A 144,179-nucleotide genomic window follows, 5' to 3' on the forward strand; every position below is an offset into this window, starting at 1 on the left:
TTATGGAAGATTCTCTATGGGAATAGAACATTTATTTGAATTAATCTTTTTAATAATCGTTATGTATTAACAAAATACAAATCTAATAATTCTTTACATTTTGTATAATAAACTCCCAATGGTGTTTGGTGAATAAACAATAAATATGACTATTTGTCACATCTCCTCATCTGTGACCTTCTGACTTGTCACCACCTCTGGTCACATCTCCTGTGTTGTCTGATCTGAAGATATAACACTCCGTATTGATGATCCATTTCTTAATAGCACTGGGAAAGTCAGAATATGACAATGGGGTGAGTAACAAATAAGATGTTGATTTGGATTGAATATTTGATTTGTAAGTCTAGCAGTGAAGTCGATCATTTAGACCTGAGCAGTGCTCTCCATTCCACATCTGAGTGTCTGCGCTCTGTCATGTGTCCCGTGTGTCTGCTGTGCCCTTGTATGCCCACTCCAGCCTGATCCCCCCACACTACTGAGATGTTCAGTTACTGATAAAGATGAACATTAAATGGTGAATTTGACACTCATGGACACCACAAGAAGGTGAAGTGCATTGAGGACTGAAGTCAGCTGTGATGTTTCATTTTGGGTTTCATTTCTTCCTTAAATGACTTTGCTTTTTGTTTAAACTTTTTGTTATATTTTTTGAATTGTTTTGTAAATGGTATTAAATTTGATGTTGTATGTTTGGTGTGTTGATGAATATTTTGTTTGTAAGTCTTATGTTTATGTTTTTGTTTAGTTTGTTGTGCTTCATTTTCTTTTGTGTGTTTCTTGTTTGTTCTTTATGGAGCCCAGGGGGCGGGGCCATTTGACAGTGCAGCTGGAGCTCCGCCCCCAGGGGTATTTAAGAAGAAGCTGCTGATGAAAGAGCCGCTCCAACACCGGGCTCTGTCCTGTCTGGTGGGCTCTGCTCTGGTTTGTGATTGTTGGATTTTGGTCACTTGAATTCTTTTGCATTTTAATGCCTGCCTTTTTATTATTTTCTTGTAAGCGTATTTAAATCCTTTCTTTAAATTTTAAAATATTTATTCAAATATTCAGTAAGCTTTGTTTGATTTTATTGTGCCAGAGGTATTTTTGTTTTTCTATATTTACATTTACTCATTTAGGAGACACTTTCATCTAAAATACATTAAAAGTAATAAAAGGTATATTGAAGACTCCGTAGCTTGCTTGCCTTTCTTTCTTTCTTTCTTTCTTTCTTTCTTTCTTTCTTTCTTTCTTTCTTTCTTTCTTTCTTTCTTTCTTTCTTTCTTTCTTTCTTTCTTTCTTTCTTTCTTTCTTTCGTAACAGTGCCCAGAGCCTGGCGTGAGTGCTGGCATCGTAGTGGCTGTGGTGATGCCAGTGACGTCATGGTGCCAGTGTCCCTCAGGGTCACGTGATGTTTGAAATGAGCCTCTGTCGTGGTGTGTAAAGTCTGTATATTGTGTTCTATATCTATTCTATATGTGTTCTATAAGCTCCTCCTCAGAACCTGTGGCAGGATGCAGTGGTCACTTCATTTCAGGTAAAGGATGGTCATTGCAGATATTTGTCCTCCATGTGTGGCACAGGTATGTTCCATATAGCCCTCTTTTTTGTTGGGTCAGTTGCAGGGAATGTCATATCCCTAGAACTTGTGTCTGACCAACGAGATGTTGACGAAGGTCAAATATTTGATGAAAACACTGTGTCTGATTATTCATCAGGAGGAGAGGTACATTTTCCAAATAATGTTTGGAAAAGAACGGTGAAGCCATGACTGAATGAATTCCACGCACGGTCACTGATTAAGTGTGTGAGCTAATCCTGAGGATCCAAGCAGTCTGAGGATTAGGATGTGTTGCTATGACAACACTTCTAGCAAGAGTTTCAAAAAAAACCGACAGATCAGGATCAGGCCAAATCGTCAACAATTACTTCCGGTTAAACGAGTAATCCACGTACGAAAAATACCTCCCTGATCTACCACAGTGGGTTTGTTATCAATTTATTCAATGAAGGGATTCATGGACGACCAATGGCACTGAATAGAAGATGAATTCATGTAAATACGTGAGCTGCTGTCCGCAATTAGTCATCGCATTGTGCTGGCGATTCATGGGGATGATTCCCGAACAGATCTCTTATACGATCTTTCCACAATCTCTCAAAATTATTTAATTCAAACTGGTTATCAAGATTTCACTTCTGATCTTTTTTTATGATTATTATTCATTTTAATGAGTCTTTAATTCGATCGAACGGGTTCACACTATGAGCAGAATTTGAAGAGCAACCACTTTAGTCAGTTGAACCACAAACAACTGTGACGGCGTCTTTTCTTCATAGAGAACTCGTTACTTTTGTGCTCCACAATATATTGTAATGTATTAATAAATGAAATATCTCAATACACTGAAAAAAATGGAAATGACAGGTTGTTACATTTACAAAAATGTATTTACTTTACATTACATGTATTGATTATATTCCACATAACTCAATTATGTTTAATTTATTGAATCTTGAAGGAAGTACAATATACTAATTTCAGTCATTTAGGTAGAAGTCAAAATAGTTTTATTTAGTTCTCACTGGAAATTAACACGCGGCAAACGCATTCATCATCAGCGGAGGTGGGATAACCTGGCGGTGAAGTCACGTGACTTTCAAAGAAGCAGCAGGCTGTGCGTTTGGGTCATTGTCACCGGTTAAGAGCAAAGGTTAGTGAAATAAAAGTTAAAAAAACAAACACACATACGGAAAATATTCATATATTCATTTAAAACACTTAATCACACAGACTAACGTTACTCCGTTTTGCATTTTTACTTGTATTCTCTTTTAATATTTTATCAAACTATTCTCACTAACTACCGTCCCAAGTCAGTAAATGTACCATTAGGTTATCTAGATTTATCGCTTAATACAGGAAATCAAAAGTTCTGACGGATCAACTACTTTCAGCATTGCTGTTCATTACTATTATCATAACACTGCTCAATCAGATAAATGCTATTAATACAGACAAATTTGTTTTTGTATTTTATAATAAAACACTCTATTTTGTGTTCATATTTAATTATGGCATTCTGGCACAGCCAAAGAAGCAGTGTTCTTGTACAACTGTTGTACATTTCACCTTTTGAATACTAATCGTTTATATTTTGTTTGTTTGTATTGCTTTTACTAAATAAAACTAGTTTTTGTGTAAGCCAACCTGTTTATTTCTTATTAATAAGTTTGAACAAGAACTATAAAATGATACTGGAACAAGTCTAATTGACAACCTAAAGAGGTTATAGCTAAGTAAATCGGTGAGGTGCATTTTTTTAAAAAGATTATAAAACAATTGTTAAAATTTTATGCTTTATTGAGATGAATCATGTTAATTTAACATAACATAATTAATTTAACAGAATAAAAAAGTTTCATTCATTTTATATTAAAATATCATGTTTTTTCAGGATATATCACTTTAGTGCATTAAGCATAATTAAATTATTTTTGATAAAAACAATTTTATTATGTGCAACCAATGTACATTTTTTTATTTTAATCTGACATGCCATTTTTTTCAGTTGACTTGATCGAATAATTGAGTGTGTTGACTTAAGGATTTCATCTTTTCTTTCTCAGATGTGCTTACCTATATTACGGCAAAGTACAGGGATAAACCTTTATTTTCCATTTACTCCGTTTTAATTAAATCAAAAGAAAGAAAACATTTAAGGATAAATAACAAGGCTCGTTTTCAATTTTTTTTTTAAACTACAACATTAGGGTCGTGAAACCCCAGACGTCGGACTATTAAATGTGATCTCAAGAAAAGATGAGGGTTAATAATAATAATATTAATAACAGGAGCGATAATAATGATACAGTGGAAAAGGGAATATTCATTGAAAGAGTCGGGGCTCCAACAGTGAGGTGTCTTATTTGATTTAACTCTTACTATTGTATAGTACATTCTTTATTTTAACACAACCTTTAAATGGGATAATTTTATCCAGTGATGGCCCCAAAAGGCAAGTGACAAAAATTTAAAGGTGTGACACGCACATATTATTCGTTACTGCTCACGAGATCCGATTCATTGAGATTCTGTTTTATATTCTGTATATGCAAACATTGTAATCGGAGCGTTTATTGAACTGACTATAGCAGACTTGTCTTCTTAAAATGACTTTATTTATATGATATTGACAACTAATCATAAGGTCAGAAATCAAGGAGGCTGTGAGTTTCATGGACTGCGCTGTTTCTTTATTTTCGTGACATCGTGTCAGTAGAGAGTGCGTGACGTTAACAATGCATTGTGTCCTAAATGACAGCGCACACGCTTTGTGATAAAAGGATAATGTGTCTCAGTTTGTTCATTAATATATTTTGACAGTGTATTTTAATCAGAATTATTGTAAACATATTACCCATAGTGGGCGGCACGGTGGCGCAGTGGGTAGCGCTGCTGCCTCGCAGTTGGGAGATCTGGGGACCTGGGTTCGCTTCCCGGGTCCTCCCTGCGTGGAGTTTGCATGTTCTCCCCGTGTCTGCGTGGGTTTCCTCCGGGCGCTCCGGTTTCCTCCCACAGTCCAAAGACATGCAGGTTAGGTGGATTGGCGATTCTAAATTGGCCCTAGTGTGTGCTTGGTGTGTGGGTGTGTTTGTGTGTGTCCTGCGGTGGGTTGGCACCCTGCCCAGGATTGGTTCCCTGCCTTGTGCCCTGTGTTGGCTGGGATTGGCTCCAGCAGACCCCCGTGACCCTGTGTTCGGATTCAGCGGGTTGGAAAATGGATGGATGGATATTACCCATAGGGCGGCACAGTGGCGCAGTGGGTAGCGCTGCTGCCTTGCAATTGGGGGGACCTGGGGACCCGGGTTCGCTTCCCGGGCCCTCTGTGCGTGCCAGTGTAAGTGAGGATTGGCAGACGAGCTCACTTAACGGGAGACAAGGCACCACCTCACCCTGATGCCATGAGGGCTCTTCGAATAAATATTACCATCTTGAGCTTTTTCTCATTCCTACCAGCTTACTATTATTATTATTATTTATCCATCCATTTTCCAACTGGCTGAATCCGAACACAGGGTCACAGGGGTGTCTGCTGGAGCCAATCCCAGCCAACACAGGGCACTAGGCTATTATTACTATTATTATTATTATTATTATTATTGAACTTGTATGTAGAGGACATGTGTGTCTTATTTTATGTGTATGACAGGAAGGACGGTAAAGCCTTGAATGAAACTCCGTGTTGATGATTTGGGTAACACGACAGGTGAGGAGCAGAGAACGTTAAACGTGACAGTGACTGCGGGGGATTGTGGGACTGAAGATGGTTTTTAGAAAACAGAAACGACAAAAGCTTAGTCTGTCAAGAATTCTATTTACATCAATCTTTTACTTTCTTGTGCTGCACTTCGGAAGACTACTTATTTACCCCCCTTTGAAAAGATGCATTCACAAGGAAAGGATGTTGCTGACAAAGTCGGATGTTTTTTGAAAGTTTGGTTCCAGGTGTGCTTATCCAGCTGCTCCTTCTTGTCAGTACTTGAGTGATCTTTATGTCCACCTCTGGATGAATTCACAAAGTTTCTTTTCAACATTTTGTCTCATTAACGTAGAAATCCCCAGGCTTTCCCTAAACTGAAGAAGACAACAACAACAACATTTATTTCTATAGCACATTTTCATACAAAAAGTAGCTCAAAGTGCTTTACATAATGAAGAAAAGAAAAATAAAAGACAAAATAAGAAATTAAAATAAGGCAACATTAGTTAACATAGAAAGGAGTAAGGTCCGATGGCCAGGGTGGACAGAAAAAACAAACAAAAAAAAAAACTCCAGAAAGTTGGAGAAAAAAATAAAATCTGTAGGGGTTCCAGGCCACGAGACCACCCAGTCCCCTCTGGGCATTCTACCTAACATAAATGAAATAGTCCTCTTTGTAGTTATGGTTCTCACAGAGTTACTTGATGATGATGGTTGTACAGACTTCTGGCTTTTAATCCATCCATCATTGCTGGAACATCATGGTGCTTTGGGTAGTTGCGCCACCACCATAAGGACACCGGAAAAGGAAACAGAAGAGAGAGTAGGAGTTAGTACAGATTTTGAATGAATAGTTATTATAATGAATTGGATATACAGAGTATCAGGATTAAATTACAGTGAAGTTATGAGAAGGCCATGTTAAAATAATGTGTTTTCAGTAGTTTTTTAAAGTGCTCCACTGTATTAGCCTGGCGAATTCCTATTGGCAGGCTATTCCAGATTTTAGGTGCATAACAGCAGAAGGCCACCCGCCTCACTACTTCTTTTAAGTTTTGCTCTTGGAATTCTAAGGAGACACTCAGTTGAGGATCTGAGGTTACGATTTGGAATATAAGGTGTCAGACATTCCGATATATAAGCTGGGGCGAGATTATTTAAGGCTTTATAAACCATAACCAGAATTTTAAAGTCAATTCTGAATGACACAGGTAACCAGTGTAGTGACATCAAAACTGGAGAGATGTGCTCGGATTTTCTTTTCCTGGTGAGGATTCTAGCAGCTGCATTCTGCACTCGTTGCAAACGATTGATGTCTTTTTTGGGTAGTCCTGAGAGGAGTGCGTTACAGTAATCTAGCCGACTGAAAACAAACGCGTGAACTAATTTCTCTGCATCTTTCAATGATATAAGAGGTCTAACTTTTCTTATGTTTCTTAAGTGAAAAAATGCTGTCCTAGTGATCTGATTAATAAGCGATTTAAAATTCAGATTACAGTCAACAGTTACCCCTAAGCTTTTTACCTCCGATTTGACTTTTAATCCTAATGCATCCAGTTTATTTCTAATAGCCTCATTTTATCCATTATAGCCAATCACTAAGATTTCGGTTTTCTCTTTATTTAATTTGAGAAAGTTACTATTCATCCATTCTGAGATACAGGTTAGACATTGTGTTAGTGAATCAAGAGATTTGGGTCATCAGGTGCTATTGATAAATACAGCTGTGTGTCATCAGCATAGCTGTGGTAGCTCACGTTATGTCCCGAGATAATCTGACCTACAGAAGCATGTAGATTGAGAGAGCAGTGGACCCAGGATAGAGCCTTGTGGAACACCATATAGAATATCATGTGTCTTTGAGTTGTAATTACCACAACTAACAAGAATTTTCTCCCTGCCAGGTAGGATTCAAACCAATATAAGACACTGCCAGAGAGGCCTACCCATTGACTAAGGCGATTCTTAAGAATATTATGATCAATGGTGTCAAATACGGCACTCAGATCTAAGAGGATGAGAACAGATAAATGGCCTCTGTCTGCATTTACCCGCAAGTCATTTACTACTTTAACGGGTGCAGTTTCTGTGCTGTGATTTGTTCTAAAACCTGACTGAAATTTATCAAGAATAGCAGGTTTATTGAGGTGCTCATTTAACTGTATAATGACTGCCTTCTCTAGAATTTTACTTAAGAAAGGCAGGTTAGAGATGGGTCTATAATTTTCAAGAGCAGAGGAGTCGAGATTATTTTTCTTAAGTAGGGGTTTAACTACCGCAGTCTTAAGACAGTCTGGGAAGACCCCCGTATCTAATGACGAATTTACTATGTCAAGAATATTATCACTAAGCACGCCTGATACTTCTTTGAAAAAATTTGTTAGTATTGGGTCAAGGGCACAGGTGGAGGGTTTCATTTGAGAAATTATTTTATGTAAATCAGGTAAATCTATCCTAGTGAAAGACTTTACTTTGTTTATTATGGGGTACTGGGGTTTAGGAGGATCCTTAGTGTTGGGGAGATATACTATGTTATTTCTAATATCATTAATTTTTTGATTGAAAAATACAGCGATAGCCTCACAGGTTTTACTGGAAGTACTTAGGAGGCATTCCTTTGAGTTACCTGGGTTTAACAGACGATCAATCGTCGAGAATAAGACTCTGGGATTACTAGCATTGTTATTTATAATCTTAAAGAAATAGCAGCGCCCCTCAAGACGGACTGTGTTATTGTATTCTGTTATTTTAACTTTTAATATTTCATAGTCAATAGTTAGTTTAGTTTTCCTCCATTTACGCTCAGCTCTACGGCATGTTCTCTTTAAATCAGACACTCTTTGGGTCTTCCATGGTATAACAATGCTAGAGAATTTTTTAACTGTCGTTTCAGGTGCAACTAAGTCAACAGCAGCCCTCACTTTAGTATTAAATCTTTCCACCTTACTATTTACATTCTCCTCGCTATTATAGTTGGCACTATAAACGGACTGATTGGTTAGAATGTTTGTAAGTTTTAAAGTTGCTGCTGATTCAAAGAAGCGTTTTTTAACAATATGCTTCTCATGAGTGTTTTCTATCATTATTTCTATATTAAAAAGTAGAAGAAAATGGTCTGATAGACCAATATCAATGACCTGCTTTATATCAACTTTTAGTCCTTTAGTAATCACTAAGTCTAACGTATGACCTGCTTTATGTGTAGGCTGATTAACGAGCTGTCTCAAATCAAAAGAGTCCAGGAGGTTCATAAATTCTTTTACTTTTTGGTCACACTGATTATCTATATGAAAATTAAAGTCGCCGACTATTAAGAGTGTGTCATAGTTCGTAATTAAGATTGGCATCAAGTCAGAGAATTCCTCAAAGAAAGACGCGTTGAATTTTGGAGGTCTGTACACGGATAATACTAGACGCTGTCGATTGCACTGATTCTGTTTTAAAGACAGTTGTGATTAGTTACACAGAGCTCGCTTTTACTCACATTGCTTTTTGGAAATCAATAATACAAATCAGCTACAGATCTGGGAATCACTGAGTAGTAAAAACGTTTAATGAGGAGTGTCGTGCGCAGATACAAGTCGGCTTTAGTGAAGCGTTTCTTAGCCTCTCTGATATGATCGACATGGGGTGGAATAGGCGCTGGATTGTTATAAAACGTCCTGCCTTACGCAAAATATGCTTATTAATTTGTTACGGATTGTAGGTGGACAAGACTACACAACAAGGAACGAGGTTACCCGTGTGAATCATTCATAATGTCTGCTAAACGTATTTGTTAACTTACAGACAAGTACTACTTAGCTCTTTTAAAAAGTCCTTGTTTTAAAACTTTGGGCAGGGACCATACGCGAGCCCCAACTAGGATTTAAACTCGCGTCAGCACACCTTACAGATTAGTGATGGGTCGTTCTTTTGAACGAATCTTTAATGAGACTCGGGAAGAACGAGTCGTCTCGTGGGAGTAATTCGTTCAGTCGCGCATGCGCAACTTTCTATAGTTTTTTTTTCGAGTCTTCGGGTTTTTCGAGTCGTTCGTTCATCACGTGATAGCCCCATAAGCTTAACCTACGCAGTAAAGAGAATTGATTACAGTGTAGTTCATTCCTCGAGTCTTTCGAGTCTTTCATTCTTTTGTCACGTGACCACTTACCGGCTCAGTAGTAGCGAATCATAGACTAAAGACCCAGGTAACAATGAATTAATATTTTCTGTTTCTTATAGCATTATAATTTTGTCTTGTTTGTAGTGTGGTCAACATTTGTGTAAGCAGTAGATGTGTTAGAGAGGTAACAGGTAACATTTTGATTATATTTTGCTAAAATGAACGAAATGACTCGAAAAAAGATTCGTTCATTTTGCTGAACGAGACTCAAAGGTCGAGTCGGTAAAATGATCCGAACTTCCCATCACTATTACAGATGCAGCAGGGTCAACTGCTTTGACGCTTTGAGCCAAAGCCGTTCAGCAGATGAGGTTGCTGACCAATCGGCTGCTGACGGCGCCGATATCAATGACGTCATGACGCTAGCGTGCCTCAAAATCACGTGACCGGAGCATTTCAAACAAGCGTCATAGTGGCATATGGAGAGCTCGACACTTCAGTATCCAGCAGCCCATCACTAGTTTGATCTTATGAGACCCTCGCGCTCCGACTTCTTCACGGCCGTAACATCAAGCAAAGGTGCGGAAGGTGACACAAAGTCGAACGTGGCGATCGCGTACCGGTAGGAATGCCAGCAGTGAGGAAGATCGCGACATGCTGGGCGGCTTTAAATTTGCCTGACGCCGCGTGGTTCGCTTTTAAATGTTGGGGATTGAGCTCTACGTGGAGGTGGAGGTGGAGGTGGAGGAGGCGGCACAGCAAATCGCACCTTCACGAGTTTACTGTGGATGACGGGGGTCGCGCACTTTTAGCTGCTGCTACGTTAATTTATTTTCCGGTCGATGTCCCGTGAAATGTAATGCTACATCTGACTTGGCGGAAGCGCGTTAAGTCGGGATCGCGTCTGCTCTCGTGCACTTTTCCGTGCCGTTTCTCCTTTTGATTTCGCGCATGCTCCGAACTTTGCTGTCCGTCGGGCACGCGTTTGTTCAGCCGCTCGGTCCCGCACGGCCCCCTGTCGTTCATTTCTGATTTTTCTCGAGCTGTGCGTTTTCTTTGTGTTTTTTTCCTTTTTCCTTTAAAGCCGTCATCGGTTAAAGTGGCGGCGAACGATGTAACTTTACAGGGCGCGTTCAGGTTTTATTTCCACCAGTTTGTCTCATACTGAGACCTATTAGAAAAAATTTTAAATGTCAAATTTATTTATATGGCACATTTAAAACAACATAGGAATGCTGTGGCCAAAGTGCTTTACAATAATAGAATTTAAATAATGATTTCATTCGTTGGTATTTTCTTATCAGGAAAGATGCTCGTGCGGTTTCACTGTAACAGAGAGACTTTGATTTGTTTAATGGGAAATAAAAAATACAAACCTTACACAAGCTAGTGCGGCAGAAGGAATACAGTAAAATCTACATCTGGCATTACGAATACATTTTTTGTGATATTTGAAACGGTATTGTTTTATTTAATGTCTTTTATCCTTTACAACTACTTTCAGTATTTCTCTGTACTTTTATTCCTTTGCTTACTAGAGATGGCCGTGTTAAATGAAGATCATGACTCAAATCAGGGTAGTGGTGAACCCATCAGGGCTGTTTGAATCCAACCATATAAAGTCATACAAATGTGAAAGCTGCAGAGCTCAGCACAGCCGCGACTCGACTATTATGGGCTGGAGTTCAACTGTCTGTCCTCATTGTTTAAACTGGCAGTGCCGCCTCAGACACCTTGATGAGCAGATTCTGATGCCCATGTTGGTGAATCCCTGTTGAGCCCACGCCTATCTTGTGTCTCAGACCCTCGTGCCACTAGGTGGTCTTTAGGTGCGATTCCTGCTGAAGTCTTTTTATTTAAAAAAAATTTTTTTTTGATTGTATTGAAATCACACAACATTCCATACAAATAGATCAATTTTACAAGAACAGGATTGAAAACAAATCAACCCCCAACCCTGAGAAAGAGAGCATGGGAAACAGAATAAAACTTAAACCTAGTAAAAATAAGCAAATAGATAAATTAATAAGTGAATACAGATAAATGGAGAAACAAAAGAGAATAGGGTAAAGAATCTGCCTCCTCAGTGCTTTAAAAGCTTATTCTAAAATGTTATTGATCAGATCTTGCTGGGTTTTGAAAAAGTTCTGCACAGATCCTCTAAATGAGAATTCGGGGCCTGCTGCTTTCCCACTCGGAAGTGACTTTATAGCATCTAGTAATTCTGATAGCGCCAGAGGTTTATCCAATTCCTCTGCACTATGAGTATCTATTTGTGGTATCTGTAATGTATACAGAGATGCATTAGATTGTGTGTTGTCTTCTTTAAACTCAGTAGAATATAAGGATTTATAGTAGTCTCTAAGTGTGTGCTTTATATTTTTATTTTCAATGATTTTGTCTCTGTTTCTGTTGGTGATTACTGGGATTGCATTGTGAACTTCTTGCTTGTGGATTTATTGAGCTAAGAGCTTATTACTTTTCTCTCCGTGTTCATAGTAATTATGTCTGGATTTATAAATGAGTTGTTCAGTTTCTTTAGTTGTTAAGAGGCTGAGTTCTGAATGCAGAGCCTCACTTGGACACCTGGCATGTTCTTCATCTATTCTAGTAATTTTGTTGGTTAGCTTTGATACCTGCTTGGTGTCCAGTTTATTTCTGTGGGAAAGATCTGAGATAATCTGTCCTCTTAAGAAGGCCTTCAGGGTTTCCCAGAGTGTTCATACAGAGACCTATGAGGATGTATCTGTCTCTAGGAAAAAGCTGATTTGTTTTGATATAAATTCTGTACAGTTCTCGTCTGCTAATAGAAGTGGGTTAAGATGCCATCTGCGAGATGAATATGTGGGGCATAATGATTTTATCTCCAGGATCAAAGGGGCATGGTCAGAAATAACATTCGCGTCGTACTTGCAGAATTTAATCGTAGGCAAGAAATTATTATCTACAAAAAAATAATCAGTTCTTGAGTAGCAATGATGCCCTGGTGAGAAGAAGCAATATGTTCTTGAATTTGGGATTAGAAATCTCCAGGGGTCTGATAAGTTGTGGTCAGTTACAAACTGTGTGATTGTCCTTGCAGTGTTAGATGTCATCACCCGTGTGGCAGGAGACCTGTCTAGGTCTGGATTTAAAACACAATTAAAATCCCCAGCCATTATAATTTTATGAGTGTTCACATTGGGAATGGATGTAAATACATTTTGGATGAATTCGCTATCGTCCACATTGGGTGCATAAACATTTATTAAAATCGCTTTACAATTAAATAAATTACCCATAACAATGATGTATCTCCCTTCAGGATCAGATACAACATCTGATGCTACACATGAGACTGTTCTATGTATGAGAATTCCCACACCTCTAATTTTCTTTGTAGAGCTGGAATGGAACATTTTGCCAGTTCAGTCTTTTTGCAGCCGGAAATGATCCTTGATTAGTAAGTGGGTCTCCTGTAAAAATACTATTTTAGCATTTAGACCTGTTGGGTGAGAGAATACCTTCTTTCTTTTTAATTCGTGATTCAGGCCTTTAACATTCCAGCTCACAAAGTTAACTGTCCCGTCATGGAGTCATTGATTCTGAATTTTTGATGTCATTCTGTAGTCTTTACCAAAAGTGAGACTCCTTTAACCTTAATTTCAAATTTTCCCAGGTGTTATTGCCGTGCAGTCTGTTGCTACTTTGGTAATTATAATTATAAGGATTAAAAGAATAGATTAGAGATAGCTTGCTCTCTTTATCTCCCTTCCTGGTCCCCCAACCCCGCTTTGCCTCCCCACGTGAGTCTGAACCCCACTTCACAAAGTCCCAGTCCTTCTGACATACCTAGAGACAGAGCACGTCCAAAACAAAACAAGCCCCCCAGCAGTGGTGTATGTTACTAATTTAATTTCTTCCACACATACGTACATATATGCATATAATTGTAATTAAAATAAAAACAGATGGTGATCGAGAAGGGAACAGGGTGTATAATTACAGTACCAGTATCATTGCAAGTGGATCAGACAGCCGGTGATGTCTTCTTTACGATGCCATGACAGGGTGCGACTTACGGTCTTATTTCAGGAAAGTATCGGGATCAACTTTCTTAACTCTTTATCTGCTTCCTCTCTACTGGTAAATATGTAATATTTGCCTTGAATCTCCACTTTCAGTTTGGCAGGATACAAGAGGCTGTATCTGTTATCGGCTTTTCGTAAGCGCTGTTTAATATTATTAAAAGAGGCACACTTAGTAGCTGTTGAGGGTGAGAAGTCAGGGAAAATACGAATGAGGTTACTTTCAAACATAATCTTTTGTTTCTGTCTGAGAAGTGACATTACATTTAATTTAGATTGTAACTTCTTGAAGCGCACAATAAAAGTCCTATGCTTAGAGTTGTTCGATCCCCGTATGCGATAAGCTGCAGTTATCTCGGTGTCTGATTTAAAGTCCTCTCCAATTATTTTGGACAATAGTTCAGCTATGAATTTCACTGGGTTTGGACTTTAATAATTCTCAAGGAGACCTTCACTTCTAATATTATTCCTTCTGCATCCATCTTCCAGAGCAGCAAGTCTGTCTCCATGTTTTTTGCATTCAGAATTCTCAGCTGTTGCTTTTCCATCAGCAATGGATGGTAGATTTTCAGCTGTTTCAATTTGAGTTGTGAATGTCTGCTTAACATCCTCCAGCTGATCGGCAAATGTGCTCAGTTTAGACGCATTTTCCTGAATGTTCTCCTCAGTTTTTTCCAGCATACATTTAAAGGCCACCTCAAAGCGATTATATACGCGTTTCTCTGAGTCTTTATTATCCTGCCACTGCTCTTGCAGCTACTGCCGCAGCTCTTGCAGCTCCCGCCGCGTCTTCTCGCTTATCTTCCCTTTTGTCTTGAGCATAATATTTATCTATTTCTTTATCTCATTCTTTATCTCTTGCTTGAGCTCAGCGATCATCACCTTCAGTTTGGACAGATCATTTCTGCTTTCGTGCACTGTAGGTGAAGCGGTGAGCTCTATTACAGCTGATGTTCCTGGCTCGCAAGGAGTAGGTGAAAGCGCGGACTGCAAGGCCTTTTCCAGTTTCACGTGATCTTCTCCAATTGTCGAGCTATCATGACCTGCATCACTAGCATATTCACTCCCATTTTCGCTCTCAACTGGAGACGATGCAGTGGACCATGGTCCAGAGGAGTCTGGGCTTTTGCCTGGCTGTTCCAGGTCAGTCTCTGATAGGCCGTACCTTGAACTTGGACTTGCCTGTCTAGGCTTAGATGTAACTTTAGGTTTCTTTTCCATTTCTTTCTGACCCCCTTTCTTGTTTATATATGCTTGCATAAACTGTAATAGAACCATCGGGTTGGATAAACACAGGATACCTCGGGAAAATAAGAAATAATAACACCACTGGTAAAGGAGCTCAGCTTCAGATGTCCATCTCCCACAATGGATGAGACCAACTCTTAAGTTTCTTTTTAAAGGGCATATCCATCTTGTGGTTTTCCACCTCCTCAGATGCTCCATTTCTTTTCCAGCTGCTTATCTCTTCCTGCTTTGCTGACTCAGCTGATATCTCCGTGATTTCCACACACAAGTCCCATAGTTGCAGTTCATTAGTTTCTGGTTCAACTTGCAGATTATCCACACTTGATGTGTCAACAGACCTTTCTGTGTCAGCAATGCTGTCAGGATCAGTAAACTGTAAATTATACCAAGTTCTGGTTTGCCAGCCCAATCTAATACTTTATCTGTATGCCACCATCTCCGTCCACATATCTCACAGTTTTCCCCTTTTTTAGACAAACACAATGACTCCGTCTTAACCCGTGAGTTTGCTCAATTTCAACATCAACATCTTCTACTGGGACTGAAGAGTTTAGAGGCTCCTTCTCATCTCCAGTGTCTTCATTATCTGATGTAGTGTTAGATAAATCTCTCTCTTCATCTCTCTCTGGTATGTCGATTGTCACCTTTACCGTTGACTTTACGTAGTCTAGAATGGTGGGCCCTTCCAAGAGCACCTCCACGTCTGACACATTTCACAACTCCATCCTGTCCAATGACATCTGCAGGTCCCTTCCATTCTGCACAGTCCACTCTTTTGTCATCCACTTTGTCTCAGATTTATCATTTTCAGAATTCACCTGTCTCTGGAGTGCTCTCCATATTCAGTCTGAACACTCTGCTTCAGTAAATGCTCTTTTTGGAGTGTGCGGCGCTGGAATATGTGCTCCACTGACACACTCCTAGTGGTGCCTTCTAGGGCGAGTGGTCTGTCCACAAGAACACAAGGAAGATTTGGATTTCGACCAAACACCGGCTGATATGAGCTGTACCCATAAATATTGTGCATGGTATTCTTTACCATTAGTGCCCAGTGGCGCTAATCTGGCACTAACAGTCACATCCAGTATTCTTTATCACTTTCTGTATAATTTCTGTGAGTATCTGATTGTGTCTCTCAGGTAGTCCATTACCCCAGGGACTGTATGCAGCGGTGGTCTTTGTTTCAATGTTAAAATTCTCTGCCATCTCTCTGATTCCCCACCATTATCACTAAGTAGTTTCTGAGGAGCGCCATGTACTCTTATCTGAGAACGAATGAATGAATTGTGTCACAATTTCTGACGGTCTCTTTGTCTTTACAACACTTCCTGCAGTGAAACGTGTGAATGTGTCAATGATGTGAAGACCCCGTACTCCTGTTTGACATTCATGTCAGTCTGTAGCCGCAGTTTCTTTGTATTCATAGGCTAGCGGCAAACCAACAGCTGCTCTGAGTTTGGGTTTGCCGTATTTCAGTCGAGTCTCACAATTCTCAACAATTTATTTAAGTTAGGAAGCCCACTCTGCCTCTTTGTTACCTGTGCAGTGAATCAGTTTGTGTAATTGGTCCAGTGAATGAGGTCCACATTGGAGGTGAAGGTTTAACAAAGCCTTTTACTTCTCTCCTGCACTCCTGTTTTCTGAGACTCTTAGAATCTCACGTTCACAATGCTTATCATTTTTATTTCTTGATCTGAGATGCTCACACAGTAATGAGCAGAGCTGGTTAATTCAAGAGTCACTGGCTGACTAAACATCACTGCTTTGTCATTTTAATTATCTAAAAGTGTCCCTGCCCTTTTTAAGGATGTTTTACTGAACCACATTGGCATTTCAGCTGGCACCACTTCTGTTTCAGTGCCACATCGTGTCTCTCGAATCTTTACAGGAATTTTCACTCGTTTGGTGGAATTCACAACTTTGCCACCTCCAAATATGAAAGCTCTGCTGCTTGAAATGTTTGAGTTCCTCAGCTTTTTGACTTCATTCTGGTCAGGCTGACTAATGTCGTTGTCTAAGCATTTCTCTCCATAGACTGTGAGTGTGCCAGTAGAATCAATTACCGCTAATCCTAAAGATTCGACCAGAACACTAAATGTGTCTGAGTTTGATTCCTTTGTAGATGACGTCATGTTTCATTCTTCACAGTCCTCTGTATTTTCCAGTCTCCTCTGCTATTATCACCTGTTCATTTATTTTTGTTCAGTCTTTAGCCCAGTGCTCTGACGATAATGCATTTTGATCTCCTACCAAATTTGTCTAACAGATTTTTGCCTGGCAATGGCGACTTCTTCTGGCTGCTTTGCAAATGCCACCTGTTGTGTTGTCTGACTGGTGAAATACACAGTTTCTTGTGTGACAGTAATGCCCATTGTCACCAGACTTGACTTTACTACAAAAATTCTCATTAGCGCCAATTCCACTGAAGCAAAAGTAAGTGCCATCTGTGCTGTTAATGCCAGCTGCCTTTGGTTTGTATCTAAACACGCTGTGTCCAGCAGCTTAAAAGCTCACACAGCATCAGGACAGCCATGTTACATCTACACATGCAGGTCACTCCATGTCACATCATCACACTTATGGACCTCATCGTCACAGATTTTAATGAGACTTGGCCTGCTGATTTGGTCATCTGAGTGACCCATGGAACTGAAATTGCATGTGTCTTGGATCAACAATGATAAGGAGATTTAAGATTAAAAAGTTTGAACACCATGCTGAATTAGGACTTTGACTGGCTATTTCTACCTAAATATAAGTTGAACAGAAATGGTTCTCATGTTGTTTTAAAGCTGTTTTCCAGCAATATAGTTTGTGAAAATACAGTGGAACCTTGGTTCACGACCATAATTCGTTCCAAACCTCTGGTCGTAAACCGATTTGGTCGTGAACCGAAGCAATTTCCTGCGTAGGATTGTATGTAAAAACAATTAATCCATTCCAGACCGTACGAGCTGTATGTAAATATATTTTTTTAAAGATTTTTAAGCACAAATATAGTTAATTACGCCATAGAATGCACAGTGTAATAGTAAACTAATGTAAAAACATTGAATAACACTGACACAAACACCCAGGCTCCCTCTCAGCAGCACACGCTCTCTCTCTCTGTCTGTCTGTCTGTCTCTCTGTAACATTGCAGCAGTTCGCGCTATAGCCTTGCAACCGACTGCTGTATAAACACTTTTTTTTTAATGAGTTTTAAGCACAGGGGAAAAAAGGAACATTTGAAAAATCTGTAATACAAAAACTAAACCATAAACCACCAAGAAAACTAACCTTGCATGAGTCGAGGTCTGGCATGAAGTGAGGAGAAAATGAGTGGACAGGAGGTTACAGTTTTGAGGGAGAGTCTGGCTCCGCGATGGAGGGATGTTTTCCTTCAGGTGTTTTCTCTCTTGTGATTTCTTGGGTTTCTGGTGTTTTTAGCTGTTTAGCTGGTGGGAACGAAAGCCTCATGCAGCAATTCCAAAAACAAAGTCCTTGTGACCCAACCCTTCGTGTTTGCCCTCCACATCACTGGCAGTCTGGCTTTGTTCACGTTGTGCTGCTTGAAAGCAGGAGGGTTCTCAAATTGGTAAATGAGTAAACTGGTAAACAGTTTTTCCACCTCTTCCAGCACTTGAAGCCTCTGCCTGGTTAACGCTATAAGTCCTCTTGCAATATCAGCTGCTTTAATAGATTCTTTCTGCTTTAGAATAGTCGAAATCGTAGGTTTTGACTTCTTGTACTCGGCAGAAAGATCAGTAACACGAACGCCACGCTCATACTTTTCAATAATTTCTTTCTTTACTTCGATTTCAATTTTCTGCAAAACTTTCTTCTCACCACTCTTCACTTGGTTAGAAGCCATGGTTAACTGCAAAAGCACACAAAATACTGTAGAGCACAAAGAGTTCACAGGTAAAGCACGCACGTCTGACTGAGAACAATGAACAGGGAGAGGCTGAACACGATTTTAAATACAGTAATCGGCGCATACGAACTGGAAGGGAAATGAAATAGAGCACAAAGAGTTCACAGCAAAAGCACGCACATCTGACCGAGAACAATGCAACACTTGGGGAAATCATCAGCGCGAACAAACCGAAAGGGAAACTGGCTTGTTCATATACCGAGTGTGTGGTCGTGAACCGAGGCAAAAGTTTGGCGAACTTTTTGGTCGTAAACAGAGTTTTTCGTGTACCGAGACGTTCGTGAACCGAGGTTCCACTGTACTATGCTGTCCCCAAAATGAATAAATGACCATGTTATGAGTGATTATAATACTCAAATTTGAATAGTTAAATAATCTATATTTTAAAATCAGCCAATTGTTTACTACAGCTACCTTATAATGTCATGAACATCTCCAGAAAATTTGGTTTTGTTAAAATCTGTGATAATGAGGTCCAAAAGTTTGATTTGACGTTGAATTACCCATCAGTAGTATCTCTGCACCAAATCGATGATGTAATCCACCATAGAAACTGCACTCGCCCTTTTAATTCTGTAAAATCTGAATATGCCTCATAGTTACGATCCTTTTTCTCCTTTAAACACAACATCAAGCCTTTCTATCAGAATAGTCGCACCTTCATCTTAGTTCAGGTCTTCTGCTCAAAGTGACATCTCAATGCTGTCCCTGTAAGCGACAGTCCAACCCCAAGTGCGTGTTTTTTATTTCTAAGCTCAGTAACCCGTCTCCATATTAAATCTTCATTTTTCCAGCTCTTGTATGCCTTTCTCTTGTCAAATGCAGGCAGGATTCTATAATTAGCAGCCATCCTCGAATACGAATGTTAAACTTAAATAACAACACAACACATTTGATGTTAGTCACACACTTTTTATTCTTCTCTCCCATAAAACACAACCGTCATGAGTAACCTCCTACAAACCCGAATGTCCTACTCCCAGTCGGGATGCAGTCCTGTAATCCCACAAATAGGAGCACATATATAAGATATAAAATATAACAACTTAACAGAATGAAGCTCCCGATGCGCAGTTCAAGTCCAGCGAGGATATCCAACAAAGCCCTAAATATGACGGCTTTAATAGACCTGCCGTTGCGGTGTCCAAACATGATGGTGCTGTGTAGATAAAGTGTTGTCATATCTACATGGTGGTACTGAAATGTATACAAATCCCCTTTAATGAAGGTCTGCAGTGCACTTTGATCACATCTGAATTGTTTGATTTATAATTTTAAACTGTGAGGCAGAGGAGGAAATCAAGAAAAATGTGTCTTTGAACCAAACCTCATGGAGAGCACTGTGACCCTGAAATGTGCTCATTATTTTTACTGACTTTATGAAGTTAATTCTACACTTTCATTTTCACAGGGCTTTCCTATTTCACATGGTTATACACTGGGCTGTCCATGTGAGAAGTGGATCTTAGAAGAGAAGGGCAGACACTTACTTAAAGAGAGAGAAAAGTTTCCCACAAAGCATGGCTTCTGCCAAAGAAGATGGCGTGGATGAAAGGACGGTGGACATTAAAGAAGAAGACTGTAAGCGGCTCACACCAGAGGATGTGTGTGTGAAGCTAGAGGATCACGAAGAAAGAATTTCAGTTTTTAAAGAGGAGGAGGAGTGCAAGATGGTGACTGCTGCCATTAAACCTGAGGATCTGAATGATTTTTCCATTGGTCTTGAACTTCAAAAGTATGAAACTGAGGATATTTTCAAGCAAGATTCCTGTGAAGAATCTCCATCCAGTTTACAGCCCTGGCCCACTAGTACGGGACAACTGGCTACGCAGGAGAATTCTTCAGAGCTGAAATCAGAGTTATCAGAGTCTGAGGAGAAAATCATCGAGGGAAATGGGAGAGAAGGAGAAGAGTCACCTGGGAGTGTTAGAATAAGTGAGTAATGTGATTAAATATAAAAGAAAGAGATCATTTATAAATTCTAACATTGGGTGCTTTGATGTTTTTAGAAGATTGAAATGATAGTGGAAAACACAGTTAATTGAACTTGGATAAAAACCACCTGCTCGGGTGCATGATAACAAACAATAGGTTACCTAATAAATGATAAATTATAGAAACTTGGGTGAAAAAGGAGAAATGACTTGAACATCATGAAGCTTTGACTGAAGTTCTGAAGTATGTTAGGCCAACATTTTACATTACATTACATTTATATAGCGCTTTTCTTAGTACTCAAAGCGCTATCCACACAGGTAGGAACCGGGAAGCGAATCCACAATCTTCCACAGTCTCCTTACTGCAAAGCAGCAGCACTACCACTGCGCCACCTGTGAGGACGTTGTACCTTTAGTTGTGGTAATAAGAGTGTAGAAAGCACATGTACTTATTTGACGGCATGAACTGCTTGTATATAAGGTTAGTCTTTTATTTGTGTCAACATATTGCAGTAGTTTTATTAAAAATAAGTGTTGGTCTTTCTAAAACCGTTCACGAGTGAGATGCCCGTGCACTGTGTCATCCCTGGGCGCCCGGGATTCCCGGGAATGAAATGCGGGATTCTAAAATTCCCAGGAATGGATAAACCCATCCAGGAATGGATTCCCTAGTTCACAGAGATAAAGATTCACCTCTGATGCTGCGGACTCAAATATCATTTTTATCTTTATTGACAATTTCTTCATGCATTCTGCAGTTCTGTTGGTGAGGAGTTTCTTTGGATCTCTCGGCTGTCTGTCACTCTGAGTGCGGTTTTTGGTCGAAACACCGGCACTAAGCAGTTTATGTATTTGAGATTTGCAATCATCTGTGAAATACGTGTCCTTGTACCATTGTTTAATTTGGTAAAAAAATCATTATGATAATATCTCTTACAGAATTCGTAACTGTCTTGTGACAATCCACACTCAGTGTGTGCATAATTAGTATTCTTTTATTTTTTTTTAGGATTTAAAACTAGGTTCGTACCATTCCAACCAACAAGCCACTAAGTGGGCTGATTACAATTTCTAACTAATCAACGTCCACTTGATAGCAATTTATATTTATGTACCAGCTCAGTAAAACGCTGCATCCCTTTCCTCCCATCTACCTACACATTCACAGAAAGGCTAATAAAAGGGATTTTATTCAAACATCTAATGCCTGGTTAATTAATTATACAAATAAATCAGTCAACAAACACTTACTGGCAGATGGAATCGTGGATCTAAATGGTCTACAAGGTGACATCTTCCAGAACTGAACGTGGCTGGTTGTCCAGGCTTACGAATTCCACTGTTTTTGCTGTCACAGTAAGTCTTTGGTGTTCTTGCTGTCCATTTTATAAGGTTGAGTTTTCTAAGTGTTGCCATTATTGGAGGCCGAGTGAGAGTAGGCGACTGAGCTAGACTAAGATTGATGGTCGCCTCAGCCTTTGAACAGCTCGTTCTTCACACCAGTCCCTTTTGTGTTGAATAAGGTTTGTATTGTTGAAAGTGTTAGCAGAGAATCCTCCATCACTGATTTCTTTTTGCACATTTATTACAAACCACAAATTTGTTATCTCTTGTAAGAAGACAATAAAACTGTTAGACTGGCGAGGACGTGTTTTTGTATTTTGGTAATGTTGGAACTTTGTCTTGCATGCATTTATCCTTCAAGATCAGATGTTAAGATCAGCTAATTTGCTGATCACCTGTCAAGTCATTTGGAGTCAAAATTGGCTGATTTTGATTTGTGATCAGTTGATCAGATCAGGCCGGTCTTTCACATATGAGAGAGAAGTAGAGAAATTCAACAGACAGCAGCAGAACATGTAAAGACCACTCGTGGAGTGGCTAGAGGATGTGAGGAGGGAATGCCAACCAGTGTGCCACCACTTTACTTGTACTGTTTCATTTATTTAAAGGCGGGTAGTGGTTAGGAATTAGAACATCAAACCCTGAAGTTGCAGGTTCAAATTCAGCTATTGACACCATGTGACATCGAGCAAGTCATGTGACCTGCCTGTGCTCCAGTTGGAAATACAAGAGAATTATAACCAATTGTGTCTGAAATGTTGTAAGTTGCCTTGGATAAAGGAGTCAGGAAAAAAAATAATAATAATAGTTAAAATTTTTGTGTTATTTCAGATTTACAGAAGAATGGCAGCTTCTCTCCACCTTCATTTGGTCAGCACTCTCTTCAATGCAAAGAGAAAGCTATGAAGAAATCAGCAAGAGGATCAGAGAACCTGACAGCAGCCTTTTTGCAGTGCAGTTCTCTCCCTGCTAGTGGTGTAACACAGACAGAAGCCATCAAAACTGATCGACAGCAAGTGAAGGAAGAGATCCAAATTCATTCTGCAAAAAAAACATATTGTTGCCCTGAATGTGGTAAGTCGATCTCAACGAGAAGCCATCTTCAGAGGCACAGAAAAATCCACGCAGGAGAAAAACCTCATTGCTGTCCAGAATGTGGAAAGTCATTCTCCAGAAGAAGCCATCTTCATAACCACATAAGAATTCACACAAGACAAAAATATCATTGTTCAGAATGTGGTAAGTCTTTCCAAAGCAGAAGCCGTCTTCAGAACCACAGAAGAAGCCACAGAGGAGAAAATCCTCATTTTTGTCCAGAATGTGGTAAGTCTTTCTCATGTATAAGCAATCTTAAGAGGCACAGAATAATCCACACAGGAGAAAAACCTCATTGCTGTCCAGAATGTGGAAAGTCGTTCTCAAGAAGAAGCCATCTTCATAACCACATAAGAATTCACACAGGAGAAAAATATAATTGTTCAGAATGTGGTAAGTCTTTCCAAAGCAGAAGCCATCTTCAGAACCACAGAAGAAGCCACAGAGGAGAAAATCCTCATTGTTGTCCAGAATGTGATAAGTCTTTCTCATGTATAAGCAATCTTAAGAGGCACAGAATAACCCACACAGGAGAAAAACCTCATTGCTGTCCAGAATGTGGTAAGTCATTCTCATGGAAATGCCATCTTCGTAACCATAGAAGAATTCACACAGGAGAAAAACCTCATTGCTGTCCAGAATGTGGTAAGTCGTTCTCATGGAGAAGCCTTCTTCAGAACCACAGAATAATCCACATAGGAGAAAAACCTCATTGCTGTCCAGAATGTGATAAGTCATTCTCATTGAGAGGTAATCTACAGAGACACATGAGAATTCACTTTGGAGAGAAACCTTTTTGCTGTCCAGAATGTGGCAAACGATTCTCACGTCCAAGCGCACTTAGGTGCCACAGAATGATCCACACTGGAGAGAAGCAGTACACCTGTTCTGAATGTGGTAAAGGGTACTCTTCCAGAAGAAGTTTTCGAAGACACACACAAAGTCATATTGAAGTAAAGCCTGTCCCAGAATTGAAAAATGATCTTTCCATTTGCTCATCAACCAAAAAAATTAAAAATAAATCTGAATGAGGTAAAGGACTCAAGGATAAAGTAGTTAATAAGTACATATGAATAGTGGAGAGAACACTGAAGATGGCAAACAGATCGTAAATGTAAGGTAACCTCAGAGCCACGCATGACTTCACACTGGAATGAACACACTGGAATACAACACATTTCACAAAAAGCTAGAATCTTCTTCAACAACTTAGAAGTGCAAGAAAAAAACCTCGTTGTTGTCCTTAATATGATTAACGCTTTTCAGACAGCAGTGGCCTTCATATTCATAAATGACTGGCTTACTTGTGGTAAGCCTCTTAGCTGTTCTGAATGTTGAAAGTGGTCCTCCTGTAACAGCTGTCATCAGCAACATGTAAGATTTCATGGAGGACTCAGAAACTGTACTGCCAGGACGACAGCCATACAGGGACTGACCATCTCTGCACCAGTGCTGTGAAATAAGATGGTGAACAATACAAACACCAGACAACAGAATGAGGTAGCAACAGTACTGTGTGTTGATAACAACTTCAACCACAGAACACAACTGAAAGTTCAATGTAATAATGAAAAAAATGGAGAAATCAAATTTAATCCACCTTGCAGTGCCAACTACCTGGAGATGCCAGTGACAACAAGGCAAATATTTCTGTTTCGGAGCTTTGGAGATGGGGGCCTTATCTGAGTAGCAATGAACTTTTACCGTCTCTGGGATGTCATCTGATGGCTGACGCCTGGGCTGAGTGCAGACAGCTGTTCTTAACTCTGATAACGAAGAAGTCATTTAGTGACGTCAGCTGACACCCAATGCTGTCCAATCAGATACTGGGGAGGGACAGTCGAGGAGGACAGGAGACTAAAAAGAGAGCCGTCACATGACATAGCAATGTAGAGGGGCTTTATAAGACTTTTACACTAATTTAGGTTATCATTTATAAATGACTAGCAAAATACCCGTGCTTCGCAGAGGTGAAGTACTGCTTTAAAATTTTAAATAATAAACTGAGGGAAAATGTACTAATAATTATTTGTTAAGGATCTCTTTGTATACCACGTTGTCAGTTCGCCCCTCCGGTTGTAATATGACCAAGCTGTGCGCTGAGCTTACTCTTGAGCATGCAATGTATAGTTGGCCATGTGAAAAGCAGTCCTGCCTCAAATCAATGCCACCCTTTTGTAGGGTCTGTCCCTGAGACTTATTAATTGTCATTGTGAAGCAGAGCCTTACTGGAAATTGGAGGTGTTTGAATTGAAATGTGAGATCAGAGGGTATAACGGGGATGCGAGGAACAAAAACTCTTTCCCTGACCCTCCGCCAGTAAAAATAGTTGCCTCAATTAGGTTCTTTTGCAAGCATGTGACCTGAAGTCTCATGCCATTACAAAGTTTCGGTGGCTGTAAGTTTCTCAGTAACATTATTGGTGCCCCAACCTTCAAAATTAGATTATGCTCAGGAGTGCCTGGAGGATTCAGAGTGTGGACCGAGCTGCAGGCTATGGACGTCTATATATACGTAAGTAGGATTCAGTTAGCGTTGGGAACCCGCATGCCAAATTTCTTGAAGATGGGCCCATTAAGTAACAAAGACTATTGGAAAGGTCAATATGGCGGCCGACAGTGGTGTCATACCACCGAAATAAGTATGTACATCGGTTTCGTTTAGCGCCGGGAAGCCGCCTACCAAATTTCGTGAAGATGGGGCCATAAATAAGAAAGTTTAACATGGCGGACGTTGTCGACCGTTATGACCGTTACATGTAGAATTTCGAAATGAAACCTGCTTAACTTTTGTAAGTAAGCTGTAAGGAATGAGCCTGCCAAATTTCAGCCTTCTACCTACACGGGAAGTTGGAGAGTTAGTGATGAGTGAGTCAGTGAGGGTTTTGCTTTTTATTAGTATAGATGTATATGTGTATGTATACTGTATATGTGTGTGTGTATATGTATGTATGTATGTGTGTGTATATATACTGTGTGTATATATATATATATATATATATATATATATATATATATTAGTGTATATATGGTTTTGGCAGGCGGCACGGTGGCACAGTGGGTAGCGCTGCTGCCTCGCAGTTAGGAGATCTGGGGACCTGGGTTCGCTTCCCGGGTCCTCCCTGCGTGGAGTTTGCATGTTCTCCCCGTGTCTGCGTGGGTTTCCTCCGGGCGCTCCGGTTTCCTCCCACAGTCCAAAGACATGCAGGTTAGGTGGATTGGCGATTCAAAAATTGGCCCTAGTGTGTGCTTGGTGTGTGTGTGGGTGTGTTTGTGTGTGTCCTGCGGTGGGTTGGCACCCTGCCCTGGATTGGTTCCTGCCTTGTGCCCTGTGTTGGCTGGGATTGGCTCCAGCAGACCCCCGTGACCCTGTGTTCGGATTCAGCGGGTTGGAAAATGGATGGATGGATGGATGGTTTTGGCAGCCAAGCACTTTTTTTCCAACCTAGAAGATGTCTCTTGAGATCCGTTTAATCGCCTCGTTGATTGCATGTCCTCCAAGGTAGTTTCAATCCCCATTTCCTGCACCGAGTCATCTCCCCTTTTATGAGTGACTGTGTTAGTCGCCGTACTTCGTAAAGGTCTTTGAACGCACTGAATACTTGTAACTGTTGTCGCCAGTCAGCTACTTTCGACAGGGAATGGAAGCAATTGTCGAGTAACAAAAATTATTTGTAAGTGATTTCGCATTGAAGAAATAGTAAAAACTTGATCACTTGGGTCAATACCTAAGAAATACACACAGCAAATGCAATTGAGAATACACCAGAATCTGTATGATTTAATTGTTGCTGTGCGTCTTCATAAACTACGGGAGGTTTGTAAGGAAACAAAGCATGAAGGAAACGAAGCTGCTCTTCGGTGAGGTTGAATTTTTTTATCAGCGTTTAAACTGTTATAGACATGAATTACAGCACCATCATAATAGGTACACACCCAGTGAGTCACTCGTTCAGTAGCTGCAGAAGGTAATATTTGAATATGTTTTGCATTTTGTGGAATGGGCATTATAGGTATGTCAGGAGTCCACATTAGCAAAACCTCTTGAGGTTGGAAAATTGTATGCGCAGCTAAAATTTCGTTGAATTTGCTCATGTGATCTGTTGATAAATAATCATTATTTACCAACTCATTCCTTGCAAAATCTGACAGTGGTAAGATCACTCGTTCCATAACACTAAACACAAAAACTAAGTAGACACTAACACTAAAAAACGGCAACACCGCCGGGAAGAACACTAAATGAGATATAATAAATAAGTTTAGTAGACTTTTACTTTAACTGCTTTATTATAGCAGGTGAGGACGCTGGCGCACACTTGTTGTTGCCGCTCCTCCCTGTTAACAACACTTTTCGCAAAATTCGCCTTAATTCTGCATTTTCTTACGCTTGTTTTATTTCGTTTATTGTACGTATAGTTCATGGATACAGCTGACTCAAATTGCATGGATTTTGCTTAATATTTACAGATTTTATGGACTCCACTTTACTAGGAACAGCTGAGCCTGTGGATCACGGGACGAAACCTACGAACATTTCTTTGTACCTGGCGATCTCGCACCTCAGGATGATCTGTCTCCGTGATTATATTCGCTATGCTGATCTGCTCCCGTTTCATCTCACAGTACCCTACAACCGGGAATTGACCTGATGTTCATACTAACCTGGTTTATGGCTTATGGCTCTGGGGCGATCACGCCTGAAATTACCAAGCGTTACTGTTTATGGCTGTGTATTGGAACATCCAAATCCTGCTTCCTCCTCCTGCTGTGCTTTCTGCTACTTGCTATCGCCGCTCACCTACGCTACCACACCCGCCTGTCCTACTGGCTCCGTTGTGCTGTGCTGCTTCTACACTGCTATCAGCTAAGTATCACTCACTATTTTAGCGCTTTGAGTACTGAGAAAAGCGCTATATAAATGTAATGAATTATTATTATTTATTATTAAATACTAAAGTACAAAAACGAAGTAGAAAGTAACACTAAACCGCAACACCGCCAGGAACATTGGCACACCGTGTCTACTAAACACTAAGAAACACTAAAGGAAAAAATACTACTCAGTAAGTAGCGCGTCTACTAAACAGTAAATCAGTAAAGGAGAAAGGACTAACCGCGTCAGCTGTGGAGCTCAGCTCGGAGCAAAATGAGGTGAATGGGAGGGGAGATGATCACGTGACTCCAACACCCGCCTTCACTCTCCGTCCCTCCACAAACACAGATCCCAACTCTCCTTTCGCACACCGCATCTACTAAACACTAAGAAACACTAAGTAGAAACACTGAAGGAATCCATATTACTAACCGAGAATGGTAAACCGGATGGCATGGATGCAGGTACATGGCGATGGGACCATGAGACGTACTGCGCAGGCGCGTACAGCGCACGTCTCATAAACCGCAAGCGAAGTTATATCCACCGCGCTCAAAGGAGTCACGGCCCAAAAACGAAAGAGCTCAACTGACGTGAATGAGAAATGAAGCCACAACGCGCCCATAGCTAACGACTACCGACACAGCCACACAAAAAAGAAGATTCTGCGCTGCAGCCCAGATTAAAATGGAAGAGGCTATGGCGGCCCCACAGGTCCACAATGTTGGTACGGAAGGCTCAGGCGTCGCCACCATATTGTGAGTGGCGCTACTATGGAAGGCCCAGGCGTCGCTGCTAGGGGTGGGCGGTATAACCAAAATTCTATATCACGGTATTTTTCTAAATTATCCCGGTTTCACGGTATTTGACGGTATTTTTTCCCATGCATGAGTGGATGTTAACCACATTTTCCACTACAGTAGACTGGCTAAGAATAACCTCTTCCAGTGTCAAGAGCATTGTACATTGTACAAAAAAAATATTTTAATGTGTACACAAGTATTAATACAGGTTTGCATGGCCCTATAAAGTGATAGTTTTCAAGGGGGCACTAATGAAGAGAAGGAATCACATTGACATGACAGAGGCAGTCAAAATATAGAACCTTTTTATTGAACAAATTTTGCAAAAACTTAAAACTATAATTTTGACAACATATTTTCAACCATCCAAAGAGGTATTTAGACTTAGGAAAATATCCAGACGTGCTTGTCAAAAGTTGTATTGCACTGAACATGTCTTAGAAAAGGAATAAATAGTAAATATTTTTGTAAAACAACTACATTTTCTGTTAATGTTAACAATCTCTGTCCACTGACACGTTAAAGTGACTTTTTAAACAACTTTACCATCATTAAACTGCATAATATTTAAATTAATAAATAATGACAATAAAATAAATAATAGTATTATTACTGATAGTTGTACTATTACTTCAAGGCTTCAAGCCCAGGTGCATTACACAGTATTCACCAAATTAAAATAAAATAAAACAAGTGCAATCTTGGTGATGACATCTTTACCAACTGAACCATCATTTAGGCAAACTGCATTAATATGGACCTTGCTTCAAGCTAAGCTATATACATAAATAATAAAACTAAAACTTTCATTTATAATGCTATTTGTGTTATAGCCCTGCGGAATCGCATTAGGACCACGGTGAATAAAAAAATACGGACACGGGGAAGAAAAAAAACAAACTATATGTCGAGAATAAAGTCAACATTTCCACTTTATTCTCTCCGTTTATGTTGAGATTAAAGTCGACATTTCCACTTTATTCTCATAGTTTACTTTATAATTAAAGTAGAATGTCGTAAACTAAACTTCATCCTAAAATCATTGTTTAATTTACTAGATTTTCTCAAACCCCATCATAAGTTACTGTAGCACATTAAATACTTTTGTGTTAAGTGTTCCCCGACCCAGTTGTTAATCACTACGCTTCTTAAACTGACTTCCTCCGCACTAATAGGAGACGGCGATCACCGCACAGAATCCATTCACTTCATGATATTCCTGCTCTCTGAAAATTTACAATGCTAAGATAAATACTTGATATCATTTTCATGATGAAATGCATTAAAGCAGGTATTACACATGCATGGTAGTGAGGTGGTAGTGCTGCTCCCTCGCAGTAAGGGGTCCCCAGGTGTATGTTCAGTGTAGAGAACTTTATGGCAGGTGTGACGAGGCTCCAAAAAACTGGATGTATGAATGGGTATCGCACAGGTTTAACTTAAATAGTGTGTAAATGTTGGGTTTGTGATCTGCTGGTCGGAGACACGAACACAGAATTCAATGGATGTTCTTCTGAGCAGGCTTTCTTTATTGCACGCGTGCTGTCTCTATCTGACGTACCAAAACCCCAGTTCCTATCCTTCCTTTTTCTTTCTCCATGTAACCAATCACCACACGATAAACGTCTTTGTGAAATTAAAACTAGTTATAAACTTAGCCCACGGAGTGTTCAGAACTTTAAAAATATCTTCTTTAGACATGTTTAATTATGCCATCCATTCAGGTTGGCGCCCATCCCTGAATGAGTCGCCAGCACATTGCAGGGTGAATACGAGCAAAACACACACTAGCAGGGTCAATATAGCACAACAAAACCCCACATCCTACATAACTTTGAAAGGTAACTGAAGCACGCCGAGTAAACCCACCAGAAAAACATGCAAATGCAAGGCAGGGGACACCCGGGACCCCATTGCTGCGAGGCAGCAGTGCAACCTCCACGCTGCGGTGCCCCCACATGATTAATACCTGCTTTAATGCATTTCACCATGAAAATTATATCAAGTATTTATCTTAGCATTCTAAATGTTCAGAGAGCAGGAATATCATGAAGTGAATGTATTCTGTGTTGCGATCGCTGCCGGCGCCTCCTCTTAGTGCAAGTGGAAGTCAGTTTAAGAAGCTCTGAGAACACTTAACACAAAGCATTTAATGTGCTATATAACTTATGACGGGGTTTGAGAAAATCTAGTAAATTAAATATTCATTTTACGATGAAGTTTAGTTTACGATGTTCTACTTTAATGACAAAGTACGAGAATAAAGTCAACATGTCGACTTTAATCTTGACATAAATGGTGAGAATAAAGTAGAAATGTCGAGAATACAGTCAACATGTCGTCACACTATTACACAGCACCCAGGTACATTACACTGTATTGAAAACAAATAAAAGAAGTACAACTTGGCTTGCAGTATTATCCAGTAGTATAGAAACAGTATTCACACATTTGAACATAATGGTCCACATCTGACCTTTTAAAACCAAAGTATCTCCAGACAACGGACGTGACTCCTTTTTTTCGGCAGAAGTTCTTCTGTGTCATCATGTTCAATTTTATCGTCAGCTACAGCTTCAGTTTCGGAATGTTCTCTGTCCATTTTCACTGCGCAATACCTACCCTACCACACCTATTTAGCGGTGTAGCAGTGAAAAAGAGGCCCCCGCGCAAGAAATCGGTGTTTATCAGTGTAGCAGTGAAAAAGGTCCCCACTTGAACAGTTTCCCGCTGCGCCACGTTCTGAATGTCGTTTAGGCAATTTAAACCAGTGTTGCGGTAAAGAAAAATCCATATCATAACAAAAATAAAAAACGGTTTTCGGTATGAACCGGTATACCCCCCAGCACTAGTCGCCGCCATATTGTGTGTGGCACTCCTGCGGAGTGAAGTTAGGAATAATGTGCTGCTTGGGATTGTATAAACCGCTGAACGCTTTACACCAAATTCAAACACAATACAGCTCAACGATACAAACACGAGCCCACCTGGATAAGATCAATGAACGCAGGCGCCTACAACGCATGTCTGAAACTGCGGAAGCACAGTAGGCACGGGTTCAAAACGAACGAGCTCGACTGACGGATATACAAACACGAGCCCGCCTGGATAAAATCAATGAACGCAGGCACCTACAACACGCGTGTGAAATGCCGTGGGCAAAGCGGGCACAGCTCCAAGACGAACGAGCTTGACTAATGTATTTCAGGATACCCAACGCCGGGGGTAGGTGAGCGAAGCGAGCAGGGGGCAGAGCCCCCCTTGTAAATACTATTCAGTAAGCACTGCGTCTACTAAACAGTAAAGGAGAAAGGACTAAACACTATGGAAAAAGAACGGCAAGACCGCATCAGCTGCGGAGCTCAGCTCGGAGTGAAACGAAGTGAATGAAATGAGGTGAATGGGGGGAGATGATCACGTGACTCCAACACCCGCCTTAACTCTCCATCCCTCCACAAACACAGTCACACCTCTCCTTTATATATATATAGATTGGCCAATTTTAAAATAGTTTTTCTTGCTATTCAAATTGTAATATTAAAATCACTCATAACTTGGTCATTTTGTCATTATGGGGATAGCATAGTATTTTCACAAACTACAGAGCTGGAAAGAGCTTTAAAACAACATGAGAACCATTTCTGTTCACTTATATTTAGGTAGAAATTGCCAGTCAAAGTAATAATCCAGCACAGAGTTCAAACTTTGTCATCTTAAATCTCCTTATTGTTGTTGATCCAAGACACGTGCAATTTCAGTTCCATGGGTCACTCTGATGATCAAATCAGCAGGCCAGGTCTCGTTAAAATCTCTGACGATGAGGTCCATATGTGTGATGATGTGACATGGAGTGACCTGCATGTGTAGATATAACATGGCTGTCCTGATGCTGTGTGAGCTTTTAAGCTGCTGGACACGGCGTGTTTAGATACGAACCAAAGGCAGCTGGCATTAACAGCAGGGATGGCACTTACTTTTGCTTCAATGGAATTGGCACAATGAGACTTTTAGTAGTAAGTCAAGTCTGGTGACAATGGGCATTACTGTCACACATGAAACTGCGTATTTCACCTGTCAGAGACAACACAACAGGTGGCATTCGTAATGCAGCCAGAAGAAGTCGCCATTGCCAGGCAAAAATCTGTTAGACAAATATGGTAGGAGATCAAAATGCATTATCGTCAGAGCACTGGGCTAAAGACTGAACAAAAATAAATGAACAGGTGATAATAACAGAGAAGACTGGAAAATAGAGGACTGTGAAGAATGAAACATGACGTCATTTATAAAGGAATCAAACTCAGACACATTTAATGTTTTTGTCGAATCTTTAGGATTAGCGGTAATTGACTCTACTGGCACATTCACAGTCTATGGAGAGAAATGCGTAGACAACGACATTAGTCAGCCTGACCAGAATGAAGTCAAAAAGCTGAGGAACTCAAACATTTCCAGCAGCAGAGCTTTCATATTTGGAGGTGGCAAAGTTGTGCATTCCACCAAACGAGTGAAAATTCCTGTAAAGATTGAAGAGACACGATGTGGCACTGGTACAGAAGTGTTGCCAGCTGAAATGCCAATGTTGTTAAGTAAAGAGAGTAGAGGTTGGGAGCAGGCACTGATTACAGTGAGCTGTCACACCCACCACACGGCGAGCCCCCCAGATTGAGACCTGAGTGCAGCCGTGCAGCAGGTGACACCTCATAAGGAAACTGAACAGTCAGAGGTTTGTTAAGGTGGCTGGAGTGCCAGTCCTGTTACCAACACCCATGTTTTCACTGCAGGTTGGAGGACCTGCTTGCTGATTAATGTCATACTCAGGATGGATGTTCAGTTAAACATCCTTAGAAATGGCAGGGACACTTTTAGGTTTGTCATGAAGGCCGTGATCACTTCGACCGTGTGACTGGAGTTTGTAAGTCTCAACGGAGCAATAAGTACACAGCAAGAAATCTACACAGAGAATCTTCAGACCACTGCCATAGAACCTTCTAGAGTCACAAAAAGAGATGATTTCCTCAGTGCACCTGAACTGGGACAACTCAAGTCAAAAACAGGGCTGACTCTCTGGGTGGGCAGCCAATGCAGACCTAATGTAATGTTTGATGTCTTCATCTCAACATCCATCACAAAACCTGTTAAGGTGCCAAAAATTCCATGAAACCAAGCAGGTCACTTGCAAGATGAATTCTGGGAAAGTGGCCTTGAAGTTTCAACACCAAGGAAGAGAGGAGTGTAATAAGAGTATAAGTTTAATGTCATTGTGTTCTTTACAATATTATTTTATAAATCCATTCACATGTACAGGCCAGGCCAAAGTTAGCCCACAGGGGCTCTCAGCATTTAGAAGTGCTGGGCCAAGCATAGGACAAGATAGACAAAGACAGTTGGAGGAATGTATAGTCAGCCTAAAGACAGGCGTATACTATGTCATCCTCTGTTAACAGTCAGCACAAAATCTTCTTTCCTTGTTTGGAAATGGACTTTTTACCTAAGTAAGGGCCTGCACGTGGACAAGACAATATAAAAAGACTTGGACAGCAGCGAAACACATTGAAGCCGACGGATGGATGGGTGATATTGTCATCCGTCCTGAAAACCCTTCCAGCGCAGCGACGAAAAATGGCAGACTGTATAGATCAAGATCCCACCTTGGTATTTGTCTTGCTATTGGCTTCCCGTCTGTAATGCCGCGTAAATCGTCAGTAAAGAAAGCTAAGTTATTTTTTCTTATGTGATTTTTACCACCGTATCACTATGGGAGGGATATCACCTTTTAATATCATAGCTATATAGTTTTCGGTTACTTAAAACGTCGCAATTACAAAAGAACTTATTCCAGCGAGGGAACTATATCGCCCCCTGTCGGAAACAAAATGAACCACCCTTTGTCACTGGATCTGTGACAAAAAATAATACTTGAAGGTTTATCCACAAAGCAAAAGGTACTCGATCCCCCTTCACAGTGTAGACAGTTCCTCAAGAACATTGGTGGAAATGCGGGGTGTAGTGCCACTACAGTGATCCCTCGTTTATCACGGTTAATCCGTTCCAGACTCTACCGTGATAAATGAATTTTCGCGATGTAGGATTCTTTATTTATAAATCGAATATTTTCACAGTTAGAGTATAGAAAACCTGTTTACGACCTTCTAAATACATTTTTTAACATTATTAGAGCCCTCTAGACATGAAATAACACCCTTTAGTCACCATTACACTCGTATTACCCAATATATTAGACAAAATAAGACATATTAGACTTTACAAATATCATATAATTACTAGGCTCACCCGCCTTTTATCCTCAATTTGTGTACGCTCTATGTGTACATCAGGCATGTAAGTGTAGGGAATGAGAACATCAAAGTGCCATTCATAACATCTCCCGAAAACCTACGTTTTTTTATCCCCTCGAGTGCCTGTCCAAACTTGGAGTGTAGGACTCCATAATAATATACTTGAAACTCATAGGGGAACAACTCTCCCGCTGCCATTAGCTCAGAAATGGTACCATAAGTTTGAGACTTTGACATTTCAGTGAGATACTGAAGCTCATTTGTATAAGAGATTCCTGATGGCATCATTGTAAATGGCTGAAACCTTGACCAATTACTTAAAACATGTCATACAATGTCAGACCGAATCTGTACCGCTAAAGACGAAGTTTCATGCACTAAATAAGCTATAGATGAGAATAAGCAAGCACCATCTCCCCTGATATTTACTACGCGGTGAGCCATTTGTACTCCATCAACATTAATTATTTCCAGAGACATAATTTTGTCTATTTTTCCAGTGCATCGCGCACAAAAGCAAGGGAATGATGGGAGCACCAGAACTCTGCTCACATCGCGTCGCTTCGTACCGCAAGCCGCAAGTAGTAAGTCTGTGATAAGCGGAATATCGCTACGCTTTGTACTCACGGGACGGAAGGACAATCCTGACCGCTTTTATATAGTAGATTATTGTACTGTACATTTAATTACACACACACACAGTTCTTACACACAACCACTAACCTATGAAGGCACGACCTCAGTAGGAGAGTCTTCAGGTGGTGCAGTATCTTCAGCAGGTGCGTCGTTGTCTTCTTCCGCTGAAGGAGTACTAGGAGTAGGAAGTGGGTGTCTGGGTGTGAGGCTGAAGAACATCTTGATAGGCAGTTGCTGGAGCTGTCTTTTCATATGCGTGAGGAGGCTTTTGTAGGGTATTGCCATCTTTGATCATATCCAAGAGGTTCACCTTCTCCTGGATAGTAAGCATCTTCCTCCGGCGCTTAGTTTTATTGTCAGAAGGCTTAGAAAAAGCAGCACGTTTAGGAGCCATCATGGGGCTTAGATAAAAGTTCTCAGAAAGCGCATGCATAGTGACATAAGCGTGTATGAGAAAAAATCACGATAGAGTGAAGCCACGAAAGTCGAAGAGTGAAATAGCGAGGGATCACTGTATAGCTCCTGTTTCATTCATCTAATATACCAGCGTAAATAAGTATTAACAATAAGTTACAGTATACTTGGACAAACAGTTACATTTAACATGGTGTTACTAAGTAGTGATCATTGTATCCCACCAGTGGTGTAGGTGGAGATCTCCTGTTATGTCTTACATAGTCAGTGTTGTAACTAAATATCACTGAGCCCATGCAGTGGGTACCATAGCCTCAGATTACATTATAAATCTATATAGCATCTTGGTGGACTTCACTATTCTTTGGCACTCATAACATTTCTAACTACAGTATGTTGATATGTGTGCCCCACCCTTTGATGTCTGATCCCTTTATATGAGTTACAATACAGTAATCCCTCGCTATATCGCGCTTCGCCTTTCGCGGCTTCACTCTATCGCGGATTTTATATGTAAGCATATTTAAATATATATCGCAGATTTTTTGCTGGTTCGCGGATTTCTGCGGACAATGCGTCTTTTAATTTCTGGTACATGCTTCCTCAGGTGGTTTACCCAGTTGATTTCATACAAGGGACACTATTGGCAGATGGCTGAGAAGCTACCCAACTTACTTTTCTCTCTCTCTTGCGCTGACTTTCTCTGATCCTGACGTAGGGGGATTGAGCAGGGGGGCTGTTCACAAACCTAGATGATACGGACGCTCGTCTAAAAATGCCGAAAGATTATCTTCACGTTGCTACCTTCTGTGCAGCTGCTTCCTGAAGCGACATGCTGCACGGTGCTTCGCGTACTTAAAAGCTCGAAGGGCATGTATTGATTTTTGACTGTTTGTTTTTCTCTGTCTCTCTCTCTCTCTCTCTCTGCTCCTGACAGAGGGGGTGTGAGCTGCCGCCTTCAACAGCTTTGTGCCGCGGTGCTTCGCATACTTAAAAGCCAAACAGCCCTATTGATTTGTTTGCTTTCCTCTCTTCCTGACAGTCTGTGCTCCTGACGCGCACTCCTTTGAAGAGGAAGATATGTTAGCATTCTTTTAATTGTGAGACGGAACTGTCATCTCTGTCTTGTCATGGAGCACAGTTTAAACTTTTGAAAAAGAGACAAATGTTTGTTTGCAGTGTTTGAACAACGTTCCTGTCTCTCTACAACCTCCTGTGTTTCTGCGCAAATCTGTGACCCAAGCATGACAATATAAAAATAACATATAAACATATGGTTTCTACTTCGCGGATTTTCTTATTTCGCGGGTGGCTCTGGAAAGCAACCCCCGCGATGGAGGAGGGATTACTGTAGTTGTAACATAAATCAGATGCTATTCTAGATCTATTACTATGATTAATAATTGTTTTTAACTAGTATTATTGCATAATTGTACATTATTTGTATCCTCCCCAACTTCACCATCGGATGTTCTATTGCCTTTCAATTTACAATTTAACATCATTGATGGTAAATTATGCATATCCTCATACCATTGAGCCCCTCATAACATTTTTCATGTATATTCCTAAGCTTTCTATATTCATGCCTTGTCCAACTCAGTGGTTTGTAGACAAAGTCTTTTGATTGGTGGCTTTGCAGATCCCTCCAAACAAATGTGTGGCTGGTACAGGAATGAAAGTCTTTGCCTTTACTGGAACAGATACTAAACAGTCCGATTGCCATTAGAGAGCTCATGAGAAGCACACATGGTGACTGTCCTTTTTAGCAGAGGAACACTTCACTTGTCCAGCACTGGATACAGCAGTCAATCAAGGGACCCTTCGCATTCAACAGCTGTCATCTCACTTCACTGGCATTTCACTGTCTGTTAAAGTCCATAAAAACTTTGTTTCTGCTGCAAATGTCTGCACAACCATATCACGGCTTCAGATTTACTTAGCTGGACTTACAATCTTTGTTTGATTCCGCGCTCCTACTCTGGACAAGCGATTCATTTCTTCACCAGCTATTATCAGATATGTCCAGCAGACCGAGAGTTATTAGTGCAGTACAGTGGCTTTAAATCTTCGTTCGTAGAACACCAACTTTCCTTCATTGATAAAGCTCTACCACTGAGTTGGAGAGGCCTTAACAGCCACTAAATTGAGTGGCCAAACTAAAATATTTTCTATGCCAAATAAAGAAGGGTGAAGTGTGGAGCGAATACATAATATACATAATATAAAACAATGCTTTATCAAACATATGTATAATACTGTACAATACAGCACTATTAATGACAATCCTAGACTCTCAGTTCTCAGTCTCATATCATACATAACAGTTAGAGATAAATTAATACATTTAAACCAGGCTAGTGAAAATGTTTCTTCAGTAGGATAATACACTAAACAAAATAAACACATTGCATCAGTTATACATCACAGATGTCTTAAATTATAACAAGATGTTACATATTTGAACTTAGGTGTTTTCATTTTTTTGTCTAAAACAAAAATCTTATAACATCTATATAACAAACTGTAGCTAATCTTATCAAGAGACAAATCTCTTAAATGTCTTTAAGATATTACAACAGCACAGTTTATATAGACTAATAGTAAACTTTTGAATTATTCCCATATATTATAAATTTCCTAATGTATAACTGACTTACTGCGGTGGGTTGGCACCCTGCCTGAGATTGGTTCCTGCCTTGTGCCCTGTGTTGGCTGGGTTCGGATTCAGCGGGTTGGAAAATGGATGGATGGATGGATAACTGACTTAACAATCCATTCAGCTATGTGCATTATCACTGAGCACTAACCTTAATACATTGATGTAACAACAAATCTTCATAAAAGTAATCACTACCAGATACAAATGAATACATGTATTCAGTTCTAATGCATTCCATTATTACTGAAGTGATAATAATAATAATCATTTGACGTACATCAGTTGGGCTGTGCCATAAGATGGCTGCACCGACGAGAGCTCCGAGTCATCTCAGCAAAAAGTTATTATTTATTTTCTTACTACTCACTCTTTTTGTGCGTTCTACTTTATCACACTTTCAGTATGACCGGCAAACACTATTGGAATTACGTTCATCAGCCAGTTCGGATTTTACAACAGTTTTTGATATCGCGGACACTGTACTGCCTGGAGCCTTTTGCTTACTCGCGCGACGCCGAAGGAAAACAAAGAGGGGGAAACGCGCCGGAGTTCTGTGCCGAACCCGACAGAGAAACAACAAGCCTCCTCTGCCTAGCATCCTGCTCGCTAACGTTCAGTCTCTGGACAACAAATTAGATGAGCTGCGCGCACGGATAAAGCACCAGAAAGACATCACGAACTGCTGCGTTTTGGCGTTCACAGAGACGTGGTTGGAGCCCAGCGTACCTGACTGCGCAGTCACACCAGACGGGTTCACAGTTTATCGGGGAGACAGAACGAAGGACTCAGGGAAGTCAAGAGGAGGTGGGGTGTGTGCTTTATGGTTAACTCTTCGTGGGCTACGGATGTGTGTGTCTTAAAAACACACTGCTCACCGGTTCTTGAGCTGCTGACCATTACAGTTAGACCCATTTACCTCCCGAGGGAGTTCAGTTCAGTTCTCCTTTCAGTTGTTTACATCCCCCCACAAGCTGATAAAGCTTCGGCTATGGATGAACTGTATGATGTTATCAGTGGACTAGAGAACGCTAACTCAGAAGCAGCATTTATTGTGTTGGGAGACTTTAACAGAGCAAACATGAAGAAAGTTCTCCCTAGATACTATCAGCACATCTCTCCCCCCACAAGAGGTGATCAAACACTGGATCATTGTTACACCTTATTCAAGGACTCCTACAAATCTCTCCCTCGACCAGCTTTTGGAAAATCAGACCATTGCTCTATATTGCTGCTGCCTGCATATAAACAAAGACTTAAACAGGAAAAACCGGTTTACAGGAACATCTACAAATGGGACAGTGAAGCTGAGGGGGTCTTACAGGACTGCTTTGAAACAACTGATTGGGAGATGTTTGAGGATGCAGCTGATGGCAACATCAATGAATTCACAGACTCTGTCACAGGATATATCAGCAAGTGCATTGACGATGTTGTCACTAAAACCACCGTTTGCATATATCCTAACCAGAAACCCTGGGTAAATAGGGAGATCCGGGCTAAGCTCAAGGCGCGGACCTCTGCCTTTGGCTCAGGGGACTCTGATGCATACAAAGCAGCCAGATACGACCTCCGGAGGTCCATCAAGAAGGCCAAACGGGTCTACAGGGACAAAGTGGAGTCAAGCTACCACAGCTCTGACACCATGCGCCTGTGGAATGGACTGTGCTGCATCACTGACTATAAAAAGAAAAACACATTCAGTGTTCAGCCCACTGCATGTCTTGCAGACGAGCTCAACACTTTCTATGCTCGTTTTGATGCAGCCAACAAAGAACAGGTGCTATATCCTCAAGGGGGCAGTGAGTCTGTCACTCCGATCCTTGAAACGTCTGATGTGAGAAGGTCCTTCAAAAAGGTCAATCCTCGCAAAGCTCCGGGACCAGATGGCATCCCAGGCCGTGCCCTCAGGGCGTGTGCTGACCAGCTAGCAGGTGTGTTCACCAAAATTTTCAATCTCTCCCTGAGGCAGTCAGTGGTCCCCACTTCCTTCAAGGCATCCACCATCATTCCTGTCCCAAAGAAACCGGTGGTCTCCTGTCTGAATGACTATCGCCCGGTTGCACTGACATCGGTCATTATGAAGTGCTTCGAGCAACTAGTCAAAGGTTACATCTGCTCCTCCCTCCCTGACACACTGGATCCTCTCCAATTTGCTTACAGAGCAAACAGATCGACAGAGGATGCCATTGCGCTAACAATAAACACTTCCCTCACCCACCTGGAAAGAGGGAATACATATGTAAGAATGCTGTTCATAGATTACAGCTCGGCATTCAACACCATCATCCCCTCAAAACTCGTCTTGAAGCTTGACGACCTTGGGTTGGGGACGACCATCTGCAGATGGATTTTCTCTTTCCTCACAAACAGGTCCCAGGTGGTGAGAGTCGGCAAACACACATCCTCATCACTCATTTTAAACACAGGAGCGCCGCAGGGCTGTGTGCTTAGCCCCCTCTTGTATTCCTTGTTCACCCACGACTGTGTTGCAAAACACGGCACAAACACCATCATCAAGTTTGCAGACGACACAACCATCATAGGCCTTATCACTGACAATGATGAGACGGCCTACAGAGAGGAGGTGCTGGCATTGAGTAATTGGTGCCTAGATAACAACTTGTCTCTTAACGTCAGCAAAACCAAGGAGATGATTGTGGACTATCGAAAACAACAAGGCAGAGAACACCAGGCCATCTACATCAGTGGCATAGAAGTTGAAAGGGTCAACAGCTTCAAGTTCCTCGGAGTAAACATCACCAAGGATCTCTCGTGGACCCTTTACATAGACACTGTGGTCAAGAAAGCTCGCCAGCGGCTCTACTTCCTGAGGAGGCTGAGGAAGTTTGGCATGAATGCCAACATCACCTCAAACTTTTACAGGAGTGTGGTCGAGAGTCTGCTAACGGGCTGCATTACCGTCTGGTATGGGAGCTGCTCTGCCAGCAGCCGGAAATCACTACAGAGAGTGGTGAAGGCAGCAGAGCACATCACGGGCAAGAGTCTTCCTGCCATTGAAGACATTTACCTCCATCGGTGCTTGCGTAAGACAAGCAGCATCATAAAGGACCACAGCCATCCAGCACGCCAGCTGTTCTCCTTGTTACCATCCGGCAGACGATACAGGAGTCTGGCTGCTCGGACTACAAGACTTAAGAACAGCTTTTACCACCAGGCCATTCGACTCCTCAACAGCAACACCTGAACACTTACATACACTTACATTACATCTACATTACACTACTCACACACACACTGTACCTGCACACACTCTGAATACTGACTGGAACATGCATCTGCACTTTATGGAAAATGCATCTGCACTTATAAAACATTATCTGTGCAATAACTGTCATTTGTACTTGCTGCTCATTCAACTCATATTGCTCTATAACTTCTTTTAAAACATACACATTTTATTTTATATGACTTGTCTATTTTTAACTTGTAATCTTTTTTTAAGCTTTATTGGATCTAGGCTGAGTGACTTGTTTTTCTCGTCATACACATTTCATTGTATGTTGACCCTGTGTTAACCTATATATGACAAATAAACCTAAACCTAAACCTAAACCTAAACCTACATCAATATATGTAAACTCTCTTCACTGTATTTGATATGAAGACTAGAGAAAGAATTAGTCTAGTTTAATGTAGCAACATTTAACTTTTTGCATTTTTCAATTATTTGTATTTAAACATTATACAGGATGTCATACCCTTACACTTGTACATCTCTTCAGCATGCAAGGAAATAATTCCAATAATTGCTGTTCATTAATTTATGATTGATAAGCAAGCATTTTCTACGATTCATCTAGATCAATAAGCCAAGGCTTTATTTATAGACTTCAAAGACATTCCAGGCTCACTGACTAGGCACAGATTGCACCACCAACACCAATCATGATCACTTTGTTCTGATCCGTCTTTATTTCAATGGTCAAAGTATCAAACTGAGCCTTGCTGACCGGAGCATAGTGCGGCTTGTCATAGGTGATTGTGGTGATCTTATTCATCTCATCCTCAATATGTACGCATCTCTTGAGAGGGACGTAACTGTCTCCGACTCTTTGGTGAGACACAATGTCGCTGTAGACATACAAGGTATAAAACCCTGCTCTGATATCCGCGGGATAAGGAGATTCATTCACCATGTCCATGGTTATGTCCAAATGAGCTCCTAGAATCCTCCCCAACTGCCCCCGACATGAAGAGTTTCATCCTTCGCAGTGTTTACAACATAGAATCTTCACTCCAGAGTGCTGTAGAGGAATCCCATGGTGTTTTCCAGTATTGTAGTGACTGCTGAACCGGCCTCGATGGATTTCAGTTCTTTCGTCACAACTTCATCCATCTTGGATGTAACTTTCTCGAGGCTAGAGTAATAGCCTGCAGGAATAGTATAAAAACAGGTTATTCACGGGGACATCACGATAAATTCATTATCCATTTTGTCTAGGGTGTTCCAGGTGTGCGGATACTAAATTTCAACCAATCCAACTTCCCAGTTGCCCTATAGTTCGATTGGGGCGGCTAATTTGATGGTAAAATCGGCAATGGTATTATTAGGGAAAATGTCCCTGGAAGAAATGCTGGGAAGAACAACGTAAAAGCTCTTTCTCTCCATTGTAAACACACAGTTAATGAAATACTATTTTTGCTTCTGAGTCTTGCACGTAGCTTTCAGGGATCCAACTGTTAAACTTGTTGGGCCATCTGAGCCATTTCACCAAAATATGTTTTTTTCTATTGATATTTTTTTTTTGCCAAAATTTTTTCAATCCTGAAGATGTCTGTACTTCGAATCTTTTGTAACTCCGCGTCACAAAAGGAACCTATAATGTCTTCGCTGTCATAATCTTTTAGCTTGTAGACAGGTGGATACCTCGGGACTAGTTCAGAAACGGTAAATACCTCGTCTGAAAAGGTTTGTTCATATCCCTTGGTAAAAGGATTCCAGGATTTCAACACTCTCACCGTATCACCGACTTTGAAGTTATATTTTGGGTTTCATTTGGGTTTAGTTAGGCCGTATAATGTTTTAAAGACTTTCCAAGAATTGGAACTATTCACCTCGGCTGGGGCCATTTTTATGCCTCGGTGATAACTCACATTATAAACTTTCAGATAGGACCGTGTATTCCAGGAGCTGAAATAACGCCACATTTTGGTCTTCAGAGTTTGGTTGAATCTCTCCACCACCGAAGCCTTTAATTCACTAGTGGTGGTAAAATGTTTTATCCCGTGTTTATTGAGCAAGCTTTGAAATTCCCGATTGAGAAACTTTTTACCACTATCGGTCTGAAGTTTGATGGGAACTCTACCTTCCTCCAAAATTTCTCAAGAAGCCCTCATCACTTCTTTACCTGTTTTGTTTTTCAGAACCCTGAACCAGGCATATTTAGAAAGAACATCTATACAAGTCAGTAAATAATTGTAGCCTTGGTTAAAGTTGGCCAGGTTTCTCATATCCACAAGATCGATCTGCCATTGTCCGTCTATATTGGAAACATACACCTTATTCCTTTCAAAATGGATTCTGACCCGTGTATGTATTGTGTAGGTGTATTGCCCCGATAACCATTCGGTCACCTCTTGGTCCCCAATATTGTGACCCACTTGCAAGAGAGCTCTTTCAAGGATTCTTTCCCCCAGCCCAAGGACCCAGTGTTCTCAAAGTTATAATATGCTTTTTCAAAGACCTGCTCCATTGCCGGAGATAAAACAGACAGTGACACAACTTATCAACTTAGAAAACATTTATTTAGTAGTCTGAGTTGTCAGGTTCAGAATTACCAACAAGTTCTGCAACATCAGCATATTCCAGGTCATATTCACCCCAGAGGTTCATACCACCCTCATGATCATTTGCCATACAGCAGGTTACAGAGTAGGAATGTACAGTCGATTTATTGCACTTCTGAAGGTGTACATTGTCGGTATTCTCCATTGCATTTGCCCCCTAGTGTAAACTGTGCTAATGTAAGTGAGGGGTGGCAGACGAGCCCACGTAATGGGAGACAAGGCACCTCCTCACATTGATGCCATGAAGGCTCTTCTCAAAAATATTACCATCTTGAGCTTTTTCTCATTCCTGCCAGTTTACTGTTATTATTATTATTATTATTGAACACGTATGTAGAGGAAATGTGTGTCTTATTTTATGTGTGTGACAGGACGGACGGTAAAGCCTTGAATGAAACTGAGTGTTGATGCTCTGGGTAACACGACAGGTGAGGAGCAGAGAACGTTAAACGTGTCAGTGACTGCGGGGGATTGTGGGACTGAAGATGGTTTAAGAAAACAGAAACGACAAAAGCTTAGTCTGTCAAGAATTCTATTTATATCAATGATTTACTTTGTTGTGCCGCACTTCGGAAGACTACTTATTTACCACCCTTGACAAGATGCAATTCATAAGGACAGGATGTTGTTGACAAATTCAGGTGCTTTTTTGAAAGTTTGGCTCCAGGGGCCTCATGTATAATGCCGTGCATAGACCTCACAATATAACATGGTGTAAGCACAAAAGCGGGATTGTGCGTACGCACAGAAAAATCCAGATGCAGGAATCTGTACGTACGCAAACTTCCACGTTCTTCCACTACATAAATCCCGATCAGCATGAAAAGTAACGCACGTGCACGCGCCTTCTGTCCCGCCCCAACTCCTCCTAGAAATACGCCTCTTTGAATATGCAAATCAATATAAATAGCCTTCTGTGAAAAGGCAATGGGATAAGCACAGGGGAAAATATAAGAATTTCAGCAAATACCAAGTGGAGGCAAAGGAAAAACGTACTATTTGTTGGTTTAAACAGTGGGATAAGCAACAAAAGGAAGTTGATCAAGTCACAGAGTGTCGAAGAAACTCGAAAGCTCAAGTTCACAAAGTCGCACAGTGCCCGAAATAAAGAAATCACATATCAAAGTCGCCGTGAAAAGGCAAGTCGTAGCCCACCGTCTGAGTGTCATATGAAAGCTTATTAGAGTACAAACAAAAAAAATAGGCACACAGTGGGAAAAAAGCACGAAATGTCAACTTTAATCTCGAAATTTCCACTTTAATCACGTAGTTTATTTTGCCATTAAAGTAGAACATCATAAACTTCATCTTAAAATCGTTTATTTTACTAGTTTCTCTAATCCCATTGTAACTAAAGTAGCACGTTAAATGCTTTGTTCTGTATTTGATCTTCTATGTGCTCTGTGTGTGTGAATCACTACCTGCTTCTTAAACGGGCTTTCTCTTTCTCCGACAGGACACATAATCCATTACATTCGTGATATTACAGCTCTCTGAATAATTAAAATACTGAGATGTATACGTGATATCTTTTTCATGATGATAGGAATGAAAGCATGTTATTAAACACGGGAACACGGTGGCGCAGTGATTGTTCATATCTCACGCAAGAGGCTTGCTGCACCATGTGCGACCTTCGATGAAATAATTTATCACAGAAGTCCTGTCTCTTTCAAACGTACTAACCTCCAATTCCTGTCCTTACTTTTCTTTCTCCAAAAACCCAATCGCCACACAATCAGCTCTGTAATAGACGTGAAGCCATTTGTAAGCTTAGAACGCCGATTCTTCAAAACTTTTAAAGAACATTGAAATATCTTCGTAGCACATGTTTAATTATTCTATCCGTTTATCCTTCCAGTGTCGCGTCAGCACCAGCAAGAATACAACGCAATGCAGAAACAATCCCTGATCTAGCTAGCACTTCAGCACTGTGTCCTCACAAGTTTAATTATTAACAATACAGATTATTTAAATGAAGTTAAAGTTTTATCTGTATAATACAATCAACATATTTTGCTGCATTTCATCTTAAAAATGATATCGTCATCATATGTAAATACGCGCTTTATAAAGTGGCGCAGGTTGGGCAATATTATAACTGTAGTGCAAGTTTACAGTGAGGTAATTGTACTTATAAGTACAAACAGTTCTACAAGGAGCACTTGATGGACTGATTGAGTGCGTTTAGAGTTTTTGGGATGAAACTTTTTCTAAACCGCGAAGTCCGTACAGGAAAGTCTCTGAAGCGTTTTGCCGTGGCTGAGTCAGCGTCTGCTTCATGCTAATTCCCCACTCAGATACAGTGATATAAATACTCCGAGTGGTGCAGTGAGAGTAATATGGATAAAGATGATCTGCTGTGGCAACCCTTAACGGGAGCAGCTGAAAGAAGAAGAAGATGCAGTGAGCGTAACAACGCTAAAGCAGTTCTGGTATTTGGAATACTATGGCTATTCCCTGGACCATTATGTCACTGCAGGTTAATTACAATCAGATGCATTACACTAATAAACAATATGCAGTTAGTTTCAGTGTATTTATAAAGCAGCGTCAGGAATGTGGAGCTAAGAAAGAAAGGATGAGCACACGGGAACAGTAGCACTGCTTTGACGCTGGGGGCCGCCAGTCTGCATAACCGAGCGGAGAAATTGCGTACGCCAGGGTATGAGGTACCGTGGAAATGTGTGTGGCTTTACACCAAGTTTAGGTTTTATACATCGCTACATTTTTGTCTCAGTAACGCAGAAATCCCGAGGCTTTCCCTAAATTGCAGAAGACGCTGTCGATTGCACTGATTCTGTTTTAAAGACAGTTGTGATTAGTTATGCAGCATACGCTTTTACTCACATTGCTTTTTAGAAATTAATAATACAAATCAGCTACAGATCTAAGAATCTCTGAATAGTAAAAACGTCTAATGAGGAGTGTCGTGTGCTTATACAAGTCGGCTTTTTTGAAGCGTTTCTTAGCCTCTCTGATATGATCGACATGGGGTGACGCTGGATTGTTACAATACGTGCTGCCTTACGCAAAATATACTCATCAGTTTGTTACAGATTCTAGGTGGACAAGACTACACAACAAGGAACGAGGTGCCCCATGTGAATCATTCATAATGCCTCCAATGTTAACTTACAAACAAGTACTACATAACTCTTTTTAAAAAGTCCTTTTTTAACTTTTGACAGGGACCATACGCGAGCCCCAACTAGGATTTAAACTCGCGTCAGCACACCTTACAGATGCAGCAGGGCCAACTGCTTTTAAGCTTTGAGCTAGTGATGTGTCGTTCGCGAGCGAGCCGGCTCTAAGAGCCGATGCTTTGAAGCGAACGAGAGGAGCCGATGCCCGTCAAGCAGAGCCGAAGCTTCAGTCGCTCCTGCTCAGCTCTGCTGAAAATCCATTCGGCAGGGGCGGGACTTTACTTACATGGGCACACAGAACATCGGCTCATTGGTTCACGAACGACACATCGGACTAGGATCGTACCATTATGTGAAAGAAGAAAGGGGGGCAGACGCTCCGAAGACAGCGAGTGTTGGTACAGGCCAGGTAGTGTCGCTCTATGTACCTGTCGCTGCGACAGACGAGGAGTCAGATTTAAATGCAAGTGCATCGTGAAGAAATGAGTGAAAGCCGAAAAAGAAGCAGCATCTGGCTGCATTTCAGTGATATTGCAGACTGCAAAGCTAAGTGCAGAATTTGTAATATGAAAATATCCGTTAGAGCAGGGTCGATATATAAGAAGCACCCACCCATCCGTGCAACTGGAGGACAGCGTGCCCTCTCTCCTGCCATCCACTGACCATGGAAAAGAGCCAAGTACTTCTGCTGCAGCATCCACTGTCTTACCGAAAACTGCAGGTATAACACGGTCTTCAGTTCAAACCAAAATAAGCACATTTATTCCAAAACAAATGACGCCAGAAAAACAAATAAGTGTCGATGATTAACTGGCTAAAATGATAGCTGGCGACTTTCAACCATTTTCCATTGTGGAGGACAGAGGATTTACAACTTTTGTACAGGCCTTAAACCCCATGTATGTTCTCCCTAGCAGAAAAACTTTGTCCCAAACAATTATTCCATAACTATATATCTGAGGATGGAGTACAACACTGTGCTTTCAGAAACCACTGCTTTGGAAAAAAAGGTAGCATTTAATGACAACAGAGCTGTGGATGAGGCATTTCAAAGAATAAGTGCAGCAGCAGCAAGATGCAACCCCAGCAGCCTGTCTGCTCCTCCATCAGAGGGCCAAGAGGACGAAACTGGAGCAGGGCCGTGTTCACAGGAACCACAAGCTTCTGCTGTGTGGAGGCTCTTTGACGAAAGAGCAACAGGAGATGCTGAGGTCCTATCTTGAAGATCACCTCATCCAAAGATCTGAAGACCCAGTGAGCTTGTGGGAGGCCAAGGCTGCAGTCTACCCACGCCTGGTTAAGGTAATGGTAGGAAGACTTTGCATTGTCGCTACATCGGTCCCCTCAGAAAGATTCTTCTCAAAAACAGGACAAATAAGCACGGAGAGGAGAAATCGCATCAGCCCATCTAAGCTGAGGCATCTGGCATTTCTGAATGCTAACCTGGCCTAAAAACGTTTATTCAAAGAGTCATAGTGTTGTGTTGTTGTTGTTGAGTTTGGCCTTTATTTAATTTGTTTGCTGTGGTTTTGTGTTAAGCTGTTCATTTAAAGCTTTTATTAAAATGTTAAACAATAGTAACTGTGTATTTATTGTAATGAAAAAATGCATAAAATACGTAATGTCTGAAAACAATGAATAAGAAATTGCTTAGGCTATACACAAACCATTCATAATTGCTTAATTAGGCTAAAATATAAGCATCCAAGTGATACTAAACGAAGAGCCATTCGGGAGCCGTAAGAGCCGGCTCTTTAAAGGGAGCCGATCCAAAAGAGCCGAAGCTTTGAAAAGAGCCGGAGTTCCCATCACTACTTTGAGCCAAAGCAATTCGGCAAGTAAGTGGCTGACCAATCGGCAGCTGACTGCACAGATATCAATGACGTCATGACGCTAGCGTGCCTTATAATCACGTGACAGGCACATTTGAAACAAGAGCGGCGTTTCGAAAGCTCCTCACGGTGTCGACATGTCAGTATCGAGCGGCCCATCACTACTCTGAACTTTTCACTTCCGATGAACACCCGTCGGCAGAGGCAGTGGATGTTTATTTGAAATCAATTAATTCATCAAAGTCACACAAACTGGCAGCCCCGGTCTCAACTGAAGAACTCAAAATCGCTGTAAGTGACGGCGGGCCTCGGTACGTTAGGCTGGTGCAGGAAATGCCGGTGAAATAAAATCCGAAAGGCAGTCGACACGATGAGAGGTCTGGCCGCGGGAGGTGCTGCTATTAACTCCACAGCTGCACAACTTCACTGCTGTAAACTCCCCGTTTCAGGTGATATAGAAGTAAGAAATCACTTCAAACGCTGTCTGAACTCAGAAAGAACTTTAATTCCTGTTGCCGTGGTCTGTAAACAAAGTTAAATACATAAACTCAGTCACACCATTACATTCAAGGACACATTTTAACTACTCTGCACGTCTAACTTTAACAAACATTTGAACCTCTTTATATTAAATTATCTAGAATAAACTTACTTTTCCGCAAGGACGCACAGCATTAATGGCTCAGGTAAATAGGAAAAAGACAAACTGATCTTACAACGTACAGTAAGTAAAGAAACAAATGAACTGCATCGTATTGTCTTTTGACACCCACTGCACGCCCAGCCTACCTGGACAGGGGTCTCTCTTTGAACTGCCTTTCCCAGGTTTTTCTATTTTTCCCTACAAGGTTTTTTTGGGAGTTTTTCCTTGTCTTCTTAGAGAGTCACAGCTGGGGGGCTGTCAAGAGGCAGGGCCTGTTAAAGCCCATTGCGGCACTTCTTGTGTGATTTTGGGCTACACAAAAATAAACTGTATTGTATTGTAAAAAATAACGAAGCGTGAACTTTCATCTGGAAGTATGTAAGAAAAAGTTTACACGTGCTTTCTAATGTTCTGAAATTAGAGGTTGCCATTTAACCTGGCAAAGGACTTTATGACAAGAATCTTACATAACCTAACAAAGCTGCACTGTCCTTGAAGGTAATGACAAAATCATAAAAAAATAACTAAAACTTTAAAGAAAACACAAACTCATTTAAGGCAGAAATGAAACCCAAAATGAAACATCTCAGCTGACTTCAGCCCTCAATGCTCTTCAACTTCTTGTTGTGTCCATGAGTTTCAAATTCACCATTTAATGTCCATCTTTATTAGTAACTGAACATCTCAGTAGTGTGTGTGTGTAGTCAGGCTGGAGTGGCCATACGAGGGCACAGCGGACACACATGGGCACACGGGCACACAGGACAGAGCGCAGACTCTCAGATGTGGAATGGAGAGCACTGCTCAGGTCTAAATGATCGACTTCACTGCTAGACTTGCAAATCAAATATTCAATCCAAATCAACATCTTATTTGTTACTCACCCCATTGTCATATTCTGACTTTCCCAGCACTATTAAGAAATGGATCATCAATACGGAGTGTTATATCTTCAGATCAGACAACACAGGAGATGTGACCAGAGGTGGTGGCAAGTCAGAAGGTCACAGATGAGCAGATTTGACAAATGTCAGTCATCCTTATTGTTTATTCACCAAACACCATTGGGAGTTTATTATACAAAATGTAAACAATTATTAGATTTGTATTTTGTTAATACGTAATGATTATTAAAAAGATTAATTCAAATAAATGTTCTTTTCCCATAGAGAATCTTCCATAACCTAACAAAGCTGCACTCTCCTTAAAGGTAATGACAATATTAAGAAATCTGCACTAAATATCCATTTGATCAAACCCAAATCTTTCCTCCCCCTCAGCCTTGCCATTCATTTAATATTGAGAGTGGCCACTAGGGGGGGGGCAGTTTGGCTACAGAAGAATCAGCTCAGCTGTCAGCTCTGAAGGTCATGTGACTGTGTGATCGTGTCTCCCTTATTTTGCTCTTAATTCATTTAAATCTTAATTAGTTTTAGATATAATATTTAAAGTTCTTTATTTCAGGTGTTTTATCCTTGTGTTTTTACTTTATTCTTATTTCTTTTACACTGCACTGTATTCTTTTCTCCCCCTTTCCCATGTGTGTAATATGGCGGGTGTCCACTAGAGGGCGCCACTGCACTTCAGTCCCACCCCTCAGTCCTCCTGTTAAAGTCTCCATTCGTCTGACTCTCTGATTGTTTCTCATTCTCTCCTTTCGTGTTTCACTGCTCAGGATTTCACTGAATGCTTTCTGCTTTTATCTTTTAGATTTCCTTTTTGTATAAATTGCTGTGTAATATTTAGAGTGGCCACAAGAGGCAGTAGTGTGGCGACTGACCAATCAGTGACCCCTTCTGTCCATTCGTTGCCGTTCTTATCTGCTTTTCAATTTCAGGTTTGTGGACAAGGTGGGCCAACCCTGGACGGGGTGCCAGTCCACTGCAAAGCCACACATGTGCGCCCATGTCAAGTGTGTGCCAACTGACCAAAAATTCATTTTGTGAAGATGTTGGAGCTTTCAGGGTACCAAGAGTGACAAATCTGGGGACAAGGAGGAGGTGCAGTTTAAAGTTTAATGTGACATCAACTAAAACACCAAACTCTTGTCAGTATGGCCGACATCTGACTGACCGGTGAGTCCTCGTCTTCAGACATTCACAGTGAATTCATTCTGAAGTGAAGGACCCTTTGAGTGACCAATGGAGGGTCACAACATGTCTGGTGAGGAGACAACACTCCAGTCCCATCTGTCACTCTCTGCTCCTATATATAGTCACTATTCAAGAGCTCTCCATACGGAGTCTGTATAGCGCCTTTCAGTTGTGATGATCCAACAGGACCACATGCCTGTCCTACTTAACAGGTGACATTCAGTGACACTTGGGGACCTCAGTAGTTGTTGGGGTGTCAGCCTGAAGGACATGTATCTGTGAATCAACAGTGACCTCTGCTGGTCAGACTGGTATTTGTAGGTCTGACGTGTCTCCGCCCCTCATTATGACACACACCCCTGATTGGCTACTCAAACTCAATAATAATGGAGACCCTGACAGCCGCACTCGCCCCGCATTCTCATCCACAAATTCAATCACAGAGGTGCTGCCCCCCCACCCATCCTGTAAATTTAATTTCACCCCAAACTACAAACACAAAGAGGACCTGCACTTGTGGGGACATCAAGTGACCGGTGGAGGGTACTGGTCAGTGGTCACATGGTGTCAGATGGCTGATTGTTACACTGGAGGAGTCAGGACCAACATACAACCCTGGATAGAGGGGCTCAGTGAAGGAGGTGTTGAACCTGTGGAGGAGGATCATTGTGTGTGAGACGCTATAAAATGACAGAGAGCCAGCAGGCCAGTCCAGATACACACCTATTCTGGGGCTGTAGGGGGCGCTGATTACAGTCCGCTGGTGATTGTGATGCACAGAGTACTGGGAATCATAACACCACAAACACCAGGACTTGTCGTTGTATCCAAGGCAGCAGTCCAAGCCCCATCCTTTCCTACTCATTCCTTTATATGTGACTCCAATCTTGAGACTTTCACCAGTACACTCCACCTCCCAGTAACAGCGAGTCCCAGTCAGAGCCTCTCTGCACAGAACTTGGACACAGCAATTAAATCTGTCAGGATGATCAGGATATTTGGCTCTTGTCCCCTCATATGTCACCTTCTTGTTCCCTTCAGACAGATGGAGGCATCTGTGTGCCGTGTTGATGTCCAGTGTGAGGGGACAGAAGTCTGAAAGGAGAGAAAAGAAAACGAGTGAGGAAGTCTGGGACTGGGGGCGGAGCACAACACAGACAATTAACAAGAACCAATCAGGAGCTGCGCTGACAAGACACTAATAGTAAAGAGCTCATCTGATTGGACAGAATCTGTGGGGAATTAAAATGAAATCATGAAAAGATGGCAACAGATAACGAAGTGTAAAGCACTTTGAGCTACTTTTTTGTATGAAAATGTTTTATAGAAATAAATGTTGTTGTTGTTGTTGACGAGAAAGGCAGGCAAGTTAAACATCTGGAAGTAGTTTGAGTCATCGGAAATTATGATAAACACCATAAGGTCACTGTGGGGGTCAAAGTTCTAATGGACTGTCCACACTGACCACTGGCTTTATTAAAATTACACTTTTTACTGTCAAAGTAAATTTAAAGTTAATTTAAAATCAATCCACTGCCATACTTCACAAACACAAATTATTTCAATAGAAGTTGCCAATCTGCATTTACTGATTTTTCTATCTATCTATCTATCTATCTATCTATCTATCTATCTATCTATCTATCTATCTATCTATCTATCTATCTATCTATCTATCTATCTATCTATCTATCTATCTATCTATCTATCTATCATATAGTGCCTTTCCCATCTGTCATTGTCTCTCTCTTTCTTTCTTTCGTGTGTTTCCTCTCATCTCTTATTATTATTTGACTGTCATTCTTATCCAAGGTGACTCCCATCATCTGAGATTCCATTGTTTCCTTTTCTTTTCTTTGTCCAATTGTAGCCCAGGCAGGTGAAGTGACTTGCTCAGGTCACACAGTGGTGTCAGTAGTGGGATTTGAACCCACAACCTCAGAGTTTGAAGTCCAAAGTCTTCACCACCACACCACACTGCATTCCTCCTTTATCTATTATATAGTGCCTTTCATGTATATCTATCTATTATAGTGACTTTCACGTCTGTCTATTGTATTTGTCTTTAACTCCTTTTCCTGTTTGTCATTTTCTCTCAGTATTACAATGTCTTTCTTATTTTTTATTATTTTAGTGCTCTTCTCATCTTTCTCTTATATAGTGCCTTTCTTATATGTCATATTCTTTCTTTCTCTTTGCTCTATCCATCTATCATATCATTTCTTTCCCATCTCTTATAGCATATAGTGACTTTAATATCTCTATATTATATAGCGCCTTTCACGTCTGTCTCTCTACTGTTTGTATCACTGACCTGTCCCAGTAGTTTTGGTCCCCTTCCACTTTTTAAACACGAATCCCACTTTTCAGTCAAATAAGTGTAAACTGACCCCAGTGACTGTCACCCGCCATTCTTATTCCACACAGCAGACTCTTTCTTTGTATTTCGACTTCACAGATTATTTGAAACAATAAATCAAATTCTGATGGCTCACACCAAGTGATTCAGACCCTCACCTCATGTTTTGTCACTCATTATCAGGAGGTAATAACTGCCATCAAGCCCTTCCTGTGGCTCTGGATGAGACTTCTACTCCTCTCATTGCCCACCCGGCCCACTCTTTTTGACGTCTGATGGCCTTTTTCTCCCAGCTGTGATGTTCAGCTCTGTCCATGGATGTTCACTTGGATTCAGTTCAGGGCTCATAGCAGACACTTCACAACATTTCAGTGTCTTCTTTTCCGCCATTCTTGGTCCTCTTAACTTTTTAGTAAAATCATCTCAATGGTCAGCCTGAGTCTCTCTTGATGTTTTCTTGGTTTTTCTCCACCATTTAAACTCTCCTTCTTTTCAATCTGAGGTCAGCTTTACTCTGGTGGCCTCATCAGGAAGGTGGGCTACACTCCTGCAGACCCTCAAACATCTTGAGAATATTAGCAGCTGTGCTCACTGGAACATGAAGCTCTGTGGAGGTGGTCTTGTAGTCTTCACCTTGACCACCCTTGGCTGTGACCTTCTTCACCTCCTCGTCTTCTCTTGTCCTCGTTCAGTGTGAGGCACACAATGACACAACACAGCAGAGTGAGGACTTGACTAAGTGACTGAAGACCAAGGTGACACTCATTAGAGGAATCAGTCGGCTTGAGATGTCACTACAGTTCGGTGGGGTCTTTGAACTTCTAAGGACCCTCAATAATTTTCTCTGCCATTTTAATTTATTTTATTGTTTAAAATTTGTGAAGTCGAGAACCCAAAGCAAAGTGTCTGCTCTGTGGAGTAAAGAATGGAGGATGACGAGGACTTTTGTCAGCTTTAACTTATTTCACATACAAAATTGTGCTTCATTTTTAAAGCAACACTTTTATCTGTGTCTGTATATACAGCCGTGTGAATAAGTAAGTGCACCCCATGACGTGGATTTTATTTTTTTGTTTCCTTTTTGTTCATTTTCGGACACATCAAGACTTGGGTTTAACAGACAGCTTTGGTGATTCACTGCCTGAGTCTCCCTATCCCATAATGCACCAGTCACAGGACCCCCATCACTCTCAGCCCCTCAGTCACACAACACTCAGACTTTCATATCCAAAACCTGTCCTGCTCTATTAAAACTGAAATGATTTTTATTGTGATGATCCATTCAGTCAAAGCACAAACTCACATTTTAAAAAGTCGTCTCTGCTCTGAGGTTCAGGAGGCTGGAGGGTGAAAAATGAAGCTTCATGAGCTGAAAATAAAAAGAAAAGAGAAGAAGAATGGAAACTCTGAAGGGTAGCAGTATGTAATATTAGTTAAATTCTTAAACACATTTTATAATTGAGCTACAGTTAAAATCGAACAGATATGAAATAAATAAGAAATTAGGTAAAACGTAATTTAGAATATTCTGTTAGACCTGCGCAAAGGCAGATAATACAAAAGCTTATCTGATTGTAATTCCATGCTGAGGCAGGGGTTGACGTCACCTCTGGGCCATTGTCCCTTGTCCCTATCCCTTCTGGCCCGTCTTCTTCTTAATGGGCGCTGCCACCATTTTGTAGCCTTATGTTATTATTTTGAGCTTACCATTTAACAAACAGTTTTTTTTATCTTTTTCCATTAATTTATTTGGAGTTTGCTTCTTAAGGTGCCCCAAATCTTTATCTTCTCCTGGAGCTTCATATATAACGCCGTGTGTAGAACTCACACTATAACATGGCGGAAGCACAAAAGCGGGAATGTGCATAAGCACAGAAAAATCCAGATGCAGGAATCTGTGCGTACGCAAACTTCTACATTCTTCTACGCATGTGCACGGACCTGCTGTCCCGCCCCAACTCCTCCCAGAATTACGCCTCTTTGAATATGCAAATCAATATATATTGATCAATATCAATATAAATGGCAGAAGCACAGGGGGAAAATAGAAGAATTTCAGCGAATACCAAGTGGAGGCAAAGAAAAACGTACTATTTGTTGGTTTAAACAGTGGTATAATCAACAAAAGGAAGCTGATCGAGTGACATATAGTGTCGGAGAAACTCGAAAGCTCAAGTTCACAAAGTCACACAGTCCCCGAAATAAAAAAGTTGTCACATATTAAAGTCGCTGTGAAAAGGCGAGTCATAGCCCACCGTCTGAGTGTAATATGACAGCTTATTAGGGTACAGACAAAAAAAATAGGCACACAGTGGGAAAAAAGCACGAAATGTCAACTTTAATCTCGAAATTTCCACTTTAATCACGTAGTTTATTTTGCCATTAAAGTAGAACATCATAAACTTCATTTTAAAATCGTTTAATTTACTAGTTTCTCAAATCCCATTGTAACTAAAGTATCACGTTAAATGCTTTGTTCTGTATTTGATCTTCTATGTGCTCTGTGTGTGAATCACTACATGCTTCTTTAACGGGCTTTCTCTTTCTCCGACAGGACACAGAATCCATTACATTCGTGATATTACAGCTCTCTGAATAATTAAAATAATGATATGTATACGGGATATCTTTTTTTTGATGAAAAGAATGAAAGCATGTTATTAAACATGGAAACACGGTGGCACAGTGCTTGTTCATGTCTTACGCAAGATGCTTGCTGCGCCATGCGCAACCTTCAATGAAGTAATTTATTGCAGCAGTACTGTCTCTTTCAAACGTACTAACCTCCAATTCTTGTCCTTACTTTTCTTTCTCCAAATGCCCAATCGCCACACAATCAGCTCTGTAATAGATGTTAAGCCATCTGTAAGCTTAAAACACAGATTCTTCAAAACGTTTAAGGAACATTGAAATATCTTCGTAGTACGTGTTTAATTATTCTATCTATCTATCCTACCAGTGTCGCGCCAGCCCAGTAAGAACAAAGCACGAGGTATAGAATAATCCATGAACTAGCTAGCGCTGCGGCACCGTGTCCTCACATGTTTGATTATTAACAATATAAATTATTTAAATGAAGTTAAAGTTTTATCTGTATAATATAATCAACATATTTTACTGCATTTCATCTTAAAAATGATACCGTCATCATATGTATATATGCACTTTATAAAGTGGCGCAGGTTGTTCAATATTATAACTGTTGAGCAAGCTTACAGTGAGGTGATTGTACTTATAAGAACAGACAGTTCTACAAGGAGCACTTGATGGACAGATTGAGTGCGTTTAGAGTTCTTGGGATGAAACTGTTTCTGAATCGCGAGGTCCGTACAGGAAAGGCTCTGAAGCGTTTTGCCATGGCTGAGGCAGCATGTGCTTAATACTGTATCCCGATAATTCTCTTTCCGATTAGCTTCTGCTGTGATTCCCCACTCAGATACAGTGATATAAATGATCCGCTGTGGCAACCCTTAACGGGAGCAGCTGAAAGAAGAAGAAGAAGATGCAGTGAGAGTAACAACGCTAAAGCAGTTATGGTATTTGGAATACTATGGCTATTCCCTGGACCATTATATTGCTGCAGGTTAATTACAATCAGTTGCATTACACTAATAAACAATATGCAGTTAATTTCAGTGTATTTATAAAGCCACGTTGGGAATGTGGATGTAAGAAAAAAGGGTAACCACACAGGAATAGTAGCACTGCTTTGACGCTGGGTGCCGCCAGTCTGCAAAACTGAGCAGAGAACTTGCGTATGCCAGGGTATGAAGTACCATGGAAATGTGCAGGGCTTTACGCCAAGTTTAGGTTTTATACATCACGATTTTAGGGTGAAAACGATCATACGCAACATTTCTGTGCATACGCACCGTTTATACATGAGGCCCCTGGTCCTTATTTACAATTCACATTAAAAATAAGTTTGCAGATAATCAGAACATTTTCAGACCCCTTCACTTTTTTTAATGTGCCTTTTGTGCTCATCAATCTACATTCAGCAACCCATAATAACAAAGTCAGCACAAGTTCTCAGAAAGGTCTGCAAATTTATTACAAAATGAAACTGAAATTTCTCCTTCCCTGAATTATTCAGACACTTAATTCAGGTGTTTGTGGAAGCCCCTTTGGTGGTCTTCATGACTCAGTGTAACTACTGGCTTTGCACTCCTGGGTTTGGCCAGTTGATCCCATTCTTCCTGGCAGATCCATTTAAACTCTGTTAGCTCTGTTAGATTTCAGGAAAAGTTTCTGTGAACTGCTATCTTCAGATTTATCCATACATGTCCCATGAGTTTTGGACATTGGCTCGGTGACTCAAGGACACTCAAAGAGATTTGTCACAAAGCCACGCCAGAGTTGTCTTGGCTGCAGTCTTCAGTTCTCAGTCTAAGGTCACAGGTTTTCTTTAAGGTCCTCTCTGTATTTGACTGCACTGCTCCTTCCCTCAATTCTGACCTGTCACTCTGTCCCCATATCCTGATGCTCTCACCACCATCTTCACTGTAGAGATGGCATTAGGCGGGTGGTGAGCAGTGCCTGGTCCTCTCCAGACATCCTGCTTGGACTTCTGTCTAAAAGAGTTCAATGTTTGCCTCATCAGATCATTGAATCTTTCCGTTGATGCTCTCAGTTTGTCTTTTACTCGAGAGTATCTTCTGCCTGGCCACTCTACCATAAACATTTGTGCTGCTGGGAACACTCATAGATGTTAAAATGGCTTTATCTCCTTGCCATGATCTTTTCCTCACCACAGTTTGATCATGGAGGTTCTACAGAAGATCCCTTAGGTTTCATGGCTTGTATTTTGTTCTGAGAAGCACATATAGTTGGGGACATCTTCAAGACTCGAGCTGGAAATAAATTCCATCTTGAATCAAGAGGGTGCTTCTCCTGCTATGTCTTCATTGAGCTCACAGGCCAGTGACCTTAGTTCTTTTGCCAGCTAATTAAGTTGCACCTCATCTGGGACACCAGGATAAAATCCCACCAGAAGCGGGTTTTCATTATGGATCCATGATAAAGGAGTTCTGATGTAGTCCTCCAATTTGCTTATCTTCTCCACCAAAATATATCAAATAAAATGCTTTTGGTCTGTAAAATCCTTTCAAATGTCAGTGGGAGACATGACTTCTGATCAAACAACAGCAGGCATATAAAACACGAGAGCCCAGGGGGAGCACAGCTGAAAATGGATGAACGTGAACTTTTAACGTGGACTCCATCCAGCAGAATGTAATGGACACCAAAGACAGCAGGAGCAGATTCAGATGTTCTGATATTATAAAGCACTGACGCTGAGCTCAATTTGATTCCATTAAGGTCTTCTCTGTTCTCAAATAAACAATTCATTTGTGCACTGAGCTGGCTTAGCCATTTTAAAACAGATTTCAGTTCATTACTCTTAGGTTGAGCAAAGCAAAGGAATTATACAATTGTCAAATGAAAAATGTACTTAAATACTTATGTTAGAATGTATATTTAAAAAGAATAAGGAGTATAATATTTCAATGTTCAATTCCAAAACATCTGATTAAAAGCAGCAATTTATTGTGAGAGTCTGTTGTCACTCAGCTAATGACTGTGAAAGGCACTATATAGTAAAATTTCCTTAACCACAAAGGATGCCCTCTTATTGTCACTCTGGTCCTCCTAATGGACTTCAACAACAAACACAATGTCACCATATGCTGTACCTGATGGTGTCCTTCTCATGATGACCCACTGGCTGATCTTCTCCAGACTCATTTTCAGACCTGACACCTCCTTTCTCAGGTTCTCAGATGAGAAATCAGTGGTGACAGTGAAGCTCAGCGAGTCTCCATCAGCAGGAAGGACACTGCAAGATGAGAACGTCTGAATCAGGAGAGAAGAGGGGACGAGATTTCAGAAAGGAGACATTAAAAAGTAAGTAATGCTGATAAGAGGGGGCTCATCTGAATTAAAGATCAGTGTGGTGGGCAGTCAGCTTGGGTTTAGATGGTGAGAACGCCTGTCATTGACTTGTTGGTTATGTATAAGAGAATATTTAGTGGAGTGTAGTGGAGCATCAGAGATTAGCGACCTTAATGAGCTTTTCACGCAGGACTCCATGAGAGGAGAATCAAGATAAAGGGATTGAGGGGACAGATGGGTCCTGAATTGACTTGGCACACAAAAGAAGGCTTTGGGATTATTATTGTTCTGATACAAACTTAATTAAATGAAATGTAAAGACTAGCACTTGTTGGGAGAAATCTCTTCAATATGATTATACATTTGAAGGTGAGCAGCTCAGAAGTGTGATCGATACATCACCATCATCAACCACACAATGGAGAGAAAGCTATGGCAAGCTGAGTTATATAGCACCTACAATGTGTGGATGATAAATCAAGAAGAGAATCTCCCTAATGTCTGTAAAACACAGTCAACATCAAGACTATTGTGTGTAGTGTGAGATACAAGCACACGAGAAGAACAAGAGACGAGACTGAACTGTGGGGTCTGAGATGTGAGGAAATGCTAAAGGATTTGAATCTCATCAGTTTAAGGAAGGAGACATCAGAAGGTGCTCAGACAGAAGAGTTGGCACCATCCTTTATTAGATGTCATCTTTTACATTTCATTTCACACAAAAACTTGTAGATTCATTTGCCTGTCATGAACATGAAGGTAGCAGCTGAGATTTTTGAAAGTAGAATTTTGGAAATGTTAAAAAAATATGACAAGATGATGTCTGTTGAGCTGAAACTCCTCAGATCTTTTAAATTTATCTCTAAATGTTCTCAGGTCCCACACACCCCAGTCTGATCAGACTCCCTGTGTAGCGTTGCTCTCACCTGCAGGAAGTGGAGATGGTCCTTGGTCTCTGAAAGCTCCTTTAGCTCGGCTTCTCTCCTCTTCTGCTCCTCAATCTCCTTCTCCAGTTGCTCCATGACTCCTTCAGCCTTCACCATTTCTTTCAATTCTAGTTCTTTGATTTTCTCAGTCAGTTTACTGTCGGCTTCCTCAATGCAACGTATCACATCAGTGAAGCTCTTCTCATTTTCATCCACATCTCTTTCCACATAAATCTGAATAAATAGGATAAAGATACAGAATCGAGTCACCTAATAAGAATAAGACACAATTGTTGGTATTTTGATACTTTGAAGGACAGTTTGAATTTGTTGCAGTGATTGGTGGTACTTTATTCATTTAAGGAAGGGCAGTTTGAGTCCACCTCCCAGACAATATCTGGGTGTGGAAAACCTCCCTGGTTGGGTGGATATGCTTCTTGCCAGAGCAGGGAAGGAAGGATCCAGTCGTCCTTGTAAATGATGTTCAGTTCTCATTAAACAATTATAAGAGGTCGGATCAGACTGTTAGTGCTGCAGGTCAAATTTCAAGACTTAGGTGCGAAGTTGAGGAGCAGTAGTGACATAATGGTCAGAAGGTCTGCCTAAGCCACTGAGGAGACTAAATTGATTAAAGAGAAAAATCACAAAAACATAAGGCACAGCCAAAAGAACACAAGAACTCACCAAACTCACAGAGCGTAAACATAATGAAGCGCTAGGAACTGTGGGAGACCCTCCAGATTTATAGGGTGGAAGGGCAGTTTCTGGCAGTGATTGGCAGGTGGCCCTGCCTCTTGGTGAGCCACACAGAAGCCAAATGGAACGTAACACAGGCAGCTTATAGACAGGATCACATACCAAGAATAATGTGCTTACTCAACAAAATCTACATTAACATACTGTAAATAAATAAACAAAAAACAACATGAAACAAGACTTTGAACAACATCCAGAGGAAGGAACAATGGCTGAAAAATATCATGGTCAGCGTGGGTGTAGACAGGGGATTTCATGCATCACTAATAAGCAGGAATTCTAGGAGGAAACAACAAAAACAGATGAGCATAGAACCATAAACCAATAAGGAGATTGGTCTATGAGGTCAACTGTCACCTCTGAGTCTGGATTGGACTACACAGTGTTGAGTGACACATTGTCCCCGCCTACTTTCTTTAAACTAAACATACACCCGAGTGGTCTTGACTGGCTGCATTTAGTATATAAGTAGATATTGTTGAAAAGATCCAAATTCCCAGCTGCAGAATTTCTCCACTTTCAGAATTAGAATTTTTTTTTTTTAACAAATCTCAATTTTCCTCAACTCCCTCCCATTTTTATTCAAGAAATCCTTATCAGGTTTGAATACTTGGACAGCATCTCAACCATACGTAAAACATCTCAAAGAATCTCCTTTTCAAGTATCCTAGGATGTGGTGGGAAAAGGACCTTTAAATTAATATCTCAGAAAAGGAGTGGAAGGCAGCCATGCACAGAATACACTCCAGCTCCATATGCACAGAGCATTCAATTATTCAGCTTTAAATCTTTAATCAGTCACATATATCTCATTTAAAATTGTCCTAAATGTATCGAGGGTAAGATCAAACCTGCGAGTGTGGTAGTCGAGCTCGAGCCTCAGTGGGCCACATGTTTTAGGAGGGCACCAAGTTACATCATTTTGGGCCAAAGTGTTTGAATGTTTTATCAGACAGCCTTAGGGTCACAATCACTCCTAACTCATTAACTACTGCGTTTGGTGGGCTACCAGAGGGGCTTAAAGTGGAGGACACATTGACTGTAACTGACTTTACCACATTGTGAGCTCCTGCTTAACTTGAAGACCCCCAGCCCACCTGTGATAAGTAACTGGGTCACTGATGTTCTTCACTATTTGAAATTGGACAAAATAAAATTCTCACTTTTTTAAAATAACGCAAGATCTACTTAATAAAACTTTAGAATAACCATTCATAGCGGGGAAAAGGAAATTCTCCCCTTTTAGATTATTTATTTATTATTTAAGTTTCCTACATTATTTTCTGCTCTCAGCTCTCCTTTATTTCTCTTAGCTGCTGGCTGAATTCTGTTTTGCAGTTTTTATCTTTTTTTTGCCTGCTTTCAGTTTAAACTTTCTGATTTATTTTTAAATTTAATTTTCTAATTTGACATTGAAAGTCATTGTGAATTTCCCATTGGGATTAATAAAGTATCTATCTATCTATCTATCTATCTATCTATCTATCTATCTATCTATCTATCTATCTATCTATCTATCTATCTATCTATCTGTGTTATATAAGATCAAATTGATTGTATGTAATGTTATTTTCTTACAACAAACTAAAAATTATAAAAAAAATGGAATGTTGTGCCCACTGATCTAATTCAGAACATCAGCGTCGACCTTCAGTGTGAGTTTCTGTCAGTAGAGTTAAGTCCCCTTTAAGCAGCTGATGGAATATCAGAAGACTTTAGGGTGATGCTGTCTGAATCTCCACTGAGTAACACCTGGGATTCTGTCAACAGTGAAAGGCCATGAAGGACACCACACAACGTCTTCTCTAACTCTCCCTTCTCGTGTCCCTACTCATCATCACCAGTGAAGCTCTGCTGCTTTTCAAGTTCTCATTTATTTCTCCCCTCTTTGATATGAAGTGTTGTCTTCCTATTCCACTCACCTTCATCTGTTCCATCGCCCTCCTCGTCTCCTTCAGTGTCTTCTCTCTCTCCTCAAGTCTCCTCTTGATGTCACTCACTGTCGCCCCCAGCTGTTTCTGTTTGGACACACAAGAGGACACGCGTGGTCAGATCAGAATTCACGTTCACTTTGTGATTTCTTCTTCTCTTTCTGACTCCTGGTATTTTTACAACACATTTGTTTGACATTTCATGACACAACTTAGATTTTATTAATAAACAGGAAGGACAATAAAAGATGAAAAGAAAGGTTTAATTGATGTAAGATTGAGTTTGGTCCTGAAGAGTGTGTCAAATACAGAAGACAGTTTGTAGGCACACCGGTGTGTGAGTTAGTTCTTGATGTTTAGAAGACATCACATCGACAAACTGGGAAATGTGAAGTTCACACAACACCAAAAATAATAAAAACAAACTGGAGTGTGTAAAGTAAAGAAACTGGTGAAAGGCCAGGAGGACTTAAACACGTCATGTCAGTAATTATAGGATCTACAAGGACATTTGATGTCCTGAGTCAGACATGTGAGGACGTTGTCTGCCATTGTCATTTTCTGGATTCAAGTAAGATACATGAAATACACAAACGATTCTACTGAATTCAGGAAGAAGGCAACTTAAAGGAATTCTAAAACTCAGAAATTATATTTTTATATGTTGCTTACCTCATGTGTTTTGTTTAAGGGGTCAGCTCAGAGATCTGCAGGTGGGTGAGCCTGTGGTGTCCTGATGATGGACTATCTGTCAGGCAGAGCGCAGTTTGGGAGACTCAAAGACTGTGTGAGCAACACTGGAGCAGCACAAGGAACAGGCCTGTCTGCTTTACTTTTCACTCTGTGCACCTCACTCTAGAAAGAACAAAATTTCTTTTCTTGCATATCCAAAAATCACTCAAGGAGAGTCTCAATGGGCTTTAACAGGCCCAGTTTTTTGAGAGCCCCCTACTCCAGATTCCCTAAGAAGACAAGAAAAAACTCCCAAATAAACTTTGTAGGGAAATAAAATGGAAGAAACCTTAGGAGGGCAATTCAGAGGAAGACCACCCTGTACGTAGGCGGGATGTGCAGTGAGTGTCAAACACAAGTAACCCTCTTCACAGAGATAGATGATGAATCCATCATGGCCTCCTCAGAAACACAACACAACAGTACAAACTACAAGGCAAAATGCAACAATAGATGAGACCACTCAGTAAATACAGAACTACCACAGATGAGGACACAGATTTGTGTAAATTCATCAAAATAAAATAGGAACTAAAGAACAAAAATGAGAAATAACAACATCTGACCATCAGCTCATTGTAGGACCACAGCCAGATTTTAGAAGAGGAGTCAGACAAGCCAGCCTCATAATGACTTCTGTGATTGTCACTGTCACTGCTCTTGTCATCGTGTTGAACAAAGGCAGCTACAGACCCCAAAGGGCAGCAGAAAGTCAAGCGGTCTTATGAAGCCATGAAGCCCACCTGAGGAATCACAAACACCTGTGACGGCAAGTGTCCCCAACATTGCGATGTCCTGAAATGGGGGGACTGTGTAGAAAAAGTGCTGTGTGAGTGAAATGTCTGTGAATAAACTTAAATGAAAGTCTGCCGTGTGCACTTTAATCACGATGTCTGAATTGATGGATTTGTAATTTGAAACTGTGGAGCAGAGGGGTGAATCGAGGAGAAATGTGTCTTTGTGTTAAACACTATGGAGGTCACTGAATAACAGCAGGTCAGGTCACTTGTACACATTCACAGATGATTCTGCACTTATGGGGTGTGTTGATAAGGGGGATGAGACAGGGGAGAGGAGTTAGGGGGAGAACTTTAGGAATTGTCTCGAATTTAACATCAGCAAAACCAACAAACTGCTCAATGACTTTACACATCAAAGAGCCTCTACAGTGGGGCAAAAAAGTATTTAGTCAGCCACCAATTGTGCAAGTTGTCCCACTTAAAAAGATGAGAGAGGCCTGTAATTTTCATCATAGGTATACCTCAACTATGAGAGACAAAATGAGAAAAAAAATCCAGAAAATCACATTGTCTGATTTTTGAAGAATTTATTTGCAAATTATGGTGGAAAAAAAGTATTTGGTCAATAACAAAAGTTCATCTCAATACTTTGTTATATACCCTTTGTTGCCAATGACAGAGGTCAAACGTTTTCTGTAAGTCTTCACAAGGTTTTCACACACTGTTGCTGGTATTTTGGCCCATTCCTCCATGCAGATCTCCTATAGAGCAGTGATGTTTTGGGGTTGTCGCTGGGCAACACGGACTTTCAACTCCCTCCAAAGAGTTTCTATGGGGTTCAGATCTGGAGACTGGCTAGGCCACTCCAGGACCTTGAAATGCTTCTTACGAAGCCACTCCTTCATTACCTGGGTGGTGTGTTTGGGATCATTGTCATGCTGAAAGACCCAGCCACGTTTCATCTTCAATGCCCTTGCTGATGGAAGGAGGTTTTTCACTCAAAATCTGACGATACATGGCCCCATTCATTCTTTCCTTTACATGGATCAGTCGTCCTGGTCCCTTTGCAGAAAAACAGCCCCAAAGCATGATGTTTCCACCCCCATGCTTTACAGTAGGTATGGTGTTCTTTGGATGCAACTCAGCATTCTTTCTCCTCCAAACACGACGTTCTATTTTGGTTTCATCTGACCATATGACATTCTCCCAATCCTCTTCTGGATCATCCAAATGCTCTCTAGCAAACTTCAGACGGGCCTGCACATGTACTGGCTTAAGCAGGGGGACACGTCTGGCACTGCAGGATTTGAGTCCCTGGCGGCGTAGTGTGTTACTGATGGTAGACTTTGTTACTTTGGTCCCAGCTCTCTGCAGGTCATTCACTAGGTCCCCCCATGTGGTTCTGGGATTTTTGCTCACCGTTCTTGTGATCATTTTGACCCCACAGGGTGAGATCTTGCGTGGAGCCCAGATCGAGGGAGATTATCAGTGGTCTTGTATGTCTTCCATTTTCTAATAATTGCTCCAACAGTTGATTTCTTCACACAAGCTGCTTACCTATTGCAGATTCAGTCTTCCCAGCCTGGTGCAGGTCTACAATTTTGTTTCTGGTGTCCTTTGACAGCTCTTTGGTCTTGGCCATAGTGGAGTTTGGAGTGTGACTGTTTGAGGTTGTGGACAGGTGTCTTGTATATTGATAACGAGTTCAAACAGGTGCCATTAATACAGGTAACGAGTGGAGGACAGAGGAGCCTCTTACAGAAGAAGTTACAGGTCTGGGAGAGCCAGAAATCTTGCTTGTTTGTATGTGACCAAATACTTATTTTCCACCATAATTTGCAAATAAATTCTTTAAAAATCAGACAATGTGATTTTCTGGATTTTTTTTCTCAATTTGTCTCTCATATTTGAGGTATACCTATGATGAAAATTACAGGCGCATCTCATCTTTTTAAGTGGGAGAACTTGCACAATTGGTGGCTGACTAAATACTTTTTTGCCCCACTGTATGGCTGGCCACAATTCAGGGAGTGGATGAAGAGGTGGTCCACTCCTACACGTACTTGGTGGTGCACATCAATGACAGAATGAATTGGACTTAGAACACACAGAACCTTGAGAAGGAAGGGCAGAGCAGACGCTTGTTACTCAGGTGGCTGTGATCCTTCAATGTGGGTAGTGACAACCTTCACATCTTTAATAACTCTTAAGAACATGGCTGATAATGTAAATATTGAAAACTGAAATACTCCAATTGAAAACTGAAATACTCCAATGAATGTTATTAATACAAACTAAGACATCTCGACAACAGTAGATAGCATAATCCATGGAAACACATTGAGACCAAACTCAGATTCATACAACAAAGTGCACAGATGTCCTCACTCAACTCTGTCAAGAGCTTATTGTGCATCCAAAAATATCAAAATGTCTGGAGACTCAGATACTGCAGAGGGAAAAATTATATTACAAAACTACCAAACAGTAAATCAAGTGTGGGGGTCTCTGTTTCACATTCACGCTAGAATTTTAGAACTGTTGAGAATTCTGCTCAGTTTATGACTGAAGTTCATAAATTGTCAAAAGTCAACACAAATCAGCTTTCACTTTCTCTGTCTGAGGCCCTGACATGGTGATGAATTATTAATCAACAACTCATCCACACACACCTGCTGCAATAAAGAATCCATCAATTCATCCAAACATCAATCCATCAGTCCATTTTATTAACCCTTTAATCAGGAGCAAAGTCACAGGGCAGTTGGGGCCTAAACCAGTAAACACTGGAAAACACCTGGAAAAAGCGCCAGTCCATCACAAAGTGAATACACACAGACACACACACAAAGACTAATTTAGCATCGCCACCCCATCTGCTCTGCAGGTCTCTGGTTTATGGGAGGAAACTAGAACATCGAAATAAAACCCAAGTGAACACTGTGACGATGCGTGTGCTCTTCAGGCTCCCAACGTCCTTATGGCAGCCCTGAACCCAACACCGTCAGTAATGTCACCGAGTTGAGCTGACAAATCTCACATGAAGCCAGGGGATATATTCAAAAGTAAAAACATGCTTTTATTAAAACAATCAAAAAGTGCAAAAGTGCAGTGTCAAGTTCCATAAATCAATCCATAAAACAAGGTTAATATATGCGGTAGTTAAAACGCAGTCTCTTCTTACTCTCCAGCCCTCATCCCATTGCACCTTCTGCTCCACGGAGAACCAACAACCACGAGCTCCTTCAGTTAACCTTCATCTTGGCCTCCTATTAGGATGTCACTGCCAGACCGCCAAGGTCAACTCTCCTCCCTCGATCCTTCGCGCACTCGCAGTTGCTCCTCAGATCCTTCTGGAAGGCACCTCTCCTGCTCACCCCACTCACTCATACATTCAGTGGGGCAAACCAGCCCCCAGAGCGCATCAGCATAACGCTCCTTCGCAGGGCCCCAGCTCATGGCGTCTCCACCTTCCAGGTGTCCGGATTGTCACCACCTGACTGCTGTTTCCCAACCTTATACCGCATCTGTTTTTCTCTCTCCATCAACCTTTCTCCTTCCTTTTTTTTCCTCCGCCACGATTTCTCTCTCAGATTTATCTCCCTCCCTGGTGTACATCTGTATACAGTATATATACAAACCCATGGGTGCCTCCGTGGGCACAGCGCCTTAATTACACACCACAGGAAGCCAATGAGGCAAACAAGAAAGACCGCACCACACGTGCAGGTGCAACTCGCTCCGATCACCTCATTAACTTCCCGCGGTCATGCAATCACGCCCACGGAGAACGGCACGGCTACACTGATTTAAAAACAGACTTTTTTTTTTCGGAAGCCGCGGACCCGCTATACCACAAACACGAGGAGAACATGCAAACGTCCTTCAGGAGTCACCTGGGTAACAATGCCCAGTTAAAAATGTATAATATGTTCATACAAAAGGATAACAAAAGATGTACCTTTTATTTTTTTTCTGTCAGATAACTTGTGACTTCTAGTTCTCTGATTTTCATCTAAGGAATTTCCAGAGAAACCTCATTCATTCAGGATGGACTTTTAAATGTTCTCGTCAAACTTCCGGATTTTCAGAACGTTAGATGATCAGTTCTTAGCTACTTATTAAGTTTTCGGAGCCTGCACTGTCATGGCGGTGTGGATTTGTTCAGATTGTTTCATTTTTTTTTTATAGCCCTTCTGTTTGTGTATGTGTGTGTGTGTGTGTGTGTGTGAGTCACTGCTCTAAACTGAGACAAGTCCACTTTAGTTTTCTTACTACTAATTTATAAAGAGACCCTTACAACAGCTAAAGTCTTCTCCTTCACTCAGGTTATTATTTTCATTTATGGCGACACCAATACCCAGAATTCATTGGCTGACTTTATCCTGAGTACCAAGTTACTGTCAGTAGGTCTCAGAATTAAAGTCGTGTATTGATAGTTTGGTTCTTGTTGACTCCATGCGGAAGTGATGCCTTGTCCTGATTGTTGCAGGGTCAAAGATCATCAGGGAGCACCTGGAGCACATCTGGGTGTGCCATCAAAGGGGCTGCCTGACTCCATTTGAAGAGCTGGAGTCGGGAGGCAGAGGATGGAGTTTGTGATGGGAAGAGTGGAGGCAGCAGAAGGAAAGAAGAAAAAGCCACAGACAGGACTGAACAGAGAGTATTGGGGTTTGTGCACTATATTGTGGGTGCAGGTAGAGAAGGAAATAATAAACGTGTGTTTCTGGGACATTGTGAGTCGGTGTCTGTCTTTGTCGAGGCTGATCTTCCACAAATGACATTCAGTGCTCTTTATATGTTTCTTTGTCCTGATCCTTTTCACTTTCTCTTGACATCTTGGCCCTTGTGGCAGTGGGCCACCCTGGGGCGATACTACAACTTACAGTCTTTAAGGTTTCACACACACATTGGCCCTCATGTGTTACCATAAAAATTATGACTGCTGGGTTTTCTTTGATCAGTTGATGCCCTTCTTTATAAAGACTACAGACATGCTGTACATATGGCCTATCTTGATCTTGTTCTCCTTCAGCAAGGCTGGACTGACCGTTGAACCCACAACTCCATTACAGGTGGTCTTCAGCTATTACAGTCTGGCCCTACATTACCTTTTGGAGGGTTCACTGCTGCCTTTGTTATGGCCACACCAGAGGCAATACGCGTCCTGTAATGGGCTAGAAGTTAATTTAGACGGAGAGCAGACAGGTCTCTGACCTCCAAAAACTAATTATAGGAAGGAGTGGATAGCTTGACCATGTAGGTTTCTTGGATGCACACAAGTCCAAGCTTTTTCCTGTAGCTGGTGCAAAGTTTTGTCCATGAAGGTCGCTGGGGGTGAGCTTTGGTTCTTTGTTCACTCATTAAGTAATAAAAGAGTGTCATACTGAGACATCTCTGGGTGTCATTTGTGTGATTGATCAGCCTGATCAGATGAGACCAATAACTACACGTCAAGGAGAGTCCCAGTGAAGAGAACTGACACTGAGCTGAAGTTAAGAGCCAGTCAAAGAAGGCCTGGCATCAGCAGCTTAAACAAATGACCAAGAAATGTCAGTCTGTACTACAAGTGGACGTCTCCCGTCAGGACATCTCAGGAATTGATTTATGTAACAAAATCGAAATCAAGTGATAGCTAAAAAATAGACAACATAAATAAACCAAGAATTTCCATTGGATTCTCCATCGATGAACCTGATTAAGTGAACTGATTTGTATAAAATTGAAAAATATAAGAGCAGTCCACACACTTCATGATGTTTAAAGTGTTATTTTCTAAACTTTTGCTCACCTTTAAGTAAAGTTGTTTTAATTATCGACATTCTACTGAGGACACAGTTACCTTCATACCTACTTGCTGAGACCTGGCTTAGCCAATCTGACACTATTCCTTTATTTGAAGGAGCACCAAAAGGTTTTACTTTCCTTCATAAATCAGAAAACGTCAGTAAAGAATGTGGTCCTGTAGTGAAGTGAATATGTCTTCTCAGAATGTCAGTGAATTCACATCACTTGATGTGCTCGTATTAGATATTAAAACACAATCAGTTACCTTTGTAGCACTAATTTACAATCCTCCTGAGCCACAAGGTCATTACACCTGACTGAACTTACCTGATTTTTATCTGACCACACTAAACATTCTCATTGTGTGCTACTGATGGGTCAGTTTAATGTTGGCAGAGATTACGAGTGTTCAGCCCTGGTCCTGCACATCTGCAGTGGCTGCTGCTTTTCCTTTCTGACACTTTCTTACTCGGTGACCAATTTCTGCTGTTTGTTGACTTCTTTTCCACTCATTTTAATTGAGTTATTTTTTTAAGACTCAGTTCTCTAAATTTCATAATTTTTTCGTAAATGTCAGGCAATAAAAGTGAGATGTGAGGCTAAGTAAGAGCCTCAAACTCCAACCAGTTTCTTAATTAGAAGCCAATTCTTCTAGTTAATTAAACTTGTTATGTAATTCTGTGGCTTGTTGCTGCTCTCATTCTGCCATAGCAGACGTTTCCAAAACTGTTGATTTTCTTTCTTCTAAAAGCCCAAATGTTTTGTGGACCTGAGCAGATCAACATCACTGAGACCTTCACCTTTCTTTATTGTCAGATATTATATGATGAACTCAGGTTGGTGGTCATGTGTTATCTCATTTTGTATCCCATTATTATTTGGCTGCTAATCAAGGAAAGAATAAAACAATTGAGGGGTCCGAGTCTTAAATAGCAAGTCACTTAAAATGAAAACAAAACAAGTTAATTAGTAGCAACAACTGGTCACTAATTTAGAAAAGAGTGAGAATGAAAACCTGCAGCCACCGTAGCCCTCCAGGACTGGAGCTGGACACCCCAGCACAGATGTTCAAATGAACTCCTTCACAAGTTAATGACACACCTGCTGGACTTGGTGGGGTTTAATCACATTGTTAAAGGTCAGAGTTCACCTCACGATCATACATTAGGGAGGATAATCAGTCAGTTCATTTTAATTCAAAGGAGAATATAAATACAGTAATACAATATTGAAAATTCTCAGCTGAAGTTACTGTAAGAATCTTAAACTTATTTCTGCAGTGCAGTATTGATTGAGTGACATGTGACTAGAACGTGTCTCTTAAAAGGCCTGAGATCAGCAAACACAAATTTAATAAAAACACCCAAAGTCAAATGTGCAGCTAAACACACTTACCCTCCATGTCACCGCACTACAGACTCTCTCCATTCCTGTGATGAAAGCTCGGGGTACTGAATTACGTTTTTGAGGACACTGCATGGTGACTAACTACGCTTACAACAACCAACTGCTGTATCTCCATCTTAAGGACACCTCATGAGGGCTGGAAAGTCAGATATTTCTATGAGTAGCCCACATGCCATTCACACCTCTGCCAGAGGCTGTTCTGGTCTGCAGGCTGTAGTTTGCCCACCAGAGCCTCAGATACTCAAAAGAAAAACTGATTAGAGTGCAAAGAACCTCAGCTCAGTGTGATGAGCTCACTTGGCTCACTCGACTGTCCGTAGATAAACAGGAGAGGCTCCTGCTCAGTACTGTCCTTGGAAAGTCAGGTTTATAAGATGGATGAATAGATTCTTCTGCCACACTGCATTTACAAAACCCTTAACTCCTGTTATTTAGTTTATATCAATTAAAAACTAAACTCCACTCACCTCTTTATATTCTCTTTCCATCTCCAGCTTGACCATTTTATGACCATTATGTTCAGTCACTCCACACATCGTGCAGATACAGGCGTCATCAGTTTCACAAAACATTTCCAGACTTTTCTGATGTTTCACACAGAGTTTCTCCTTTAGATTTCCATCAGGATCACCCAGCTTGTGGTCCTTCCATGCTGCTATCTGAAAGTGAGGCTGCAGGTGAGTCTGACAGTAGGAGGCCGGGCAGGTCAGACACGACTTCACTGCTCTAAACTTCTTCCCAGTACAGGCGTCACACTCCACATCTCCAGGGCCAGCATATTTCTGAGATGGAGGAGACCTGAGTCCTGTCTTCTTGAATTTCTCTCTGCACTGAGGACAGCTGAACAGTTGGCTCTGATCCCAGCAGTCCGTGTGGCACTTCAGACAGAAACTGTGACCACAGGGGTTGGTGATGGGGTCAGTCACGGTGTCCAGACACACCGAGCAGGTGAACTCGTCCTGTGACTCAAACAGATGGGCTTCAGCCATCGTCAATCTGAGGAGAGGCAGGCAGAGAGAATCAGTCAGACAAACAAGGATGAGAGGTTTGTCAGCAGTTTTTTAAAATACTCCACCATATTAGCCTATCAGTAAGCTATTCCAGATTTTAGGTGCATAACAGCAGAAGGCCCTCCGCCTCACCACTTCTTTCAAGTTTAGCTTTTTGAATTCTAAGCAGACACACATTTGAAGATCTAAGGTTACGATTTGGAGTGTAAGGTGAGAGGCATTCCTAAATATAGAAAGGGGTGAGATAATTTAAGTCTTTGTAAACCATCACCAGTATTTTAAAGTGAATTCTAAATGACACAGGTGACCAGTGTAGTGCCACCAAAACTGAAGAGATGTGCTCAGATTTTATTTTCCTATTTAATATTCTGGCAGCTCCATTCTGCACTTGTAATCAATTGACGTCTTTCTTGGGTGGTCCTGAGAGGAATGCGTTACAGTAATCTAGTTGACTGAAAACAAAAGTGTGAACTTATTTTTCAGTGCCTTGTAAAGTTATAAGAGGTCTAAATTTTGCTATATTCCTTAAGTGAAAAATGCTGTCCTATTAATCTGATTAATATGTGATTTAAAATTTAAGTCAGAATCAATAATTATCCCAAAATTCTTTACCTCTGTCTTGATGTTTAATCCTAATGGATCAAGTTTATTACTAACACCCTCACTATATTGTAATAAGAATATAAGTTTAATGTCAGTCTGCTCTGTACAAAAATTATTTTATAAATCCACTCACATGTGAAGGTCAGGCCAAAGTTAGCACACCGGGGCTTTCATAATTTAGAACTGCTAGGCAAGCATTTGAAGAGAGAAGGTACAACAGAAAATGGGCTTTGTACTATTTCTGTATGTTAGAGATGAAATTGAATCTCTACTTCCTTTATTTGGAACTTAAGAAAGGGCCTACACGTGGACAAACCAGTATAAAAGACTTGGACAGCAGACAAATACCTTGAAGCCGACGGTCAGATGGGTGATATCATCATCCGTCCTGAAAAGCCTTCCAGCGCAGAGACGAAAAATGGCAGACTGTATACACTGAGTTCCCACCTGGGTAACTGTCTTGCTATGGTTTCCTCATCTGTAATGTCACGTAAATCGTCATTAAAGAAAGCCAAGTTATTTGATTTTTACCACCGTATCACTATGGAAGGGATATCGCCTTTTAATATCATATCTATATAGTTTTCGGTTACTTAAAACGGCGCAATTACAAAAGAACTTATTCCAACTATGGAGCTATCACCCCCTAAAGAAACATATATCTACTATTGCCTATCACTTTTCTCCTCATTTAGTTTGAGAAAATTACTACTCATCCATTCAGAAACACACGTAAGACATTGTGTCAGTGAATCAAGTGAGTCGGGGTCCTCAGGCGCTATTGATAAAGGCAGTTGTGTGTCTCCAGCAGAGCTGTGGTGGCTCACGTTATGCCTTTAGATAATCTGACCTCATGGATGCATGGAGATTGAAAAGAACAGCAGACTAGGAGAGACCCTTGTGGACCAACATACAGAATATCATGGGTCTCCGAAGTATAATTATTACATCTATCAAAGACTTTTCTACCTGTCAAGTAAAATTCAAACCAAATTTAATCAAATCAAATAAAAAAAAAATCAAATCTAAGACCCTGCCAGAGAGGCCCAACCATTGACTAAGGCGATTTCTAAGAATATTGTGATCGATGGTATTAAATGCAGCACTTAGATCTCAGAGGATGAGAACAAATAAACGGCATCTGTCTGCACTCACCTGTAAATCATGTACTACTTTAACGAGTGCAGTTTCTGTATTGTGATTTGTTCTAAAACCCGACTGAAACTTATCAAGAGCAGCAGGTTTATTCAGGTGATCACTGAGCTGCATAATGACTGCCTTCTCTAGGATTTTACTTAAGAAAGGCAGGTCAGAAATGGGTCTAAAATTGTCAAAAACAGAGGAGTCGAGATTATTTATCGTGATCAGGGGTTTAACAACAGCAGTCTTAAGACAGTCTGGGAAGACCCACATATCTAAAGATGAGTTTACTGTGTCAACCACACTATCAAATAGCACATCAGATACTTCTTTGAAAAAGCTTGTTGGTATTGAGTCAAGGACGCAGGTGGAGGGTCTCATTTGAGAGATAATTCTACACAGATCAGGTAAATCTATCCTGGTGAACAAATTTAAATCACTTAAAATGAAATTATTGGATTTAATAGGATCAGTATTAGGGGGAATGTACTACATTATTTCTGATATCATTAATTTTGTAATTAAAAAATATAGAAAAAGCTTTAACTTTTACTAGTCGTTTTTTGGAGGCATTCCATTGAGTGGGTTTAGCAAACGATCAACAGTAGAGAATAAATCTCTGATATTAGCAGCATTGTTATTTGTAATTTTAGAGGAGTAGCACAGCCTCTCTAGACAGAGTATGTTGTTCTAATCTGTTATTTTAGCCTTCAATATTTCGAAGTGAACAATCAATTTAGTTTTTCTCTATTTACGCTCAGCTCTCCGCTATGTTTTCATTAAATCAGACACTCTTTGGTTCTTCCATGGTGTAACAGTGCTGGAAGATTTCTTAACTTTCTTTTCAGGAGCGACTGTATCAGCAGCAGCTCTCACTTTAACAATAAAACGTCCCACCTTACTATTTACATTATTATCACTATTGTAGTAAGCACTGCAAACAGACTGGTTGCTTAAAATGTTAGTAAACTTTGAAGCTACAGATGAATCAAAGAAGCCATTTTTAACAATTCACTTTTCATTAATTTTATCTATCAGTATTTCCATATAGAGAAAAGCCAAGCAAAATGACACCTTTTATTGGCTAACTAGAAAGATTACAATATGCAAGCTTTCAAGGCAACTCAGGCCCCTTCTTCATTGGCTAACTAGAAAGATTACAATATGCAAGCTTTCGAGGCAACTCAGGCCCCTTCTTCAGGCCTGAAGAAGGGGCCTGAGTTGCCTCGAAAGCTTGCATATTGTAATCTTTCTAGTTAGCCAATAAAAGGTGTCATTTTGCTTGGCTTTTCTCTACATTCATAATGGCTAACACGGTACAACACCCTAATACTACAGTATTTCCATATTAAATAATAAGAGAAAATGGACAGACAAACCGATACCCACGATCTGCCTCACCTTTAGGATTCTCTCAATCCAATGTGTGTCCCCTCTTTGTGTGTTAGCTGCATATCATGCTGGCTCAAATCAAAAGAGTGCAGGAGGTTCATGAATTCAAGTTACAGACCACCAACAATGACACCTCATACGTGTACAATAATGGAGAGTACGGTTAATCGAGAAGAAGAAGAAGAAGAGTGGTGGATGTTATCAAAGTAGTTTGGAGAGGTAGAAGGACTAGAGACTCTGGACTAACAGGACATTATGACAGCACAGAGGAATAAAGAACTTTTAAGTGCTGTGTTGTTTGATATTGAAAAGCCGATGATGTGATGTAAAAAGAAGGAATTCAATCATTCAAGTTACAGAATATTGTAATTGTAGTTAGGCGCCTCCATGAATGGCAGCCTTTCAAGCAGCTCCGCTTACGACTTTATCATCTTCATCTTTCTACCTTTTTCTCTATTAGTCTGATCACTCCTACCACTTTCTTTTATGTGGACTCGTTTCCTGGACACTTTTTACTATTTGGACATGGATTTTTACACGCCGAGACTCGTCTATTCAGGTAGTCAACTTCAAGCGCTAAGAACAAAGGCCCACGCCAGTGTGGTTCCCTATTTACCTGATGAGGTAAGAAGGTGGTATCGTGGCAGCAGAACCGGCACTAAGATAAAAGCCAAGCGTCTAGAGAGAAAGTGGCGATACAAGCCTTCGGTGCCTTCTGTGATTCTGGGAAATGTGAACTCACTACCAAATAAGATCGATGAACTGGCTGCACTGGTGAATAATGTCAGGACCTACAGAGAATGCAGTTTGTTGTGTTTTTGTGAAACGTGGCTAACAACTAACATCCAGATGCTAACATGGAGCTACCCGGGTTAAACACAGTTAGAGCGGACAGAGACGCAAATACCTGCGGGAAGCACAAAGCAGGGGGTCAAGCTCTCTGTGTCAGTACAAGGTGGTGTAACTCTGGACATGTAAACATAAAAATTTCCACTTGCTGCAGGGACATCGAACTGTTGGCCGTAAGTCTGTGTCCCTATTACTTGCCCAGAGAGTTTGGACATGTCATTGTTGTTATTGTTTACATCCCTTCTGAGTCAGACATGGAGATAGCGGGTGACGTCATCCACTCCACTGTTGCTAAACTACAAACACAGTACCCCGAGGAGCTTGTGCAAATCGCTGGAGACTTTAGCCATGTGACGCTGGACAAAGCATCATCTGCCTTCTCCCAGTATGTGGATTGTACACAACCGGGGAAATAGGACTATTGACCTACTGTATGCAAACTTTAAAGACGCATACAGCGACACACCATTGCCTGCGCTTGGGAAAGCAGATCATAACCTGGTTCTGCTTCAGCCTCACTACAAACCAAGAGTGAGGGTCCTACCTACAACCACACGCTCATTCAGGAAGTGGTCTCCTGAGGCAGACAAGGCTCTGAGAAACTGCTTTGTAACTACGGACTGGGATATCCTGCAGGGATCACATAGTGAGAACATTGAGGAGGTTGTTGACTGCACTACTGACTACATCAACTTCTGTATGGACATTGTAGTTCCAGTAAGAACTGTACGCTGCTATGCTAACAACAAACCATGGATTACAAGTGACATCAAGGGTCTTTTGAACCAGAAGAAAAGGGCTTTTAAAGGCGGTGATCAGCATGAGCTCAAGCGTGTGCAGAAGGAACTCCGAGTCCAGCTCAGGACAGCGAAGGAGCAGTACAGAAGAAAGCTGGAGCAGAAGTTGCAGAATAACAGCATGAAGGAAGTGTGGGATGGGATGAAGATCATCACTGGCTGCAGCTCGAAGCGGGGTGCCACCATTGAGAGAGACGTGGAGAGAGCAAACCAGATGAACAACTTTATTAACAGGTTTGACCACCCTAACCCACTCTCACCTCGGAGTACTGCACCCCCCACCCATCCTTCTGCTGATACAAGCATAGGTGAGAGTTTACTCCAACCCACAATTACAGCAGCCCAGGTAAGCAGAGAGCTGAGGAGACTTCATGCCAGCAAAGCAGTGGGTCAAGATGGAGTATCGCCACAACTGCTGAAGGCCTGTGCGTTGGAGCTGGGGAGTCCTCTACAGCACATCTTCAACCTGAGCCTGGAACAGGGGAGAGTCCTGAGGCTTTGGAAAACATCTTGCATCACCGCAGTCCCAAAGGTATCATGTCCTAGTGAGCTGAAAGACTTCAGGCCTGTCTCCCTGATGTCACATGTGATGAAGACCATGGAGCAGCTGCTGCTTCACCATCTGAGGCCACAGGTCTGCCACGCCCTCGACCCTCAGGAGTTTGCATACCAGGAGAAGGTGGGAGCGCTGGATGCCATCATCTACAGTGGTGTGAAAAACTATTTGCCCCCTTCCTGATTTCTTATTCTTTTGCATGTTTGTCACACAAAATGTTTCTGATCATCAAACACATTTAACCATTAGTCAAATATAACACAAGTAAACACAAAATGCAGTTTTTAACTGATGGTTTTTATTATTTAGGGAGAAAAAAAATCCAAACCTACATGGCCCTGTGTGAAAAAGTAATTGCCCCCTTGTTAAAAAATAACCTAACTGTGGTGCATCACACCTGAGTTCAATTTCCGTAGCCACCCCCAGGCCTGATTACTGCCACACCTGTTTCAATCAAGAAATCACTTAAATAGGAGCTGCCTGACACAGAGAAGTAGACCAAAAGCACCTCAAAAGCTAGACATCATGCCAAGATCCAAAGAAATTCAGGAACAAATGAGAACAGAAGTAATTGAGATCTATCAGCCTGGTAAAGGTTATAAAGCCATTTCTAAAGCTTTGGGACTCCAGCGAACCACAGTGAGAGCCATTATCCACAAATGGCAAAAACATGGAACAGTGGTGAACCTTCCCAGGAGTGGCCGGCCAACCAAAATTACCCCAAGAGCGCAGAGACGACTCATCCGAGAGATCACAAAAGACCCCAGGACAACGTCTAAAGAACTGCAGGCCTCACTTGCCTCAATTAAGGTCAGTGTTCACGACTCCACCATAAGAAAGAGACTGGGCAAAAACAGCCTGCATGGCAGATTTCCAAGACGCAAACCACTGTTAAGCAAAAAGAACATTAGGGCTCGTCTCAATTTTGCTAAGAAACATCTCAATGATTGCCAAGACTTTTGGGAAAATACCTTGTGGACTGATGAGACAAAAGTTGAACTTTTTGGAAGGCAAATGTCCCGTTATATCTGGCGTAAAAGGAACACAGCATTTCAGAAAAAGAACATCAAACCAACAGTAAAATATGGTGGTGGTAGTGTGATGGTCTGGGGTTGTTTTGCTGCTTCAGGACCTGGAAGGCTTGCTGTGATAGATGGAACCATGAATTCTACTGTCTACCAAAAAATCCTGAAGGAGAATGTCCGGCCATCTGTTCGTCAACTCAAGCTGAAGCGATCTTGGGTGCTGCAACAGGACAATGACCCAAAACACACCAGCAAATCCACCTCTGAATGGCTGAAGAAAAACAAAATGAAGACTTTGGAGTGGCCTAGTCAAAGTCCTGACCTGAATCCAATTGAGATGCTATGGCATGACCTTAAAAAGGCGGTTCATGCTAGAAAACCCTCAAATAAAGCTGAATTACAACAATTTTGCAAAGATGAGTGGGCCAAAATTCCTCCAGAGCGCTGTAACAGACTCATTGCAAGTTATCGCAAACGCTTGATTGCAGTTATTGCTGCTAAGGGTGGCCCAACCAGTTATTAGGTTCAGGGGGGCAATTACTTTTTCACACAGGGCCATGTAGGTTTGGATTTTTTTTTCTCCCTAAATAATCAAAACCACCATTTACAAACTGCATTTTGTGTTTACTTGTGTTATATTTGACTAATTGTTAAATGTGTTTGATGATCAGAAACATTTTGTGTGACAAACATGCAAAAGAATAAGAAATCAGGAAGGAGGCAAATAGTTTTTCACACCACTGTATATGCTACACCGATCCATCTCCCACTTGGACAGAGGCAGTGGTGCAGTAAGAATTATGTTTCTGGACTTCTCTAGTGCCTTCAACATCATCCAACCTCTGCTCCTTAGGGACAAGTTGACAGAGATGGGAGTAGATTCATACCTGATGGCATGGACCATGGACTATGTTACAGACAGGTCTGACATTGTGGTCAGAACACAGGAGTGCCGCAGGGGACTGTACTTTCTCCTGTCCTGTTCAGCCTATATACATCGGACTTCCAATACAACTTGGAGTCCTGCCATGTGCAAAAGTTTGCTGACAGCACTGCTATCGTGGGCTGCATCAGGAGTGGGCAGGAGGAGGAGTATAGGAACCTAATCAAGGACTTTGTTTAATGGTGCGACTCAAACCACCTACGTCTGAACACCAGAAATACCAAGGAGCTGGTGGTGGATTTTAGGAGGCCCAGACCCCTCATGGATCCTGTGATCATCAGAGGTGACTGTGTGCAGAGGGTGCAGACCTATAAATACCTGGGAGTGCAGCTGGATGATAAATTGGACTGGACCGCCAATACTGATGCTCCGTGCAAGAGAGGACAGAGCCGACTATACTTCCTTAGAAGGCTGGCGTCCTTCAACGTCTGCAATAAGATGCTGCAGATGTTCTACCAGACGGTTGTGGCGAGCGCCCTCTTCTACACGGTGGTGCGCTGGGGAGGCAGCATTAAGGAGAAAGACGTCTCATGCCTGGACAAACTGGTGAGGAAGGCAGGCTCTATTGCAGGCACAGAGCTGGACAGTTTTACATCTGTGGCAGAGCGACGGGCACTGAGCAGACTCCTGTCAGTCATGGAGAATCCACGGCATCCACTGAACAGGATCATCTCCAGACAGAGGAGCAGCTTCAGCGACAGACTGCGGTCAATGTCCTACTCCATGGACAGACTGAGGAGATCGTTCCTCCCCCACACTATGCGACTCTTCAATTTCACCCGGGGGTAAACATTAACATTATACACGATTATAGACTGTTACACCTGCCTTGCACTCTCCACCTTGCACTTTTTAACTTGCACTGCATTTTTATCACTCTTTAATTAATATTGTTATTATCAGTATGTTGCTGCTGCTGGAGTATGTGAATTTCCCCTTGGGGATTAATAAAGTATCTATCTATCTATCTATCTATCTGATCATTTCATTCTGAGCCTCTCATCTGGGGGTCTACGCTATTCACTCTGGGGTTGATTTATTGACAAAGGAATGAGGTATAAAATGGACCTCGGCCATGAAGGGTCCTTAGCCCGTGATGGTGTAATGTCATGATAAGTGATGAGGTCTTTCCTCACATAGTAATAGAGGAGCTGAATCTTTGTCTGCTGCCATGTCACGATGCTACCCTGATAATCAAATCCACTTGAGCCTCATCAGGGCAGATATCTTCACGCCACATGCTAATTCTTTCCTCCATATGTGACTGAGCCCTCAGCCCAACTCTGTAAAGACTGCACAGCTCAGTCAGGTGAGAGTCAGCAGCCAACGACTCAGAGCGGCCATCACCACACCACAATCAGCCCATCACTTTCACAGACTTCAAGTCACAATTGTCCCGATTCCCTCTGCACCACTGGACACTGCAGCTCTCACATTCTCATCTTTCATTCTCAAAATGTGGTGAATTAGAAACAGCAAGAGATGAGAGAGAGTGATAGAAATAGAGAATAAAAAGAGTGGAAAAAGACAAGAGGACAGAGAAAGGAGAAAATAACATCAAATGAGATGAATGAAAGTTGTCCAGCACTTGTGTGACACAGTTACACACACCACAGTCACACCAGGAGAGGACATGAAGTGTCACAGATACCCATCAGGACCACCACATCAATAAGAACACAAACTCACCTGTAAAAACTCCTCAGCGCTCAGAGGTTCAGACGACTGCAGGAGGACATTTGGAGCTTCAGGACCTGCACATGAAAAGAGCAGAATGGGTACAGTGAAGATGGCGCTTGGTGACATCAGTCCATTCACTGGGCAGTAATTACTAGAACAGGACAGTTCAAATGTGACACAAAGTGACGAACAGCGACCTGCTGAAGCCCACTAAAGCACCACTCAGTGCCCACCATACCCACTGGCACATCTTGTCAGCACACTGGGCTCACTGGTGTTTAAAGACTTTTGGTAGACTCACCAGCTCTCACTTTATGTCTCCGCTGTTCTTCTTCACCACAGAGAGTCTTCAGGTCCTCTCAGTCAGAGAAGTCGGCTATGAAGAGATCAGCTGCAGAGCCCACCAAGAATGAGCAGAACACAATGTGCCGAGTGTCTTTAAAGGCTTTAGTCATCCTGTGCCTGGGGGGTCTTCATATTTCTATCTCTCTGTGACTTTGTGTCCAAGCACAACCTTTCACAGAGTCTGACTCTCCAGAGGCTTCAGTCCTACATGAAGAGAAGAGCTGCAGGGTCACAGTGGCCGACATTGGGGGTCTTTTCACAGGGGATGACTTATAAGATGTCATCAGCTCTTTGGTGAGGTGCCCTGTTGGTCACATTACATGTGTGTACATCAGGGGTGTCCAACTCTGGTCCTCGGGGGGCTACTGTGGCTGCAGGTTTTCCTTCTAACCATCATCTTCATCATTCACCAAAGTTTGCTGTTCATTGACTTCTTTTCACTTTATTTCAGTCTCCTTGTGTTTTAGAGCACAATGGTAGTGTTGGGGTCTCACAATAAGGAGATCACAGGTTTTGTGTCGGGGGGTCCTTCCTGTGTGAAATATTTTAAGAGTTTTCGTTTTTGTTTTTTTATGTAACCAAATATGGACCGATGACGAGTGAGGGGAGCTATCAAGGATGGGCTGGACTGTCATAGCCCACCAGGAGGCACAGACCCCCTAGTAATGATAAATCAAAAGTAAATACGCGTCTTGTGTATAACAAAATTAAACAAAACATTTGACTGACAATTTCATTTGCTGTTATGGTAATGATTTAGGGATTTAAATTATTAAATGTTAAATTAATCAGGTGGAATGTGTTGTTACTTTGATTGTGAATGAACGGGGTACATGGTAAATGTGTTAGTGACTGGGATTGTGTGTCTGTAACTGGAAGATTAGTTAGGAATGGTGCAGACAGGAGAACTATCATTTAGAATTACAGAAATGTTTTATTATTCTACTGTGCTGTGACTTAGACGGCTTTGTGCTGATCGCCTCTCCAGACCTTGAAGATGTGTCCATGAGGGGGAGATGTTGCTGGTAAAGTCCGAGGCTTTTTGTGACAGCAGGTCCAGATGTGTTTATCCCGCTGCTGTTTGCTGATTTCACTTGATTTCTGACACAATTCCTTCAAGTGTTTCAATGATACGTGAGGCTTCACTCTGTTCATCACTAACTTCTTGGACCTGCGCAGACCCCGACAGAAGCCCCTCTGGGTCAGATGGAAGTCTCCTGAAGCAGTGGGTCCCTCTGCAAGCAGCACCCCCAGGTGGCACCCAAGGACCCTTACAGGATTGTCCCTCAGGACTATGACTCCCATTTATCCCTGTGGGTGTCCTTACTGGGTTCACACCAGCAGAGCACTGCCATCTATTATACTGGGGGAGGAACAGCTCTTGATACTCCACCTCCTCCATTCTATCTATTAATCTCTTCTTCTGAGCAGGTTATCGATTCAGCGCCATCCCAGCCAGGCTATTCCTCCAATATGGCACTCACACCCTTTACATGAAGGACCCCCAAACTGTGATTCAGCTCCTCTTCCACCGTTACATGAGGATTTTCTGTGCAATAGTAGACACAGTTGTGCCGATTTACAGCACCTGAAACTTTAAATTGAGCTTCGTCGGTACTCGTAATTTTATCAGTGATGCCACTGCCTTGTCTTTCTTCATTTATCACCATTTGTCAGAATTGTAAATGGCGATCACGATCGTCCTCTAATAACCCTTGAATCAATCTTAGCCGATACATTGCCAGCCTAAACAGTACATTAGATGTTCTCATGTTCAGGGCTGTAAAAATGAAAAAAATAAAAAGAAAGAAAAAGCTGTACAAGTACCAATAACTCCAAAGTCTGCTTGTGTTTTCTAAAAATAAGAATAAATCATTTTAAGCCACATTAAATTAATAAATGGTAAATATTCATAATTACAAATAATTATCTTTGTAACTACATATAATTTATTTCTTTAAAACATGACCGAAAATAAAACAAAAAAATAACATTTCAAAGAAAGGACCGATAATGGCGGTGGTCTCAACAAGGTGACCAGAGTTCAGATCTCAGGTCCTCCCTGCCCACAGCCTGCATGTTCCCTCCATGTCCATGTGGGTTTCCTCCCGGTGCTCCGTCTTCCTGCCACACTCCATTGGGCTCACCCTGCGATGGGCTGGCGTCCTGTCCAGGGATTGTTCCTGCCTCGCACCTGATACTCGCTAGGACTGAGCTCTACCATGACGGCAGTTAATTCTGTATTAATGAGATGTCCCTCAATTCGGGGGTGGCTGTAGGCTCGTGGCGGCTCTGGGCAGAGAAAGAATCGGTGGCCTCTTCGCCCGCCAATGGTATCTTATGCACGGCGGATGGCCACGTCCGTTGCGGACACTGCATAGCCGCCTCGTGCTAACACTAATACTTTATTAAAACTCGGTGAAACATTAACTTGTAAGACGACTCGCCCACTTGCACTGCTTCGCTTCTATATGCGCGTGTCCGTTACTTGAAAACCAAGTGGCGGCCCATGATATTCTCATTACGGCAGAACGTTATAATACTACTTACTGCTCCGACTCTAGCGACATTAGTAAATACAGCGCGCTAATTAACAAGAAACACAATGTTTTTCGGCCACATTGCTGTCAGCTGTGTCGTTATTTTCTCTTTCTGTTTTATATTCAATATATGTATATTGGCGTGGCGGCCCCTGGGATTTGGCGGCCCTGTGCAGGTGCACAGTTTGCACTTGCCTAAGGCCGCCCCTGCCCTCATGATTAGTTTGCTAATTGGAAATCTCTAGCTATAACGTCCACGTAATTGAGTGTATAGTAAGAAGGTAACGGTGCTCTTAACATTACTGTTCTCATGATGCATGTCTGAAACACGACGATGCTAATAAGCTTTTTTACTTTCAGTATGATGTGACACTTGAGGAAAAAAAACTTAAGCATCCTTTTGAAACACTAACTTTTTTGGCAAGTTGTTTAAAAATTAGTTACGTTACTTTAAAAAGCTTCGATAGCATAAGTCTGAGACTAAAATACATTTCTGCTTGTCTCAATGAACATCAATTGCTGTCGGTCTTACAGCAGCCGTCGCTTCAGTGACTCTGCCTTACAATAAGCGGGCAGTTCATCCTTGTAGTGGGCGTTTCGTGAAAGACGTTGTGTTGTGGGCGTGTCGTAGTATCGTGGGCGTTCCGTGATGACGTGGTAGCTACTGTATCTACCGCGTGCTGCAATTCCTCTCTCTTTGCTCGTATGGGACCCTCGTGCTCAGACTTCTTCACGGCCACAAGATCAAGCAAAGGTGCGAAAGGGGAGACAAAGTCGAACGTGGGGATGGTGTACGGGTGGGAATGTCAGCAGTGAGGAATATCGTGACATGCTGAGATGCTTTAAATTTGAGGAGGTGCCTGACGCCGCGTGGTTCGCTTTTAAGTGTTGGGGATTGAGCGCTACGTGAAGAGGCGGCACAGCAAATCGCACCTTCACGAGTTTATTGTGGATGATGGGGGTTTGCGCACTTTTTTTTGCTACTGCTACGTTAATTTATTTTCCGGTCGGTGTCCCGTCAAATCTAATGCTACATCTGACTCGGAATTGCTTCTGCTCTCTTCACGCTCGTGCACTTTTCCGCGCCGTTTCTCCTTTTGATTTCGCGCATGCTCCGAACTGTGCTGTCCGTCGGGCACGCGCTTGTTCAGCCGCTCGCTCCCGCACGGCCCCGTCGTTCATTTCTGATTTTTCTCGAGCTCTGCGTGTTCTTTGAGTTTTTCCCTTTTTCCTCTAAAGCCATCATCGGCAAACTTTATTAAAGTGGCGTCGAACGATGTAACTTTACAAGGCGCGTTCAGGTTTCATTTCCAGCAGTTTGATTTAATTTTTTGGTATTTTCTTATCAAGGAAATTTGCTCGTGCAATTTCACTGTAACAGGGAGGCTTTCATTTGTTTAATGGGAAATAAAAAATACAAACATTACAGCAGTTAGTGCAGTTGGAAGGATACAGTAAAATCTATAGACGACATGGCATTACGAGTACATGTTTGTGATATACCGAGGCGACAGGACATTGAATCAAATATAATAATAAATCCTAATCTTAAATGAAAAGGATGAAGAAATGCTGATGCACAAGACAAAATGTTACAAGAAAAAAGTCCAAAATCACATTTTAACAATATAATAAAAGAGTTACAATAATGCTATTTATTATGGCACTTTTCTAGCCTTTGCACTGGAAGACCTTTCGATGATATCACTTGCGTCTAATTTATCTAATTCTTCATTTTCTATTGCAATTACTGATAAATTCGACAACCGTTCTTGGCTCATTGGTGATCGTATTTTTTTTTATAGTTTTTATTTTATAGTAATTTCTTTCTGCAGACACAACTGTAACCGGCAGTGACAAATAAATTCTTAATGATATAGCTGCATTTGGAAATGAATCAATTAAATAATTATTGTAAATAAAATTCAGTACATCTTTAACTGTCATATTTTTATCCAAAAAACAGAATTCTTCGAATACAGAGTGACCGTCTATATCATCTCTTCATTTTAGATGCAAATTCTTGAAATGTTTTAGGATTTCACTTTCATCCCAATTCGACAACAGACTTATTTGCGATATACCTTTAAAACATATTCTTGTACTTCTCTAAAAGTTGAGATCGTTCGATTATCGACATTATGGCTGAATCGATTATTAATAAAAAAATGAAGTTTTAAAAGTTAATTTTGCATCTCTAGCGCATTCGTTTTTTGATTTGTAAGCAAAACTCGTTTATCTTCTTTGCTCTTGTGGACACTTTTTGTGACTGAAGACAGAGAAGAAAATTAAAATTAGTCAAAACCTTTTATTAATACATACCAGACAAGGGTAAAATGTCAGAGAAACACAGTCCTAGGACACCGCGCTTCATCTGCCTCGAGCGCAGATGTCCTTGTTCTTTTATACCTTTCTAATCTCCTGATCGTTGACCATGTAAGCAAAAAATAGCATCCTGACTCATTGTACTTTTCCAGTTTTTGTAAAGTCATTACCCTAAAGGTATATTTTCTTGTCACACACATCATCAAAAGAAACTTCCAGAAAGTATACATGCTTTTTGTCACGTACGCAAAACACAAACAAGTTTCATCACTCTGTCCTATTTTCTATACACACATACATTTTGTTCAATTACATCTTTTTATGTTTTCACACTCCTCCCTTTTTGAACAAAAATGATGTGGGCCTATAAATTCTATCTTGAAATGGTTGATGAAGGGGAAGGGGGAGAGAAAATGGAAGAAGCTATACGAGACATGCGCTCATCATGTAGCACATATGCCCTTTCCATAGAGGCGGTAAAGTACTTAGATATTATATAGCGAAACAAAGGGATAATACAACAACCAACCAGGAGTAGGAGACAAAATGTCACAACCAAAGAAATAAAAACAGATCTTATCCATTGTCCCCAGGATCCGAAGGAGGATGCAAACCACTGATCCCAGGGATTTGTAATGCCAGAATTAGTGGAAAGTTCTTTAGAGAGAGCAGTGAGGCCTGCCAATGCACGAGTTATTGATCCATCTGGCGCGGTATTATTTGGAATATATGTACAACTAGCATCACCAAACATAGCACAAACACCTCCCTTTTCGGCAAGTAACATGTCCAAGGCTAGACGATTTTGCCAAGTCATCAGAGAAGTATGATCAAGCTGTTCATGTATGCCTTCAATAGCGTCTTTGGTGAAGTTAAGGAAACGTTGTTGGTTATAATAAAGGTAATTAATCCAGTCTACATTCTTATTAATAGTAATTTGGGGTATGATAGATTCAAAACCGGCTGCGACTTGATTCCTAGCTTTAAATCTGTCTGGGACACCCCTAGGGACTCCAATAGCATCTATGTATACTCCAGGGCCATGTAAGGAGATATTAGTAGGCATATGGAAAAGAGAGCGGGTATGTCGGAAATAAAAAGGAGGTGTGAAATAATATGGGGAGTGAGAGGGAGGTAAGGATAGAAGTCTAAAAGGCATAACTAATTGGATTGGAGCACAGGTACCAGACCAGTTAGGGGGAAGGGTGGCAAATAATTTGGACCTACTGCACATCCACCAAATATCTGATCTAGGAGTGGTTTGGGAGAGAAGAAAGGAAGACAGAACGGTGTTCAGAGAAAAGTTAACCTGAAAAGTTTGAGAACAGAAAGAAAATGGTAATTCTCCTACCCATGTCGTTCCATAAGATTTGAAACATGTATAATTTCCTTCGTGAGTTTGAAACATAGGGGTATCCATGCGACGGGTGGGGGGAAAAAGAATAGATAGATTAGAACACTTTGAACCAGAGAGGGGTTTCTTGGAAGTAGTGAATAAATACAGAAGGCAGGGCAACCCCACGGGGTCAGAAATGTTAGATAATGGGAAAGGGACTGTAGCTAAATGAGGACGGGCTGCAGCACACGCATAACAATGAGAACGATTAACTTGCTTAGCTGAATAGAGAACCCACTGCAACCATCTATTCTGATCCCCATAACCAGTTTCTACTGAAAAAGTGGATGAAAGGGTAGAAATATTCATAATCCTAACAGGAGTGTGTGCCAGAGAATGAGGGTTGTTAGTAACAGGATTGTCAATCTTAATTAGAAATCTCCCCAAAGGGTCTGTTCCAGATACATATGCCCCTAATACATAAATACCTGAGTTACAATGGTTGTCAGCACATACAATGAGAGGCATGTCCTTTTATGATAGAAAACCGATTTTTCAAACCGTATTTTTGGGCCTCAAAAGGTTGATAACCCCAGTCCTCAGTTCCAGTGTTAGCAAAAACCCATTGCCAGTTGTCGCAGTCACTTCCCCTCATACACACGTATTTGTCAGATCCGGTCCACTGGGCTTGTCGACCAGTCCCACAGTTGATAATAGAGCAGAAATCAAACTGCACTGATGTGGTAATTCCCAACGGGAAAGTCAAGGTGACCAGGGCAGTAGACAAGGGAAAAGAAAAACATAGTAGCACAGCAATCAAGGGTGCCATCTCTTGCAATGTGAGGCGTGAATCCAGGCAGGCAGTCCCTCAACTTTCACGGCGTGTGGTGTGGATAGAAGAATTTGGAATGGTCCTCTCCACCTAGGCTGATGCCAGTGTTTCCTCCGAGTATCTCGAACCAGGATCCAGGTGCCCAAAGGAATTGGTAAATCCTTGGAAAGGGGGCTGGTCCTCCAGGCTTGATCAACCTGCTGGTGGATTTCCTTCAACGAGGTTCGCAAACCTGCAAGACTAGAGAGAAAATCATTGGGAGAAAAGGTTTGTTAGTGTGTTTATGAGTCCAGACTCCATCAGAGAGGGACCCTTCTTTGGACCATTTTCTCCTTTCGATATCCGTGGCTGCATTCTGTAAAGAAATAATTTGATTATCAGGGTCCTGGTCATTTCTCTGTTGGAATAAAGAAATTGGTGTGTTATTATATGCAGCCTCTTTAGCAAAGTGGTCAGCTAATTCATTCCCTTTGCTAGCAGGATCCTGTTTTTCCTGTGTGAGCTTGACATTTAACAATCGCTAGCTCCGATGGTTTGGTTATAACTTCTAAAAGGGATTCGATCAATTTCTGATGTTGGATGGGTTTGCCAGTACTGGTCTTAAATTGTGCTTAAAAGTTATCTATGCAACATACTTAAACGCGTCTTTTCCTTCATGCTTATTATTAACAAGGAAAACATACGTGCTTGAACCTTTATTCGTATCAAGTGTGCTGACCACTGCGTCACCATGCTCTTCCTTTATAGTACCTAAAATACACAACTTCCATTCATATCACAATTAGACACACATTCATATCACAATTAGACACATTCCGCTTATCGCCAAAAAACTTGTCTCCCTTCTCATGTAATATTATTAAAAGAGTATTTTTCCTTCAAACTTGATCAGGGTTTAAAAGGAAAAATATTTTTTGTATATTTACAAGCCTTAAACAAAAGTGGAGACAATTCATTTGCGCTAAACCAATCACACAAATCGATAATTATCTTTTTCAGTTTTTAGTTAGAGCTCTCCAGGACTGGTCTTAAATTCCCTTAGTTTCCATAGTGTTCCATGATCATGGCAGACTCCAAAAGCATACCTGGAATCTGTATAAATTGTTACGATCTTCCCTTCGGACAGCTGACATGCTTGAGTGAGTGCTACGAGTTCAGCTGTTTTGTGCACTTAGCTTGATGAAATTTGATTTGCCTCCAGCAGGCGGTCCCCTTGGACCACTGCGTAACTAGTTGAGGGCGCTCCATTTTTCAATTGTAACATTTGACAAAGTACAGAGTACATTCTGATACTCATAGGGATCCCTTTAATACACTCTATAACACACAAAATCACCCAAAGCATTTTCAACACACTTCACCCCAGTATTATTCTATATTTACACTATATTTGGAAACAATGCAGCAAAGGAAACAGAAACAAATGGACTCTGAAGAAAAGCAAGTTCAACTCTTCAGGACAAACAAACATAAGAAAAAAGAAAAGGACAGAAGAAATTTCATGAGAACTACATCCGTGCTTGCTAATACAGCTTCTGTTGTTGCAGCCACAGCACGAAGACACGGAGGAAATGCTGCGGCCACTGGATCCAGTTTTGTTTTAGAAAAAAAATAAGTCACCGGTCTTTGTTTATCTCCATGTTGTTGCGTCAGTACTGAATTCATAAATCATGCAGCTCCGGCAAAAGTTAGGACTGCCCTGTCCTGAAACAGTTCTTGCGTGAGGAGCCCCTGGTCTCCTCTTTGCTACATCCACGGTGACTGAACGGATTTCCAGACAGAGCTTGCACACTTCCAGGCTGGGGTAAGCACCGGGGGATTTCCGAATATTTTTTATTTTCTAAATAACGGGAGGGCGAGTTTCCTGTTGACCGTCTAGTCATACTCATATCTCAACGGGTTGCTTAAGGTGATGGAGACTTGACCCAAGCAGTTTGACGCATACGAAAGGTCTGACGAAAGGATACTGGCCTCACCCATATCCTAGACTCGGCTGGACGTATTGATGTAGTATTCTGCTGAACCGAATCGGACACGAAGTCACCTGAGCTGGAATCCAGGGATGTGAGCGGACAGGCTAACGGGACGAGTAACGGGGTGGTATGGAAATATAAACCGAAAAGAGCACAGATTGCAGGATTGCTGTTAGGAAGGAATAAATAAATCTACATACGGAATAAGCAACAAAACCGTGTTCTCCTGGGAACTGGATCAGTTGATAGTTAGGTGTCTCCCCTTGGAACTAAGAAGGGAACAGTTTAGGTTTAGTGAGTGGCACACTTAATGCCTTGCTGATTCATACGTACAAGGGATTAGGCGAATCAGTATATAGTTGGAAAATTAAATACAGAACCCGGGAGAGCAAGGGGATATAATGGGAACTTATAACAGTAAGCCTGTTAATCGCCGCACAGGGGGATCAAAATCATTAGTGCTGGAGGGATTATTTTCGGAGGATCAACAGACGCCCCGTAAAAATGGGTCTCCTAGAAAATTAATAGAAAAGAAGACAGGTTTAGATTTCAAGAAGGCATGTAAGAAACGGAATAGACAGAGTGGTGGGCGTTGGCCAATAGAGGGGACAGGAGATGTAAATAATAGTGGACCGTATCGAATCGATAGAAATTTAGAAGCAGTACCCCCTTTATCCTATTATTTTTTTCCCCTCCTCAGAACCGACCTCAGACACCTCTATTATCCCCTCCTCTTTTCCCCATTCCGATTGCCCCCCCCTGCACTACAACTAGCAGAAGTTTCTCCCGATGAATCCCCAGGCACAGATCACTATGACTCACCCTGTACTAGACAAACCCCCGTCTCCAAATGCACTCGAAGTCAAACCTCCACTCACAAACCAGCTCCAACTTTTTTCTCCTCTAATCCTTCACCTTCACTTACTTGCCCTTTAATAGAAGTTCCCAATCCCCATTATAACCCTGCCCATCCAGCTGGACCCCAAAATCCCACAACAGTTATGATAAATCGGAATTGGGACATCCAAGAACTAAAAGATGTCGTGAATGCATTTCCAGATCCAAAGGAAGTAGGAGGACTAAAATTTGTTGAACAACTTGATCAATTAGATAGCATGTATAAGCCTAATGCTGCTGAATGGACCCAGGTACTTCGTCGAAAGTTTGGGACCACATGGGCCACTGTTAGCAGGGGTGTCCGCAATGACATTCCATGGGTATGGAACCCAGCTTTAACTCGAGGACAGGGGATAGGTGGAGAAGGCGAATTTAATCCACAATGGGAGGCGTTGAGACAAAATATTGCAGAAAAATATAAAAAAAAAAAAAAGAAACGGACTGGTCCCTTATTTCTGCTGCAAAACAAAAGAAAGACGAGACGGTTGATGAATGGGCACATAGGATTCAAGACCTTATGGCTAATCACTCGGGCTTGGGAAATGCTGATGACCGCACCCGAGCTGCAGTTCCACCTTTTGTTTCCGGTTTGCACTTTGATATACAAAACAAAGTCCGCACTTCCTGTATTGAGTGGGAAAGTGCCACGTTTGATGAAGTCAAACGACATGCTGAACAGGCCGAATCGAACTCTCATGCCAAATTATTGGCAACACAGATGAAGCGCGGTGTCCTAGGACTGTGTTTCTCTGACATTTTACCCTTGTCTGGTATGTATTAATAAAAGGTTTTGACTAATTTTAATTTTCTTCTCTGTCTTCAGTCACAAAAAGTGTCCACACTCTCTTTCATTATCCTAAAATGTTGCTTCAACGTCTGTTTCTTCTGTAATTTGTGCTGCACTTTTTATTATCGACTCAAATGATTCTTCTGTCCTGAAATCATTCAAGTAATTAAGTATTTTTAAAATTTCAAGAGCTTCATTTAAGTTAAAATCGGCACTTTGTAACATTAATTTTACTCAAAATATCGTGCCACGTATAAATAATACAAATAAGTTTAAAATGAGTTAAGTTTGAAATGAATGTGTTGGGTTGAAATCTCGTATCCATCTCTTTTGTTGTATCATTTGAAGTTTCTTTTAAAGTAAGATATATTTGTATTGTTTGTAATTTTAAGTGTCTATTTGCTTTCCCATCTTAAATTGGGCAATGGTTTCAAAGTTAATTGTTTTAAATATTTAAATAACATGTTCCAGCATTTCGTAGACAAAGAAAATAAAGTATAAACGTATTGAACGATACTAAAATATTAACTGTTTCAAATGAAATGTTTGCAACATCACTGACGATTAATTATTCAATTTCCAACAAAGGGTACCAATACAATACGGCGGCTCTCGACGGCTCTGAGATGCGTGCCTTGACCGTTCTTTCTTAACGCCAGCCGTGGAGTCAGCTAATATTATCACAAAACATCTGCTTGGATGGTTGCTCAATATATTTGTGCGGTTCTAGGAAAAAGACTGCTCTCAGTTTCTGGCAGCGCGCCTCCCTGTTTACAATGCTTAATAAAGAAAGGACACGTCTTAGGCATTTTTTTCGAGTGGTGTGTCCGACTCCACATACAATAATAATAATACATTTTATTTATATAGCGCCTTTCCCATGGTCAAGACACTTAAACTATACAAACAATAAGAAGAAAGTGAACAATTGCAAAAAGTTTAGGTTCAATGTGAATTTTAACGAAAAGTGTTGATGACCGGGAAGAGCGGGGGCAACATGCATACGCCAGCGTCCCCTCCACAGTCAGCAAACTGTAAGTACAAAGCCACAAAATCCTCCACAAACTGGCGTCTTGCATCTGACGATTTTGTTGTTTCCGCTTTTGTTACCTGAAGGTGAACACCTATTGATCTTAATATCTCCTTGTTCTTGAGGTGGGTTTTAGATTTGATGCGGTCATTGCAAGTATCTTGTCATGTTCAGTCATTGGTGTGCAGGCAAAACATGCAGAGAAGTTGTTGTCCAAATTCGTAAAAGTTGCCTGGATATTTTTGTGAACTCAATTTTGCAGTTAAGCTCGTGTTTATAGTTTCTTGGACATGGCTGGGGTATCTGATTCTTCTCACTTTGAAATTGCTGTACCTTTAACGAGAGAACATACAGGAAAGACTCACACAAACATCGCAGAACTCACAGGGCCCTACCATATAAAGTCATCAACATGGCATACAGGTATTCCAGTCACTGTGCCATCTTCATCCAGCCAGTAACAAACTGTGGTATCCACTCGTGAAACCTTTCCTCCTGTCTTCAGTGTGATCTCCTTTACTTTATTGTACCAGTGAAGTGCTGTGACTGTGACACCACATCAAGCCTTTCTATCAGAATAGTCACACCTTCATCTTTGTTCAGGTCTTCTGCTCAAATTGACATCTCAATGCTGTACCTGTAAGCGACAGTCTGAATTGTTTGAGTTGTAATTTTAAACTGTGAGGCAGTGGAGGAAATCAAGACCAATTTGTCTTTGACCCAAACCTCATGGAGGGCACTGTGGCCCTGAAGTGTGCTCATTATTTTTACTGACTTTATGAAGTTAATTCTATGACTTTTATTTTCACAGGGCTTTCCCATTTCACACGGCCATACACTGAGGTGTCTAATGGCCTCCAGCTCAGGGCTGTCCATGTGAGAAGTGAATCTGAGAAGAGAAGGGCAGACACTTAAAGAGAGAGAAGAGTTTCCCACAGAGCATGGCCTCTGCCAAAGAAGATGGTGTGAATGAAAGAACAGTGGACATTAAAGAAGAGGACTGTGAGCGGCTCACACCAGAGGATGTGTGTGTGAAGCTGGAGGATCATGAAGAAAGAATTTCAATTTTTAAAGAGGAGGAGGAGTGCAAGGGGGTGACTGCTGACATTAAAGCTGAGGATTTGAATGATTTCTCCGTTGGTCTTGAACTTCAAAAGCATGAAACTGAAGATATTTTCAAGCAAGAGGCCTGTGAAGAATCTCCATCCAGTTTACAGTCCTGGTCCACTAATACGGGACGACTGGCTACACAGGAGAATTCTGCAGAGCTGAAATCAGAGTTATCGGAGTCTGAAGAGAAAATCACAGAGGGAAATGGGAGAGAAGGAGAAGAGTCACCTGGGAGTGTTGGAATGGGTGAGTAATGTGATTAAATATAAAAGAAAGAGAGCATTTATAAATTCTAACATTGGGTGCTTTGATGTTTTTAGAAGATTGAAATGAGAGTTGAAAACACGGTTAATTGAACTTGGATAAAGACCACCTGCTTGGGTGCATGATAACAAACAATAGGTTACCTAATAAATGAGAAATTAGAAAAACTTGGGTGAATAAGAAAAAATCTAAAGTGTTGAGCACATTATGTTCAATAAAAATATCAAAAGTCATATTTTGTTAAAGACATTATATTTCTTAAATTGTGTGGCAGTTAAGGTAGAAATGTCCACAAAAAGAAAGAAATTAGTAAGAGTCAAATTGTCAGCCCTGTGCACTCAATAAGAGTGAATTTGCTCAAGCCAGTGTCCACCTAATATGTGCCTCATCTTTCTAATGGTAATCTTGTGCACTTTGACGTTAACAGTGACAAGAGCTACCTGTACGAGCCATGATGACATTTAGGGAGTCTCAGGGTCTTCTTTCAGCATCTTGTGTTCTGCTCTCACCCTGAACTTGCTGGGGCAGCATGGCCTGGACAAGTTGGCAGGGGTGTGAAATCTTCACTTGGAGATGATCTTGGGCCCTTCTGTCTCCCACAGTCACATCGGGTCAATTTGGAGTCTCCACTCCACTTCACCTGCATGTTATTGGGGATGAGGGGAAGAACCAGAATAACCAGAAACACCATTCGGGGCCCCTGTGCAGAACAAATGTTGGCAGGATTTGACCCCAGGACACCTGAACAATAAAGCAGCTGTGCTAAACACTGTGCCCCCCTAACACAAGCGGATATATTTGTGTGTTTGTTTCTTAGGACAGATTAGGATCTATTGGATATTTCAGATTTGCAATCATCTGTGCAATAAGTGTCCTTGTACCATTGTTTAATTTGGTGAAAAAGTCATTATGATAATAATATCTGTTACAGATTTTGTAACTGTATAGTGACTATTCACATTCAGTGCTTATTATGCATCATTGTATTTTATTTAGGTCTAAAAACTAGGCTCATACCATTTTACCCAACAAGCCAATAAGAGGGCTGACTACAATAACTAACTAATCGACGTCCACTCGATAACGATTTATATTTATGTACCGGCTCAGTAAAACTCTGCATCCCTTTCCTCCCATCTACCTACACATTCTCTGAAAGGCTAATTAAGGGGATTTTAGTTAAAATCTATCCATCCATCCATTATCCATCCCACTATGTCCTAACTACAGGGTCATGGAGTTCTGCTGGATCTGGTTTATGTGTTTGAGATTTGCAATCATCTGTGAAATATGTGTCTTTGTACCATTGTTTAATTTGGGTAAAAAATCATTATGATAATAATATCTATTACAGAATTTATAACTATATAGTGACTGTTCACACTCAATGCTCATTATACTTGATTAGTATTATTTTATTTATGTCTAATAACTAGGCTCATACAATTCTACCCAACAAGCCAATAAAAGAGCTGATTACAATTTCTATCTAATCGACATCCACTTGATAACGATTTATATTTATGTACCAGCTCAGTAAAACTCTGTATCACTTTTCTCCCATCTACCTACACATTCACTGAAAGGCTAATCAAAGGGATTTTAGTCAAAACATCTAATGCCTGGTTAATTAATTATACAAATAAATCGGTCAACAAACACTCACTGGCAGATTGAATCGTGGATCTAAATGATCTACAAGGTGACCTCTTCCAGAACTGAAAGTGGCTGGTTGTCCAGGCTTACGAATTCCACTGTTTTTGTGTCCCAGTAAGTCTTTGGGTTTCTTGCTGTCAGTATTATAAGGTTGAGTTTTCTAAGTGCTGCCATTATTGGAGGCCGAGTGAGAGTAGGTGACTGAGCTAGACTAAGCTTGCTGGTCGCCTCAGCCTTTGAACAGCTCGTTCTTCACACCAGTCCCTTTTGTGTTGACATCTCAGATGCTGAATAAGGTTTGAATTGTTGAAAGTGTTAGCAGAGAATCCTCCACCGCTGACTTCTTTTTACACAAATATTACAAACTGCAAATCTGTTTTCTCTTTTAGGAAGACAATAAAACTGTTAGACTGGCGAGGATGAGTTTTTGTATTTTGGTAATGTTGGAACTTTGTCTTGCATGCTTTTTATCATTCAAGATTAGAGGTTAAGATCCACTAATTTGCTGATCATCGGTCAAGTCATTTGGAGTGAAAATTGGCTGATTTTGATTTGTGATCGATTGATCAGATCAGGCCTGTCTTTCACATATGAGAGAAAGGTGGAGAAGTTGAACAGAGAGCAGCAGAACATGTAAAGACCACACATGAAGTGTCCAGACCATTAATGGCACCTCAGTGTGAGGAAGGAACTCCAACCAGTGTGCCACCACTTTACTTGTACTGTTTCATTGATTTTAAAAGGCGGGTAGTGCTTAGAAATTTGGACATCAACCCCTGAAGTTGCAGGTTCAAATTCAGCTATTGACACCATGTGACCATGAGCAAGTCACGTGACCTGCCTGTGTTCCAGTTGGGAAAAACAAGAGAAATGTAACCAATTGTGTCTCAAATGTTGTAAATCACCTTGGATCAAGGTGTCAGGAAGATCATAATTATAATAATAGTTAAAATTTTTGTGTTATTTCAGATTTACAGAAGAATGGCAGCTTCTCTCCACCTTCATTTGGTCAGCACTCTCTTCAATACAATGAGAAAGGTATGAAGAAATCAGCAAGAGGATCAGAGAACCTCACAGCAGCCTTTTTGCACTGCAGTTCTCTCCCTACTACTGAAGTAACACAGACAGAAGCCATCAAAACTGATCGACAGCAAGTGGAGAAAGATATCCAAATTCACATTGGAAAAAAATGTTTGGAATGTGGCAAACAATTCACACAGAAAAGTGATCTTAACAAGCATATTAAGATTCACACTGGAAAAAAAACATATTGTTGTCATGAATGTGGCAATCGATTCTCGAAGAGAAGCAGTTTGCAGAGGCACAGAAAAATCCACACAGGAGAAAAACCCCATTGCTGTCCAGAATGTGGAAAGTCGTTCTCAAGGAGAAGCCATCTTCAGAACCACAGAAGAATCCACACAGGAGAAAAACCTCATTGCTGTTCAGAATGTGGTAAGTCATTCTCACGTATAAGCTATCTTCAGATCCACAAAAGAAGCCACACAGGAGAAAAAGCTTATTGTTGTCCAGAATGTGGCAAACAATATTCTGACAAACGCACTTTTCAAAGGCACACACAAATTCATACTGGAGAGAAGCCATATTGGTGTTCTCAATGTGGAAAAAGATTTTTCGACATTAATAGTTTTCAACGACACACACAAACTCACACTGAAGAGAAAATGCAGTATGTCTGTTCTGAATGTGGCAAAGGTTATACCAACCAGAATAGTCTTTATAGACACAGCAAAATCCATACTGGAGAAAAATTGCATTGCTGTTCTGAATGTGGAAAACGATTCTTAGATTTATTCTCTCTTCAGTGTCACATCAGAACTCATACTGGAGAGAAACCTTATTGTTGTCCTGAATGTGATAAGCAGTTCTCACAACAAAGCACCCTACAGAGTCACATCAGAGTTCACACAGGAGAAAAACCTCACCAATGCTTGGAATGTGGCAAACAATTCTCACGCATCAATTCTCTTAATATTCATAGGAGAAGTCATACTGGAGAGAAGCCTTACAGTTGTTCTGAGTGTGGAATGCGATTCTCATATAACAGTTCTCTTCACAATCATAAAGTAATTCATTCTGGTAAGAAAGAAAGCTGTTCTGACTGTGGCAAGCTTTTCTCAGACAGCAGGACTCTTAAGGACCACATGAGAATTCACTCTGGAGAGAAACCCCATTGCTGTCCAGAATGTGGCAAACGATTCTCTCGTCAAAAGACGCTTAAGAGCCACAGAATGATCCACACTGGAGAGAAGCCGTACACCTGTTCTGAATGTGGTAAAGGGTACTCTTCTAAAAAAAGTTTTTGGAGACACACACAAAGTCATATTGGAGTAAAGTCTGTCCCATAAATGACAAATGATCTTTCCATTGGCTCCTCAACCAAAACAATTAAAGAAACATCTTTTGAATGAGATAAGAGACTCCAGTTGAAAGTAGTTAATAAGTGCATGAGAATAGTGGAGAAAACATGGAAAGTGGCAAACAGATCGAATATGTAAGGTAACCTCAGAGCCACATATGAATTCACAATGGAATGAACACACTGGAATACAACACATATTTGACAAACAGCAAGAATCTTCCTCAGCAAATAATAGGTGTAGGAAAAAACCTCATTGTTGTCCTAAATGTGGTTAATGCTTTTCAGACAGCAGTGGCCTTCATCATCATAAATGAGTGGCTTACGTGTGGTAAGCCTTTTAGCTGTTCTGAATATTGGAAGTGGTCCTCCTGTATCAGCCATCATCAGCAACACGTAAGATTTCATGAAGGACTCAGAAACTGTACTGCCAGGACGTGAGCCATACAGGGTATGGTATTTTGTAAGTTTGTTTCATTTTTTGGCCACACTCTTTTTTTACATTTCATGTCATTAATGTTCTCAAATGTGTGAGTATAGCTTGACTCTCACAAGGACTTCTCTAAAAAGGGCACATTGGCCATGAAATGCAAGAAGGCAGAAAAATATAAAGTGTGGAAACAACAAAATGAAGAGGTGACATCGATGAAATATGCTCAGTGACAGAGGGTGACGTGGACAAAATCAGAAAGGACAGTACAGAAAAGACAGGTACCAACTGAAAGCTACAGAAGAAAGCTGATTGGTGGAAAGAACTGCCAGTCACTCCTGAGTGGACTGTTGAGGACAGCCGTGGCATACAGACTTCAAAGTTCATGTGTTTTTGATTTCAAATCTGTGCCCATGCACTGAATAAGTCTGTTATTTATCAGTTAGCATGTTCTGAAACTGTAATGTCATCACAAAGATCACACAAACATGTAATGTGACATTTGTGATCAATCACTTTTGTTGATTTTGATGGCACCATTCATCAGCCCTGTATAGAGTGCCACTTCCAGATCGGCAACCCCACTGCACCCCGTAGCACATTTGGAGTTTGGGACTGGAGCACAAAGTGGATGGCACTCTGAGAAGGACAGACTTGTAAGACGTGAACAAAGCCAGCTGCCCTCCCTGGTCTGTCTTCATTCAGAAGGACTCACCTGAGTGGTGGGATTGTTCTGCGGCGCTCCTGTTAGCAGACATTTCATCAGCTTGCTTTCTGCATTTCATCTGATAACCAGCAGAGTTAATCAAAGATGAGCCAGGCCTGTTACAATGTGAACGTTCTTGACATTTTGTTTTACTTTAAATATTTGTTCTGCTTTGTTACTTTGAGTTCTTGGAGACCTTGTTCATTAGAGATTATTAATACATGAGCATTTGGTGTTAATAATGAGTTGACAATTAATAAACTGGTTTTCTTGCTAAACTGTAAGTGTGGCCTGTTGCCATTTTGTAGCTTTATCCTTCTTGACTGTGTTGCTAGGACATGTTGATCTGTTACCTCCCTAGAATTAAGTGCCACGTCACCGACGCTCGGCCTCACACCCTTCATCACACGTGAGGCAGAATCCAAGATTGCGGATCCAACTGTTAATCCCATTCCCTGCTTTGCCAGTCCCTTGGCTGTGTGTGTATCGAGGTGTATGGCTGAAGCAAACCTCTCCTCAAGGAGTCCACAGCACCGGTCAGATGAAGAGCTTGACGCTTTGGGTTTAGACATAAAACTGAGAATACCTCACGCTGGATATGCTGTAGACGAGTGAAAGGGAGTCCGGTGGGATAGACTGAGGTAATAAGATGGTCACTGTGACGCTGATCTGCTTTCTGCTGTGGTCAAATGAGAGCTCAGCCATGGAATTAAATAACGAGTTCAATTGACAACAAAAATCGCCTTCTAATTAAGAAACTGGTTAGAGTAAAACTGGTGGGAGTTTGATACCCCAACTGGTCATGTTGATAGCCGCTAGCTGGGGAATCGTTGGTTCACTTCACATCTCATTTTTATTGGGCTGCCATTTAAGGAAAAAAAGAAGCACTTCAGAGGATTCTTTAACTAACAAAGGCAAGAGAAGGGAGGAGAAGTCAATTAATAGCAGAAATTGTTACTGATTAAGAAAGTGTCAGGAAGGAAAATCTGCAGCCACTGTGGCTCTGTGGGGTCAGAGTTGGACACCCCTGATTTAGATCAGGTATCAGCAAGAGTGAAAGGGAAGGTCTACAGGACAGTAGTGAGACCAGCTATGTTATATGGGCAGGAGACGGTGGCACAGGAAACAGAACTGGAGGTGGCAGAGTTAAAGATGCTAAGATTTGCATTGGGTGAGACCAGGATGTACAGAATTTGAAATGAGGACATTAGAGGGTCAGCTCAGGTGGGAGGGTTGGGAGACAAAGGCAGAAAGATGAGATTGTGTTGGTTTGGACATGTGCTGAGGAGAGATGCAGGGTATACTGGGAGAAAGATGTTTAGGATAGAGCTGCCAGGTAAGAGGATAAGAGGAAGACCTACGAGAAGGTTTATGGATGTGGTGAGAGAGGACATGCAGGTGATGGAGGTGACGGAGCAAGACGACAAGGACAGGAAGATATGGAAGAAGATGATCTGCTGTGGTATCCCCTAACAGAAGTAGCTGAAAGAAAACAAAGAAGACTTCTACCTGAGAGCTGCACCTGACAACGCGACCACACACACCCTGGCATTTTTGGAATAGGCAGTTTTAAGGTTTAAGTGAGGTCGGACTTTCGTGTCTTTTAGCCCTTTGATTATACGTTTAATTTGCTGCATACTTCGTCCAATAATCTAAAAGAAAATGAAATGTACTGGAGGAGTTTCATTGACACTTCAGTCAGGAATACAACATTAGATGTTTCCAGATCTACAGAATTACAGCTTGTCTATTTCTATTACATTAAATTCACACAAATACAAGGCGTGTGTGTGACTGGGTCAGGCGGTGGATGCTTGATAACGTGGACCTCGTCTATCGCACCTACTGAATCAACTTAGAACCCTCATAGTATAATTTAATCTTATCCAAGTGTATATTTATTTGAAATCGATCTCCAGCTTGTCAGACAAGGTGAAATTTCAGACCATTACTGCTTGAATGAATAAGAAGTCTTTCAATCTGCCACTTGTGATTTTTCTCTGTCACCAGAGGGAGATCCCAACCATCACCAAGAATTCATTTTTTTGGAGAATGTTGGAATTTCCAGAATAGCAGAATTGACAACTCTGGAAACAAGAAGAAGGTGGTGAAGTTTAATGTCTAATGTGATGTCAAGTGACTCAGTAGAACACCAAACTCTCGTCAGTATGGCCGACATCTGACTGACCCATGAGTCCTCGGTGGATTGATTAATTAATGATGGACCCCTTGAGTGACCAACGGAGGGGGACACTCTACAGTAGTCCCTTCTGTCACTCGCTCCTACACATAGTCACTATTCCAGAGCTCCTGATACAGCTAAGTCTGTATAGTGACTTTCAGCAGTGCTGCTCCAGCAGAATTTTAAACCGTTGACTTTCAATGACACTCGGGGTCACACGGTTGTGAATCAACATGGCACCCTTCTGGTCAGACAAGTATCTGCAGGTCTGAGGTGCCCCCTGTGAAAGAAATCAACTTATTAATTAAAGAAAGAAACTTTTCCTCTACTAGGACAAGTCTGATAAAACCCCTTTGAGTCAGTAATCAGGCAGGAGGAAACTCGTCCATTGCATCTTTAATTTACTCCTCAGAAAATACCGAAGACGAAGCATTCATCACAGTAGTCTGGTAGAGAATGGTCAAAAAGAACGGGCAGAGGACCTTTTTATAAACTGAATGTGCATAACAGTGCTGAATTAATGCCTGGATATCATTCTCTGATTGGTTAAAAGACATGAGGTACTTTAGATTAGATCACAACCATCCTAGGGACGGCACGGTAGTACAGTGGGTAGCGCTGCTGCCTCGCAGTAAGGAGACCTGGGTTCACTCCTCCCCGTATGGAATTTGCATGTTCTCCCCATGTCTGCGTGGGTTTCCTCCGGGTGCTCCAGTTTCCTTCCACAAAGACATGCAGGTCAGGTGCATTGGCGATCCTAAATTGTCACTAGTGTATACTTGGTGTGCCCTGCATTGGGCTGGCGCCCTGCCCAGTGATTTGTTCCTGCCTTATGCCCTGTGCTGGCTCGGATTGGCTCTAGCAGACCCCCATGATCCTGTGTTAGGATATAGCGGGTTGGGTAATGACCGACTGACTGACAACCAGCCTAAGATAAGTCTTTCTCCATAATGTCCTTGTTCTTCAATATCACTTGAATTCAGCACATATCCTGTTATGAAAACTGCATACGTGCCAACTGGCAAGACTTACTAGGGGCATGAAAGAACATCACAGAGTTCCAGTTCTCTACTCTGCATCCCCTGAAACATTCTGCTTGTTTTCTTGACCATTTCAGCCATCTCTTTATGACATTTCTAAAACAAACACTTATATATTTCACTGTGCACTGCAAACCAAATACTTAACAGCTGCTACATCCACATTACTCTCTGACACCCCGCCCCTCACTATGACACACACACAGCTGATTGGCTCCTCAAACCCAATAACAATGGAGGCCCTGACACTCACCCTGCATTCTCAACACCAAATTCATTCACAGACATGCTGCCCCCAAATCCTGTGAAATTCATTTTGACCCCAAACTACAAACACAAAGATGACCTTCGCTTGTGGGGACATCAAGTGACAAATGGAGTGTACTGGTCAGTGGTCACCTAGTGTCAGATGGCTGATTGTTACACTGGAGTTATAGTTAAGCCCAAACCCTGGATAGAGGGGCTCAGTGAAGGAGGTGTTGAACCTGTGCAGGAGGGTCATTGTGAGTGAGACGCTATAAAATGACAGAGAGCCAGCAGGCCAGTCCAGATACACACCTATTCTGGGGCTGTAGGGGGCGCTGATTACAGTCTGCTTCTCATTGCGACACACAGCACTGCAAACCCCAATGCTAGTCATTGTATCCAAGGAGGGACTCCCCACCATCTTCTTTTCTGCCCAGTCCTTTATATGCGACTCCAATCCTCATGAGGCGTCCACTGCACTCCACCTCCCAGTAACATCGAGTCCCAGTCAGAGCATCTGTGCACAGAACTTGAGACCACCAGTCAAATCTCTCAGGATGATCAGGATATTCAGTCTCTGTCCCCTCACATGTCACCTTCTTGTTCCCTTCAGACAGACGGCGGTCTCTTTGCACCATGTTGATGTCCAGTGTGAGGGGACAGAAACCTGAAAAGAGAGAAAAAAATGAGTGAGGAAATCTGGGAGTGTGTAATGGGACTGGGGGCGGAGCACAACACAGACAATTAACAAGAACCAATCAGGAGCTGCGCTGACGCTAATAGTAAAGATCTCATCTGATTGGACAGAATGTGTGGGAATTCAAAAAGAAATTCTGGAATTACAATATACACCATAAGGTCACCGTCGAGGTCAGAGTTCTAATGGACTGGCCACACTGACCGCTGGCTTTATTAAAATGTCCCTTTTTATTGTCACTGTCCACCTCTCTAATTTAGAATCAGTCCTCTGTCACACTTCATCACCAAACTGATTTTTCATTTCTTTATAACACAGCCCTGGTCCTTGTTCTGCCCCTTCCATTTCCAGTACTCTACTAAACATTTAGGGGTCACCCCACACACCAGGGTTACACAGAATATGAAAATAAAAAATTAAAATTAAATCTGAACTGCTTGAAAATTAAATCTTTATAATGAATTGTCATAAAAATAAGGTGTATAATTAGACCAAGGGATAAAGTCAGACCCTCCACCAGGGGCATCTGTAATAGAAATTTACTTCAAATTAAAACAAAAAAATATATCACCAGTTCAGAAAGAACCATGCAGTTTTAAATGCTGCTTATTGAACATTCACTCTCTTGGCAGTAAAGCTGTTTTGGTAAATGATATTAAATTAAGTATAAAATCTGATCTGTGTCTTCTCACTGAAACCTGGCTTAGTAAATGTGACACTGTCCCCCTAGCTGAGGCGTCACTAGATGGATACTCGTTCCTTCATAAGTCTAGAGATTCTGGTCGAGGAGGAGGCCTTGGAATAATTCATTGTAACAAAATGCAAATCACTTCTAAATATTTAGGTGACTTTACATCATTTGAGGCATTCATTTTAAATATTAAAACAGATTCCAACACAATTATAGTGCTAGTCTACAGACCACCAGGGCCGTATTCATTGTTCATGACTGAATTGAGCAACTTTTTATCTGATTTGGCTATAAATTATGATCACGTAGTACTGATAGGGGATTTTAATGTACACATTAATGTTGAAACTGACACTTTTAGCAAATATTTTACTTATTTGTTAAATTCAGTAGGATTTTGTCAGTTTGTCAAAGGTCTAACTCATAATCCTAACCACACATTAGATTTAATTATAACTTTCAAAGTTGAAATTCAAAATTTAAATATTACTCCATTAAATGAAGTTATTTCCGATCACTACTTAATTACATTTATTTTAATCCTGCCCTTGCCAACACACTCACAGATTAAAACAAAGACAGTGCGACATGTAATTGTGGAAAACAATTTAGATCAGCGAACATCAAATGTAAACATGGAAAACAATTTAGATGAGCTAACATCACATTATAATGTGACCTTGAGAGATGCTCTGGACACAGTGGCTCCCCTTAAAACAAAAGTGATCAAAGCACATAGAAACTCTCCCTGGTTTAATGAGAACACTCGAGCTCTTAAATTAGAAAACTGGAGCGTAGATGGAGAACAACAAAGTTACATGTCTTTCAAATTGCATTGACAGAGATTGTTAATAAATATAAAAAAGCCCTCTTTAAAGCTCGCTCAGAATACTATGCTACAATAATAGATAGCAATAATAAAAATCCTCAGGTACTGTTTAGAACAGTTGCTAATTTAACAAATGGGAATTCAGATCAGCAGTGCAACATACCAACAGATATTAGCAGTACAGACTTTATGAACTTCTTCAATGAGAATATTAAAAATATAAGATCCCAGATCTCAGCATCACAGTACAAACCGCATACTAGCTTAGCAGACCCTGCCTCACATTGCATTCACCACTTTAGTAATTTTAATCCTATAATCGAGCAGGAAGTCTTAACTTTAATTTCTAAATTGAAACCCACTACTTGTTCCCTGATCCCGTGCCAACAAAACTAGTAAAACGTGCACTGGATGTTCTTGCAGCGCCTATTCTAAACATTATCAATAGTTCATTATTGCATGGCACAGTACCTGATGCACTAAAAGTGTCAGTCATTAAACCATCACTTAAAAAGTCAGACCTAGACCCACGCAAACTGAATAATTATAGGCCTATTTCAAATTTACCCTTTCTCTCTAAAATGATTACATCTTTCCTGAAGAAGGGGCCTGAGTTGCCTTGAAAGCTTGCATATTGTAATCTTTTTAGTTAGCCAATAAAAGGTGTCATTTTGCTTGGCTTTTCTCTACATTCATAATGGCTAACACGGTACAACACCCTAGTACCCTAAGTTCTTGTCAATAAGCCGCAGCTTATCTAAGGAAAAAAGTTGTGAAAATGAAAAAATAGAATATCAACTTATACATAAGTCCGGCTTATACAGTAATCCCTCCTCCATCGCGGGGGTTGCGTTCCAGAGCCACCCACGAAATAAGAAAATCCGCGAAGTAGAAACCATATGTTTATATGGTTATTTTTATATTGTCATGCTTGGGTCACAGATTTGCGCAGAAACACAGGAGGTTGTAGAGAGACAGGAACGTTATTCAAACACTGCAAACAAACATTTGTCTCTTTTTCAAAAGTTTAAACTGTGCTCCATGACAAGACAGAGATGACAGTTCTGTCTCACAATTAAAAGAATGCAAACATATCTTCCTCTTCAAAGGAGTGCACATCAGGAGCACAGAATGTCACATAGATAGAGAAAACAATCTCTAGCAAACAAATCAATGGTGCTGTTTGGCTTTTAAGTATGCGAAGCACCGCGGCACAAAGCTGTTGAAGGCGGCAGCTCACACCCCCTCCGTCAGGAGCAGGGAGAGAAAGAGAGAGAGAGAGAGAGAGAGAGAGAGAGAGAGAGAGAGAGAGTTTGTTTTTCAGTCAAAAATCAATACGTGCCCTTCGAGCTTTTAAGTATGCGAAGCACCGTGCAGCATGTCCTTTCAGGAAGCTGCACAAAAGATAGCAACGTGAAGATAATCTTTCAGCATTTTTAGACGAGCGTCCATATCGTCTAGGTGTGCGAACAGCCCCCCTGCTCAATCCCCATACGTCAGGATCACAGATAGTCAGTGCAAGAGAGAGAGAAAAGTAAGCAATCTAGCTTCTCAGCCATCTGCCAATAGCGTCCCTTGTATGAAATCAACTGGGCAAACCAACTGAGGAAGCATGTACCCGTAATTAAAAGACCCATTGTCCGCAGAAATCCGCGAACCAGCAAAAAATCTGCGATATATATTTAAATATGCTTACATATAAAATCACAATTTAAATGACCGCTACACGCGCGTGTTGACTCGGCGACGCCCAGAGCAGAAAGAACGCGCTCCGGCCGCTCCAACTGCGCCATGCGGGGAGTGAAAGAGACGCCAATATCTCACACTCTCTCCCCCCTTAAAGAAATTAAATGGGTGCAAGTGAGACCACTGACCTCCCTCCCTTCTATTAGTTATAGGTTATAGTACGTTCGGCTTATCCATGAGTCCGGCTTATCTATAAGATTTTATTTTAAAAATTCGTATGATTTTTGGTCTCTGGCTTATACACGAGTCCGGTTTATAGACAAGAACCTAGGGTACTTCTCTAAAATACTAGAAAAAGTAGTCGCCAGTCAGCTTCAGACACACCTTACGCATTACAATTTATTTGAGAAATTCCATTCTGGTTTCCACACTGGTCATAGTACAGAAACGGCACTAACGTGGGTTGTCAATGACATTATAATATCCTCTGATGAAGGAAACTCCACTGTAATTATGTTGTTAGACGTAAGCGCAGCATTTAACACCATTGACCATTCTATTTTACTGCATAGGCTATAAAATGATGTTGGGCTTACAGGCACCGTGCTCGCTTGGTTTAGTTCTTATTTATCAAATCAATTCCATTATGGACAGAAATGTGCTGACAGTACTCCATCATTATACACAGAAGTTCAATATGGTGTCCCGCAGGGCTCAGTACTGGGACCTTTACTGTTTTCACTGTACATGCTTCCACTGGGATCTCTCATTAGGAAACATAATGTTAATTTTTACTCGTATGCAGATGACACACAGTTATACCTTTCATTTAAATCAGATGAAGTTTCTCTGATGTTGTCTTTAATTAGTTGTGTTTGTAAATTAAAGGAGTGGATGGATGAGAACTACTTGTCCTTAAACACAAATAAAACAGATATGTTAATTTTTGGAGGAAATGACGCTGATCATAACAATATTTTGTCATCATTTAACTCAGTTGGAATCACCATTAATTTTACTGAATCAGCCCGCAGTCTATGAGTTATCTTTGACTCTAGCATGTCATTTAAAGCGCATATTACAAAGTTGTCCAAAACATGTTTCTTCCATCTTAAAAAGGTTGGGAAATTAAGGCACTTTCTAAGTAAACAGGATTCTGAGAAATTAATTCATGCATTTATTTCTAGCAGGATTGACTACTGCAATGTGGTGTTCACTGGATGTTCAAACTGTTCATTATACAGCCTCCAGTTAATCAAAAATGCTGCTGCAAGAATTATTACAAGAACAAGAAAATACGAACACATAACTCCAGTTCTTAAATCCTTACACTGGCTCCTGGTTAAGTTTAGGGCAGATTTCAAAATCCTCCTTTTAACATATAAAGTATTAAATGGCAAAGGTCTGGCTTACTTGTCTGAACTTATCATGACTTACAAACCAGAGGGCACATTAAGATCTCAAGATGCTGGTCTGCTTATGATTCCAAAGATTAATAAAATAACAGTGGGAGGTAAAGCTTTTAGTTACAGGGCCCCTAAACTGTGGAGTGGTCTGCCTGCTACTATAAGAGGTGCCCCTTCGGTCTCAGCTTTTAAATCCCGGCTGAAGACTCACTACTTCAGTTTAGTACACCCTGACTAGAGCTGCTGATTAACTGTACAGACTGCATCTCTGTTGTTAGTCATTAGCACTAAAACATAAGTAACATGAGAGTTAGACTTTGTTACTAACCCTCACCTATTCTGTTTCTCTTTCCTGTACTCAAATGTGGCACTTGGTGCCACGGCCCACCTGTCAAGTTGTTTTGTAAAGTCACCCCTGATGGAGGATCGCAGGATTCGTGGGGCAGAGGGGTCCAGCACTGGCCAATTGGGGGAGGCAGCTTGATGGATGAGGTCTTCAGGACTCTAAACAAATCCAAATCATATTATGTGATATCATCTATTGTTAAGTTCTGCTCCATACTTTGAAAAAATTTTATTTTTATACTGTATAGAGGATTTCTTCTGTTCTGGGTATTGTGCTGTTTTGAACACATTCTTTGTGACAGCCACTGCATGCCCAACCTACCTGGAAAGGGGTCTCTCTTTGAATTACCTTTTCCAATATTTCTTCCATTTCTTCCCTACAAGGGTTGTTTTGGGAGATTTTTCTTGTCTTCGTAGAAAGTCAAGGCTGGGGGGCTGTCAAGAGGCAGGGCCTGTTAAAGCCCATTGCGGCACTTCTTGTGTGATTTTGTGCTATACAAAAAATAAAATTGTATTGTATTGTATAAAACTCGTGACTGGCAGCTCTATGATTGCAGCAAACAAGATGGCCATCGAGTGCTGGGAGACGTGCAGTTCATGAAGAAAGTCATCAAGGAGTGAGCTGAAGTCACTCTGGCAGTAAAGCGGACACTTTAAAATCAAAAGATGCGGGTTCAAAATAATAAGAAAAGGAAAGAAGTTGAAGTGAACTGTGAGTCCGAGGGGTTGGAGCTGCAGCCTCACAGACTTTGAATTTGTCACCCAGTCGTCGTCTTGACTGTCAGGCCTGCATGTTCTCCTCGTGTCACTCTTGCTTTGATTCACGCACTCCACAGATGTGCGTGTTGGGATCATTGGCGACTCTGAACTGGCCTTGTGTCCATCAGTTATGTTTCGTCTTTCACATTTCTCTGTCTTACAGTGTCATTCACATCTGTCTACTGTATCTCTTTTATTGCGCCTGTCGTATTTGTCATTTTCTCTCTATTATACTGCCTTTCCTGTCATCTCTTATTACTGTACATTTTCCTTATATGTCTGTAATAGAGGGCCTTTCATATTTATGTATTATATGATGTCTTTCACATTGCTCTATGCATCTATCATATTTTTTCACTTCTCCTACAGTATATAGTGACTTTAACATTTTTCTATTTTATAGCACCTTTTACATCTGTCTCTCTATTGTTTGTATTACTGACATGCCCCGCCCACTTTTTAAACAACAATCCCAATTTTCTGTCAAATGAATGTAAACTGACAACAGTAATTGTCATCCACCTTTCTTTATTCCACAGAGTATAGAGAATTCATATGTGTCCAAAGTAACGTCTATTCATATGTATACATATCATAACCGATGGCTTCAGACAGTTAAAAATGTAAGGCTTATGACCATACCTTTTATTCCCTCTGTGATGCCACCAATATTTACAAACCAAACGTTAAGAATGTGATAGATGGCGAACCTGCCACTCGGGATAGGATAACTGTGACAGGTGATGGGTAGGAAGTAATAATGTCCATCAGAAAAGGATTAATGCAGGAGAAAATATTGGTGGTGTGAGAGGAATGGAGGAGTTGTGTACTTGGAATGAGATAATGATGACAAATATGCAGAGTGAGGTCATCTGGTGATAAGAATTGTAATAAATACGAGGCTCCAACAGACTAATGGATCTCACTTCATTGAACTGAGTCAGCTTTATGCTCTCTGCAATTATGTCTTATTCTGATTGCTCGTCCAGAAACTCTGTGTGTTTTCTTCCAAGCGAGAAGGATGTTTTCTCTATGACACGAGCAACACTTCCACCAATAATACTTCTTATTTATATAGTGCTGTTCTCACTACTCAGAGTGCTTCAGTGAGTGGGGAGCCACTTCAACCGCCACTAATCTGCAGCATCCACCAGGATGATGTGACAGCGGCCAGTGATGCTCACCACACATGAGCTATTAGATGGTGAAGTGGTGAGAGAGAGAGAGAGAGAGACAATTAGAGAAAAGGGATGATTAGGGGGACAGAATACCTAAGCCATGGGGGGCATTTAGCCTGGAGTCGTTAGCCTCTTTACAAAGGATGTCCAGGGGTCTTTGATGACCAAAGAGTCAGGACCTCAGTTTTTTGTTTCATCCACAGGATGGCACCATTTTTACATCATAGTATCCCCGTCACCCCCCACTGGGGTATTGGGATCCACATTGAAAGTACTGGGTAAGCGCCTCCTGCTGGCCTCACCAACACCTCTTCCAGCAGTAACCTAAGCTTTCCTAGATGGTGTCTCCCATCCAAGTACTGGCCGGGCCCAAACATGTTTAGCTTCTGCTGGATGACCTGTTCTGAAGGGCATGTGGTGTTGCTGCTGGACTCTTTGATAGACTCTTTGCTACACAAGTATTGGGACCCTCACCTAATGTTCTCTAACCGACTGTTTTCAGGTGAGACCTGCCATCAGGCACTTTCTGTAAAAATGTCTGTGATTTTAACGGTGAATACATGTAAAACTGAGAAGGTAAAGAACTGTAAATCATAAAATCTTAAGTATGGCACTATTTAATAAGGAGTGATTGGCATGATTGTGAACAGGGTGATAATTAGCCATTATTTCAGTGCTGGGTCATGAATAACCCACCCTGGCACCACTACGTAAAAGACAACAACGAACTCTGAAAAGGAAGCCAGTCCTTGGCAGGGCTCACTCTCTCTCACACACACACACACACACACACACACACACACACACACACACACACACACATGGATGCTATCCAGGCCAATTACAGTAATATTATATATTTAAGCAGTATCATACTTCTATAATCCACATGTTTATAATAAACTGTACATAGGTCATAGTGTGTGTGTGTGTGTGTGTGTGTGTGTGTGTGTGTTTGTGTGTGTTCACCTTGTGATAGATTAGCGCCCTGTCCAGGGATTGCTCCAGCTTAGCCCCCAGTGGTTACTGGGATAGGAACCAGAGTCCCCATGGCCTTGCTCAATATAAGCGTGTTTAAACATGGATTGATTGATGAATGGATTATTCTGTTTCTTTAAATTAGGGGCTTCACTTACCTTGATGGAAGTCTAACAGCTGGGAACTTCAACTACAGAGAAAGGAAAGGAAAATAAAGTGTGAGCTTACTGAATAATAAAATGAATTACTGGAATTGACAAAAGGCACAACTGGTTATGAGTTATTTGATAGATTGACATTTGCTTCTTCTCCTCCTAACATTCCTATAACTTTAATAAGTTAGAGAAGAGAACTTACTATGGGATGGATGGACATTGTGCTTAATAGAGAGCACCAGCATGAGTAGAATGAATCCTCAGTTTAACAGCTCACTGTCTCGGTCTGCAGAGGGCTGCCAGGCCGTCACATTACAAATAAGTTTATAGTGATTTATGTGTTGTGTTTTATTTTAGTTTAATGTAATTTGTAAATGTGCAACGAGCTCTGAATCTGTCTAAAGTGGATTGCAGTGTTTAATAAATAAATAAGAAATACTGATGTGAATGAATCTTTAGCAGACCCCCTGTGACAGGTCATCTCTTCTGTCACTTTGTGGTCTTCACTCTCTGAGCTCCTGTCTCACATTAACTGTTCACCCTCAGTGTCTCCTCAGATGTTCTCTCTGTGAGCTCTCAGCTTTCTCTTTAAATCTCCTCCTCCTCCTCCTCACTGATCACAGCCAAACTTTCACTTTGGTTTCTTCACAAGTCACTTCCTTGTTTATCTGACTGATTCTCTCTGTCTGCCTCTCCTCAGACTAACGATGGCTGAAGCCCTGCTGTGTGGATCACAGGACGAGTTCACCTGCTCGGTGTGTCTGGACACCCTGACTGACCCCGTCACCATCCCCTGTGGTCATAATTTCTGTCTGAAGTGCTTAACAAACTACTGGGATCAGAGCCAAGAGTGCAGCTGTCCTCAGTGCAGACACACCTTCACCACAAGGCCTGAGCTGAACAGAAACACTCTGCTGAATGAAGTCATCAAGAAATTTAAGAGACCAAGACTCAGTTTTCATCCGTCTCAGAGTTTTGCCGGTGTTGGAGATGTGGAGTGTGACTTCTGTACCGGGAAGAAGTTCAGAGCGGTGAAGTCCTGTCTAACCTGCCCGGCCTCCTACTGTCAGACTCACCTGCAGCCCCACTATGAAATAGCAGCCTGCAAGGGACACAAGCTGGTTGATCCTGATAGAAATCTGAAGGAGAAACTCTGTAAGAAACATCAGAAAAGTCTGGAATTGTTTTGTAAAACTGATCAGACGTGTATCTGCATGATGTGTGGAATGACTGAACATGATGGTCATGAAAAGGTCGAGCTGGAGACAGAAAGAGAAGAAAAACAGGTGAGTGGAGTTTAGTGTTTAATGGAAGCAAATTAAACAAAAGGAGTTAAGTGATATGTAAATGTAGTTTGGCAGAGAAATCTATTCCTTCATGTTGAGGAGTCTCACTTTGCTTGTGTAGAATAGCAGGGAGCTGGAGCCTATCCTGGTGAGACTGGGTGGAAGACATGAAACAGTCCAGGATGAGATAAAAAGTGTGATCCATGGACAGTCGAGTGAGCTGAGTGCTCTCATTAAACTGAGTGGAGGTTCTTTGTGTTCTGATCACTTGTGTCTCGAGTACCTCAGGCCTCTCTAAGTTCAGAGATTTTATCCTTCTTGGGAACTGGAATGATAATGGCTACCTTAAAGTAATCTGGGACTTTGCCCAGCATCAGAGAATATTAAATATGTCAGTAAAGACAGGGGCTTACTGGTCTAAGAGTACCAGGTGGGACTCCTCAGGGCCTGCTGCTTTTCTGATATTCCGTTTCCTAAAAAGGTTTTTGTACCTCCAGGGTGGGGTGAAGAGGAATGACTGGGGGGAAGGAAGATGAAGAAGGTGAATTGGACTTCAGTGAAAGGGGTCTGAGGGGGTTGACACTGAAATGGTTGTGAAAGGGAGAGGGTCAGAGTCCAAGCAGGGCTTCATGTCCTTGTCAACCCAGCAATAAAACTCATTCAGCTGATTAGCTAAAATGGAGGAGGATGAGACCTGGGAGCACTTCTGTCTGGGATTTGTAAGTTTTTTCCTAAGATCTCCACACTGCCTGCCTATTACTGCTAAAGCCTTTCTCCAGCTGATCTTTAGAAGTGGCTTTTGTAGTCCTCAGAACTTTATTAAACTTTTGCTTTGCAGATTTATATTCATCCCTGTTTCCAGACCTGTGTGCCTGGGCCTTAGCAGTTCTGAGAACTATCAGCTCCTTGGTGAACCACAGCTTGTCATTGTTGTATCTCACAATGGACTTCTTAGGGAGACACACATCTTCACAGCAGGAGATGTAAGATGTTACAATATCAGCATAGTCATCTCTGCTGCTACACCAGCCTTCCATGGCTTTCCAATCCGTGGAGCCTAAACAGTCCATCAGCCTTCCAACAGCCTCAGGAGTCCATCTGTGGCTAACAGTCCTGGTGGGCTTTAATGGTTCCAGTTTCTGTTTACAGCTGGTGTGATGCCCGGGTGTGTACCCCGACACAGACAGGTAGGACACGGGTTCAGCACACAGCACACACTTTTATTTACACTTTTCTCTGCTCCCCAAAGCACAACACAGTACAGCAAAGCACCACCACAGTCCCTTTGCCACCCCTTCACTCCTCCACACAGGCTTTGTCCTCTTCCTCCCGACTCTGGCCGTTGGATGCTGGTGACTGGCCCCTTTTTATAGGCCACCCGGAAGGACTTCGGGTGCCCAATGAGCTTCTTCCGGCAGCACTTCTGGGTGTGGTGGAAGTGCAGCCAAATAGGGACCGTTAAATGTCCATGAGCCTCCTGGTGCTGGCCATGGGACCCAACAGGGCTGAGCTTCTATGCTCATGGCCCAAGGCTCTGCTGGAAATCAAGGGGGCTGCCCTCAGTCAGACTGGGGGTGAAACTGTCCTTGAAGTACTCTCTCTCCCCCATGGGCCTTTCATAAGGGTAAGGGCCCCGACCACCCGCCACACTGGGAACAAATCATGGCGTGGTTAGAGTGGGCAAGATGTGCACAGGAGAAATGGTAAAATGCCCCTTTAATGGTGGTGTAAAAGTGATCCAATGTTCTGCCCTGAAATGAGGGCCAGTTGATCAGTTGGTGGTATCTGGGCAGATTGTTTTTCATGTTTCTGTGGTTAAAATCCCCTGTAATGGAAATGAAAGAACTGGGGAATTGATTTTCTAAATGATGAATGTTAATATGAACTGTTGTGCCAATTGAGCATTCACTTCAGGAGGAATGTAAATACCAACCAGTATAACAGAATGAAATTCCCAGGGTAGACAGAATGGCTTGCAATGAATGACAAGAGTTTCAATATCAGCAGAGGAAAAAGAAAGAATTTCAGACACATCCCAGCATCAGCCGTTGTTAATAAACAGGCACACGGCGCCACCTCGAGATTTGTCACAAAGTCCACTGCTGTGGTCCACTCTGAATAACTGATATCCTGACATTAGGATACCGTTGTAGAACATCTGAAAGGCAGATTGTTGAGAGTGAAGCACGAAAGCCTCCGCATCTCCAGCACACCTGAACGCCAGCCTGCGTACCACAGTACCGCCTGGTGAAGTGGGATTGACGGGCGGCATTCCTGTAGGCAGACGGGGAAAACTTCTGTGGTAAATCTCCATCATCGAAAACAAATAGAGGAGAAAAATCAGATGGAACTAAGTAACTAACTAACTAACTAACTAACTAACTAACTAACTAACTAACTAACTAACTAACTAACTAACTAACTCACTAACTCACTAACTCACTAACTCACTAACTAAGGCCTGTATGTTCAAAAGCTCTTCACAAGTAAAAAGTAATTCTTGGAGTCAACAAAAAACACAAACCAACCACTCAATATACACACAGAGAATGAGCGCACCGGAAAAAACATGGCAGGCAGCCCGGTCAGCGCCCGTTATGTCAGGAGTTTAATTCTGTTGTCAGGTGTCCCTCCTGTGCTGCTTTAGTGGCCATTGAAATTACAAGGTGAGCCCCCCGTCACCGTTCATTTCCCACCATTCATTTACGTTATCCTCTGGTATTTGGTTTGCTGTCTCTTTTTTTGTTCTTATTTCACTCTTCCAGTTTCCACGTCACACATTGTTATTGTGGTTGTGATTTTTGCCACTTATGAACAGGTGTTTAGTTCTCATCACCTCTTATTTTATTCTTTATTCTATTTCATTTACTTAGAAAATTAAGGACTCATTGCCTGGAAGAAAAAGTTTTTTTGCTCTTGTAACGTGTTGTCATTTTTGAAGCGTTTGATGTTTGAAGTAATTTGACTTAATAAAAATGATAAAGCCGTAAAGTGAGTGGACCGATCTGCCCAATGTGACTCACCCGATACGTGCAGGTCACCATCTGTCACATCTTCATCAGTGTCCTTCAGCCCAGAGTCCGACGGCATTTCTTATTATGGTAAGACTTGTTCTTGTCTTCTGCAGTCTTAGTTCAGCTTCTTGTCTGACTGAAAAAACACCCAGACGCTTACTGCTTTAAAGAATTTAAGATTTGTGACGTCTCTTAGTTTATTGCATTGATGTTGGTTTGCAATTTCATAGATATATATAAATGTAAAATTTTGATTTTTGTTATTTATCTTCAATTATATTTATGTATTTTTCTTTAAATGATTTCTTCTTAACATTAGCATCATTAATCACTGTATTGATTTTCTGAGGTGATATAATATTATTATTATTATTATCCATCCATCCATCCATTTTCCAACCCGCTGAATCCGAACACAGGGTCACGGGGGTCTGCTGGAGCCAATCCCAGCCAACACAGGGCACAAGGCAGGGAACCAATCCTGGGCAGGGTGCCAACCCACTGCAGGACACACACAAACACACCCACACACCAAGCACACACTAGGGCCAATTTAGAATCACCAAATTATTATTATTATTATTATTATTATTATTATTATTATTATTATTATTATGTATTTGTCTTTAAAGCATATATACAGGGTATATATATATATATATATATATATATATATATATATATATATATCAGTGGCGGGCCGTCAGGGTCTGCAAGGCCTTCTCTGCTGGCCTAAAAAAATATCTGAATCACAAACTGATGTTAATTATATTTTGTCCATGAATACTTATTAAATAATTCCAAATAGGCTGTCCGCTTCCTTTCATAGCTTTTCTGATGGCTGTGCTGCTTCCAGACATGTATTTTCGTATTAAAGCATTTAACCAATCACATTTCAGCCATCATTTGTTGCCAGGCAGGGTCAAAGTCAAAGAAGTCTGCCAGGAGGCCTTCACAATCCGTTCTGCAGGCCCTCTAACACAAAATAAATGTCGATTAAACCGTTGCTTCAACCAATCAGATTTTGAGTTGGTTTCACTAGGGCCCTGTAGCAGGCGTACGGCAACGTCACCGTATTCACCGTATTCAGACCCGTTGATTTGATAGGATGGTGTAATATAAAAATCTGAATGCGAGCATCATGGGGCAGCTGTATACATTGGTATGTTTGGTGGTGAGCATTCCCGTGTCCACTGCTTCTGTCGAGCGGACATTTTCAGCCCTAAAGCGAATTAAAACTTATGAAAGAAATACGACAGGGCAGGTTCGATTTTCAGCATTCGCTTCAATGGCGATAGAAAGGGACTTTGTGATGGAACTGAAGCACATGGATAATCTGTACGACAGAGTAATTGAACTGTTTTTGAGGAAAGAGAGGAGGATGGATTTTGTTTACAACAATCTGAATTTTTGGTGAGTAAAATGTTGCGATTTTCCTAAATAATATTGCAAGTTTATGAGTTATTTTTGATGTTTTTTATGTGTGTCGCGGGCTGTAGCTGCAGTAGAAAGGAACTTGTTCACCCCTGGTTTGTCTATTCAATAAAGGCATTTATTGTGGCTATAGGAGTTATCTATCTGCGATGCAACGGCTCTTTATATACTGTATTTCTGCATATTAAGATGGTTTTTATAACCATAAATTAGATAGATAGATAGATAGATAGATACTTTATTGATCCCAGGGGGAAATTAGTTTTTGAGGGGCGGGTTGATTCAGATGGAGCACTACTGAAGGCCTAGGTGTGAAATGCACGGTCTGCCTCTGATATATATATTATATATTTTTTTTGTATTAGCATGTATTTTTTTACTTTGTTGACTTTCATACTAATATCCAGCCCAGCTTATCCCTTAGTCTTACTAATATCTCTGCCTGTTTCTCTTCATGACTGTGTAATCCCGGACTTCTTAAACTCCTTGTGAATGACTGACCCCCTAAACATCAGTGCCATGAGTTCCAATGTAACCCATACCGGGGGGCTGCAGCTACCATCTGATCTAAAAATCACCCTGATGCCCCTTAGCCCTGTGGCCCTCTATCTTAATCCAAATGTGATCCTCATGTTAAACTCTCTGATCTCTCCAGTCCTCCCAAGAGTGGCTTGTGTCACAGACAGCACTTCTGATAAGACCACCTTGTCTCCTCTACTCCTAATCTTAGCTCCTCCGACTTTATAATTTTCTTACACAATTGCCAGCCTGCTCTCACTTTTGTCACTTACTGTGATGTTGACAATGACAACTGGATCTGTGCCTCTCTATAAAATTGCCAAGCCACTTGCCAAACAAGCCATAAAGCAGTTTACCATGTTACACTTTGCTTTCTCATTTTCATTATTGAAATCTGAGTTTGTTTACTTTCATTTGCCTTCTTATTTGTAGAATTAAATTTTAAATGTCCAGTTTCTCTGAGAAGAGATCATGCACTGATAGAGTGCGGTTCTGCACCAACCAGTATCAGTTATATCTTCTTTACCTTTCAGCTGTTCCCATTTAGGAGATGCCACAGTGGACCATCCATCTCCATCTATTCGTGTCTTTCACATCATTTTCTGACACACCGACTGCCTTCATGTCCTCCCTCACCACATCCATAAACCTCCTCCTTGGCCTTCCTCTTTTCCTCTTGCCTGGCAGTTCCATCCCCAACATTCTTTCCCTGATGTACCCCTCATCTCTCCTCTGCTCAAACCATCTCAATCTCATCACTCTCACTTGGTCATCAATCTGTCATTCCTGTATTGTCCCCCTAGTATACTTGTTCCTAATCCTGGATACCCTCATTACTCCAAGTGACAATTGTATCATCCTCAACTCTGCCACTTCCAGCTCTGTCTCCTGTCTTCTGGTCAGTGCCACCGTCTCCAAACCATACAGCATAGCTGGTCTCACTGCCATCTTGTAGACCTTCCCATTCACTCTTGCAGATACTCTTCTATCACAAATCACTCCTGACACTCTTCTTCACCAAGTCCACCCTGCCTACACGCTCTTCTTCACCTCTCTGCCACTCTCTCCATTGGTTTGGACTGTTGAACCAAAGTATTTAAAATGTCTTACCTTCACCTCGTCTGCTCCTTGCTCTCTCACACTTCAGTTATTATGTGTATTTAAATATAACCATTAGTTACTCATTCATTTAATTGTTAGATTTATCTGAGCTCATTAAACTCCTCTTCAGATTTAACTTTTTGCTGAACTCCTCAGATTCACTTTTGTCTTTTCAGCCTCAGTTATCTCACTTGAGCCATAAAATGACCAAACAATAGACAAAGGTCTCACAAGTCTGAACTCCACAATGGCCTTGTAGATCCAACATTTATGTGTCCAAGGTCACCTGGGTCAGCGAGCATTTCTTCATCCTGCACAGTCCAGTGTTTTTATGAGTAAACATCTGATATCTTGGTCATCAATCAGATGTCATCTAAACATCAAGGACTGACTCGTACACCAGTGAGCCTTCAGACTCTCTTCTTTATTTGACGCACTCTTCAAGCCCAAAGTCCATATTGAATTGAACTGTTAAACTAAACCTTTCTTTCAAATCTTTTGTATTATTATATTTATTTTATCAAATATTTGTGTGTCATCTACTGTGACATTATGAAGACAAGTGTGATAGAAAAGTAATTTGTGTCATGGAATGTAAAACAAATGTGTGCACTCAGAATGGCACCAACAGTGGAAGTGAATTCTGATGAGACCCCCATGTGTCCTTTTGTGTTTCCAAACAGAAACAGCTGGGGGCGACACTGAGTGAAGTTAGGAGGAGACTTGAGAAGAAAGAGAAGAAAATGAAGGAGACAAGGAGGACAACAGAACAGATGAAGGTGAGTGAAATTAAGATACTTCATATAAAAGTGAGGAAAAAATGAAAAAGGTGTCAAAGTTTCTGGTGATGACGTATAGAGACAGGGAGATGGAGAAGGAGAGAAGATGGTTTATTGTGTCCTTCATGGCATTTCATTGCTGACAGCATTTCATATTTAATTAGGAATTCAGACACTGACATCTTAATATCCTCAGGTTTCTTATTCCACCACTTAAAGATGACTTAACTCTCCCTAACAACAACTTATAAAGAAGATTGTCACTGATGTTCAGTTGTGCATTAAGCCTTCTAATCTGTTTAACCCCATGTGTACCGGTGTGTGTGGCACAGGTGGAAATCCTGAGATGACCACTTTGTCAGTTCTGTGTGTGTGGCACAGGTGGAAATCCTGAGATGACCACTTTGTCAGTTCTGCTTCTTAGCTTGGCACCTAACTCTTTGCCCTGCAAAACTGGCAGTCTGATCTCCATATTTCAAATGTACAATGACAACTAGACAAGCTAGATTATGACATTTGGATCCTTCAGTGCTCTGGCCAGGAGCCTATCCAGCTATCCACAAAGGTTTTCTATCTGCATACCCAGAAGGCAATACAGCCTATGAGACTCTCTGTATTTGGAGCAAAACTTCATCTCAATTCCCATAATACCTGAATCCCTGACTATGACTACTTTTAGGGCTCCTCATCCCGGCCTACTGTCTCAGAGATATCAGAGTCACTGTGCAGCTCTGCAAGGTCCTGAAAACAGCTGAGCACCACCAACTTTGGGGTTGGTGATCCTGGACAGTGTGCACCTCATACCCTACACTAACATCTGACTGTGACCCATCTGCACACTAACTTTCACCTCAATGACACTCGGGTGAGCTGTACAAATAAAATTCACAGTGGCAGTTATTAGTAATAATGAAAAGTTAAATAAAGGAAACAGAACTGCAGCAACCTGGTAGATAAAGACTCACAACTTTAAGGATTCTAAGGATTACAATTGAAAACATTTGGGTGAAGATTAATAAGCAAAGACACAATTAATGTAATTCAATTACAACAGATCAGCTTTTCTCCACAATACCAATTCTTCTTCTTCTTGTTGTTACTTCTCAACTCTCAATCCCAGGATGACCAGGAGAGGCTCTTTTAAAGACGCACCTCAGTAACACTACCAGAGTCCTCACTGGACAATACAGCTGTCCTGCCAATGACTCTCACAGATCATACAGAACTCCTTATTAAGACGGCACATTCCATACGGTCTTTCAGGTGCCTTTAGAAGATGCTGCTACCCAGAGTACCAAGGGTCTACTACAGCCCTTATCCTAATTCAAATTATCCATCACTACTTCAGAATACCAACAAAGTGTCTTAGGACTGTTTTTTTTTTTTTTTTATTTTATTTATTAATTTTATTGTAATCATTCCATACAAATAGATCAAGTTATAACAAAAAGAAAACAAATTGAAGACAAATCAAACCCCACCGCTGAGAAGGAGAGCTTAGCCAAAGGAGAATTGCTTAGGGCTTTTTAATAAGGCAACATTAAACAAAAGAAAGGAAGAAACATATATAGGTAAATAAAAAATGGAGAAGGAAAATAAATGCGGTTATAATTATTTCTCTTATTCTGAAATATTATTGATTAGATCCTGCCAGGTTTTGAAAAAATTCTGTACAGATCCTCTAACTGAGAATTTGATTTTTTCCAATTTCAAATAATATAAAACATCGGTTTCCCACTGACTTATAAGAGGAGAATTAGGATTCTTCCAATTTAACAGAATAAGTCTGCGTGCCAAAAGTGTAGTGAATGCAATCACCGTTTGCTTGTCCTTCTCCAATTCAAGTCCATGTGGAAGGACACCAAACACAGCTGTTAGTGGGTTAGGAGGGATTGTGATACCAAGGCTGTCTGAAAGGCGCTTAAAAATTTTGGTCCAAAATGATGTTAGTTTGGTGCAGGCCCAGAACATGTGACCCAGTGAGGCAGGAGCTTGGTTGCAGCGTTCGCAGGTTGGATCCTGCCCTGGAAACATTTTGGACAGTTTTAAGCGAGACAGATGAGCTCGATATATAATTTTTAGTTGAATAATTCTATGCTTTGTGCATAAGGAGCTCGAGTGAATTCTCTGCTCTGCTACCTTCCACTCCTTTTCTGATATATTGATTAAGAGATCTTCTTCCCAATGTCCTCTTGGATCTTTGAAAGGTAGAGACTCTAATAAGATTTTATATATTGCGGAAATAGTGTTTTTTTTTTTTTTAATTTGGTGTCTCCATTTCATATTTTTCTCCTATCCAATAAGATCTCTGTAGAAAGAGTTATGGTGGAACATGATAAGAACTTCACTGCTCTGATACGGTGCATTGAGGAAGCCCACAAGAAACTGACTGAGAGGATCAGAGAACAAGAAAAGAGAGAAATGGAGACGGCTGAAGGAGTCATGGAGCAACTGGAGAAGGAGATTGAAGCGCTGAAGAGGAGAGAAGCTGAGCTGAAGGAGCTTTCAGAGACCAAGGACCATCTCCACTTCCTATAGGTGAGAGTGACACTTCACAGGGAGTCTGATCAGACGGGGGTGTGTGGGACCTGAGATCATTTACAGAGAAATTCAAAGGATCCGAGGAGTTATTAAAAATGGCAAGAACAGGCCATTCAGCACAATTTCACGTTTGCCTAATATTTCTCTAATTTATGCAAAACTCTCAACGTTCCTGCCTTTATCTGTGGCCCTCAAATAACATCCTATGGCTACCTGACAATCTCCCACATCAATTTAACTGCACTGATCAATGTAACTATTTTATAACCTTTTTTATTATGAAGATTGGAAATATCCACCAGCAGTTACCTTCACTTGTGAACTCTGTACATGGAGCATTTTATGATCCCCCCCCCTTCTTCTTTTCTTACTATTTTTAAACTCCCAACTGTGGTTGAAATATCTGATATTATTAGAAATTCCAAGCCCTCTACCTGTCAGCTGGCTCCAGTTCCTACTGATTTCCCTTTCCTCTCTAATAACTAACATCATACATTCTTCCCTTATCTCTGGTCTTGTTCCTTTGTCTCTTAAAACGGCTGTGATAACTCCAATTCTCAAGAAATCTGGTGTGGATCTCTACAATCTAAATAATTATCATACAATCTCAAATTTACCTTTCCTTTAAAAAAACACTTGGAAAACTGTTGCTGTGCAGGTTGACTCTCACCTTACTGACAATCATTTGTTTGTACAATTTCAGTGTGGCTTTCGTCCATTTCACAGTACAGAGACAGCCCTGGTTAAAATCACCAATGACCTGCTGATGGCAGCTGTCTCAGGGCTGTTGATCGCACTTGTGCTCCTTGATCTGAGCCCTGCCTTCGATACGATATCTCATGATATTCTCCTTGAGAGATGAAAATCGATTGGTGTTATTGGCACTCCACATGCCTGGTTCAAATCTTATCTCTCAGATCATACACAATTTGTACAACTAAAAAACTTCAGATCCCAAGTTTGCCCAGTTGTTAGTGGTGTTCCCCAGGGCACTGTCTTGGGTTCCCTTCTATTTATTATTTATCTTCTGCCTCTTGGTCATATCTTTAAGAAATCTGATATTCACTTTCACTGTTATGCTGACGACTCCCAGCTCTATCTGTCTACTAAGCCTGATTCCAGTCTTCCACCTTCTTCATTCTCTGACTGTCTTCAGGAAGTTAAATCATGGCTGTCTGCTAGTTTTATTAAATTAAATAGTGATAAAACAGAGGTTCTTCTGGTAGGAACTCAATCTGTTTTGGACAATTGTGATAATATCTCATTGACTATTAATAATTTTCTAAACTCTTTCCTCCAAGGTTAAGAGCTTAGGTGTCATTCTTTACAGCACCTTAAAATTTGAGGCACATATTAATATTATAACTTGGTCACCATATTTACATCTGAGCTGTTTATGTCCATCTCTTTCAGCTACCAGCACTGCTATTCTCGTTCATGCTCTGGTCACATCTCGTATTGATTACAGTGATCCCTCGCTATATCGCGCTTCGCCTTTCGCGGCTTCACTCTATCGCAGATTTTATATGTAAGCATATTTAAATATATATCGCAGATTTTTTGCTGGTTCGTGGATTTCTGAGGGCAATGGGTCTTTTAATTTCTGGTACATGCTTCCTCAGTTGGTTTGCCCAGTTGATTTCATACAAGGGACGCTATTGACAGATGGCTGAGAAGCTACCCAGCTTACATTTCTCTTTCTCTTGCGCTGACTATCTGTTATCCTGACATAGGGGAATTGAGCAGGGGGGCTGTTCGCACACCTAGACGATACGGACGCTCGTCTAAAAATGCTGAAAGATTATCTTCATGTTGCTACCTTCTGTGCAGCTGCTTAGTGAAGCGACATGCTGCACGGTGCTTCGCGTACTTAAAAGCTCAAAGGGCACGTATTGATTTTGACTTTGTTTTTCTCTGTCTCTCTTATCTCTCTCTCTTTGTCTGCTCCTGACGGAGGGGGTGTGAGCTGCCGCCTTCAACAGCTTTGTACCGGCGGTGCTTCGCATCCTTAAAAGCCAAACAGCCCTATTGATTTGTTTGCTTTCCTCTGTGTTTCCTTTGAAGAGGAAGATATGTTTGCATTCTTTTAATTGTGAGACAGAACTGTCATCTCTGTCTTGTCATGGGGCACAGTTTAAACTTTTGAAAAAGAGACAAATGTTTGTTTGCAGTGTTTGAATAACGTTCCTGTCTCTCTACAACCTCCTGTGTTTCTGCGCAAATCTGTGACCCAAGCATGACAATATAAAAATAACCATATAAACATATGGTTTCTACTTTGCGGATTTTCTTATTTCGCGGGTGGCTCTGGAACGCAACCCCCGCGATGGAGGAGGGATTACTGTATTGTAAGTCTGTCCTCTCTGGTCTTCCTCACAAACTCCTTTACAACTTCAGCTGGTTTAGAATGCTGCAGCTCATATTATTACCAGAAGACCTTCCATTGAACACATCACTCCAATCCTTCATCAGCTTGCCTGGCTCCATATTAAATACACACACATTGATTTTAAAATTCTGCTAATAACTTACAAGACTTAAAAGACTTATAATCTGGCTGCTCCTTATCTTTCTGATCTTCCTCACATCTCCATTCCTTCCAATATCCTTAGATCTTCTTCCTCTGTTTATCTTATTATACTTCCTGCTCAGCTGACTACCATGAGGTTTAGAGATGTCAGCTGAGTGGCCCCTCGCCTCTGGAACTCTCTGCACAAGATATTTGTGATATCGACTCTCTTCTTATCTTTAACAGATGGCTTATTCTGTTGATATAAATTATAGTTGATAAAGTTAAATTTAATTTTATTATTTATTCTGGTTTAATTGTGCTATAATATTTTATTAATTTTGTATTGTGGCTGTTGTTGTTAATGTATTCTGTAAGGTGTTCTTGTGTGCCTTGAAAGGTGCCAATAAATAAATTAATAATAATAATAATAATTATTATTATTATTATTATTATTATTATTATTATTATTAATACCTGATACGCAGGTAAATCTACAGTTGTTCGTTTGAGGAAGCAAATTTGTATGAAATGTGTTCTTAATAAGTTTCATTTTAAATGAAGCCACCTAACTAAAGACACCAACTCCTTTATATCTTTAAACACTCCTGTCATGTCACCTCCTCATGTCTCTGTCCTTTAACTGATGACATTCAAATCCTTCAGCATTTCCTCACAGCTCAAACCCCACAGTCCAGTCTGGTCTCTCTTCTTCTTCTTGACTTTCTTTTGTGCTGTTTTCTCATTTGTCTAACACACAATATTCCTGATGTGGTCCCACAAGTGTGTTCTACAGGGCAGATTACAGAACTGTGATGAGTGCACCAAAGGCCCCCAAGTCTTTTTGACAAGTCACGCACTTTATAGCTGCAGACCTTCAAGTTTAACATTATACTGAATAGTGTGTGAAAGTCCATCCATGCATCCATTATCCAACCCGCTGAATCCGAACACAGGGGCACGGGGGTCTGCTGGAGCCAATCCCAGCCAACACAGGGCACAAGGCAGGAAACAATCCTGGGCAGGGTGCCAACCCACCGCAGTGTGTGAAAGTCTTTGGATGTAATTTAATTGCCACATTTCCACTTTGAAACAAATATAATACCTATATCTATCCTATGGAGGCACCTGGCGTCTTGTGGTCCACTATAATGAAATATTCTCCTATAAATAACCAATAAATGAATGAAAGTAATCTATCTACAGTAATCCCTCGCTATATCGCGCTTCACCTTTCGCGGCTTCACTCCATCGCGGATTTTATATGTAAGCATATTTAAATATATATCACGGATTTTTTGGTGGTTTGCAGATTTCTGCGGACAATGGGTCTTTTAATTTCTGGTAAATGCTTCCTCAGTTGGTTTGCCCAGTTGATTTCATACAAGGGACGCTATTGGCAGATGGCTGAGAAGCTACTCAACTTACTTTTCTCTCTCTCTCTCTTGCGCTGACTATCTCTGATCCTGATGTAGGGGGATTGAGCAGGGCGTCTGTTCGCACACCTAGACGATACGGACGCTCATCTAAAAATGCTGAAAGATTATCTTCACGTTGCTACCTTCTGTTCAGCTGCTACCTGAAGCGACATGCTGCACGGTGCTTCGCATACTTAAAAGCTTGAAGGGCACGTATTGATTTTCGATTGTTTGTTTCTCTCTCTCTCTCTCTCTCTCTCTGCTCCTGACGGAGGGGGTGTGAGCTGCCGCCTTCAACAGCTTTGTGCCGCGGTGCTTCGCATACTTAAAAGCCAAACAGCCCTATTGATTTGTTTGCTTTCCTCTGTCTTTCTGACAGACTCTGCTCCTGACGGGCACTCCTTTGAAGAGGAAGATATGTTTGCATTCTTTTAATTGTGAGACAGAACTGTCATCTCTGTCTTGTCATGGAGCACAGTTTAAACTTTTGAAAAAGAGACAAATGTTTGTTTGCAGTGTTTGAATAACGTTCCTGTCTCTCTACAACCTCCTGTGTTTCTGCGCAAATCTGTGACCCAAGCATCCATCCATCCATTGTCTCCCGCTTATCCGAGGTCGGGTCGCGGGGGCAGCAGCTTGAGCAGAGATGCCCAGACTTCCCTCTCCCCGGCCACTTCTTCTAGCTCTTCCCGGGAGAATCCCAAGGCGTTCCCAGGCCAGTCGAGAGACATAGTCCCTCCAACGTGTCCTGGGTCTTCCCTGGGGCCTCCTCCCGGTTGGACGTGCCCGGAACACCTCACCAGGGAGGCGTCCAGGAGGCATCCTGATCAGATGCCCAAGCCACCTCATCTGACTCCTCTCGATGCGGAGGAGCAGCGGCTCTACTCTGAGCCCCTCCCGGATGACTGAGCTTCTCACCCTATCTTTAAGGGAAAGCCCAGACACCCTGCGGAGGAAACTCATTTCAGCCGCTTGTATTCGCGATCTCGTTCTTTCGGTCACTACCCATAGCTCATGACCATAGGTGAGGGTAGGAACATAGATCGACTGGTAAATTGAGAGCTTCACCTTGCGGCTCAGCTCCTTTTTCACCACGACAGACCGATGCAGAGCCCGCATTACTGCGGATGCCGCACCGATCCGCCTGTCGATCTCACGCTCCATTCTTCCCTCACTCGTGAACAAGATCCCGAGATACTTGAACTCCTCCACTTGAGGCAGGATCTCGCTACCAACCCTGAGAGGGCACTCCACCCTTTTCCGGCTGAGGACCATGGTCTCGGATTTGGAGGTGCTGATTCTCATCCCAGCCGCTTCACACTCAGCTGCGAACCGATCCAGAGAGAGCTGAAGATCACGGCCTGATGAAGCAAACAGGACAACATCATCTGCAAAAAGCAGTGACCCAATCCTGAGCCCACCAAACCGGACCTCCTCAACGCCCTGGCTGCGCCTAGAAATTCTGTCCATAAAAGTTATGAACAGAATCGGTGACAAAGGGCAGCCCTGGCGGAGTCCAACTCTCACTGGAAACGGGTTCGACTTACTGCCGCCAATGCGGACCAAGCTCTGGCACCGATCGTACAGGGACCGAACAGCCCTTACCAGGGGGGCCGGTACCCCATACTCTCGGAGTACCCCCCACAGGATTCCCCTAGGGACACGGTCGAATGCCTTTTCCAAGTCCACAAAACACATGTAGACTGGTTGGGCAAACTCCCATGCACCCTCCAGGACCCTGCTAAGGGTATAGAGCTGGTCCACTGTTCCGTGACCAGGACGAAAACCACACTGTTCCTCCTGAATCCGAGGCTCGACTATCCGACGGGACCCTCCTCTCCAGGACCCCTGAATAGACTTTTCCAGGGAGGCTGAGGAGTGTGATCCTCTGTAGTTGGAACACACCCTCCGATCCCCCTTCTTAAAGAGGGGGATCACCACCCCGGTCTGCCAATCCAGAGGCACTGTCCCTGATGTCCATGCGATGTTGCAGAGGCGTGTCAACCAAGACAGTCCTACAACATCCAGAGCCTAGTGGAACTGCCACCAAGGAGTTTTTTGCCCACCTCTGAGTCCCCAGGCTCTGCTTCCTCATTGGAAGGCATGTTAATGGGATTGAGGAGGTCTTCGAAGTACTCCCCCCACCGACCCACAACGTCCCGAGTCGAGGTCAGCAGCGCACCATCCCCACCATATACAGTGTTGACACTGCACTGCTTCCCCTTCCTGAGACGCCGGATGGTGGACCAGAATCTCCTCGAAGCCGTCCGAAAGTCGTTCACCATGGCCTCCCCAAACTCCTCCCACGCCCGAGTTTTTGCTCAGCAACCACCAAAGCCGCATTCCGCTTGGCCTGCCGGTCCCTATCAGCTGCCTCCAGGGTCCCACAGGACAAAAGGGTCCTGTAGGACTCCTTCTTCAGCTTGATGGCATCCTTCACCACCGGTGTCCACCAACGGGTTCGGGGATTGCCGCCACAACAGGCACCGACCACCTTACGGCCACAGCTCCGGTCAGCCGCCTCAACAATAGAGGCACGGAACATGGCCCATTCGGACTCAATGTCCCCACCTCCCTCGGGACATGGTCGAAGTTCTGCCGGAGGTGGGAGTTGAAGCTACTTCTGACAGGGGGCTCTGCCAGACGTTCCCAGCAGACCCTTACAACACATTTGGGCCTACCACGCCTGATCGGCATCCTCCCCCACCATCGAAGCCAACTCACCACCAGGTGGTGATCAGTTGACAGCTCCGCCCCTCTCTTCACCCGAGTGTCCAAGACATGTGGCCGCAAGTCCGACGACACGACCACAAAGTCGATCATCGAACTGAGGCCTAGGGTGTCCTGGTGCCAAGTGCACATATGAACACCCCTATGCTTGAACATGGTGTTCATTATGGACAATCCGTGACGAGCACAGAAGTCCAATAACAAACACACCGCTCGGGTTCAGATCGGGGGGGCCATTCTCCCAATCACGCCCTTCCAGGTCTCACTGTCATTGCCCACGTGAGCATTGAAGTCTCCCAGCAGAACGAGGGAGTCCCCAGAAGGTATGCCCTCTAGCACCCCCTCCAGGGACTCCAAAAAGGGTGGGTACTCCGAACTGCTGTGACCCAAGCATGACAATATAAAAATAACCATATAAACATATGGTTTCTACTTCGCGGATTTTCTTATTTCGCGGGTGGCTCTGGAACGCAACCCCCGCGATGGAGGAGGGATTACTGTAAACCCAAACTCTCTGTTCAATCTGCTGATCATTACTTGAGAGGATGTCCTTATTAATGTTACTTTTTATTTCTTCTTGTCCCTTCTTCTCTCCTGATGCAGACTCTGTCATCTCGCTGTGTCCTTCTTGCTGATGAAGACTCACTCAACTTGACTGTCACGGCTGACTTTTCTTCTGAGGACCTGCTAAAGGAGCTGTCAGGTCTGATAAAGTGTCTGGAGAAGATCAGCCAGTGGGACATCCTGCCTTTCACTCCATCAGGTACGGCGTCTGCTGTGTTCATTGTTAAAGTCCATTGGGTGGACCAGAGTGTCAATAACAAGGACAGTGAGATGCATGAAGAAGGCCTGTTCATTAATATTTATCCATTTTCTCTATTAGTAATATGTTGTAGAGCTATTTACAATGACAAGCTGAATGATATCACACTCTCACAGTAAGCAGCTGCTTTTATTCAGAGTTCTTGATATTGTGAAGGATGGCTAGCGTCTTTACCCGCCCAGTACACCCCTAGGATGGAAGGACAGGGGGTGACAGATTGCACAGGGCTTTATCTCCCCCAGGACACTAGATGGCAGTGACCCCAGGCTCAGATTCCCACATGAGTGCACGCAGGGCATGCTGGGTATTGTCATTCTAGATGGCAGCCCTGTTGGGTCCCATGGGGGGCAACAGGGGTAGGTGCTGGGTTGGGGAATCCCTAAGTCACGGGGTTTCCGCCTCACATGGAAGTGCTGACAGACCACTTCTGGGGCAGCTAAAATAAAATGGACTGCCTGCCTCACATAATCGGGAGGAAGAAGGACAAATCTTGCGTGATGAATGGAGAAGGCAGTGAGACAGAGAGAGAGAGTTTTGATCTTAGTGTACTTGTGGCCGTGGTGGTGGGAAACCCTTATAAAAGAAGAGTTTTCCCACAGTAAAAGACTCTTTGCCTTTTAACCCGTGTCCATGCCTGTTTGTGTTGGGTGTTTGTGGAGCTGGAGTGCCCCCTACTGTTCACAATGTATTTCTTCCTAGCAGAGTGAAACAGCCGCTCATTAGAACAGGCTACTGGTACAATGGTACATGTCGCACATTTATGGAGTTCTGTTCACCTGACATGCTCGCTCGTATGTCCTTCTTACTTTGTGCTTCTATTGCTCATCAGACATGTTAGGCCTTACAGCCATCAGTTTTTTTGTGCTTTTGTTTATTCTGTGATTCTTTTCATCTGCTCTGCATAACGACCAACATAAAATAAGGAACAAGAAGTTGTGTTAAACTGGCAGGGCCAGCTCAGCGTACAAATGAAGACGTAAAGGAAAATGAAATTGAATTGGAATCAACTTCAGTGCTTTGTGATATCATGAAGTCTGAAGGAGCTTCTGCTGTCTTCTCTGTCCTTTACATTCACTCAGATGAGCTCCTCTTTAAACATTCACAGTAAGCCATTGTCAGCCATTCTTCCACAGACTCGTGTGTGTTATGTGTGTGGTGTCGTAAACTCAGACTCATTTCCACCACTGATATTAAAGAAATTGTTTTATAGATGAAATCATTTTAGTTTCTATATTTAGGTGGGAAAGTTTGAATAAATTAGAGAACAGCATTAGAACGCTGAGCACTTCAGGACCACCTGAACACTCCACTGAGTTCACATAACAAGTCCACAGAGAAAACACAATAACAGACTTTACTTTAATTATAAATGTAATAATGTTTATACACACAGATACAGTTGAAGTTAGAAGTTTCCATCCACTTCAGGTGTATTCCTTAAAACTAACTTTATAATTGCACCATTGATTTTATACTAATGAACTACAAGCATTTAAGATGTCTACTCTGTGCAGGGCAGAAGTAATTTTTTCCACCACTGTTCACAGATCTCTGAGTATTTCACTTTTTATTGACCATATCACAATTCCACGGGGTTACAAGTTTACATACAGTTTGTTATCTGTGCCTTTAAACAGCTTGGAAAATTCCAGAAAATGGTGTAAAGCCTTTAGGCAATTAGACAATGAGCTTCTGAGAGCCAATCAGCCTCATTGGAGCCAACATGTGGATGGATGTTAAGGCTGATCATCAAACTCACTGCCTCTTTACTTGACATGATGAAAAATCAAACTAAATCAGCCAAGAGATCAGAAATAAAATGGTGGTCCTCCACAAATGTGGTTCATCCTTGGGCACAATTTCCAAACACCTGAAGGTTTGACGTTCATCTGTACAAACAAAAATACACAAGTTTAAACACCATGGAACCACTCAGCCGTCAGTCAGGAGATGTATTGTGTCTCCTAGAGAAGAACGGACTTTGGCACAAAAAGTGCAAATCAATCCCAGAACAACAGCAGAGGACCTTGTAAAGATGCTGGAGAACACAGGCAGATGAGTCTCAATATCCACAGTAAAACAAGTTTTACATCGACATCACCTGAAAGGCTGCTCAGCCAGGAAGAAGCCACTGCTCCAAATCCACCATCAAAAAGACAGACTGCAGTTTGAAATGGCACAGTGGGGCAAAGATCTGACCTTCAGGAGAAAAGTCCTTTGGTCTGATGAATTCAAGATCCATCTGTTTGGCCATAATGACCATTGTGATGTTTGGAGGACAAAGGGTGAGGCTGGCAAGCCAAAGAACATCATCTCAACTGTCAAGCATGGAGGTGGGAGTGCCATGTTGTGGGGGCTGCAGGAGGGACTGGCACACTTCACAAAATAGATGGCATCATGAGGAAGGACAATGATGGAGATACACTGCAGCAACATCTGAAGAGCTCAGTAAGGAGGGTGAAGCTCAGTCGCATAGGGGTCTTCTAAATGGACAAGGACCCCAAGCAGGAACTCCAAAGTTGTGGCAAAATGGCTTAAGGACAACAAGGTCATGATATTGGAGTGGCCATCGCAAAGCCCTGACCTCAGTCTGATTGAACTGGAAAACAGATGCGAGCAAAAAGGCCTATGAGCCTGTCCCAGTGACACCAGTTCTGTCTGCAGGAATGGGGCAAAATTCCAGCACCTCATTGTAAGAAGCTTGTGAAAGGTGACACAAAACAATTGGTTCAAGTTAAACAATTTAAAGGGAACACAACCAAGTATTAACAAAGTGTGAGTACATTTGTGACCCATTCGAATTGTGATACGGTAAATAAAAAGTGAAACACTTGGGGGTCTATGAACTTTATAGGAAAAAATGACTTCTGCCCTGCACAGAGTAGACGTCTGAAATGATGTGGCAAATTTATCATTCGTTAGTACAAAGTATACTTACGGTGGCTCTTTGGGTACTGCTGCCCTAACTTTGAATAAAGCCCATGACCTGCACTGTGAAGGAGCGTCAGTTACAACGCTACAGCCATGTGGCGTGATTACCTGAGGGTGACCCTCATTGTTGAGGACATGAGTGGCTGGACCAGGCCAAGGGGAAACCCACATAACACCTTTCTGTGGTAGATGGAGGGTCATTTCAGGAGGGTGGGACTGGACTGCGTGTCTGCCTGGGGGGATGACAGCCAGAATCTCAAGGTGTTTTATCATGTGGTGGGTGCAGCTGTACCAGTGCATGGCCCCTGACCTGACCTGATCTGATCTGACCTGATTAGTACAAAATCTGTGGAGGGTTATAAAGTGCTGTACAGATTTGTTTAAACACACAGTAAGCTAAAGCAGTTCTGCACTGATGAACATAAATGGAACCTAACAATGTCTGTCCATGAACAGAACTGCTGAGCTGTGGCCAACTGACAACACAGGAGAGGAAAATAGAAAGTGAGGTGACGAGAGTTAAGAGGTCAGACATGTGTGCGCCCAACTGCACCGGCACTGTTTACTACCTGGAAGAAAATCTGAGATCCAATGGTGGATTGGACTGGGCAGGCTGAACTCGGTCAGTTTCTTATCATGGAGCTCTGAGATGTTGGTGTCTAAAGCAGAGGTCAAGTCCACAATTGAGACCCTCAAATGTGTCTGTGGCTCATCAAAATGTTGGTAAATAAAACTCACTGCATCATCCACACACAAGTGGGCTCAGTACACAAACTTGATCTGCAGGTCTTGTTGTTTTATTCAACTGCACTGCGTTTGTAATAAGTGTCGAAGAATTTAACATTATAAAACTCCATCTTAACATTCTCCATTCTTCTCTTTTCTTTGCATTTTCAGGTCATGAAGCTCCAATCTTCACCCTGCAGCCTCCTGAACCTCAGAGCAGAGAGGAGTTTTTACAATGTGAGTCTGTCAATTCATGGAATTTATCATCATTTCACTGTTAATATCTCAGGCCAGGCTTATGATATGAAAGCATTATGTGAGTGTGGTGGGACTGAGGAGCAGAAAGTGACGGGGGTCCTGTGACTGGTGCATTATGGGATATTGAGATTCAGGACAGGGAGGCACCAAAGCAGTCTGTTAGATTTGAGTCTCTTAAGTGTCAAGTGGACTCATAGGAAATAAAAATGAAATCCTGCCGACTACGCCAGGTCCTCCTGTCACTCCAGTCCTACCTCCATTGTTCTTTTTCCTTTGTCTCATTTTCTTCATTTCACTTTCTGCTGTTTTCCTTTTCTCTTTTCTTCATTCTGTTTCTTTTTTATTTCAGTCGTTCCCTTACAGTATTGATAAGAATTATTTATTTACACAGCACAAGGCACACAATGAAAGCAGCTCAGTGTGCTTCACATAAAAACACAATGTCCACTCCATTAATATCTATATATACAGTCTATGTGTGTAAAGATGAAGACAAAAGGACTGCTTTATAAAAGAATCCCAGCTTTACTGTGAAATAAGTTAAAGCTGACTGAAGTACTTGGCCATTCTGTTCTCCATAGAGCTGACACTTTGATTTTGATTCATAACATAACATATTAACATACAAAACTAAATGAAAATAACAGAAGAGAATATTGGGAGACCTTAGATGTTAAAAGACAACATTGGATGAGAATCAACCCTCTAAAGAGAATCTCAGGGGTCTTCAGTCACTCAGTAAAGTCCTCACTTAGCTGTGATGTGTCATTGTGTGCCTCACACTGAACGTGGACAAGAGAAGAAGAGGAATGGACGAAGGTCACAGCTGAGCAGGTCAAGGTGATGACTACAAGACCACCTTCAAAGAGCTTCATGTTCCTGTTGCCACAGCAGCTAACATCAAGAAGTTTAAGGTCCATGTGACTGCAGCCAAACTCACTGGATGTCACATCAAATAAAAAATGGACCCCTAATTGAACAGAAAGACAGTTTAAGAGGTGAAGAACAAACCAAGGCAGACATCAGGACAGACTCAGGCTGATCACCACCATCAAAGTACAACAGCTTCAAGTAGCACCGTCAATCACTTACTGAATAAAGGGGGCTTCATGGTAGAAGACCCCACTTCCAAAAGACAGCATTGGAATCTCATCATCAGCAGCTCCTGATTGGTTCTTGTTAATTGTCTGTGTTGTGCTCCGCCCCCAGTCCCATTACACACTCCCAGATTTCCTCACTCGTTTTCTTTTCTCTCCTTTCAGACTTCTGTCCCCTCATACTGGACATCAACACGGCACATAGAGGCCTCCGTCTGTCTGAAGGGAACAAGAAGGTGACACGTGAGGGGAGAAAAGTCGAATATCCTGATCATCCTGATAGATTTGACTACTGGCGCCAAGTTCTGTGCAGAGAGGCTCTGACTGGGACTCGCTGTTACTGGGAGGTGGAGTGCAGTGGACGTGACCTGATGATTGGAGTCGCATATAAAGGACTGAGCAGGAAAGGGCGGGGTGTGGAGTGCCTCCTGGGATACAATGACATGTCCTGGTGTTTGCAGTGTTCTCATTCCCAGTACTCTGTGTGGCACAATAACAAGAGGACTGTAATCAGCACCCCCTACATCCCCAGAATTGGTGTGTATCTGGACTGGCCTGCTGGCTCTCTGTCATTTTATAGCGTCTCACACACAATGACCCTCCTGCACAGGTTCAACACCTCCTTCACCGAGCCCCTCTATCCAGGGTTTGGGTTTGGTCCTGACTGCAGTGTAACAATCAGCCATCTGACACCATGTGACCACTGACCAGTACCCTCCCTGGTCACTCGATGTCCACACAACCTCAGGTCCTCTTTGTGTTTGTAGTTTGGGGTGAAATTAAATTTACAGGATGGGTGGGTTGGGGGGCACCTTTGTAACTGAATTTGTGGATGAGAATGTGGGGCGAGTGCAGCTGTCAGGGTCTCCATTATTATTGGGTTTGAGTAGCCAATCAGGTGTTCATGTCATAATGAGGGGTGGAGACACCTCAGACCTACAAATAGCGGTCTGTTGTGACGGTTCCAGACCAAATTTACCAGGGGGCCCAGGGTGGGGCCAGTGTTTTTTCATGGGGGCACAGAACAACAAAAAAAAGGGCAATATTTAATTGTTTAATATATTAAGTGAATTTATTTGGAGCACAAACAAAATGAATTGAACATTTAACAATAAAACATACAAATGAATTTCAAACAAAAGATTTCACATACTGTACATATGCACAATAAACCTAAACAAATTTTACTTTTTGTACAGTAACATTTCTCTATTTTGTATGCAAGATATTGTTCTTTTTATGTAGGTATGTATCTATTTTGTTATAAAGTGACTTTTTAACAGCATGAAACTTCAATGTACACTCACATTTTCTGTTCAGTAATCTCTCATCCTCTAGCACTGGCAATACAGTAGCCTGTAACATTATAATAACAGTATTCTGCGTTTGTGATTTCTTGCAAAACGGTCCGCAAATGCATCAAGGTTCAAAGCCTTGGCTCTTCTGGATTCAATGCTTAGCACCCCTAGATTGCTAAGACGCTCATCAGTAATGGTGGACCGCAGGTAGGTGTTTACTAATTTTAATGTGGAGAAACTCCGCTCACAAGTGGCAGAACTCACTGGGAGCATAACAGCTATTTTGCACAGTCTAAAGAGCTCGTAAAATACCTCTCAGTGAAACGGATCAACTCCACTGTTATCGGATGGCTTTTGAATCACATCGCTCTTTATTTTTCTTTCCAAAAGTCTCTTGAACTGATGCAGTTCATGCCCCAGGTCATCAATATTGGCATCATAAAGACGACCAAATTCAAACAAAGTGGTGTCTTTCAAAAATGCATCACTCTTGGGGTTAAGAGATCGGATACTGCTCATCAACTCACAATTGGTCTTTGAAAAACGTCTGCTCAGTTCACTAAGCATGCAGTCAATGACGGGATAAAAAAAGGAAGACCGATCTGTTTCTTTATCACAATCTAGCTCCCTCTGACCAACAGAGGTAAGTATGTGCTACTCACGGAGTCTGGAGCTTGTCTTCCTTTGTCGTTCTGCCACCGACTGTGTGGCAGCATTACATTGCTCACAAATGTTCAGTACTTCATCCCACAAGTTATCAAAAAAGGACTCCTGCCTGAAATCTGTCAAAGTATGAACTAAACCTTCTGCTAAATCAGCCGCTCTTGAGAGGTCAACAGTTGATGACTGCAGCATATCAGACAGAAGCTTTGTTTCCCCAAACAATTTAAGGAGCATAACTAGATGCACAACAAATTCTTGGTCGATCTGGGCCAGAAGACCACGGGCCTCAGAAGATTTTTCTCCTCTGCGCTCTTGTGCCATCTCTTGCAGGATTTTTTTGAGGGCAGGTAATCTGTCCATTATGTTGTGTAGAGCTACGAATCGACATGCCCATCGTGTGTCACTCAATTGTTGGAGCTCTCTTGTGCTGCCATGCATCTCACTTTGTACAGCCAGCCATTTGGGGTGCACATATGAGCCAGATGTGAAAACATAAAGACTCTGTAACAGAGCAAAGAATTCCTCTGCTTCTGGGACTGCTTTGATTGCATCAACGAGCACTAAATTGAGATGGTGGGCACTGCAGTGGATGTAAAAGGCATATTTAGCTTTCTCTTTGATTCTATCCTGGACCCCTGAATGCTTACCACTCATTACAGCAGCGCCATCATAGGCTTGGCCTATAAGGTTGTTTTTGTAGTCTAAGCCATGGCGTTCCAATAAGTGGACGATCTTTTCAGTAAGTCCCACTGCATCTAGTCTCTCAGCAAATTCAAAATGGAGAAAACTCTCCTTGATGGTTCCATTATAATAGTACAGTACCTGAGTACAAATGAAATCTGCTCTTGTTTTGAAACATCCTTTGTCTCATTTGCTACGATGCTGAAATATTCACTATTTTTTATTTCTTCAACAATTTCAGAAGGGACCATTTCTGCCAAACAATCCAGAACCTCATTCTGAATTATCTTGCTTGTGTACTTTGCGTTGTGAATGGTTGTCAATCTGTGTTAAACTGCTGCATCATGATTTGCAACTGTTTACAAGAATTTCCCTAAAGTTGCCTTTGTTATTTGATTCCTCAGACTCATCGTGTCCTCGCTGCGCTATATTTTGTCTGGGTGTAAGCAATATCACTTCTCCAATTGTTTTAAAATATTCGCGAGTTTCTTTAACTTGTTTACTGTGTTCCTCGTTAAGGATATTTGCCAATGTTGTGTTAGTTTTCACAGCCCTCTGGTAGTCCCTCCATGCTATCATTGCTTGCTTGTGCCTGTCAGATTTTGCATGTGTTGAGACCCCCCCCTACCCTCTCAGTTGCTTTCTTCCAGTTCCTGAAGCCAGATGGTGAGTCAAATACACTGCCTGACATATTTGGTGGACTGAAATGTCTGCAGGAATGACAATATGCAGAGTCCATAATTACAGAGTATTCAACCCAAGGATGACTTTCATACCAGCTTGGCTGGAAGCTGCGTCTCCTGTCCCCCAGTAGCTCTTTTAGGGTGGATATTGACTTTTGTCGACAGTAGGGGTTGAGGGCGAATGTCGACAAAAGTCGACATCCAGGGATAGAGGGCGACAATCAGCTGTTAATGGCAATAAAACTCCCTGTCACGTCGCAGGCATTCCCTCTGTGCTTGGAGGAATGCTGGACTCGTTGACTCGGCAACTAATCCTTGCATGTGCGTGAGTTGCGAAATGTAAACAAAGGCAAGATGGCATCGACATGTCACAAGGGAGCGAAGCGAGTGCAGAAAAGAAAACACTCGGAAGACAATGCTTTGTGCATTATCGTGGAGTCGGACTCTGATTTTTCAGAATCGTATTTTATTGCCAGTGATCAGGAGATCGAACAAGAGAGTGTGAAGCCGACATCAGCTGATCGGACACCAGCCGATGCCACGCCAGCTGATCCGCTGCCAGATGAGCGCATTCGCGTAGCCGATGCATCTACGGCAAGGTTCGCGTGGGAGGAATACACAGACATTGATCCGTGGGAGCCGAACTGGCTACCGGACTTCACAAGACGGCATGGCTTGCTGTTGGACATGACAGATCACCAGCTGCTGTACTTCAGGCTGCTCTCTCCTGATGCTGCTTTTCAGCTACTGTCAGACGAGACAAACAGGTAGGCAGAGAAATTTTTTGAATCGCGGGCTGCGCTTGCATCGCATTCTCGTTTTTCAAAGTGGAAACCCACAACGAAAGACGAGATGAAGCGCGCTGTGGCATTACAAATAGAGATGGGACAGAACTGGTGATATAACTTCAGAGAGCATTGGTCCAAACGTGCTTTGTCCCCTGGTGGCTTTGGACAGGTTATGCAGCGTGATGATAGGTACGTGATGCTGCAAAGTTTTATTCACTTCTGTGATAACCAGAAGCAAATCCCATGGGGTGAGCCAGGCTCTAACGCCATGTATAAAGTTCAGCCCCTGCTTGACATTGTGGAACCAACATAGAAACAATTTTATCAGCCTGGCTGGGACTTGTCTGTGTACGAATCTATGATAAAATAAAAGGGACACCTCTTTTTCTGAAAATATATGCCAGACAAGCCCACAAAGTATGGCATAAAGGATTTTGTACTGGCAGAAGCAAACACTGGTTTCTGCCTGAAAGTAATTACATATACAGGAAAGTATTTCTTTCAAAGAGAGAGAACTGTCCCTTGACAAGCCAGGTTGTGCTGGAGCTGCTTCAGGACTATGAACATTTGGGTCATGTTGTGTCCATTTGGACAATTTTTATACATGCCCAGAATTGTGGGACAGTGAGGGTGAACAGGAGACACATGGCTTCACAGTTGAAGCCAGACAGGCTGAAGAGGAAAAGAGGTGACAATACGGTTTTCATACGGGCAGAAAACTTGGTGGCAGTGGCATGGCACGATGGCAAACGGGTGACTTGTCTCTCTACAGTACACACTAACAACATATGTGAGAAAGTGCAGCAACAGACAATTGAAAAATAGGCACCAAAGCAACACGTATTGTAAGGAGTGCAATGTGGCAATGACTGAAATTGGCTGCTTTGAGTGAGATCAGACTGTGCTGTGTAAAATGTATGTGATATGTATGTGAAATCAGAGAGAATTCAGGCTCATGCAACATGCAAGACAGTAACATTTGTCAAAAGGAATTATTTTTTGTTGATTTCAATTGCTTTGTGTTCTTTTTTTAAAAAAAAGTTAGTTTTTGGAAAAATATTCAGCCCTGGGAGAAAAGAAACAAAAAAAAAATTAGCCCTAAAAGAGTTAATGTGGTCGGAAATGTCTTCAAATTGGGCTGCACTGGTGGATCATCCTTGCACTTGCTGATATCTGAAGTAGAGTAAACATGAGGGTGTAACTGAGAACAATATTAATTGATCATCATTAACTTATTACTTTATTTTTTCATTATTATCAATTAAATTTAGATCAATAGTCAACACACTTCACAGTGTATGAATTGTAATCACATGACACTCACAGACACACAGGTTTGTTCGACATCACAAACCTGATGGTACTGTACATGGTGCGCATGATGGATGTCCACTGGTTGTCCCTCTTTCTGTTCCTCACTCTCTCCCTCACAGCCTGTGTCTTCCTCCTCACTCTCAGGACTGACAGTCTCTGTTTCTGGTGCCAGTGTCCCTCAGGGTCACGTGACGTTTGAAATGAGCCTCTGTCGTGGTGTGTAAAGTCTGTAAATTGTGTTCTATATCTTCATGATATTTAGCTCAAGACTAAACAGATGACCTTAAACACAGGGCACTGCCATGGACAGTCAACATCAAAGTCAGTCTGTTCTCCTGAATTGTACCCATCACAGTGCCATCTGTGTGAGCTGAGCAGGAATTCAGGAGACCCTCCAGCTGTATTGATGATCTGATCGCCTGTGGAGTGAAAGGCACCAGGACTACATTGGTGTACAGCTTGGGAGATGAAGACATGCTGTGGTCCAAGCTGTAGCTGATTACTTTACAACCTGTGAACAGAAGGAGATGCTATGGGACTGGAAATTACAGCTTGAGACAGAAGATAGTTAAAGCATTAGAAACTTTATTACTTTAAAAAACGGAGGTAACTCAAACAAGATTAAAGGGTCTGAGCAAATTCATCCATCATATTGACAGCCAGCCAGTCAGGTGTATTTTACAATCACATGTTGGGAAACTCCCATTGAATTTTATAATAAATAAAAGGCGTAAGCCATCAGATGACATCCCAGAGACGGTACAAGTTCATTGCTACCCAGGTAAGGCCCCATCTCCAAAGCTCAGAAACAAAAAAATTTCCCCTCGTTGTCAGTGGCACCTCCTGGTAGTTGGCACTGCACTGTGGATTTGATTTGTCTTCTCCATTTTTTCATTATTACATTGAACTTTTTCAGTTGTGTTCTGTGGCTGAAGTTGTTATCACCGCACAGTACTGTTGCTACCTCATTCTGTTGTCTGGTGTTTGTATTGTTCACCATCTTATGTCACAGCACTGGTGCAGAGATGATCAGTCTCTGTATGGCTAACAACCCTGGCAGTACAGTTTCTGAGTCCCTAATGAAATCTTACGTGTTGCTGAAGACGGCAGGAGGACCACTTTCAACATTCAGAACAATGAAGACCACCTCTGTCTGAAAAGCATTAACCACATTTAGGACAACAATGAAGTTCTTGAAGAAGATTCTTGCTGTTTGTGAAATATGTGTTGTACTCCAATGAGTCCATTCCAGTGTGAGTTCACATGTGGCTCTGAGGTTACCTTACCTCTACGATCTGTTTGCCACCTTCAGTGTTTTCTTCACTATTCTTATGTGCTTATTAACTACTTTCAACTGGACTCCTTTACCGCATTCAAAAGATTTTTCTTCTTTTTTTTTTTGCCTGAAGATCCAATGGGAAGATCATTTGACATTTCTGGGACAGGCTTTACTCCAATATGGCTTTGTGTCTGAAAACTTTTTCTGGAAGAGTACCCTTTACCACATTCAGAACAGGTGTACTGCTTCTCTCCAGTGTGGATCCTTCTGTGGCACCTAAGTGCGCTTGGACATCAGAATCATTTGCCACACTCTGGCCAGCAAAAAGTTTTCTATCCAGAGTAAATTCTCATGTGATCTTTAGGAGTCGTGCTGTCTGAGAAAAGCTTGCCACAGTCACAACAGCGTTGTTTCTTACCAGAATGAATTATTTTATGATTGTGAAGAGAACTGTTATAGGAGAATCACATTCCACATTCAGTACAACTGTAAGCCTTCTCTCCAGTATGACGTCTCCTATGATTCTAAAGTGAACTGACAAGTAAGAATTGTTTGCCACATTCCAAGCAATGGTGAGGTTTCTGTCCGGTGTGATGTCTGATGTGGCACTGAAGTGTGCTTAAATATAAGAATAGTTTCTCACATTCAGAACAGCAATGAGATTTTTCTTCAGTATGGATTTTGGCATGTGGATAAAGACCTTTCTGGATTGTATAACATTTGCCACATTCAGAACATACAAACTGCATTTTTGCTTTCGTGGGAGTTTGTCTGTTTACTTGAAAACAGCAAATGTTTAAAACCTTTTTA

General features: G+C 41.6%; 5 protein-coding genes across 12 annotated transcripts in view; 2 read left to right on the forward strand and 3 right to left on the reverse strand.

Annotated features, from left to right (window-relative positions):
* Positions 1-9,735: 9,735 nt before the first annotated feature.
* Positions 9,736-100,171, forward strand: LOC114652509 (gastrula zinc finger protein XlCGF26.1-like). 5 transcript variants are annotated; one of them, XM_051927869.1, is made up of 3 exons: positions 9,736-9,927; positions 19,991-20,514; positions 98,759-100,171. In XM_051927869.1, exons 2-3 carry the CDS (start codon positions 20,100-20,102, stop codon positions 100,156-100,158), a joined length of 1,815 nt encoding a protein of 604 aa, XP_051783829.1. In that variant the 5' UTR covers positions 9,736-9,927; positions 19,991-20,099; the 3' UTR covers positions 100,159-100,171. The 5 variants fall into 5 exon arrangements, with proteins under 5 accessions (XP_051783829.1, XP_028658712.1, XP_051783827.1 ...); XM_028802879.2 differs by lacking the exon at positions 98,759-100,171 and adding an exon at positions 22,692-24,957; XM_051927867.1 differs by lacking the exon at positions 19,991-20,514 and adding an exon at positions 95,571-96,115 and having other exon boundaries at positions 9,778-9,936.
* Positions 100,172-113,934: 13,763 nt separating this feature from the next.
* LOC114652406 (tripartite motif-containing protein 16-like) lies at positions 113,935-137,404 on the forward strand. Its single transcript, XM_051927691.1, has 6 exons — positions 113,935-114,783; positions 121,535-121,630; positions 123,935-124,162; positions 131,432-131,591; positions 135,480-135,545; positions 136,829-137,404. Exons 1-6 carry the CDS (start codon positions 114,205-114,207, stop codon positions 137,368-137,370), a joined length of 1,671 nt encoding a protein of 556 aa, XP_051783651.1. The 5' UTR covers positions 113,935-114,204; the 3' UTR covers positions 137,371-137,404.
* Positions 137,405-142,991: 5,587 nt separating this feature from the next.
* Positions 142,992-144,179, reverse strand: part of LOC114652525 (zinc finger protein 501-like) — a 312,019-nt gene continuing 310,831 nt past the window's right edge. Inside the window, exon 4 of one of the 2 annotated variants that reach the window (XM_051927947.1) lies at positions 142,992-143,819. The gene's annotated coding sequence lies outside the window, so the exon portion shown is untranslated. The remainder of the gene's footprint in view (positions 143,820-144,179) is intronic. The other variant, XM_028802902.2, reaches the window with a different exon arrangement.
* Positions 142,992-144,179, reverse strand: part of LOC114652425 (zinc finger protein 883-like) — a 281,535-nt gene continuing 280,347 nt past the window's right edge. The window contains exon 4 of the mRNA XM_051927846.1: positions 142,992-143,090. The gene's annotated coding sequence lies outside the window, so the exon portion shown is untranslated. The remainder of the gene's footprint in view (positions 143,091-144,179) is intronic.
* Positions 142,992-144,179, reverse strand: part of LOC114652531 (zinc finger protein OZF-like) — a 42,584-nt gene continuing 41,396 nt past the window's right edge. For all 3 annotated transcript variants that reach the window (XM_051927961.1, XM_051927960.1, XM_028802920.2), the window contains one exon: positions 142,992-144,179. This exon is cut by the window's right edge and continues 1,071 nt beyond it. The gene's annotated coding sequence lies outside the window, so the exon portion shown is untranslated.

This window comes from Erpetoichthys calabaricus, chromosome 5 (assembly GCF_900747795.2).
Source record: "Erpetoichthys calabaricus chromosome 5, fErpCal1.3, whole genome shotgun sequence".
In the NCBI taxonomy this organism is placed as follows: Eukaryota; Metazoa; Chordata; class Cladistia; order Polypteriformes; family Polypteridae; genus Erpetoichthys; species Erpetoichthys calabaricus.

Coding starts and splice junctions, on each gene's coding strand:
- LOC114652406 (XM_051927691.1), top strand. CDS start 114,205: ATGGCTGAAGCCCTGCTGTGTGGATCACAGGACGAGTTCACCTGCTCG. Junction 131,592..135,479: donor CCTGCCTTTCACTCCATCAG/GTACGGCGTCTG, acceptor TTGCATTTTCAG/GTCATGAAGCTCCAATCTTC. Junction 135,546..136,828: donor CAGAGAGGAGTTTTTACAAT/GTGAGTCTGTCA, acceptor CTCTCCTTTCAG/ACTTCTGTCCCCTCATACTG.
- LOC114652509 (XM_051927869.1), top strand. CDS start 20,100: ATGGCTTCTGCCAAAGAAGATGGCGTGGATGAAAGGACGGTGGACATT. Junction 20,515..98,758: donor ACCTGGGAGTGTTAGAATAA/GTGAGTAATGTG, acceptor GTGTTATTTCAG/ATTTACAGAAGAATGGCAGC.